The sequence below is a fragment of the Drosophila simulans genome, chromosome 3R (assembly GCF_016746395.2).
Source record: "Drosophila simulans strain w501 chromosome 3R, Prin_Dsim_3.1, whole genome shotgun sequence".
In the NCBI taxonomy this organism is placed as follows: domain Eukaryota; kingdom Metazoa; phylum Arthropoda; class Insecta; order Diptera; family Drosophilidae; genus Drosophila; species Drosophila simulans.
Window position 1 is genome coordinate 24275429 of NC_052523.2, and position 110981 is coordinate 24386409.

General features: G+C 43.6%; 1 protein-coding gene across 5 annotated transcripts; it reads left to right on the forward strand.

Annotated features, from left to right (window-relative positions):
* Positions 1 to 9302: 9302 nt before the first annotated feature.
* LOC6729914 (nucleolysin TIA-1) lies at positions 9303 to 93355 on the forward strand. 5 transcript variants are annotated; one of them, XM_016177695.3, is made up of 9 exons: positions 9303 to 9842; positions 10362 to 11112; positions 57640 to 57727; positions 82335 to 82410; positions 90578 to 90680; positions 90764 to 90956; positions 92477 to 92821; positions 92953 to 93121; positions 93179 to 93355. In XM_016177695.3, exons 2-9 carry the CDS (start codon positions 10830 to 10832, stop codon positions 93218 to 93220), a joined length of 1299 nt encoding a protein of 432 aa, XP_016036675.2. In that variant the 5' UTR covers positions 9303 to 9842; positions 10362 to 10829; the 3' UTR covers positions 93221 to 93355. The 5 variants fall into 5 exon arrangements, with proteins under 5 accessions (XP_016036675.2, XP_039150592.1, XP_039150593.1 ...); XM_039294658.2 differs by having other exon boundaries at positions 10537 to 11112; XM_039294659.2 differs by having other exon boundaries at positions 9303 to 9815.
* Positions 93356 to 110981: the final 17626 nt, after the last annotated feature.

The following is a 110981-nucleotide window of genomic DNA, read 5'->3' on the forward strand; positions in this document are numbered from 1 at the left end:
TATTTCCTTCGCCTTTCTCCTTTCGCCTTTCGCCATCCGCCTTTCTCCTTCGTGCAACGGCGAATGCACAAGTCGATTTTGTCTCATTGAAGGTTGTTTTCAGTCGCTGTGTGAGTTTTCCGTTCCGTTCCGCACATTTTCCCCCAGCTCGGACTGCTCAGTTTCGCAACCCCACAGCCAGTAGCCCACATTTTCCGAGGCGAAGCTGACTGGCATCACTTACCTCTCGGAAATGGGATCATCAGCCTGCCATTTCCTCGGTGCTCTGCTCCACTAGACAACGGCCCCAGACATTTGGGGCCAAATGATTGTTTATGTGTACACGGTACACTTCAGCAAAATTGTCATTTGAAACGTACTTTTGAGCACTTATGAGATTCATTTTGTTTTAAATGAATTTTGTTTGTGAAAAAAGGAAAACTCGGGCTCTCATTATTATATTTTAACAATTTGTGTGTAATATTACATCATATGTTTTTTTTAATCATCTAAATTTTTGCAACAATATTTTAAACTATTTATTATACACCATTTTTTAAGTGCACACCATACTTTCTGCATGTTTATGTGTGAGCTTGCGGTCATACATATTTAATATTTCATATGTCTGCAATGATTTCTACGCCTTTCCAGCTCCGCAGTCCACAGAGTGAGCCACATCCATCCACATCCTCATCTTCAGTCCCTTGACGCGTCGCTGCGTATTATATTAAGTCCAAAATGAGGCTCCTGATGACGACGAATTGTCCTCGTCTGCCGCCGCTTCATCTTGCTCCTCGTCCCGATCCCATGTCGATTGTTCGTCTGTTTGTTTGCCTCCTGTCACTGTTTATTTGTCACTGCCTGGCCTAATGCCTCCACGACCCCACACCATACCCCATCTGATGCCATACAGCTCAGCCAGCTTGCCAGCTCGCCAGCTCATGAGAATTTCGAAGCGGCCCATGTGTATTTCATTGCTGGCGTTTGCCAGTTCCGGTTGACTTACGCGCCATGTTGACTGCAATTTGTATGGAGCACGGGCCGCGTTTCGCTTGGTTAGATGGCTCTCGAACATTCAGGAGCAGATCACATGGGCGAAGGCCACTCGCGCGTCCCCTTTAAAGGACACATGGCCGGGCTTTAATGCAATTTTAATTAGGCCAAGACCCGGGGCAGCACAAATTCTCAAATCTCAAACAAATTGACCATTGACTCTGCCCATAAACTCTGCAAGTCGCAAAACTTTGGTCCCTCCTTTTCCAGGGCGTTTAGTTACCAGCACTTGTGCAAACACGCCGCTTCTGAAGCTTAACGCTTCTAATGTATGCGCATACACGAGGATTTCGTGCCGCCACCCACTCACCTGATCCACTTACACCACCCTGCACCACCCGCACCACCTGCACCGCACGCCCACGCCAAATCATAAGAACGGGCCGAGTGGCTAAGAAAAATATGCTGCCTGACTGCTCGCCACTTTCCAGGCAGCTGGCTAAAATCACCGGCAAGGTAAAAGCCAACTAAGTAAAGTCAAAGTGTATAACCTGGCCACGCCCAACGCCCACTGGCAGTGCATACACGGAGAGAATGGCTTACAGTCGATAATCAATCAAAATACAGACTTAGGTATTTTATTACTATAAACAAATTATCAAGAGGAAATATATACAAAACGATATACCATATATGAAACATCAGAGAACAAAACCATCTTTTCTCTCCGTGTATAGGCTGCACTTTGCGCGTTGTCCCAAGTATTTCCAGGAAATTTCATTGGTTTCGGCTCTACGCTTTGCAGTTCTAACATAAATAGTTGAGCACTCTGACTCGGACTCGAAGCCAAGTGAATGAGGGGGCGTGGCAATGGGGGGCGTTGCTGAAGGGGTGGCAAACATAAAGTTTTCACTGCATAAATAGTTGTCGAAAAATTGCGCATAAGTAGGCGACGATGCTTGGCATGCAAGTGTAAAAGATTCGGACCGAAACTTTTCCACCCAAATGTGGCTAATGAAAAGTTTACCCAGCGGACCAGTCAAGTCCAGAAGTGCAGATTGCCATCCACTTTAGAAATGCATAAAGGACCAAAATCCTGAAGGTTTTTAATTAGTTTTCCGCCTTGGCGACTTGACACATACACGACTTTATGAGCTGCAAAGATTTCCGGCAACGATTTCATCAATCGATAGCTATAAAAACAAGCTGTTAAAAGTTCTTAAAAACAATGAAAGTTCTCAAACGGTTTGCAATTTTTAGGATGTTGTTTTATTGTGATTTGTAACTCACATATTCCACTTCTGTTTTTCTCTATGGAGACGATATCTTCATTTCTGGAAACGTAGCCGAAAAATGTACCTGCCAGCTAAAGCGTAAGCTCCCCTTTCTGGCAGCTCATTAATGCACAGATTTTTGATTTTCAGTTTTCATTTTAGATCGATTTTCAGTCATTTGCATTGCTGATAAGTAGACCGGAGCCCAGCAAATAACTTAGATCCAAATAAAAGCAGGAGATATTAAGCCCTCGGGTGGAAACCCCTCAAACACACACACTCACAATTATAAGCAGCTTTATCAACTGCAATAGCACTTGTTCTTGCCAGGCAAATAAAATGATTCGGAGATTCATTCGTTTTGATGGAGATGGATTAAATGCTCGCCCAAATGCGCATGGAAAAATGACCGGGCAGTATTAGGGGCGAATTTCCATGTTCCCTCTCGTTTTCCACACCACTCTATGCAATTGCAGCTGCACCTTGACCGATGGCAGACCGGCAGATGGAATAATCTAAAAGTAAGTATGCCAAGTCTGGGCGCCTTTCTGTTTGCTGATAATGACGATGCCGTTGTTGATGACCGACTGAATTTTCATTGGCCCTCAGCATTAAATTTCCAGAAATGCACAAATTCAGTGCTCACGCACTCCCGCAAAAGTGACTTCCGTTGCCAAATCCTGCATCCTTCAGTCAGCTGCCACTACTCCGCCTGCACATCCTTCCCGCCCGGCGTTTTGACTACTCCTTGTCGACTGCCAGGCTGTTGGGCCACTAAAAAATTCCATTTGTAAACGGCAACCGCATTAAACCAAACTCATCTCCGGTTGTTAATGACTGCTGCCTGCCACTGGAAGACAAGCAACGTAATATGCTCAAGCATCCAAGGCGGCACAAAGATGTTCAGAGGCCAGCACGGCGAGAAAATTATATAAGATATGTGTTATATATATAAATCGATAAATAAAAGGAGGGTCAACTATTTATAGGGAATAAATCTATAAAATTAAATGTTTACAATTGGATTACAAAAGGAACATTGCATACTTCGGAACATATATTGTTCCCTCTGCAAGACGGCGCGCATCCCGATTTCTCACCAGCTGACATCCTGAATCCTTAACCAGTTGCAAACAATTGACGCAAATGAAAACTGACGCCCACTAACTGCAACTCTGCAGCTGCCATTGAGTGATGGGCCAGCCAGCACGCATACGCCGTGTGAGCCGCGACTCGATGCACGGCGCGTAAATGATACAAACAAGCCGTGCAGGTGGGTGGGCCAATGGGTGGCTTATCTGGTGGTTGGGTGGTGCGAGGAGTGAAAAGCCTGCTGCCGAGTGGACAGCTTGTCGCTGCTTGTTGCGACTGTCGGGAGATGCGGCCGCAAATTAGTGCAAAGTGCCACCCGGGTTGCGAGGATACGGCGAGGATTTCGCCCAGAACGCCAGCCTTTCGTTTGTTGTGGAAAGATTTGAAAGTTGATTAATGAATACAAAATGCGGAAATACGGAGACGGGAATCCAGAGTCCTGAGTCCAGAGAATCAAGAGTGGAAAGAGATCGTTGGCCTCGGCAGATGGAAAGCATTTGATGTCGGACGGAAATGAATAAAGTGCGAATTTTTGTGTTCTTCCCCGCCATTCCTCCATTCTCTCTGTTTGAAGAATGCAATTTTGTGATGAAGAAAAATTGATTGTCGTCGTCCTTTGGACCTCACCAAACGAAAAGCGAGCAAGGACCAGCGGGAAAACTCTGCCGCCACAGTCACAGACGGAGTTTCGAAGAAGAAGAAAATTCCCAGACTTGGCGGACAGGTTCATGAATAAGAGCGGGCAAAAATTAATATTTGCTCAAATTGCGGCGAAGAAAAATGGTTTGTTCCCAGGCTCAATAGTGCGTGAAATGAATTGTTTCCGGTTTTAATTCGCCAGCTCAGGCATTCGGAATCCTATATAGAAATTATATCTTTAAGGTCGCGATTATCTGCACTTTAAATTCATCAGCCTACTCATTCATACTTACAATATATTTATTTGTATACCCAAAGCCCTCTATCCGTGTCCATAAAACATGCGAATTGATAATCAATTTGTCACTTTGGCCCAGTGTTTTGCATACCAAAACTCAATTAAAACGCACACGCATAGATACAGATATAATTAAAGTTTGTAGCTGCAGCTGCGACTGCGAAATGCTGAAATCGCCCGACGATCCATATATTGTATGAGCAGTATTTGCGCATGAATTATGAATTGTGTAAATTGTGGACACTGTGTGTGCTCGCATCGGGCCAAAAAACTTGTCGCCAGTGCTGCCAAGTGCCAGTGTCCCGACCGAAAGGACGAAAGGCCTTACCAGCTGGGTCCTGGAGCTGCAGGACGAAAGGATGCAGGGGAAAGGGGAAATTGGGGAAGGGAGGATGTGCTTTTCGGGGTACAACGCCGCAGATACACATAACTTTACAGCCGGAGCCTACAGACGACAAAATTTAAATCACTGCGTGGCCTCGAGTGCTTTTTGTTACAATTTACGCTTTATGGGTGACATTTTACAATTTACTTTGTCGCAGAAGCACTTTGCGACCGTGAGTGTGTGCGACTCAAAGCGAAATGGCCAATATAAATTACCCAGTTATGTGCAGCCAGCCAGTGTAACTCTCTCCTGCATCGCGCCGAAGTAACAAAATATTACTTAAACACTAAATTGTGCCAGCTCAGAACGGAACAGGACAGGACCCAGTGAAGGACAGCGACAGAGACAAATCGATGGGACGCGCTTCCGGTTGGAAATGCCATCGGATGGCCCGGGGTGGCGGTAATAGTCCGGTGACAATTACTGCGAAAGCCGTTGAGACCGAAAATTGCCACAAGAAGCTGCATTTGAAGCTGCCACAAAAAATATCGGCGAACGAACAGAAAAAACCACTTCATATACTTACCTAATGGTGTTGAAAAGTATTATTCTGCAGGAAGAAAGGTAATTCAAATAATTCTTTAAATACTATATTGAATGAGTAAAGTGTCAAGGCAAGATGTCAATTATATACGTTAAATTCTGGTTAAAATTCATTATACATGCTTACGACACTTTGACAGTTTAGCAGTGGTCATATTTATTTCTGGGAAATTTCTTGTAATTTTTGTTTTCCTAAATCTCATTGTGGTTTTAATGTGGATGAAAGGCACTTTTATTTGTCAAGCACTTTGGACAGCTCAATACCCATTATATACATTCCCACAGAGCGTATTCAAATCAGTTCCCAGAACGTGACTTATAGATACCATTTCACACTAATGGCCCCACTAACTCAGCTCAAAAATATATATAATCGAGCGAAGGGTGCGTAACTCTTTCGGCGGCAGAACCGACTGTAAATGTTCGCGCCTTCGCTCTTGATTATTGGCAGTCATAATTTGGTCATGCATAATGGGACAGGCTGGATATATGAACACCACGATTTGCTACAGTTTCACATTTGAATTATTCCAGTTATTTCGCGCTACATTAAGTCGGCCGCACTCGCACAAGCCGGAGAATACGGCTCGTTCTTGGCCAAGGGACCTTATATTTGAATGCGATAATTCATGCGGGCATTTTCCTGAAGCGATTCAGATTCAGATTCAGACCCAGACCCACTGGAGATTTATCTGGCAGACCGCAGACTGACGAGCTGGCACTCGCTCCATTTTAAATTCCAAATTTTTTGCCTCACCAAAAGTTGTGTGTTGATTTAGTGCGCTTGCTTATTCTTTATTTCTCTTTATGGCAGTGTGTGGGATTTTATTTGTGTTTGACTTGCTTTCTGTGAACACTTTAGCACCCGTTCGTGTTTGCCTAACAGGCGTGTTTGTGTTTTCGTGGCTAGTGCACATTTTAATTAAAAAATATTAATAATTAACATGGCAGGCGGTCGCCCGTCCGACTGGAGGGCTCAACTGAAGGGCGGTTCGAGCTCTGGATTCACTTGCGTTGGTCACATAATTTCATATCTGCGTAAAGTACATTAAAGGGGCATAAAAATTCATTACGCAGCGCCAGCGCCGCCAGTTGCCAAACAAATTATCGTTAGCCAAGTTAAGAGGCAAACGGCGATGGCCTTCAAGCCGTGTCCACATCAGTCGTCCGGGAAAAGTGGAGCCAGAAAGCGGGGGAATTGCTAAACTGTGACACACGGCAGCGCCCAAAAAACGCTAGTACTTTCCTGGGCTTGAAATCCCCCGTCGGGTACTTATTTTCATTATCTGACACACCTATTTAAAAATTTAAATCTCCAAGTGTGACCCCCATTAGGTGGCACCTAAGACCGGAATAGGGCCCGCATAAATAATTCACTTATTTTGGGTTCATAGTCTTCTTGAGCATGCGAACGTGTATTTATTTAGTGGCAGTTTAAGGGTGCCGGCACCCCAAATTGCAAATTCCTTGCTGAGCCATCAGTGTGGCAAGTCTTTCAGAAAAGGTGCTTAGTTGTTTTGGCCCAAAAGCATCACCAGCGAATTCAACCTTGACCCCTCTCCACAGTTTTCTAGCTTGGGTTGGCCGTGCCTTTCCCTTTTGTCTATCCCATTGTCCTTCAAGGGATCTATTGGCTCCAGCCCAGGCAATTGGTTGTGTCAAGAAGTAGCATGTTTGTTGTGGCTTAGTTTGATTTGGCTCGAACCCTATTAATTTGCACTTAAAACTTTGGTTTTAAAAACTTAAGAGCTTTTGTCCGTGAATGAAAATCCTCTTAAAAACTATATTTTGAACAAGGCCTAATTGCTTAATGGACGTTACATAATTTTACTCAACTTGCACTTTCAGGCGCAAAGTGAAACCAATTTTGTAATAAGTATTTTATTTATAATAGCTTAATTTGATGAAAAGATATTTGCCTCAATTTAGTACACTTCAAGAGTTGATTACCAAAAAGGAAATATGAATCCAGTTTTCTCTGTGCATTTAAGTTGTAGTTATTCGTTTGAATATGTTCCTACATGCATGCCCGAAATGCATCTGCCCTTTTCATAATTGTCAAGAAAATCCCTGTGAAGTTTTCCCCTTCAGTTTCGCGCCATTATCCTTGGCAGCTGTCATCCGCCATGAAATATCACGCATACGCCGTGTTGTGTCCACACTGCCTTCGCGCCGGGACTCTCGACTAAATACCCTAATTGGCTTTAACAATGCCTTAATTTTGTGCTTATAAGAGGGGTGCAGAGGCCCCTCCTCGAGTGAAACAACAACAATAGTACCCGATGCGCTATTGTTATGTCGCCACACACACAATGACAAACAAGCAAACATATAATTGTATGGGTGTACTTGTGCATGGTCACAGGTCACATTTACACTCACACAGCCGTGCACTTCATTATAAGCAAATATTTTTAGCCTCATTTCAGCTAAAGACGCTTAAGCACGTTATAACTTTCCGCACGATGATATTGTTGTTGTTTTCTCGTTGTTTTTGCTGCAAAGGCTCGCTCATTCACACAATCGCACACTCACACACTCGCTCAGCAACACACTCATGCAAACTGGCGCTGATTTACCTAACAAGCGCAACTCGAAGAACAAAAGGCCAAAAGGCAGGGGGATCCCAGTTGTTGTTTTCATTTAAAGGGATTTAAAAATTCAAAGGGCAATTGTCACACACACAAGTGCATAGAATCGGTGAGAGCGGCAGAAGGACATGCAGAAAGAGTGGGCCAAATAAGAAAGAAACTCGTCTTTTGCATCGCTCTAACGGCCTCTTCTTATTGTTTACTTCACTTTTGTTATTACGTGAAGTTGCTGCTGTTTTTGTTGCATTTAAGCACATGCAATATACACTAAAAGAAATTCAGGATGTTCTTCAAAAACATATAACTATAAACATACATTTACAATTGAATCGAAATGTTTTGTAGAAGTAATGTTAAGCTGAAGCTGAAGAAATAAGCTGAATCCTTATGAACTTATTTATTTTTCCGCTGGAATATTAAAAGATATACAAAGTGGAATCATTTTTTTTAGTTCATATGTGAGTTGGGGAGCAGGGACAGTGCATTCAGGACCCGTTGTCCGCCACATGAGCTATTCCATGGACACTCGACGTCTGTGCCGTGCGACGTTGATTCTATGCTAAATACGAGCAGAACAATGATAATGTCGCATGGTAAATTACATGTAATTATGTATTTTCCCAACATTTCCCCATTTCACTGGCTACTCCTCCCCAGTCCAGACACTTTTTCGAGCACTGCTCTTTGCAACATTACCTCAGAACACCGTCGTCCTTTCGGTCGCTGTCCCTGTCACCGCTGTCGACACGAGAAAGTATGTTAATAACGAAAAAAGAGGAGTAATAACGAGGAGGAAAGAGTGCAATAATAGGGAGATGCACCTTAAATTGCATCCTTTTTGTTGTCCTGTTTGGATTTCGTTCCAGGGCTACAATTAACGCAAGGCAATTGGCAGCAGGAGAAGCAAAGCTTATCATGCGATTAAAGGTATGTAGCTTATACAATATAACATTTAATTTTAGTGATACTAAGTAAAGAATTCCGGTTTTTAAATGTAGTTGCTTTTATCTGACCCTTTTCAAAATTCTTGGCATATCGTTCAAAAGCTGTATCTGTTTTATCCTTGTTAGATATTATCTGTTTATATTAGTTGTATAAGTTAATATGTTATAACCACTTGGACGCAAGGATGGATTCAGATCAATGAAGAATAGAAAATATTAACATCAGCTCGATGTTATTAACATTTGCCTTGTCCAGCAACGTATAACAGTTTTCAGGGAATGCCATAAAAATACTGGTATTTTCGATTGACGAGCCGCAAAAGGACATTTCTGGAGATGCTCTTAAAAGCAATAAGTGATAGTACGGAAAATCATTATAAATACTCTGACTAAATTGGAAACTACATTATTAAATGTAAATATTAAGATTTTTGTTTAGATATAAAACAGTTTTAGTTTTATATTATCATTTAAATTATAAATCAGAAAACAAGCATTCGCAGTCAATTTCAAATGTGGCTGGCGCTTTCGAAAAGCCTGTGCTCTCGGCCGCTCGGATTCTGCGCTCTGTGGCGACGGGAGCCGAAAGGACCTGAAAGGACGAGGCTTGCGACTTGTGAATGGCGCCCGGAGCGAGGAAACGAGCTAGTTGGGATGGCGAGAGGGACGGAGAGAGGGCCGGAGAGCAAGGATTCAGCAAGGAGCAGGCGGCGCGAGTGAGAGCGAGCCATTCGTGAATATTTCATGAACGATGGCAGCGATGGCAGCCAGCCTCGTGCCGCCGTTAACCGAGCTCCTCGCCGCCGAAGAGAAATGTAGGGAAACGCATCCCGTCGTCGTCATCGGCGGCAGAGGCAGCAGCAGCAGCGGCGACAGCGATTTTCACAGCAGCAGCGACAGCGGGAAAATCGGCAGCAGGAAAATCGGCAGCCTTTCTGCCGTCGTTGCAGTGGCAGCAGCGCCTCCGAATTTTGGCCAATGCGTGTGCTCCTGGCGTTCAGTAAGAAAAGCGTCGCCCAGCGGTCTAGTACGAACGTATACCGAACGCTTTGTATATCCTGTAAATTATATCCTGTGTGTGCGATTGATCACGTCTGCCTGGTTCGTGCGTAGTTCGAAACATAGACTTCACAGCTTGCCTTGCCGTAGTGGCAAATTATTCTGGGCTTTGGGCTTGAACCTTATATTTTTTTAAAGATCACCTCAACCCATACACGACATTTATCAAGCTGGTCTTATCGCGCACTTGGAGTCTCTGACTTCTAAAGTTGCCAGCAAATTCGCGCGCGACAAAAACTCAGAGGCTGCCGGCGAAATAATAATTGCCATTGCAGCCAGCTGCTTGAAACTTTCCCAGCGACTTTGAGCCGGCTGAGCAGGGCTTCATTTTTTTGTTTGGCATTTTACCCTGTTATATTCTCACACATTTTCATTATTTTTTCATATTTTCGTTTTTTTTTTGTCCTGACATTTTACATACCAGACATTGATATTAAAACAGAAGACGTCTGGCAGGCAGAAAACTGAACTCGTAGTACTACTCGCATGACAGGAATATTTATAATTTCCGCTGCCAGCAGACACAACAGAAAAGAAAGAATAATTTGCGATTACTGGCAGGCAGAAGGCGAAGGAAATCCCTGAAACGATATTACAAGCCAAGTGCGCTTGAGTTCGTGTATTTCCGGTTGAACAAACACATAAGCGAAACATAAAAGAAAGGCGAAAAAAATATACTTACATATTTTCCTCATGCCCCATACTTACGTCGATATATATATACACATATATGTAGTACATAAATAGAGTAACCAGCCAGCACGAAAAGTGAAAATACATAGAGGCGAGCGAGGCGAGAGCATATTTCATAAGTTTGCACTCCGCACACATAGAAAGTAGAAAGCAGCGGCGAGAGCCAGAGAAAGCTGGCGACAAAGGCTAACGCACGACCTTTGGCACCGAGTTCAGATCCTGCGGAGGGGTCAGCAGCAAATCAATAAAGACAAAGACTCACAGCCAGAGCAACTGCATCACCAGCCAATCCAGCTTCGCGTCCCGAGTCCAGCGACCAAAATTCACTCGCAAATTATGCTGACCATGTCGACCCTGATGATGCCAGCACCGACCATAGCCATGGGTGCCCCGCAGATCACAATGGGTCCGCACAAGCCGCCGGAAACGAAGCTGCTGGCCATCCATCCCGCTGCAGCGGCCGCAGCAGCCGCCCAGCAGCAACAGCAGCAGCAGTCGGTGACAGCTGCTCATTTGCAGCACAATGGCCAGCAGCAGCACTCGCAGCAGCAACAGCAACAGCAAATGTCGCAACAGCAACAGCAGCAGCAGCAGCTCGTGGGCAACAACTCCAAGCCAGGTGAGTGGAAAAGCGAGTTTCCCGGGGTGAATGTCCTTTTCGTCCCGTTTCGGTTTCGGTCTTGGTCTCGGTTTCGATTTCGATTTCGGTTTCGGCGCAATTTCCACCGGCAAAAGGTGTTGCATAAATTGAGAAATGTCGCTGCCACTTTGCCCCTGAGACGTGTTTCGAATGCGGCAGACAACGAGCTCCGTTTTGTTCTAGGGGGTACTATTCGCATCAACAACTGGAATAAATTTTCAATAGACAACGATTTCATTCAGCGAATAAACTTCTGTATATTTGCAATATCAAAACTTAATTGAATGCATCATAACGGACTTGGCTGAAACCAAATAACCCGACTAAGGTAGAATTTTCTTTCTGATATTAACAATATTTGGGGCAAATTTAATGAAAATATGAAAACTCTGGGAAATGCAAACCGTTTAATATCATGTAAAGACCAATAAATCAAGTATTATTTTTAGGAAAAAAAAAACGCCAGCATAGTCATTTGCAATTCTAAACGTATTCAGATTGGCTTTCAGTTAGGATTTAATTGAATGAATTTTATTTTGCGATATAATTGCATTTCATATTCAGCCAAGGATTTGTGCAGGCTTAAAAAGTTAGCAAATCATTCAAACACGGCCATGGCAAAAAATAATTTATCCTATTAGTTGTATCCTAATGAAATGCTGTTTGTGCTAAAATGTGTTCTATTTGTCAAATTTGTGCATTTATCTTAAAGCGCAATAAATTAGAGTACGCAAAAAACACATTATTCTACATATTATATATAATAATAAAATGCGAAACTTTAAAATAAACAAGAGTTCAAGTGCAGCAAAAACCAAAAGCAAAAGCTCAGTTAACAAGAAGCTCTTGAGAAATAACAACAGCTTACGTATTCACAGCAATGTCTGAACAATTACAATTCAAACCAAAAAACACCCTAGGCGATCGATATCAGGGCACGATAACGTATTTCATATTTATAGAAATTTCGTATGCGTCAGATGGCCAAAATCATTCTGGCAACACATTCAATTAAACGTGGCCCAGACAGTCGGAAGTCAAGGAGGTAGATTTCAAAAATACCAATAGAGCACACGTATCACTTTCGGGCAGTTTTAAATGAGTAAAATTCCAAGGGCCAAATTCGCACACGTAATCCGAAAAATAACAAACTCGAACACGCATTTCAGAGATGAATTATTGTGGACACCACCCCTCTGGGCTGAAAATGTCAAGCGTAGGCATTACAAGCATAAATATCAGTTACAATTTTCATATTTTTAACCACAAATGAAAAATTTGATACAGCTTGGGCAGGCAGGGGAAATTGCATGCCCGTAGAGATTTACAACTTAAAAACAACTTAAGCCGAAACTTGGAAACAAAGGCAGCAGCAGCGATAGAGACAGAAACTGGGACTATTCTCCAATTTGTTGGCTCTACCATCCCCGGCCCCACAACACCCCTAAGTCCCTCAAACCGACAACGGTTGCTAATGGCAAAAACTATACACAAATAGACACTGGCAGGCATAAAACCGGAAACAACGGCACAGGAAGCTGCATGAAAATGAAACGAGGAAAAGCGGCCAGGCGACCAGGCGGCCTGACTTTGGGCTGTAATGAAAAATGGAAAATGTCTACTACTGCGACTGGGACGACTAAAAATAGTGAAAAGTTGAGTGTGCGTCGGTGTGGCATCTCGTTGAGTCGAAAGCCGGCAGAAAGGCAGCAAGAGCAACTTGAAAATGAATTTAATTATGGCAAAAAAGTGAAAATTTCCACACTTGAGTCTGCGAAGTTTGCCTTTCCCTTTGGCCGCCGGAGCGTTGATGAGCGGCTGAAAAGTGTGAGAAAATTACTAGACAAGACAACACCAACTGGCGGGCATGGCACATAAATAGGAGCCGGGGCGAAAGTGAAGAGGCCGCCGGTTCCGGGCATTGTGTAAGTTGGCTTAATGCGGCCCGGCTTACTAGAAGTCCGGGAAATAGAGGGAGTAACACCCCGGGAAACGAGTGCGAAAGTGGAGCAAATTCGATAGTTGTTAACCGGCACAAAAAATATAGATGGAGAGTCATTTCCAGGACAATTGACTTTGCGATGATCCGCACTCATCCACTAATTAGCGGGGAAATAGAAAATGTCGATGGCAGCACAGCACTAAAGCCAAGTGGTCACTAATTGAAATCTAGATAAATTTTACTTTCGAATAGATCATTTTCTATATAACGTTAGTACAGAAACAGTAACTATTATAAAAACTGATATATCTTTATATTCTTCAGAGATCTTACGTATTCTAAGTATTAGTCTAGTTCAACCAGTACAACCTTAATTTTTGAATCATATTTAAGTTCCATGCAGCTATAGTTAGTTGTGTAGAAATCGGAAATGTTATATGGGTTCTTGCATAGCTCTTGAATGAAAAGAATCCGATTGGGAAAAGGCAAGAGGGACAATTGACTTTGTGATGAGCCACACTTAGTTACTAATTAGCAGAGGACTAGAAAAAGTCGACAACCGCAACCGACAAAGCAAACATTGATTACCAGGCCAAATGATTGCAAATTGAAAATTAAGCACGCCGCTGAATTTCCAATTCAAATGCGAGAGAGTCGGCCAAACTGCCGGCAAACCGAAAGGAGCAGAGCGTAACAGGCACATGCATATAAATTTATATATGCACTAAGGACACACAGTGCACACCCACACAGCTGCACTGGCACACGGTGCATGAACTTTCGAGCAGCACTTACACACACACACACACACTGTGAAAGGAAGGTGGTTGGGGCGGTGGCGGGTTACACCTACATGCCGCTGTTGCAAAAACAAACAGCGACTGCGAGTTTCTCAAGTGTCGCAACTGCAACAGCAGCAGCCAAGCCAACAAGTGCCACAGTAGTTGGCTGTGGGAGGACCCCCGTCCGCAGCATCACAACAGCATCCACCTCCTAATGGAGGTTCAACTACAGTGGCAGCTACCCGTACGAGATGCTCCATATGCTGAACAACTCACCTTAAATTTAGCTTGAATTCAGAACATTGAGGATTCTGGTGTTTGTTTTTTATTTCAATTTAATGAGAAAAGAATGGAATGGGTAGCTTATGCAATAAGTTATATAGGATACTTGCAACTGCTTAGTCTCAGGACTCTTAAATGATATCCTTGGCCATATTTAATTGGTGATGCGATTCTGCCAACCTAATTTCCACTGTATTTCGGTGTATTATCTCCATCTGGCTGTGATCCGCCTGCACTTGGCTGTTTTTCCGTGCCCCCAAATGATGCAACAACAACGGCGAGCGCGCTTTACTTTCGCTCAGGCAACGGCGACAGCAAAACTTTTAAATTGGTTGGCAACACTTGCAGCCAACATATACACACACCCTCATACGGACAAACACACATACTAAATGTTTGTTTTGGAAATGAATTTGGCAATTTTTGTACAGCAGCAAGGCTGGCGAGGAGCGGGCAAAAGTGGCAAAGTGAGGTGAGAGACAGCAGGCAACACCTCAAAGTAATTTGCCAGCAAATCATTGGAAGGAGTCAGTTGCGAAGGCGGAATAACCGAACAGGATAGCAGCAGCCGAAAAGTATGCAACGCCAAATGAAACACACACAGAAACGTTAAGGATAACCATGTAATGTGAGTGTGTGCGGCAGTGAGCTTGTGTGGGTAAAAAACCACCAAAGTGAAATGCATTTATCGACCGCAAAGCGTTCGAAATGAAATCTGTTTAAAGGATTTTAATACCCCAGCAGAAACGTGGAGTCTGCATCAGAATCTTTGACTGCGATTGCGAATGTGTATGTGTGTGAGTGTGTGCAAGGATATGGTTGTGCGGGTGTGTAGGTGCATGGGTGGCGAACACAAAAAGTCAATGAATTCGTTTGGCGAATTGAAAAATTAATTCAGTTGCCGTCGCTGGCATTGATAAGGAAAAGTACAGGGAACTGGAAAAACTTTTACACGCCGCTTTTCTTTTATGTGTGTCTTTATCTTCGCTTCGTCTGTGTGTGTGTACTTACACACACACTGACAAGCTTTTTACTTACTAATGATTTCTCATTTCGCTTACGGTATTTCTCTCTTACTCGTGCTTTTTGTCTTACTTTGCGTTTTACAGCACACCCCTACACCCATTCACCCACACACCCATACACATTGAAACCGAATTACTCACTGACGTTGTTGTGGATTTTCCCTCCCAGTTTTCCCATCTCGAAAAGCGAAGGAAATTAAGCAAAAAGCGCAAAGATTTATTTCGCTTTGATCAAAATTAAATGAATTGATTTTAATACGCCCCGTGGGCAAGATATTTCCTACGCTTTCGCAAATGAAAACGCATAAAAAAGGTGTTGGTTGGCCTTGTGGGCGTGGCCGTTTCTGGGCGCTGCTCGTTGTGAGCTTTATTTTATGCCAGCGGCCATTACAATTGAGTAGCTTTGGCCATAGCTATGTGCCCGTGTCTGTGTGAGCCATTTGAATTCCCATCCGCACTGGTGTTGGTGTGGAGTGCCCGTGCTTAAAGACTCTCAATAAATTCTACTTGAATTGGGTACAAAGTGGAGGATGCGATAAAATGTTTAAGAAAAGCGTGTCGGAAAATTAAGGTTGTTGTTGTTGTCTGCTTAGGTTTTGTATCTTATAAATCGAATCTTCATTGGCATTTTCAATGAGTACGTACAAAATGCGAAACCGAATTGTTTTATTTAGCATCTATTTGGTAAAATTAGTGGAATATTCAAATGTCTGTACGTGAAATCATTAATGTGTATCTTTGTCCTAAAAATAGCACACTTGTCATGGAGTGAAACATAAAAATCGTTGCTTGATTTGATGTCTCCCCGCTGTCCTGTTCATTCCGTTTGATTACATTTCATTTGATTGGTAACATTTTTGACTGTCCATTTTTTACACTGCAATTTCTTTTGTGCTCCGTTTTGTTTCCTGTTGGTGGCGGCAAATGAAAAGTTCACATTTCATTGCTCAATTCGACATTTGACATTTGGCAGCGGCAGTGGCATAGAAAATGAGGTTCAGTTTTTCCACAGTCTCTGATTCTCAGTGTTTTCGTTTCGTTCGCTTTATTTTCTTGCTTTCGGTTTTCAAAATTCAGACAATTGACAGCGGCGTCATTGTTGTTGTTCGTATTGTTTGTCATCGCATTTGTCGCTTTTTGTCTGTCGATTTTGCCACCTTCCTCCAGCCGCTTGTTTTGTTGGCGCCGCGTAATAAAAGTGTCTGCGGACCATTCGCTTGTTGCACGGTGTAACAAATTGCTCATGCCCACATCGCATCCGAGCAAAGCGGATTTCAGTGGAGGCAAAGGTGTGGGTCCAGCCACTGGTCAACACTTTGGCGCAATTTAAATTTCATGCATTTTTCATTAACGCCAAAAAGGAGGCGACCACTCGACTGAGCTCCTCCATTACCCGGCGCCAAGGACGTGAACCGTTTCAGCAACGAGTGGCACAGCACCGGAAAAAGAAGTAACAACTTACTTCAAAGATATTTTAACAAATTTAAAAAATATTTAAAGTTAAATTTGGCATAAACTTTACAACGGAAGTACAAAACGTTCTAGTCTCCCATCTGCTAAGATGGCAAGATGGCATTTCAAACTCGAGAACATTTTTAAAGACCTCTAAGCTCGTAACTAAACAAAACGTACAGCCCAAGGGAAATAAAAGGAAAACGTTTTTCAAATGACTTTGCAATGAATTGGCCAACTGATCTGATGACCGCAAGTGTGGATTAAGAGACTGAGAATCGGAGGGCCGAACGGGAAGTTGGCTCATCTTAAATGCCCATCTATTTTACTGCTGCAGCCCCATATACCATATAAACACACAGAAGCACTTGGGCTCCAGAACCAAGGCCCATTTACATTTTCGTACTTTTGCAATGCCCAGCGTCCAAAGGCTCCCATCCACATATATCCTTCGAAGTCAGGACCATCCTGTCGTTCGGTTCGTATCGATTTTGAGTGTCGCCTGCCATTCAAATGGTTTTTATTTCGCATTTATGTGCCCGGCCCAGACTTTGTCCTCACACTTTTCAGTTGCTCTGAGTTTGGCACGATTTAATGCATTGGCCACAGTTCCTCCTTCAGTCGGCCAAGTGGATCCCAGCATACACAGAACATAAATGTACAGTACACAGTTAATTTGCATTCATGAAACATACAAAGTAAGCCATCGGTTCCTAAAGTAACAACTTTACTGTCAACTTCAATAGAAATTAAATAATTATTTTGTAATTTTCATTTTCTTACTGTGTACCGCAAACGTGTGAGTCCTTTTCCTTAACCCTTTACCGTCATGTCCGCATTGTTTTGCTCGTTTGGCATTCCAGTTCCTCGGCTTTCGGTGCCTTTGTTTTTTATGCCCGGGCCAAACTTTTGCATAAAGTCATTTGGGGCGTTGATGGAATTTTTGAACGGACCTCCCATCGCCGATCGGCGGGCAAAAGCGTTTAGTCTTGAGCTAAGTTTTATGAGCTGTGCGTGCGAACTTCTGTGTGACTCTGGTCTCATTTGCGCTGGCAAATACGGCAATTTATGCAAATAATAATTTATAAAATTTCGCATAGTTTTCCCGGGGCCAAAGAGAGCTTAGCCGAAAATAAAAACAGTTCGGGCTAAATAAAACAAACTGTAGGTAAATAAAACATGGACTGCGGGCTGGCCAGGGTTTCCGGCTTGGCCAGGCCATAAAAAGTGCTAAGTAAACACATGTGCCCGGCATCCCCGCTCTTTGCACATCCGCACCCGCAAAGCAAATGCCTGCACATAGTGTAAACACATAAATTTATGCATTTTCAATGGAGAGCTGTTAGCATAAATTTTCGGCCCAAAAAAAAGACGACAAAAAATGGGGAAAATCAACGACTGTTGGGCGGATGGGCGGGGCAACTGGTGTTGGAGGGTCAGCCAGCAACAACACACTGTACAAAAGTGCTCAACAAAACCAAACAAAACAAAACTGAGCGAAAATAGCGTTAAAGCAACGCAAAGCAAACAGTCGACAGTTGAGTTGCTGCAGAGCTCGAAACAAACAAAAAAATGCAAACAGAAAACAAACACAGCAAAAAGGCAACTCGCCGGAAAGCGGAAAAGGGCGGCGAGGGTCCAATGGGCAGTGGGTGGTCGGTTAAGGGTTAAGGCGGGGGCTGGGTGGTTAAGGGTGTGGTGGTGGTGCGGGTGGGGGTGCCCAGCTGGGGTGTCCTGCAAAAAACTTGAAGCAAATAGAGAGACTGCTTTAAAAACCTTAACACATTTCCAATGATTGAATCAATAAACGGCGACAAGTGCGTTTGTATTGCTCGCTGTGATTTTGCGTGTGTGTGTGCTCGCACTGAGAGAAAAAGTGGTTGGATTAAGGGGATTTAGAAAACAAATGTACATTTTGAAGGATATGCATAGCTTAATAGTCTTTGTTAGTACTTAGAGATAGAGAGTTTGATTCAAACGTTGTTATGTTGGTACCCTTTTGTTGCCCAAGTTAACCTAAGTGTACTCCCGAAGTGCATTTGTCTGACTGCCGTTAACTACTGCCAATTGGCGATAGGGAAAAGAGCAACTGCTGCTCTTTTTCGGCAGGATGCGTGTCCCGCTGCCATTTTTGCATACTTGCGTTTGTTGCCAGCTGACACTGGTCGGTACCAGGACCTTTTTTCTTGGCCAAACGGAGTGATTTTGGCCTGCACCTCTTTTTTGTGTGCTCACCTTTTGGGCCGAGGGCTGTGGCCAGCTGCGCTCCGAATTGCATATGGCAAATATTAAAAGGTTTGCCTTCTGGCCACTGTTAAAATGGGATTACTGAGTCGATTCGAAGTTGAAGCCTCAAAGCAACTAATCCGGAACATTCCCTATTATTCAGATATGATGCCGGCATAAACCACGCCAGGAGCACGCTTTGTGCTAGCTGCAAAAACTTTCTCTAATTATAAATATCTGTTGCCATGACCGTTTCACATTCGTTGCTTGGCCAAGAGTTGAATGGAAGCCGCAGAAAACAATTTGCAAACTTTGCAGGATCTGCGGTGGCCTTTTCTCATGTCTCCAGCTTCCGCAAGAGGCAAACTTTAAACATTTTCATCGCACTTTTCAACGCAGAAGTCATGGCGCACTGGAGTTAGATATGTCAATAAGCACGCACACCGTACAGCCCCGGCAACTTATCAATTTTTCCATGCTCAAACCCACTTAAAGGAGATTCCCAGTGGGAGGCGGACTGCAGACTGTACAAACATTTGACTCCGCCGGAGAGGCAATGGCAAAGTCAAAACGAAGCGGAGATGCAGTCGGAAATGCCATTGAAAATAGTTTAAAGTTGCACCAAAAAGGATATTGAGCTAAGCCAGTTGCAGCTTACAAGGCGGAGAGTGTGTGAGGGTTCTTACACTGGAAACATTTTTGACCGCAAAGTAAATAGAGTAAAGACCATCTCAAGAAGAGCTTTATTTAATATTGCACATTGGAAGGACTTCATGTAAGTGCCCCCGATTTTTTTCAAGTGCACAGTGTGTGTTTGCTCATGAGCTCTGTTGGTTTTCTATTTGCCTTCGACTCGCTGCTCGCTGGCTGCTTATGGAAATCCGCATGATGATTGCATATCCTTCGCCAGAGACGCTGCCATATCCCTAATGCCGCCGAAAGTTTGCGTTCATTTGGCTGCTGCATGCCAGCCGGAGTCCCGCCGGTCGCCTCCTTCTTCCTGTCATGTATTTTTTGCTATCCTTTTTTCCTGTGATGCTTTCAGCTGAGAAAACTTTTACTTGGGTTTTTCCTATTTTCCTTGTCGGCTGCGGTGGCGGTGGCCAAAGTGTTTCTCTTGCATTTGAAGAGCTTTTTCTTAATGTCACTTATGCATAAGTTCCTATGAGTTTGGCCACACACAAACACACACACTGGCACACATAAGGAAGTATATATACGTATATGCATATCCATGGCCGGGGTGGAAGCTCACTCATGTTTGCATGTGGATAAAAGTGCAGCGGGTGTGCGTGTGTGTTTGTGTTTGAGACTAACTTGATGGCACATCCTCCATGGGGATTTACAAGTGCTTAGTTCTATGTCGCAAAAAAACGCTTTAATATTATTATACTTTCTTCTATGTGCTCTGGCAATTTTTGCTATTTTTTCATTTGCTTTTAAATTAAATGAAATGGATGGGAAAAGAGGAACGAGACGCGAGCGTGCAAATTGAAAGCCCAGATTCTTAAAGCTCCTCGCCACAGCCAGCCGCAAAACATCATAAATAAACACCGACGCACACATGGGCGCCTTGATGTATTACATGTGTTGGCATTATTTACTTAACTCGGCTCTGCTCTATTTTAGCCGCTCCAAAAAGTCAAGTCTACTTTTGTGGGCGCAGCTATTAGTGCAGCAGCGACATCAACGGAGGCAAAGGCAAAGGCAGAGGCAGCGCTGAAATGGCAACAACAATGCCATATAGCCAGGCTATAAGGATGAAGACATTAGGGCCCAGCATGCGTTACCAACGCACCCATACACAGACACAGATTGCCAGACATGGGCGTAAAGAGAAAGAAATATAATGCCAACATAACATTTAATCCAAGGAATTCCATATCGCAGCCAGTGGGAAAGCCAGGCGAAGGCAAACATTTGCCACCGTGAAGCAAACTTGCTTGTTGTCCGCTTTCGACAGTAGGATGGCAAATGTGGCGAACAAACATCGGTGTAACCCTAGAAGGACCATGTGAATTATCAGTTCAATTTCATTAGCCCAACTTGCTTAACGTGGCCAAAAACTATAGTCAAGAAAACGAAACTTCTGAAACTAGCTTAGTCAAGCTAGAATTCGTTAATTTTTCTTTGGCAGGCAAATACAAATTAATACAAATTTCTTTAGCAATGTTTTATAACTGTAATTTAGTAGCAAGCTATCCTGAAACACCTGAGCTTTCCTATTACAAGATTGCTGCCACTATCTGCCTGATGGCTAATGCCTGGACGATCATTGCGTAATCTGAGCAGTAAGTAAATGCTTCCACTAAACTCGGACCCCGTGGCAACTTGTAATGTTTATTTCCACTGTGCTTATCTGGGCAGAGTCAGAGTCCTGGCTTTGGCGCACTTAAATGGCGCACGAGGAAATAGAGGAGCGCAGCAGATATACTTTTAGCAGTTCAACTGAGCTGAGCTTCTGGTCTGGTCTGGGTTTTGGTCTGGGTTTCTGGCTGGGCTGTGCATGAGCCAGCAACGGAAGGAAGAAATAATCATAAAAATTATTTCAGCACACACACACTACACACGTAATGCACATGTGTGCGAGTGGTGATCATAATGTTGCAGGGTGGCGCTAGGGGAATCTCTTCATTTTCGATGCCTCGGAAGGATTTACACTTTAATGGCTGAGGCAAGGAAAAAAGAAGGAAGACGAAGTCGAAGGCGTGGCTGCCTTTTTTAATTTTCGTTCTTCATATTTTCTATTTAGCAAGAGATCTTTGCTTATGTGTGTGTTGGTGTTAATGGGTCTCGTGTCTGGCCAAATTGATATCCCGCCGTCGTTTTTAATGCCTTATGAATGCGGCTAATGAAAGTGTGCGTGCCGGCAGCCAAAGCGCACTTTTTATTATTATTTTCTAAGCCGCACTTAATGCTCATCGCACTCCCCCGTTATTCTCGTTACAGGTAAGCCAAAAAAAAAACCGTCTCGACCGAGAGTTCATTTGCCAAAAAGGGAGCCAGGGAGAAAACATGATTGGAAGTCGGTAATTTTGAAGGTCGCTACGGTGAGTTGCAAAAGCCGCATACCGACTGGTAAATTTGATTTATTCGGGCACGTGGATGCACCCGGGGGCGCCAAGAAACTGAAATGAAAGAAAAAAAGGGCAACGCGGGACAACCACCGACAGCATCGTTAACATTTAATTATGCCATTTTCATTTCCGTAATGAAATGAACTTGTTAGGGCCGTCTTTGTTCTCTTATTCATTGCCCTGGCAAATTATCATTGATTTTGTTGCTTAATCCGCCTGACCGTCGCACTAAGGTGAGCATTAAATCGAATTAATTTCGGGTGCTCGGTGGTGGCGGTGGGCCACCACCCCATTTGTCGGTTTCAAGTTGTCCTGGAGAGTGGCCATTTGACATTTGTCGACAAAACGTTTACATTAAATGTCCTGTGCCGTGTGACCATTGGTCGTTTCGCCTTCTTCGTTTTTCTTTCGCCCCTCTTCACAGCTCCTTCTCCCTGTTTGTGTTATACCAAATGTCTTGGTCCTGTCTACGGGTCGACATTCCTGAAATTTTGCGCATTGTCCGGACGGAGCGAAAGTGACACGGATGGCAGGGAACACAGACCAGGGGGCAGGGAACAGGGAGCTGGACGCTTAGCGCCCAAGTTGAGACATTTGCGTTGACAATTGCTCGGAATTGGAAATAAGATATTTGCGACTCTGGACTCTTATGTGGGGCAGGAATTCGGATTTTTAGATTCGAATTATATTTATTGCCAGTTCGGGGAATGTCATGACCATACATTTGTCAGGACCAACGGCAAATGCAATTAAGCACGTCTTCCCCTCAAAAATCACTCAATTTGAAATTTACGTTTTCGGGTTTTTCGGGCCTCGCACACGCTCCATTAAACGGCAAACAAAGGCCGAAAAGCCGGAGTGGAATAAGCCGCCCGAGGTTTTGTACGCAAATTTTTTAATTTATTGCATAAAATGTTGTCGGGGTTTTCCCATGTTGGCAAGCCACAAAAGCCAAAGAAATTGTTTCAATTTGTCATGACAATTTCTTTGAAATGCCGCTGCTAAAAAATGTCCGCCCCCGCAAAACGTCGTCTGCCATCAAAGCACTGAATTCAATTTGGTTTAGAGGGAAGCCGGGCCGGGCTCATTCCTCTGGTAATTTCCCAAAGTTCCTCCTAGGTCTATGTCGCAAAGCTTTATTTGCTCGGCTGTAATTTGCAATTTTCACCTTGCCCCGTCGCCGAGGGAGTGGCAAAATCGCGGGAAGGAAATCGTTGAGGACTAGACCATTATCAGAATTGCGAGTGGGCCATGGGCCGTGGGTCGGCTGGGTTGACAAATCAGCGGCGCCCTCCCAATGACATTAAAGGCAGCTCAGTTGAGCTGAGACGAGGCCGTAATGCTTGGCTGCCGCTGATGATAATGGATGCTGTTTTTGGCTCTGCCATTTGGCAAGCGGCTGCAGTAAATCTGATACATCCCCTTGGCATAAATAAATAGGCACATGGGAGCTGCCAGGGGTGGGGCGGCCCAAAAACGATCGCAATCTGAAATTGCATCTTGCCAAATCGAATGAAGCCAACTGAGGAGTCGGATGACCCAAATTAATGTTGCAAATTGGAACAACCTTGTTATTAAGCAGAGCCAAGTCATTAACTACTCACAAGGTGTTAAATGACCTTAAATAACAACATTGAAGAACATTTTATTAAGTCAAAAGAGATATTTAAAGTTATTGAATTTAACCATTTTCATGAATTTAAAACAAATCGTTAAGTGCACCTAATCTGAATACGTGGAATGGGGAAAACAATTTGGCTAATAGATGCATTCCAGCATTTGCTATCCATTCGCCTGCATCTTGTGGCTGCCACTCAAATGAAAAGCAACGTGTCCCTGGGCAACGGGTCCCCAGAATCCCGGACCAAACACATCTCACGTGGCAAAACCCAAACTGAACCCGAACAGGACGATAAATCTTCAGCTGGAAGCGTTGGCATCGATGATGCGCCTTTAAGCTGCTTAGTCTCTGTCCGCATCCTGATGCCCCACGCCTTTCGCCCCGCAGCCCCACAGCCCCGCAGCCCCCGGCTTGGCTTGCAATTTCCGCTGCGCCGGCGGGACGCATATTAGCTGGCTGCCAGTGGATTCAGCACTGAGGACTCAGGATTCCGGGTGGACAGGCGACGGAAGCGTCACGGCGGAAGCGCAAGAACAAAGTAGCCAGATCCGGACAGCTCTGAGCAGCCAGTGCAGCTGGAATTTCTCCGGCTTCTGCTGGATCCTGATGACTGGCAGTCGCGGATGTAACAATATGATTGGATTATTATTATATTATTTATTGAAAGGGTCCGGCTCAAGTGTTGGCTGCTGCTCCAGAGATTGGGGCGCCAGATAATGAATGGTGGCATCGACATCGGCATCTTTTCCGCTCTTTTTTTCCTTGCTCCACTCTAGTTTTCCTCCGCCGGACTCTTTTTTCTTCCTTTTGGCCTCAAATGGCAAGCAGACATGCAATCAGCCCGGGATCTCTGCCGTACGGGCGTTTGTAATTGGGCCCTTTTATCTCGTCCACCGTTCGGGCCAATTAAAGTTAGTTTGCAAAGTAATTAAGACGATTATGTGGCGCTCAAGTATCAATAAGCGCCAATTATCCAAGTATTTCGCATCGATTGTTACTCGTTGCGGCGCTCTTTTCGGTTTTCGCTTGAAATAATTTGGTTAGATAATTTTTTAGCGCCACTTAAGTGATTGCCTTCGGTGGCCGCGGCAAAAGGTTATGTAAATGGAAAATGGAAAACGTAATTACGAACACGAAAAATAATTATGACAAGAGGGTCGAAGGAGGAGAAAGAGTTGGCTGACAAGGATTTAATTGGCTGTACGGCGTGGAGGGAATGAGAACTTAGATTTTTATAAAATGAAGAATAGAGAGAAAAATTGTGGCTGGAAATACTATTGTAGTACTTACAGTTAGCTGTAGAGTATTTTTTAAGCAGCAAGTTACTAAAGATTTTCCTCTGTGTGGTGAAAATGTTTTCCCAGCCAAAAGTAACTGTCAAGAGCCCGAGCAGAAATCATGCAACTTCAGCAAGCTAAACTGCAGTCAATGCCGGGCGTCAATCAAGCAACTTTTGGCTTTTGCTAATGAACTTCTGGGCGCATCCACTCATTTGAAAGTCACTCAGCTTAATTCACAACACTGCCACTGCCAGTGCCACTGCCACTGCAACGGCCACGCCCATCGTCCTTCGTCCGCCCCCTCACGAAGCAGAACTAATTCCAGAGTCTGTCGCTTCGGCAGAGTCAGAAAGCCAAATTTTAATCTGTGATGTTGCCAAAACTTGATAAAGAAAGTTCAGTCTTGTATGCCACATGCTTAGATGGATGCCACGCCACACCCAGTGGATCATTGGGTGCCGGGCCTTGCAGGGGCTCTTCTGGCGGGGATTGCAGTGGGATTGCTGCACTTTGCAGGCCATACTTCACTCTGACATCGCAATCCCCCATCTATGGCGATTCATACATCTGCTCTCCGCTCTGGCTGAAAATTCCTTTGCGTCATTGGCAAAAGTTACGCGCATTTCAGACCCCCCCGAAACCCCTTGGCGAAAAAATAAATCTTCGACTTTAGTGTGTTTGTACTGCAATGGGGCAAGGATGAAGGGGTCAAACGTGTCCAGAAGGGGGGTGCTAAAAAGCATTTGTTATCGCCGCAGCAACATAAATTCACTTTTGTAATTATTTCTGGTATTAGTAGCTGAGGTAACAAGCGGAGAAAAGTCAGCCAACGACTGCTGGCTCTGACCGAACTCCATCATGGCAGCAGCTCCTCACGCTCCACCCTTAACCCACCCGATCCTGGGCACCCACTCATGTCCTTACACTGAAACGCAATAAATTTAAAATCAAAGCGGAGTGGCTGAAACCACAAATCTAAGGATTAGGAATATGTAATTTCTATAAATATTTCCTAATAGAAATAACTAACGATTTTCAAGGGTTGATACCATGAGTTGAGAATGTAAACCTTAATAGGGAGTTTCAGTTATTTAACGTCCCTATATTTTCCTAGGTGCATCGAAAGCAGCAAGGACTCAAAACGAATGGACGCCAGCGAGATTATTTGTTAAAGCTGGCAACTGAGCAGCAGACTGTGCTTAAAACACACACACACACGCACAACCGAAAACACACCACCCACCAACACACACGGACGCAGGAGCTTAACCCACCAATACACACATAGCAACAACTTTAAAATTGAATCAATCATTCTCACTTTGATGCACATCAGCAACAGAAGCTGCCGTCGTTGCCTCGACTGCAGTTTTAGCCAAAGAAAATGGTTCATAGGCGAAATGGCTTGGTCACTGGAAAAGCGGGAAAGCGGAAGAGCGGGAAAGTCGGGGAAAGGCGGTGAACAGCGGGAAAGGCCAAGGGGGTGGGGGTTAGGTGGCAGCATAAGCTGTAACTATAAACAAGCAGCTTATGTGTGTTTCAGTCGTTCGTTTTCTGCTTTTTGCACTGGGTGTTAATTTTTGTTGGTTCATGAAGTCGTCTTCTCCAGCTAGAGCTTTCTAGCTGCTCGAGCTCCTTTTCCCCAGTGCTACAGGCAGAGAAAAACCCAAGTAAAAGTATCCGAAGCTCACTCACTTTTAGAACTTGTCATTAGGCTTTTACAATTACCATAAAGCTAAGTATACACGTCTGCTTTTGAATGTTCGCACTGAGTCGAAAGACATCTCAGTACTATTTTCTCGCTGTGCAGCCCTGCTTAAACACTTCTCAACATGGCCCGGCAGCTGTGCGCAGTTCTAACGAGCAAAAACTAATAAATCCCCACGAAAATGGCTGCGGAAACGGAAGCCGTGTGTTGTGTTGTGTTCAGCTCCCTGTTCACAACCCAATCCGAGTCCCAAAAAAGCAGCGGAGAGTCGAATGCGAATCCGAATCCAAATCGGAATCCCTGGCCAAAGCTATGGCTATGGCTCGGATGTCTGTCTGATGTGTTTTCTTGCTTAATTCTTATTATTATCCCAGCCATTATTATGGCCGTTGTTGCTGCTGTTGCCGCTTTCACCCGGCGTCTTTCACAGATTTCCTTGGGCCAGGCTTCTTTTATTCATTCATTCTTTAGCACTTGCGAGCCAAGTTGCTTCGCCCTGCTGCTTCGTGTTGCTTATCGTTTGCTTGTATTATTATTGCCACTGCCATTGTTGTGGTGTTGTTGTCATGCAATAGTTCATTTTAATCTAGCGGCAGGATAATGCAAGAAGGATTCCGTAATTTAGCCTCAGTGTTTCAGCTCCTTGGGCCGCCTTTCTTTGTCTTCCATTATCGCGGCGCTATATCTGGCCATTCCGTTGATTGTGCAAACTTTGCAGTGGCCAACTCGAGTTATAATAAATTTCATCACATTTCTACGACTGACCCTAAATAAAATAAAATACGCTCGAAGCCATAACATGATTATTTCATCGCCGTCTCTGCACTCAACTTGCCACCACAGCATCCCCATTGCAGTCAAGTGGTCGCTGTAGCTCTCCAGTTGGAATCAGATGCAGCAGATTTAGTTGAATCTATTTCCGGCTGCTTGGGCGGCGGCTTTAACTTTTTAAACAGTTTGTCACATAAATTAATTGCCGGCAGTGCAAACTATTGCGAGCAAAAATGATAGCAGCAACTTTTCAGTCACGTCTGGCACATGGAACATGGAACATGGCAGCTGCATTTTAGCCCCACCCAGCCAGTTGGCCTGTCCTGGTTGTCGCTTGAGTGTAGGAGTGCTTAAAGAGTTCAGTTTATGTTTAACCATCTAGAAAAAGTGGCGTTTCATCTTTGTTTATATACCTAAGCACTTGGAATAATTATTTAAACTGTATGTTATAGAAAATTTGTTTCTTTTCCAATCTATTTTTGAGGTTCCTTCGGATTAGGTGATACTTTCATACTGAAGCTTTCTTGGGAAATGGTAATGGGTTTTGATCTCTCACAAATCTAACGTTGAATTCCTGGCCCTCAATTACACATCAACGCGCTTGGCCAATGACCAGCCCCCAGCTACCATAAATCCCCATCGCACTGACTCCATTCTGACCCCTTTTGCAATCCATTCCCGACAAACTGCAAGACAAACTTTACAACTGCCCCAATGGATCCAGCAGCTGAAATATATTGCCGGCAATGGGGTGAATAGATGCTGGGGGAAAGTTCCAGGGAAATAGGGAAAAACAAAGGTCCTGGGCGGGAGGGACAGCAAACCACAAACTTTCGTTGTGCAGCCCAACTAATGAAACATCAGAGTGCACACAGTAAATGCGCAATGCAAATGCCAAAATAACAACAAAATGTGAAATAAATGAAAAAGCCTTTACAGAAACTGGTTTCGATTACTAATCGCTCTGTAATTACAGCGCTTATAAAATGGAAGAATGTTTTTAATTCAGAGATTAAATTAATAAAATTCTGCGTTGAACAAGTTGTGTGATGGAATAGCTACGCATTATATATAAAACCGGTAATAACTGCTAAGTATTTTGTATTTGCTTTACGAACAGAGTCACCCTATGGGAAAGTTAAACTAATTAGAATTTCCGCTTTTGTTTCTCCACTTCCGGGGACTTCTCTTTTTTTCCCATTGGCCATTCAAATTTTTTAGTTGCTGCCGCTTTGATTTGTCCATCCATCCATCTTGCTATCTCTTGTGCATGAATTTGAAAAGTTTCGAGTGCGAAATACATTCAAAACCATTCGGGGCCCAGTCAATCGTTGCCATGGCCAGTGGCAAAGTGTTCGCTGAATGGCCAAAAGTTGGACGGCGCTGCAAAAGGACATAAAAATAAAATACAACAAATACATCGGATCGGATCATATTGGAAAGTTTAGTCTCGCGTGTGTGTGCGCCGCGACAACAACAATCTAATTGCGCACAAAATGAATTGATGTCGGTTGCCAAGCGCAAATGAAATGGATGTGACATCAGGGCGGGATTTGGGGGATCTGGAAGGGTCTGGAGCGGTCAGACGACGCCGCTCAGCCTCTCGAGTGCTTTATTAAGCGCTTGTATCCAATTTCGCAGCGGGACTCAAGTGGCCGAGAAGAAGGACAGCGCCACTAATTTATGGCGTTCCATTAAAACTTGAGTTCAATTGCCAAAAATTTCATAAAAATTTTATTTAAAAACCAGAGACTACAAGAACAACACCACAGGACCAAGGGGGGTAGAAGGAAGTACAGCATAGGGATGCGCAATCAAGTTTATTACAGCAAACAGAGGGGCCAGTGACTGGATTTAGGAAAGACACAGTTCTGTATAGGAATACTTATTATTAGATACTGGGATATAGGATCATAATTCATTTATATTCCCACTATTATCATATTAAGTGATAAATGCCAGCTGGATCTTACCTGATACATGGAATCTAGACTATTTGACAAGCCTGCTTATATATAATTACTGCGCTGTTCTTTTTTCTCTGTGTAGCCCCCCAGCTGGTAGGGAGGGGGTCGCGGAGTAATCGTCCTTGTCGCCTGGCTGGCGTCATGGCAGCTCCACGTCCGACGACGAGGACCCCCTACCATTTACATTTACCAACCAAAAACGACAAGGCTGCACTTTGGCCATGTCCTGCGCAGTTCATTTGGGGAAAATGAAATAAATTTAAATATATTTTTAGTGCATTTCGCATAAAACAAAAAGATGCCTTGCTGTGCTGGGGTGCTGGGTGCGGGGTCCCCCATCCCCATCCCTTTGCTCCTCCGCAAGGAGGAGCAGGAGGTCCTTTGGCGCGGCTTTGGTCGTCCGCTTTTATTTTCCGGCCGTTTGCCGTCTCAGCTTTTTGCGCCTGCCGCCTTTTATTGTTGTAGTTTTGCGTCTCCGCTCTGTTTACTTATTTACTTTTGCGCTTTATTATTCTCCATTAACTTGACAAAATGAAGAAGCTCCAAGGCGTGTCCTTCAGCATGAAATTAAAAAACACAGACCGGGGCTAAGAGAAGCAAAAAAAAAAGTAAATAAAATAAGGGACGGCAATGTTTCATTTAATGCGGCGGCAACTCAAAGATTTTCTCAGCCAGAAAAGGATTTCTGGGCTGGGTGTCTCGTAAAAAGCGGCAGGCTTTTCCAGCTGGAATAAATTTTCATATTTTGATAGCAATCTAAGCTAATCCTTTCATTAGAGGCGTTCCAGCAATTTCTATTCCCTCTTCACTCTTTTTTCGGTTATCCTCCGGCCCTCGAGTAAAGTGTAATTTATGTTGTTGGCGAAATTGTTGCGAATGCTTAGCGCCTTAAATGAGTTTCTGCTCTGATTGTGTTTAATTTTGACGCTCTTGTGGTTGCTGTTGCCGTTTCTGGTTTTATTGACAACATGTGTACAAAGACAAACACACAAAATGCTTATGCAAATAGAGCTCTCCGTGTCAGTGTGTGTGTGTGTGTTTTGTGTGTGTCTTTGCGGAAAATGAGAGCACAAGCGACATTCCCATTTCCATTGAGCAGCTGTTAATGCGAGCAGAGAAGCAGGGCAAGGAAAACTGTGCAAGTCTCTGAGCCAATTCGACTTTAGGAACTTTCACAAAAGCCGGCTCTTGTCTTAGTCCAATTCCCAATGCAAATTCCATTCAAACTCACACACACACAAACACACACGCTCTGAGCTGCAGAAGTACGCCCAAGTTGGATATTCAAGTGTGGCGAACATTTCAGGTTTTAATTAGCCGGCGGCTAGTTAACTTAGCCTCCACTTTAATTCAACCCCGAACAATTTGCGCACGCCTCGCATGTTATTTTGCCTGCATGCATCCAATTAAGAGGTTCGTCTCCACGCCCCTTTTCCGACCCTCGCCGCCTCTTTTTTTCCGGCCGGACCAGAGGGTCTCTGGCCCCTTTGCTTTTTGCCTTGCTGCATTTTAAGTGAAAAATACTCAGCGCTATTTTACTTATTTAGTACGTAACTACAATTTACGCCATGCATCTGCATATAAAATGCATTTTTTTGCAGCATTTCTTTTTCACTTTTTTGGTTGGTTTTGTTTCGACGGGGGCGGCACGCCCATTTTTTGAACACACACACACACACACTCGCCCACGGACTTATTATTTATATCTATCTCTCTTTCGCCCCTCCATAAATGGGTGTGTGATGGTGTGTGTTGGCCCTCTCAACTTGTTTTTTATGTACTCGCTGCTATTTGCCTTGCCAAAAAAAAGAAAAATAGGGGGAAAAGCGGAGAGAAAATGCAAATAGCATGGAACACAATGCCGAGGCGCCTCCTCAAGCTCTTAGCTCTATCTCCCTCGCTCCGCTCGGTTTTTCACTTAGCTTCTCGTTGCGGATTTTTGTGTATTTTAAATGCATTTTCAGCTTGCACAAACACTGGCAGCTTCACCCTCTCCAAATCCTGCGAGGTGGAAAAAATCTTGCCAAAGTCGTCCCTCTTCCCCATTCTTTTTATTTCGTGGGGCTGCAGGCGGAAGACCTCTCTTCCTTAACATTTGATTAATGAGTGCAACTCGAACTGGCAGTTCATTTTTGGCGGCTTCAGGCAGTTGCCCCGAATATTGCGCATACGCAGCATTGGCCGCCATCCATTCAAGTCGACTGGCAGTACGAGCATTATGCCAGCATCGATTGGCTTTAAGTAAGCCAAAAAGGGGGAATGGTCTTTTGAGAGGTCATTTTTCTATCACTGATTGGGATTTAAATTTCTTACAAAACAGCACGCTGAACAAGATCTAAAGTAAAGGTGACCACCTTTACTTTCCGTAACATATATTAAAACTTTAAGCTAACTTGTACATGATATATTGCAAACCCCTTAAAGCGGCCTCAGGAAATATTAAGTTCACGCACCACTGAAGGCTCAATCAGGAAAACCGCAAGAGCTCAATGCATCTGTCATAATATGGCGGCTTTAAGACCGGTCAAAGTGCTTCCATTGCACCGCAGCCGGCACAAAAGGCAGCCAACGATGTGGCCTCAGTCAAAGTCGGTTCAGAAATTGAATTGTAAGTAAGGACAGCCGGCAAAAAGAAATGCCTTCGCATAAATACGAGACGAAAGTAGGGGACTCCAGGATTCAGGGGGCAGAGCGAAGGATCCGAGGAGTCTGCGTCTGTGTCGCAATCGAGGAAGCCCCACATCAATTCAGGGATTAAGGACACTGATTTGATTTACTTTTTATTACCATTAAGCGTAAGTTGGCGAGTGGAACTGCGAATGCGGCAATTTAATATCCAGCCCAGTATTGGGTATTGGAATTTAAAGCTCTCCGGAGCGCTCGGTACTCGGTCTTTGCTACTATATCATCGTTCGGGGCAACGGCCATTCCATCCAGGACGCCAAGGCACGAGGACACCCCTCACCCAGTCATTAGCTGCGCACCATTAGCGCTGGCGACACCCCCGCAGCACCGAAAATTCTGTTCGCCATGCCATCCTGAGTCTCCCCCCCCAAAAATCGTGGCTCGTTATTATGGCTGATAACATTTTTACGATGCCGACAATGACATGACATGATTTTTTGTGCCCATGCCCGTGCTCTGCCCCTTCAAACTGATGCCGCACTGTCAGGACACACAAAAACGATTTTTTATGCCGCCCAAAATGACGCAGTTTTATTGCGCTACGGCCGATGGAGCCGGACCCGAACCCGGACCGGGATTTCTTTCCATCTTTCCATCCCAATGCCGTCCAATTCATTGCCGCTTTTCTTTCGCCCCACCCATTTGGTTTCGCTCGCCCGCCGAGATTTTCATTCTCATTTTTAAAGCATTTAAAATCGCTCATAAATTTATGGTTAAAGTAGCTGAGGACGCCAGAAATATGCTGTCATGGTAATGACGGCTTTAGTTCTGCAAACGGAAAAGCATATTTTTCGCCATGTTGATTTTTTGTGTAATTTTCCACGCTTCAGGCTTTTAATTTCCCAGATTGCTTCCGTTCGAACACAATGGAGATGTTGCTTCTCGCCTCCATAGGAATCCTCCTAACTAATAAACATCTCATGCATAAATTAACTACAAATTGTTGCAAAACCAACTTTGGCTAGACAATGCCAAGTGGAACATGTGTATTAAATATTATGTAATTAATCGGCATTAAAAGCCAAGCACCACGGTGGCTGGGAGCAAGCAAACGAAAAAGAAAATAGTCCTGGCCAACTTCCATATTGAATACGCCACAGCGCCGCGGTTGCCCCACCTCTCCACGCCATCACCATCATGAACGCCCATGTTTTATTAATGAAGGGGCGTGACGCGCTCTGTGTGTTTGTGTGTTCTTGCATAATTAATAATAAAACTAGGCTTTGCTGCTATTATTTTAATTATACACACGTGAGGTGAGTGGCAGGGGCAGCCACTCAGCCACTTACACGGAATCGAATGAAAATAAACCCATGTTGCAGCATCTTTATCTTGCTAAGGAGGTTGTGTTAAGCGGTTGTAATACACAACTAAACATGGTGTAAGTGTATAAAAGACTCAGTTGTATTGAAATACAATACAAGAGGCTTCTACTCTGAATGCTATAGAAAATTCTAGATAAAATGGAATTGCTGGTTATATTATTGGTTCGATATTTCAAGCTGAAAGTGCCTGCAACAAAAATGCTACACCCATTTCCTAAATACAATTGTGTCCATTTAATCTCGAACCCCATTTGTCTGCGCACACACTAATACGTTAATGAAATTTCAATTCAATATTGCGGTTGTGCCCTGCTAATGCTCGAACACCCCTTTCAGTTCTGTTCGAAATCCGAGGCCCCCCAGTTGCCCCATTTCGACCAGCTGCACATTCAGCAATTAGTGCATCGAACACAATTCTCGGCCTGTGCACTCGGACCACCTAGCAATAATTCGAAATTACCCAAATGATTATTTAATATAAGCTGGCAACATTATCGGGCAATAAGTGAAATTTGTTTTGGTCCAAATGTCACGTACCCATCGACACTGTCATCCGTACGATTGCGTAGAATCGTTCAGGAATCGGTTCGGATCTCGACATGGTAATTGCCCATGTGAACCGCAAAAACTGGGTCCCTGGGATCGATGTGCCTGACTTTCGGCCACTTAATGCCGCTCCGGTCACAGGACACTGCACAAGTCGGCCAAGACGGGCCAAGAAGGACCTCCATTCGAGTCGAGTCCTGCCTGCAGTCTGTCATTATTATAATTTCTGTATTTGCACAAATGTCGCCCGGACGTCGCCAGACCGCAAATTGCAATTGCCAATGATTATTGAATTAAGTTAAACAGCGTTTGTCGTGGTCGGTCATCCTGTTCTCATACTGCCCACTCCACCCACTCCACTCCGCCAGCTGCTTCCTTCGTCTAATCGCCAGCTGTTGTTGGCCTGTCGCCAGGACATTGCCACCTCCTCGCCCTCGTCCTTCGTCCTTGGTCCTCGGTCGCCGGCTCACTGCAATTGAACTTCCGCTGCGCTTGCGTATCAAAGTCCGTCGTCTCCGTCTGATTGACTTCCGTTGTCCACGTTTGTCAGTTTGGCCATTTCGGTTTCGGCCCTCCTCCCACTGATATTTATACACTGGCATATATAAAGGATATGGGCAGAGTGGTTTCTCTCCTCACTTATTTGCACTTTAAGTGAATTGTTTGCTTGCGTTTTAACGCAAATGCAATTATGCTCTGGCCGGATTCGTCGACGTCTCTGTTGTGGCTAAATGCCGAGTGGAAAATGGAAAATGCAAAATGCAGAGCGTGTTCCTGCTAATGTTTGACCATTACTTTTTGTTGTAATCGTTTCTCGGGTCATTTCTCAATTGCTCAACTGCGAGCAGGAGTTTTCGCCGCTGCCCTTGCTTTGTGGCAATTCAAGTCGGCTTGTTGAGTGCGTTTGTTTCACCTCCAAATTGACTTAGCAACACATTAAAATTAGATGAGTGAGCAATTGTGTCTAAATCCAAATTACCAACACTTCAACATTGAATATTCAACTGCTCTTTAAAGTACCAGGGTTTCCTTAATCGTTAAGTATCACAATATTTGTAACTTTTTACTGACATTACTGTCATGCGTTGTGTTCAACTTCATTGTCATGTTGATAATCATATTGCTATTTAAAATTTCGCTTGGCGACGCCGAATGGATTTATTTTAATATCATCCAAATGTCCAAATGATTGTAAAATGTAAATAATAATTTTCCGTGGTGTGGAAAATTACAAACTTTTTTTGTTGTACTCCACATGTCATTTCTTAATAGGGGCGGGTATGCGTCTGGTAATTAAAGGGGGCGTGGTTCGCGCAGGTGGCAAAAACGAAGCCAACAATTAAACAACAACATTGTTGTCTGGTCTACCAATCTCTCTGAAAGTTTCTTTCCCCCACACACACACACACAAAAGCACATGGTACTCTCACTGTAATAATGCCGAGCAGACGTATGAATTGTAAATTTAATTTAATCAGACATGAGTGCAACGGCAGCAGCGGCATATTTGTGTGTATGTAAGCATAACGAATACGCCACGTTGCCCTGGCAAATATTGAAATTGTATTAGGCAGACAGTGCAGTGGGGAAATGGGAAATGGGAAAAGGGAAAACTGAGCGAAGAGGATGAGTCTCGGGCTGGCTAGACACAGGCGGACTTTCGCTTTGTTGGCGCACGGCAATAATTGTTAACAATTTATGAAAATGTCTATTGGCACTGCTCCTTGCCATGTGTGTGGGTGGATAATTGTTGTTCCAGCCACGCACAAATACAAATATATAAATATATGTGTATATGTCGATGTAGATGTACGGCAGCTCTAATTATATAGAGCCACTGGAGCACAACAAGAAGGCAGCCTCGCCGGGAAAACAAAGGGAATGAGCGTCCGACGAGGCGTGTAAATTGAAGTTGTCGTTGCAACAATGCCAATGAACGCCACAAGGTGCAGGGCCAGATCAGACACATATATAAATATATATATGCACAGGCTATATAAATACATATATGCGAGTACACACAATTAACACCGATTAAGATGGGGGCCAGTGCGATGCGATTATACATGCACACAACGGCGAACCTCCAAAGGCTTAAATTACAAAATCAGCTCCCTTTGTCTTAAATTATTAGGAGTAGAATGCGGCAAAGTTTTTGAGTACAAATAAGCTTGTAGTACTCATTAAATTAGCAAAATTCAGGAACTCCAGAACGAATATATAACAGAAGTGTGTCCCATTTGGGGTATCTGCACTTTCGGCCGCACTTCAAAGCTTCCGCTTATTGCTTATCAATCAACACAAATTGTGGATATGAAATCAGCAAAATTGGAATAGAAAAAAAGGCAAAGATACTGACAGGACAAAGGCAAAGGGAAGCAGCTGCTGCTGCATGAATGGGAAAATATGAATGTTTATGAATAAAAAATGAGGACCCTTTCACTCCCTTCAAGGATCTTTGCCTCCCTTTGCCAATTTGAGCTAATGCCCGAAAGTTGAGCCCGCCAGACGTTGGCTTTGTTAAGCAATCGCATCGATGACCCCAAGGTTGACTTCTTTGCATCAATTTTGTGAGTGTGCTAGTATGGGTTTGACCTTTTTTTACTGCTGCTCGGAGGGGCTATGTGTTATAAATGTGTTTGCATTGCGTTAAGTTGTGTTCCTAGCCCGTAATTACGTATTTAGCCGAGAAGCCATTGTTGTTCAGTCTGAAAGGGAAATGACCATTCAATTAGGTTATTTTTGTGTCAACACTAGTTTGATTTGAGTTCTATATATATGATTCAATGAGGTAATAGATGACTAAACGCATTTGTTCCTCGGAACCTAAGAAAACTAATTTTCAAACATCCATATACCAAAAAGGTGCTGATTACAACCCTTTCTCAATAGATTTTGAAATGTATTTTCAGCGCCTTTGTGCACATGAAAAATTTATCCCGAGTTTTCCGCCCGCATCTTTTCATCGGCACGTGTCAAAGTCCTTGCCGACCGCTTATGAAATTTTTATTGTGCCCGCTTCTCGTCCTTTAATATGCAAATCGAAAAGTTTTGCAATAAAATTACATTAAAGTACAATTTGTCTAAGCGCCAGTCGACGGATGTGGACTTGTGAGCAGGCAGGCAGGCAGCTTAAGTGCTCCAGCCGGATGGATGCCCGCCCGTATCCTGCGTAGTCCTTGCCCCGTAGTCCTGCGTCCTGCCGATCCGAGTGAATCAATCAACTGCGGAAATTATGTTAACAGCGGAAAAAGTTTCTTTCGAAAAGAATAAGACAAGTGTGCGGCAGTCGAGGGGACTTCAATTGTAATCGGGCCTCGAGTGTGGGTATCTCAGTGTGTAATATATCATCGACTGACCGCAAATGGGACTCGGATGGATACGGGTGGTGGCTGAAAAAGTGTCAGAGCAGTATCAGCAAGTGTGGAGGACCTCAAGTATTCATCACTGTCAGCCAAGGACTCTGAATGCTCTGAATGTTCCGAGCGCTCCGGCTCATGCTAATTATTTTACATTAAATTAAATAATGATTCACTTGCCAGCGACGCAGTGGCAATGGGAGCGACACGAAAGGAGTGCCGAAAGGTAGCTCAGATCCTGGAACTGCGACCTCCGCAACCACCTCCTTTGCCTCGAAAGAAATCATCGGGGCACGTGACGCAATTTGCATAAATTTTTCAAGCGGCCTTCGTCGTCACGGAAGCAAGCGCGTAATTTCAATTGCGGTTAAACAGCAGCCAAGTAGAAAAGTGGCAAAATGGCTGCGGGACAGGAGCAATCAGGCGGTGAACCCGGCTAGTTAGGGTTGCCAAAACGTAATGCCGACTTTATTGAAAACGAAGCCCTCACTTAGATCGATATAATGGTCTTCGAATTTATTGAAAAATTATGAAAGCCATTGGCCAGGTGGCTTTTTAGGGTTCGCTTTTCTCGGCCAAAGTCGAAAAGTTATTTCGGTCGGTCGTCAGGTCCTAAACAAACATTTGACCCGCCCGAAACATATCTATATTTTTTTTTTGGCCATTTTCGTTCCTATTTGCTGTGGGATTTCTAATGAATTTGGCTCTGCCTCAACTGTTGGCCAAAGATAACGAAAAGCGCTTGAAGTGTTTACTTGCGACAAATTGATGTGTTTGCATAAGCACGAAATAATAAATTAAGTTTTCGTAAAAGTCTTTCCGTTGTGTGTGATAAGTTGGCTCACAAATAATAAGCGGGCAAATACAAAATACTAACACAACATACACAACGTCGACTTGCACTCTAATTAATATCCATTTCTCTTGTTTTCTCCATTTCAGGTAAGCAAGCAGAGCCACTTTCCCGCCATGCATAAGCAAACGTTTCCACTTTGGCCCCATTTGGCCCGGAGAACAAAGCCCGGGGAGCGAATCCTCCAACTCGAGTGGCGTACGGGGTAAATGTGAACTGAATCTGCCGACTGGGAGTGGGGTAAATAGTGCCAATATTTTCTAAAAATAAAAGCAGACGCTTTTCGGCCACCGGAGCCCGGCAATATGCGGCGGCTAAACGTTTCCGTGCACGCGAAGACTCCGGCTTAACCCCGCGTCTAACCCACTCTGGGCCACCCTAAAAAGGACTCGGGGCCACCCCGATTCTGCATTCACGACAGGCCAGGCCATTTCTTTACACTTTTCGTGTGCATTCATATTTTTTCTTCTTTTCTAACATTAATGTGGCCACAAATTGAAAAAGAAGCAAAGAGGCGAAATCAAAAGTTGCCCTAAAGTATGCCGGCAGAATAGTACACTGTAAAAAGTGATTAATATAGTCGTCTTAGGCAGTAAAAACTTAAAATCAACTTCATTAAGGAATAATTCTAAAGAGAAACTCACTTCATTGATGTGTGTATGAGTTAGTAATTGAATCATTTAATTTTTTTAACGGAATTGCGATTTTATAATCGTTCAATCATGTGAATTATTTCCGATTTTAATCGTATAGTATTCTTCCGATGTAGAATGCAGACTTGGCCACCAACAGAGCCAAATGGAGTGGGAAAGGCACAGCGCACCTGAACTCAATAAAAGCTTCATTTTAGTTTGCTCAAGGAGCAGAAAAGTAGCAGGACTGAAGGAGGAAAACAAAAACCAAAAATAAATTATTTAAGAAAAATATGTTTTACATAAAAATGGAGCTACCGAGCGAAACAAAAGCAAAAAGCCCGGCTAAATAAACAGAGCTGAGTTGGAGGAAAACGGGGAGCGAAAGCTGAAATAAATGGCATGCAGTTGGAGCGTTGAAAATTGCAAAAGTAAACAACCCAAGTGGGTGGATGAGCGGTGATGTTGTGGGTGGATCTGGGATGGTTGTCGGGTGGTTTTTTGGGCAACCGCAAAAAATAAAGCACGAAAGCCGCGTGAAGGCAGCCCGGCAGCGAAACAATTGCATAAAGTTGTAAAAGTATTATGAAATTTCAAATAATAACTACATCTGCATGGCCAGAGAGTTCGGGGAAGTGAATAAGTTGCAAATAAAGTGGCACGTTAGGTTCCCAACTTGCTGGTTGTTTTCCCGTTCAGCTGGTAATGCACAAAAAATGCATAAAACGCTATGGCCACCATAGCATAAAAATATGGCGGCATCAGCAACAGCAAATATCCATAAGGTATGAGTCAATTGCAACAGTGTATCAAAAAGGATCACTCTTCAAGACTGCTCCCTAATAAGTTGATCGAATGAAGCACTTTGGCATACAAATTGCCGTAAAGAGTGGCGAAATTGCAATCCATTTATGCGTGCGGTCTCCGTAGGGGTTGGTTGAGGGGCGGGGGGCGTGCCACACCCATGGGTATCAGCAGAGGGCCATAAATGTTGCAAATGTCAGAAATGTCAAGCCACCAACGGCAGCGGTTGGCTTCGCTTTTGGGCCTGGTCGGAACAATGGCGCCGGGAACTGGAAACTGAACTGACCCATTGTCAGTGGCCAGCAGCATGCAAAAATAAATGTCACACATGCAAAGTATATATAGAATATAACTGAAATGGGGCACACAGGAAGGAACAGAGGTCTGAGTCCTGCGGGCGGCTCGGGAGTGGGGATTCCCAAAGGACACCAACCAAGTGGTCGCCTACAGGACGAATCGAATGCATCCAGCTTCGGGTTGTTCTTTAAACAGCCGCAACCATATACTTTTCATTTCAAAGCTAGATATAAATTCTATGTAAATAACAAAATCATAAAGTTTAAATACACATTCCTCTGGCATACTCTAACCAAATCTCCACAATTTTTAAGCTGCGAAACTGAAATGGGTACCGAACTGGGAACACACCAAATAATGGCTGACACTCGGAGCTCATTGCCTTTGTGCGAAATCCCGCCCACAATTCCATATTCTTGGCGTTCATCTGGGCTCATTTTGTTTCTGCCGCTGCATAAATTGAATATTTTGACATATGTAAGCGAGGCGGGAAAGGCGGCGGTCTGTACCCAGTTCGCCGGCAAAAATGAGCACAAATAAATTTACATGCATGCAGTTTTGGTTAAACTGTCAGACCACAAATCAGAAATACACTAACACCACGACTGAGTCAGTGAGTCAGTGCCATTGTGGCCCCACTGTACCCACTGTACTCACTGTGTATTTATATGAATAACTACTGACAAAAGTGGTGGCATGGCCATGAGCACGATGAGTACGATGAGGCTGGTAGAGATTTATGGATGCGAGGCGGTTTTAGTTGACGCTCCCTATCTGCGGGTGGATGCATGGATGGTATGGTTGCATGGATGCTGGGGTATGGATGTCGTGCACTCTATATTTAATGAATGCCATAATGACTGCAGTGCAACGCATGAAATATTTATAGATGCGCCTGTGCATCCGTATCCCTGCATCCCGGCATCCCGGCATCACGACATCCATCCACTCGAGGCTTTAAGTGTTTGCTCGAAATGGCTTTAAGCTCGCTGGCAAACAGCTGGCGGGAATCCGGAATTTACATTATCCCACAGCCATTCAGCATCCTTTGATCGGGGCTTTCGGGCATCCTGTCGTTGTTATTGCGAGTGGTGGTTCTGCGGTGGTTGCCGCATTAAAATACGTAATTTCCTTTAATAAAGCCGCACAAATTTAATTAACCAGCATGCAAATGCATTTACACCTTAATTATTAATTGAATTTAAATACATAAATACGCATCCAGCCACATGCCCTTATGCGTGCTTGTGTGCACCATCCCAGCCATATACAAACAATAATTCCATCTTTTTCATCGCGGGCGAAAATATGGTAAATAGTTGCTGGTGTTATTGTCTTTGCTTTTGTTTGCGCGCTTTTGTAATTTAATATTTTTTCCGCCAACATTACAAGATAAAACGAATACAATTGACCAACACAAAGTTTTGTTAGCTGCTGGCGTAATTTTCTACCCATCTTTTTTCCATCGATTCCCTGGTGCATTTAATTTGTATTTAAGTTGAATTTTTGTTAGTTTTATGGTTTCTGCGGTTATGTTCGCTTAACAATGGCTATCGAATGTTCATCGAAGGGAGTCGGACTTTTTTTATGTTGTACAGCAAACCGACATGTATGTAATTGTAATTTAAAAACTTTACAAAATATAATTCGATTACAAGCTAGCAAGGAAACTCTAAACCCACATGAACTATAGAATTCCATTGAAAACATGTGTGCATAACAACGAAACTTATGCAATAAGTAACATGGATTTTAAAACTTTACGTCTCATACGGTAACATCTGAAAACTAAGTTTAATTTGAGTTTCTTTGTCACAATTTACATGGCAACATGATATTAATTGAATAACTTCAAATTATTCATCTACTTCCCATTTATTTCGGCCTCATATGGTGCGTCGTGTTATGAATATCTGTTCAAAATTGCTTCTGTGTGAGGAATGTGTAACTGAGAAACTTTGAATTACAAAGTTGGATTCGTTAAACAAGAAATATGATCGGAAGCGAAATCCGCACATAGTTTGCAATTCCACCGCATTAAAGCACTGCCAGCCACTCTTTTCTGGTATGTTCTGCAATCTGACACATGCATTTCATCTGCAGCGATTGTCTTTTGAGGCTTTGGCTCCACTGCAGTCGCACCGATGAGGAGAAGGACACGCTGCTATTTATGAACTGGCAGTGCGAGTGGGCGGATGTGGGTGGGTGATGGGGCACTCGGGTGGCTCACTGGGTGGTGGCTAACTGTCAACGGCAACAGTGGCTGGGTAATGAAACCGCGAGGAATGCAAACCAGGGCCTGAACAAACAGCACAAGACACTCGAAATGAAATGGAAGCCGGTCGGTTGGCCGTCAGGAAGCTCGGTTAACAGCCCAATGGCAAGTGGGCGCTCGCTGGGGGCGTGGCTTTGCGCAAATGTCATTATGTAACGGCGTATAATTAACCGAAAATCGTTTAAATGCGCGCGCAATCCGCCCCGCCGACCGCAATGTGCAAATTAAAAACGCAGCAGCGGCTGTTCGGGAAATGGGGCTGGGGAAAATGGGGAAAATGAAGCGGAATTTCCAGGTGACAGAGTGGGACAAGCGGTACACTAGAGAAATTAGTTTGATCGAAATAAAAAAATTATATAAAATCTTTTCATAGAAATTATTATAATTGCAAGATCTTATTGGAATTATATCATTACTGATAGTACTGAGCTTTTACCTTTTCGTTGGTAAAAAAAGTATTCAAATTTGAAGGATTTTAAAATATTTTTTTGAGTGCACCGTCTACAGAGTGGAGAGGCTGTGACGGCGTGTTTACTTTGACATTAAATAAAGTTGTTTGACTGGACTGATTGTGCCGTCGAAGGAAGGAGCCATCACTTGTCCAACATGGCACGCATAAATAACAAATAAATCATTTATGGTCAGGGCAAAAACATTTATTGAGGCTCTGCCGGGCAAACAGACAACGTCAGCGAGACAAAGCGAGTGCTGGGCAAAATAAATTAATTAAAAGTTTCAGTTGCGTACGAAGGAGGATGTGAAACTTTGCCGTGGCTTCTGGCCGATATATACTGGCTAACACATACACGAGCTCATCCACGTAGGCGTTCATATACAATTGCCAAGAAAGGAATCGCAGTTGCTTCGATTAAGAATCGCTTGCCTGCGCTCGCATAAATGTCAAATTGAGGACACGAGTTGGGAACTGCAATCAGCAGCCAAGTGCAAATCTTTTCACTCCCACCGCTTCTTGGCTTATTTCTGCAGAATTTGCAAGTGTTACGTGTGGGCACTGCAATAAAAATGAGCAAGACAATCTGCAAATTAAGAAAAAAAAGTGTCAAAAAGATGCAGATGCTCGAAGATTTAACAACCGCTGTGGTGAAATCCTTCGCACAGATCTTACTTACTTATGTTTGATCGGTTGTCACACTGTTCTACACAAGTTTTTCTCAGTGTACTCCGGTTTTTAATTTGTCTTACAATTTTAATTGCAACGCCGTCGATGTTCAGGAGGCTGGCAGGCAAGCGGGCAGCTCGCACACGTCTTCATATTCATTTTCATTTCTTATTGACATGTCAATGCACCACACACATATGCATACACATAGCCATGCACACAAGCACAGTGTGAGCCGTTTAAATATGGCTAAAAGCCGGCGCGAAAAAATTCTATAGCATGCCTTTGGGCGCAGCGAGGAAGGCAAGAAAATTAATTAAAAATGCGCAACAAACTTGCTAAAAGTTTGCCCTCGTTTCGCCTTGTTTCTCAGCAATGGCGACGGTGTGCAATTTAAATTTTCATCCTACTTAGTCTAGATTTTCCCGCAGTAATTTCAATGCATTTAAAAATTCAAAAGCCAGCACAACAAGTTTGCCACGTCACTGCTCCCGTTCCCTGCTTATTTAAGCATACAACTTTTGACGTTTCCTCTATGCCAGATGCTTATCAATAATTTATTTATAAGCTTCACCTCAGAACACATGTTGTCAGTATGCCATGTTGGCCTCAACAGGCTCCGTGTCTTGCCGTCGCTTTCCGTTTCGTATTTTGTGTTTTATGGCCAGCCGAGTTTCAGCTCAGTCTCCTAGTTGGCTAACAAGTTGCTGCCAACTACCAACTGGCAACTGGCACACACATGTGTTTGTGGGCGAAATGCTAGCTGGTGGTTGCTTCGTTCTATTGCATAATTTATGACTGCGAAATGTGTTCATTTAGTTTTGCAAATTGTTGACATGAACAATCATTAGAGCGTCGCACAGATTTCAGCATCATTTCATCCACTGTGTGTTGCTTAGCGAAAATTCCTTGGCCATGGCATTTCTGCTATTAGACGGGCTAATTTCTGCTGCGAAATGCGTCTGTCAGTCGAGTTCGCAAGCCCCCTCGACAGTCAAGCTAAATTCGTTGTATTTGGTTGCTAAACAACTTAAGAAGTTGACACTTGCCAGGCAAAATATTTTCATCAACAACTCAGCAAAAATTAGCAAGTGTCAAAGATAAATAAAAGACGGCAACACCCCGCTACCCCATGTTTATTTGCCTGTTGAAATAGTGTCAAAGCGAGTGGACTCTTCACATGCGGGAAGCAGTTGCCACTGTCTTGGCCCAGACGCCCGACCCCGTTCTTGGCCATCCCCAATGGGGCAAAGAAAACTTGACTAACTATGCAAATAAGAGTGCCATGTGTGTCTGTGTTTGTGCGTGCACCTCCAGAAGTACAGGTGCACTGACCAAAATATATGTATATATTTATTGGAAAACTATAAACTTTGTTTTCAAAAACACCACTTTATTTAGTATGGTTATAAAGCGCAACTTGGTTTAATTAAGTCGCAGAGCCAAAAAAGAGATTGTTTTGTGGTGCTTACAAGCTAGGCTACCGACTCTGATCCTTTTTTAAATTAAAAAGAAAAAATTTTTTTTTGAAAATTTTGAATTTTTTGTAAGGGGTCATCATCAAATTCTGCAAAAATGGTAAAAAATTAAATTTTTCTGAATTCAATGGCGGTGATGCCATTTGATTGGAAATTAAACTACGAGATCAGCAAGGTATAACTTTCCACGTTTTGACAATTTTGTCGATCGGTATGACCAAAATAGTGATTTTTTTTATCTAGGAAACAGATGTTTCTCTCTGTGTAGTTGGCGAAAAGGAAGTAGCATAACCACCCCTACGGCGACAGTTGGTGCAGAGTAAGTGCAGTTGGTAGAAATTAAGTAAGTTTTTAGCTGCAATTTTTGCCGAAACTATGTCAAGTTTGGGTTTAGTTGCCAGCAAAGTTTTTGCTTAAGAAAATGCCAAGTATAAGTATATCAAAGGAAGCTGGAAAAGCGCGACTCTCGAGTAAGACACTAAGCAGACGTCGGCAGAACCTAATGAATTTCATGCATGACATGCAACTCACGAGTCGGAGTTGCAGTCGCTTAATTAAAACCATTAGGCGTGAGTCAAACTTGCCAGGGGAATAAAATTTGATGGCATCGGGTTAGGGCAGCAGAGTGGGTGCTGGGCGATGGGGAAACCAGCCCCTTCAGAGGCCACGCCCCCGGCAAAGCAGCAGCAGAAGGAGCAGCCAATTTACATAGTTTCTTTAATGTTTGCTGCATAATTTTCACATTTTTCAGTGTCAAGCCATGGCTGCATTGTCTCTGCTTCTTTCGCACCCAGCCCTTTGGCAAACTGCTAGCGAGAAATCTTTTGCATGTTTCGGTCATATTCTAAAAGTAATAGCATGCCACCGCTCTGGGAATCCCCTGAACCCCGGTCAAGTGTCCCACTTAGCCTGACCCTTCATGAGATTTTTATGACTCGCCCAGCCAGCGACAGATGCAGCATGTGGATATGGCTGAGGTTGAGGATGCAGTTCCGGATGAGGTCCAGAAAAATCGGGGGCGGTGCAAAATTATAATATTCGCCTGCAACTGAAAGCGAAAGCTTAACAAATTTTAGACCACCTATTAAACACGACTATGGAGCCCGTGGAAGACAATTTAGGTAGCGGTGATCTTATATTAGACTAAGGGGAACACAATTATTTAAAGTAAGAATGTTTAATATCTTTCATTTCGATCACATTTTCCTTTAATCCAACCCACAATTCGGTACATGCTACTTTTTCTGTAGTTACTCGAAACGTATCTGCTGCACTTGGCAAAATAATGAGAGCCGCGGAAATGAACTTGTTTCAGTTCGGTGCAAACTTTTCGCCCGAGCTGTTGGCCAAGATGGCCAGGCGATGGCGCAGCGGGCTAAAAGCCCGACAGTCGCTTTTACAGCCAACCAGCTCAGCTGAGCTGAGCTATGGCCAAGGCGAAAAAAGTTTAATTCAAAAACTTGTACAAAAATGCACATTTAATGGAAATTTACAACCTGGAGTCGCGTCAGCGACAGCAACAGGAGTTTTCCCAGCCCGGAAACCCCGAAACAAGGGCCACAAAGTTGCAAAAGGCGGTTGATGGCGGAAGGGGGCAGGGTATAAAGAGAAAAGAGCAGCGCAGAAAAGTGTTAACGGATTGTTTGTGCGCCAAATGGCTGCCAAGGATGAGGCCGGGATGTTGTCCTGCAGTTGTCTGCCTTTGGCCCTGGTTCTGCGCAACCGGAAACGGAAATTGCGTAGCGGAGCCAAGTGCGTTGCTGTGGTGCAAAAACGGCAGCGAGCCAAAACGTGGACGCCATCACTCTACACCCACTCTACACCTCCTCGTGCACCCAACAACCCAAAGTAGCACAGGTGCTGCCCAGGCTGCCATTAACGCGTTTTGCATTTTTTAAGTGCTGCGGGGTGGGAAAATGTCAAGGCTGCGGTTGCCGGGAAATGGAGAGGAAATAATACCTGCGGATGAAATGGATCAGACAGTGCAGCTTAGAAGGTGAAAAGACTATGATTTGATCATTCGGAGCTGCTTAAATTTACAAGGAAGGAAAACTACAATTTTAAGAATCACTGTAGTTAAAAGCAGCTGTATGCACCCAAATTCGCATAATTAGGCAAAAACTTAAATTGAACTCGGTGCGCAGCTGCCTTCATTAGCATTATTCCCCATTACGACTCCACGGCCATCGAAAGATCATCCAATCAGCTCTTAACTCTCGACTCCTCAACAATGCTAAGCCATTTGCAAAACCGAATCAAAGCCAATGAAAATACGAAAAGTTTTTCATGTGCAATATCCCGCTGGCCGGCAAAAGTGAGAGGGCGAGCAAATGAAAATGGAGCACTCCATTTGCCGGCCAGTCGCTGCCACATGGCAATCCCAGTTTTCCCCGCAGTTTTCCTCGCTGCACCGCAAGAGCCAAACAAATAAGAAATTAGTTCGAGCGAAAGTTGTTGCAGCTGCAACCGAATGAGAGAAAAATCGCAAACAGCGCTGGAAAGGGCAGAAAAAGGAACGGAAAAAAGTTTTTCGCTAATGTCTTAATGTAAAAGTTTGTTAGCTGTAAGTGGTGGGAGTGGGCGATGGGGCTGCTTGGCGAATGGGGCGTGGCACCGCCACCTGAGTGGGTGGTGCAACTTATGGCAACTTTTTAGCGAGCACGTTTGATTGAAATTTGTGGCAAATTGCTTCAAGCAGCAGCGAGCTGTAATGGAATGATCAAACTGCTATCAGTAAGCGGGGTCTTTCCAACTATTGGAAATGAGGCATAAAAGGCACCACTCTTATCAATTTCACCTCAAATGAGTGTAGCTTCAACCACCACACCACCCACACCGCCCATACCGCTCACTCCACCCACACGTATCTGCAGTTTGTGCAATGGCCAAAATGGCAACGGCAAGAGCCAAACAAATTGCCAACCATTACCAGCCAGAAGGGTAATTTTTACATTTCCAGCTTTTCCAGGCGCTTTATTTGCCAGCCAAATTTGTACGAATTGCTGCAGCACCACCAATACTACCATCACGACCAGTTGTAAGAACCAACAAAGCTGGCTGTCGATTTGTAATAGGTGATTTGGCGAAGGAAATTGAGACATCAATAAATGTGGCTTGCCTTGGGTCGCTTTAACTTGGCTGTAAGGGGTGGGCCGACGTGAATTGAGCCATATGCAGAAAAATTGTTGCAGTTGCATGCGTATTCGTTGCGCATACGACACGTTGCCTGCAGTGATGAGAAGCCTCATAGATTGTTCTGTGTCCACATATTTGTCATTATTATTTTTCTATTTTAATTGAACTTGTTAGTTTGGGAGTAAACGAAGTGGCTTTATTCGATATTTATTTTTAGTTTAAACACAGACTATCACTCTTTATGAATAACTCCTAGCCAGAATAGTCCTTTCCCATCACTGCTTTTCTGCAGGTATAGAATCAAATTGGGGTTGTCTTTGTTTTCGTTCTAATTGCCCGAATTGAACTGCATTTGTGGTGTACCCCGCCGTGCCGTTTGACTCTATTTCTTTTGAACTTGCTGGATCTTGGGCAAATTGGACGTTATTGCCTGGATTGCACAATAAACGTGACCAGGACATTGCTCGGACGGCCAAAATCAATGCAGTTTGTTGACCAGCTAAATTCGATATGACAATTTGACGAAGCAAACGCTGGAAATGTGAGTCCCTTAGCAAAATAATCCGTGGGCGAGGAAAATCGAACGACACGTTTAAAGTGAAAATAGATAAAAACATGTAAGCCAAGTAAAAAGGATATTTTTTGCTTTGAAAATCAATCTCACAACTGCTGGCCATGCACAGATGATTGGGTTACATAACGCTTCAAGGGATTTCCATGACATGTGGCACAGGTGCTAAAAGAATTGGTCACACAAACACAAAATGGGGAAGGTGGATACTAAGCGATCTTTTAAAGTAGAGGATGTGCGTTTAAGATCTTAATTTTAAATTAAAATGAGTAATAAGCTCTTACCCACAGATAAAATTCGTGTTGCACAAAAACAAACGAATATAATAAATAATAACGAAACAAAAGCAGCTAACGAACAACATCACGAAATGCAGACGAATGTGACAGCAGATACAGATGTGTCGCAGGAGTGGGATGAGCTAAATGTTTGTGCAAAACATTAAAATAATAATCAAAACAATGATAATTGAAAGCACACAGAGCGAAAAGAAATGCGTGGAAAAATTAAAAACAAATATCAGAAACTGCAATGGAAAATCGTCTGGCATGTGGATAATTTCCAGCAGACTTGTCGCTGCATTAGTGCACAGACACAGACACATATACTCGTATAGACAATCACACATATCCTGACAGGCAGGACAATATAATCTGCCGACAATTTGCGCCTAAAAGTTGGCTGCATTTTGTTGAAATGCAAACATGGCTGGTTATTCCGCTAGAGCGCCGACACATTGGCAAATCCAAATATTGTTGCAGCCGCCTCACCCGGAACCCAAAACTCTCACATATCATTTAAAATGCATAAATTCAGCCGCCTGCCGGGCATTACACACATTTTCCGTTAACAGTTTTCGTTGCCAAAGTGTCGAGTGTTTGAGTTTGAGCCGAGTTTTCCCACCAGCCAGGCAAATACCCGCCTTGTTCATATATTATTTGCAGTCAAATTAAATCTAACAGCTGTGAGCTTTACATGTGTGCGGACTACGAACACATTTCGAGGCAAATATGAATTTTTAATACAATTTTCGGCAAACTTTTGTGCAACGTTTCTGCTTAATTAAGTATGCTGCAAAAGTGGGGCGTATGCAGTAAGTCGTCAAACGGTTGAAATAATCAAATAAATTCTTATAACGTCATATTAATTTGGAGGAAAGTTTGTCGAGGAAAAAGTTGAGGCAATAATTTACACAAATTGCCAATTCTGCTGGCCGAATAATGTCAGTCAAGTCAAGCCGGGCAAAAGTCAGAATTCGGTCAAAACTTTCTCCAGCTGCCCGACAACTTGTTCTCACTTTATCGCATCTTTATCGGCTCCAGCTCGACAAACACGTCGCCGGAAAATTCAAATGATAAGGCTGTGGCGCACCGAGCTCAATCTGTGGGCGGTTGGGTGGTGCGGGCCCTCAAAAGTGGGCGGTGGTGCTAGTGGTGGTAGTGTTGGCTGCAGGGCATTGCGCGTTATGACAACATAAACGATATTTACTTTTTGTGCCTGGCTATTGCCATTTCGCCTGCCATTTCTTTATTTCTCTCGATGCCTTTTATGCCGAGCTTTGCTTTCCCTGGTTTTCCCATTTTCCTCCACCACCAGCACCGGTCCTCTCTCTCACTGCGATTCTATATCCCTTTTCCTATGAAAAGTTTTTGACTGTTTCTGTGTGGCGTATTCTTTTTGTTCGTTTCGTTTGGGTTCTTTTTCTACTTTTTCCTATTTGAAGTACTTCAAAGATTTTAGCATATTTTATTTGAATACTTTATTTCGTGAAATGCGTTTGTGTGTGTAAGTGAATGAGTGGGCGGTTGGGTGAGGGGGAATGAAACGACATGACTTTTTCAGCTTTGTTGGCCCCACTTTCCACTAAACCCCCCTCTTGTATCCGCACTCCTAACTAGTTTCTATGTCTTTGGTGCAAAGTTTTCCTTCAGTCGTTGGGAAATGAAATTTTTTTGAAAATTTTTCCGCGGGGAAATGAAAAAGTTTGTCCTGGTGGACACAATGCGGCTGCCCTCGATCTTTTCACCCCACTATACACACTCGCCCTCACACACACACCCTACCACTTGTCCTGCAAGTTCTAGTTAATATTACGCATACGCCGCGTATGCCCTTTTGACTTTTCGCCCCCTAAACCCGAGGAGACTTTCTTCGTCCATTTTGCGTGGCAGCTGCTAACGCGGGCCACAGGACTCGGAACAAGGCGTGGGATAAGCAATAAAGGATAATGTCATTCAATGTTTTGTGTGTCCCGCGCACAGCAACCAGGACAACAAAAACAACAACTGAGGCAGCGACAACGGTGACAACAACAAAAGCGGAAACGCTTGCCATCATCAGCGTCGTGCCGTCGTGCTCATCGTCTTCGTTGTCGCTCTCGTTGTCATTGGCAATAGTTGTGTACACTGTTCAAAAATCTGTTCAGTACTATTTAAACAAATTTAAAACCTAAATTGGTTGAAAACATTTTAATAACCTTGGAAACAAGTCAAATTATGTTTACAAATTAAGATACATAGTTTTATTAATAGTGAACTTTTTTTTTCGAGTGTACCGACTTTGTTGCTGTTTTCAGCTGCCTCAGATTCTACTTTCAGCTCGCTGCTCCGCCAGACAATAGTCAAAAATGTCTTCATGTCGAAACGAGGAGCATAACGGAAATTCGCATTTGAAAAATACTTTCTTCATTTAACAACAATGTCGGGCGACGACAAGGACGATGGGAAGGTGGTAGCGACAAGACAGTGGCAGGGCGGCAAAGTGTTGGCATTACTGTAAATCGTTTTCGTTTTACGTTTCATAATGACAAAGACAGTGGGAGCGGATTCCAGGCAAGACGATCCGAGCCGATTGACAGACAATGGGCGGAAATGAAAGGAGCTGTTGCCAAAAAATAGAACAATGAAACAAAGAAATCCGACCAAGTGTTTTTTAATGAGCGCTAAGCCCTAGGGTCAGATCAATATTTCATAATAGCTTACACAGCTTTTATAGTAATTATCAAACGCAAATAATCATATTGAAAATATTTAATCCTCCTGTGGCTTACAGCCATTGTTCCATCGTGCGGGGGGGTAAAACGACTCAAGTTTCATGGGAAAACTTTTCGCATAAGCGTGTGTACGGATAGGGAATTGATTTTTCTATAAGCCCAAGTGAAAACTTTCGGCCGCTTTCGCTGTATAAAATAAAAATAAAAAACAATCAGCAAAATGCTGGCGTCCCATATGCGCGACAAAAACACTTCACTCCGCCGACAGCTCATTTTCATCGGGATGAGAGTTGCCAGGAGCAGGAGCGAAAGCAGGACATGCGGTGACATTTCGCCAAGAGGCGTTTGCGGGCGGGCATATTTAAATCTAATTTTGTCACTCAACAAACAGCGACACGCTCACATATTCTGCATGCAACTGATGCTGCTTATGCAGAGCGAAAAAAAAATAGTTTCATTAAGTGCTTTCAAATCAATGATAAAGATGATTTCTTAAAGGTGCATACTACCAAACTCAAGCTCATACTGGAATGTCATAGAATCGCTCAAGCATTTAATTTAACTTGAAGTACAATTACAACTGTTTCCCTACGTTTTAACCAATTAAGTGGGTTTTTTCCCAGTGTAGTGCTGCTTTTGACTCACTGTAATCGTGATTTCCTGTGCAACAGACGGCGAAGCGAAGGCGACAGGGTGAGCGAAAGGAGCGGAGATAGAAGCATTGTTGTCGCCCTGCTGCTGTCTTTGTGGGACGCGTTAAAAATGTCACAGCGCATTGCATACTTATTGGCGCATGTGTTAATGCACCACCACAGGCATCGCCCCACCGAACCGCCAAACCACCGCTGCAGCGCGCTGGCAGGCTAAATGTTACGCGCTGCATGCATTTGTGGCTGGCAAAATCCTTTCGCTTTTTTCCCTTTTTTCCATTCGACGTTTGCATATTCTCAGCTCACACACACACATACACACTCGGCTTTTCCTACCTTTTGTGGCAGGTGTTTGAATTAGCTTTCTGTTGGTTGGCCGGGCTTTAGCTGCAGCACAATGGCTTGCAATTGCACAAAAGCTTATTAGGTTTTCCCTGCCGTTCGTTTCACTCGTTTTCCCGCTATTTGTGTGTGTGTGTGACTGCCATTTCGTTTCAGCCGTATTCGTGTGTCTGTGTGTGAGTGTGTAATACTTTTTTTTACAACAAATAATGCGCTTTGAGGTCGCGTGCTTCACGTGTTTTAATCCATTCGCTTTTAGCCCCCTCCCCCGTTCGCAACTTTTGTGGCACTTTTACGCTTCGCTTTTAACGGCGGCGGTGCAAACGGCGGCTCCAAATCCATTTGACAATGTAAACAACAAAGGGAAACTCGGTTCCCAAAATGCATAGTTCACTTCGATAAACAGAAGTAGAGGTTCCGCCGGAAAACTATCGGGAGTTGCAAGCATTTAAAGCGCTTTAATATCTCGCATGCGCTATTCGAAAGTATCTTCGAAACTATCTGTGAAGAGCTTAACTTAAATTATAGATTGAAGCAAACGAAAGTCAGCTTATGGAAGAACTTGACTAAAAGTACCATTGAAATGCGACGAACAAACCAAATTGAAAGTGTCCTTCTGTTGCTAGTTAAATATTTCTGCAAAATTTCACTTCTATTCATTAAATTTAAACTTTAGCCTGGAGCTTCACCTTTATGTGCCTTTTCCCTTACTTATCTGCTATCCCGCATGTATTATAGCCGAAAAGCTTGACGATGCGAGTTGTCTGGCTGAGCCATGAATTATATTCGGACAACAATGGACGGCAAGGACTCTCCAGCAGATGCGTTGCCCATGGCTATAATATGGCCCGGGGCACTCGAAAGTGGATCGGGGATAGCCGGGATGTACTACCATTTCGTTTACACGGCAATTTCAGCTTGAGCTGCTGTTGATTTAATTCAAGAGGCCATGCATTTGCAATGTCGAGGGTTCGCATGAAAAATGTACGGCGCTTCGCCGGAGTGTTATCCTTCTTTTTTCGATATAATTGCTCGGCTATTCGGGCGATGCAAATACAAGTGGCATTGTAACATAATTTTCGAGCAAAATACATCAACGTGGACCATCGTGAAAATCTCCATTTTCATATGTTTGCACAGCAGTCTAAACTTCACACAGGCAGATATGTTGATGTGGTTAGTTAGCATCTGTGTTTATATTTGTGTTTGCATTTTGCATTTTCTGCCGTCGAATGGTGGAAGTGGTGGTGGAGGTGTGTGGGGGCATACACATGTCCATGTCCGTCACATTTGTCGGTGAACATGTAGCAGTGTTTACCTCCGTTCCACAACCCATTTTATCGCTTTTTTCTCTGTCGATTTGGCCTGGCACATTTGTGTTTGTTCAGCTACTTTTGCGGTTTGCCGCTTTTCGCGCACATTTCAACCACATTTGTAGTCACTCCGGTTTGGACAACCGCCAGAAAAAGAGCCGAGGAAAAACCGCTCAAGAGCGCGAACTAAGAAAAGCCAACAAAAAATTGACTACAGCTTATGCAACACATTGCAATACTATGATCGTACAACTCGGATACATCTGTTCGTGTACATTCTTCTTGTATTGTAAAATGGTTATATAAATTCAAAGTAAGGGGATGCCCAAGCAGTCAGTACCACTACAAGTTCATACAGTACCGTGGTACTGCATTGATTGTCCATTGATCTACCGCGAATCGCCAATTTACCGCCCAAAATGAGGACAACGCAGTTTAGATAGCCACTTCTCATTTAATGGCTCATCATTTGAATTTGGTTCGATAATCGGGAGAGCGCAGGAAATGAATTAGAAATGCCGGCAAATTGAAACGCATTACCATACAAATCTATAATTTCAACGAAATTAGTGTACATTTTTATCGCAAAGCAATGTTTTTCAACTTTTCCACCAGCTCGTCTGTGTGTGTGTGCATTTGTGTTTGCGTACCACGGGGCGTATGCGCACTTTGATGTGCTCGCAATTCAATTAAATTCGGCAAATTAAAGCGAACTGGTATAGCTGAAGTGAAATTTAATTGCATGGGGGAACAATTCCCCTCTTGTTCTCTGGCTTTTTCTCTTGAGAGGTCAGGGCAAAATGCAGCACGTATTTATTAGCTGACGTGCATTGATGAAGGTCGAACTAGCGTCGAATGCGTGATCAACTGAAACAGGGAATGGATATCGGAGGTGGAAGATGGAAGAGGGGTGGCACAGGATAAAGAGGAGCTGGAGTAACCGGCAAGGAATCCCTCTGGCCGCTGATTGACTCACGATTATGCAATAAAACAGCAGACGACATGCAGGACAACACTCAAATCCCCGCAGAGACAATGGTCCGCAGACCAGGCCTCTGTTCATCAGCGTCCTTTTCCTCATTTTCCCTCGAGCTTGGGGTGTTTGTGAGGGATTCATTGGCTTCATTTCAACAGCAGCTTTTCAAAAGCTAAAACTTTTTTATGTCCAACTCATTAAAAATGTGCGCCAATGGGCATTATGCAGGCCAGTCCGGGGATCCTTGATTCCTCGCCGAATTTGGCTCAAGCTTCGTTTGGTTGCCACACATACACATAGGAATACAAACAGAATCGGGCCGAAATACTTGTACACTTGAAATAATTGGCTGCTGGTTCAAACAAAAACAACAAATGGTTTATATGTTACACGTTAGCTATTTTCTGATAGGAAATTTTGTATCCTGCACTTTTTACTTACTTATTTTTTATCTTTATTTATGGCAACCGTTTAATTTTTTCGCGTGTAGACTTTAGGATGTTTTTCGCTTGAATTTCTCGCCTTTTGCCTGAATGCGAGCTTACGACCAAGTTGAAGCCAGAAAGCCAAATGCAATTTCCAAGTTTTTAATGTGCGAAATTTCTAATTTAAGATTTACGATATTTTTATGTCGAATTACGTACCACCCGGCATTTCCCTCCCAAGCCCCCTGTCGTTGATGTTCGCTCATTTTCGTGCTCTGGTGTTTGGCTGTGAATTCTTTTGGCCAGCTGCTTTATGCCCGCTCGCTGGGAAGTTGGCCCGGCTTTTAATGGAGACGCGGACTCTTTAATTGTGAAACTGGACTGTGCGTATTGCAGGCCGCACCGGATGGGTATATTTTTGGACTCTTAATTATGGACACGCCCAAAGGTCAATGGTCGCCTTTTGATGCAAATTTTATGGACTGGAACTTAATTGGCCCCGGACCCGTTGAATGGCCCACACAGAGCGCGGAAAAACGCTCTGCCGCTGGCAAATAAAATGGCCTGTCCAAATTGTTTTGCGACTGACCAGTTGACTAAAACCAACAAGAATTTGTAACTGGTGCAGATTTAATGTGCATTTGTTTTCGGCGCGGTTTGTTTTTGTTCCGGGCGGGGAAAGGATGAAAGGGTGAAAGGTCAGGGGAAGGTTTGTAAACGCAGCGATTGCAGCTGCAGTTTTGTTAGTTAGGGCAATAAATTGTTGGCTTCATTCGTTGGCCGGGGATCGAGGGGTTGGGGTTGTGTCAGATGCAGAGATTGCATAAAATAAATTGGTCAGCGATTGATTTGGGGGATTTGCCGAACAATTTATTACCACCGAGATAAAGGCATTTGAGTGTCAACATCAAAATGGCAACATTCCATTCCAGTCGAATGCCCGACCCAGTCAAATATTTTCCCTTTAATCCTTTTTGCGTGACCTACACGGAAACCAATGTTGTTTGTGACTGATGGGCTTTTGGGGTTGCACTTTATCAGACTTTTAGTATGTAAGTAACTGATTCAAGATAATATTTAATATTTATAAAAGAAAACTATTACTCTGTTGATTAGTACAAAAGAAAATGAAACTGCTGGTTAATAAGTCACTGTTTAAAGATGTTATAAACCAAGCTACATGTTAATTATTTTTACTTTAAAGTAAACTTTCCTGGCCCTCGATTTTTTGCTGAGTGAATCTTTAAGGTCACATTTTACAGCACATTAGGCAGACATCCGATTCGAGTGGAATTTAAACCGCTTAAGTGAAAAGAGAAGCGTCAACACGTGCTCCATTGCCCAGACGGGGAGACAGCGATTCCCAGCGGTGCTCGAAAAAAGAAACCGCAAAAACCGTATCTCAATTGCAATCACTCAAAACAACGGAAATGACGCTTAGCACAACTTCCTGCCGCTCCGGCGGACAAACGGACGGACAAATGAAAGTACCCCAGCTACGGGACGACGCGCAGCACCACCGCCCAGCCACCTACTACTACTACAGCTACTAGCCACCACCCACCCGAATTGTAATTCATGTCGCTGGGGGAGTTTTCTTTTTTGGCATATTTGTCAACTCTGTTTCCACTGCACACATGATGAGGTGGGGCGTGGGGTGTTGGTTTGGGTGTGGGAGTTTAGGGCCCGCCACGCCCACCAGTCGTACTCCACTGACGGGCACATTCAAGTGCAATTTCCTTGTAATGCGAAACTATGTCATTTTGGCACGGACGCGAGCCGAAAAGCAGTTTCAGGATCCCGGATGGTCTCTCCTGGTCTGTGGGTACAGGCAAGCCTCAGAAAATCAACAAAACTGGTCAATTAAACAATAAAGCTAAATATTTAAAATAAATCACTTCATATATTGTCAGAATTATTATATTTCTGTACTTAAATGCTTGAACATAGTTTTAGTTGAAAGATTACTAAAGTAAATGTACAATGTACATATATCACTTCCGAGCAAACCTATTTATAGATGTTGGCCCGTGTTTGTTGGCAGCGCGTGCATGCAAACATGACACGTTGGCGCACTTGTGATGGCACTCGTGTCCACCTGGCAGCCGGCTCCTGGCAGTTTTCACCCGGCGATTGCAGCTGCAACCGGATGCGGAACCAGATACTGTGCATCTGGCTCTGAGCTAGAGCCGGAGTGCCGAAAATAGCCGGCAACAACCGGCAAGCAAAGTGGCAACTGGAGTGACGGGCTCTGGGTCTCAGGGAAACGATTCCGGGATTCGGGGGCGAGATCCCAGGCAGCCCGGCTGACAGTCGGCATTTGATAATGTCAAGCCCCAAATCAGCAACAGACACCGCCCAACTGGGGGACTCGGAGCTCGAAACTCGGGGGTGGACAATTGCACGTTGCGATTTCAGCCAGTTGCCACTTGGTCGGGCACACATGGCCATCTTGGCCATCTCAAGTGTCTGTCTGGGCCATCGTCGAGTGCGGTTTGTCGTCTGGTCGCCCGATGGCGAGACTAAGCAACTATAGTTTAACTCTTGCCCAGACCGTAATTGCCGCTGAATTTGTCTCCCTTTTTGTCTTTACAGAACAGTTTCACATTTTTGTGGGCGATCTGAGTGCCGAAATCGAAACGCAACAGCTGAAAGATGCATTCACCCCATTCGGAGAAATATCGTAAGTACCCGCATACGAATTTTTAATAAACTATATTGAGTTAATATCATATGTATCAGATCTCACAGTTTGGTAATCGCCTGGGTTACTACTTTTTAATTACTAGAACATTACCCACTCCAAAACCTTTTCTAGCATCGATTCCTTCTTCTGCCAGCACATTAACTCCAATCAAAGAACATTTTGCCGCACTTGTGCCGGCCGAGCAAATTGTTAAATAAACAAACAAGCGGCAAATGAAGTCCCCCGTCTTTCTGCGCCTAATTTATGAATAATTAGCGAGCCGAGGGTGCATGTCGAAGGAAACCGCGAAATGTTGTGCCACAGCAATGTGAATTTCTCTTATTTCTGGCTCTGCTCTGCTTTGCTTTTGTTTTTTTCCGGCTGGTTTTCTGGAAATCACGAGTGAATGGTCCATAGAAACTGCGGCTGTGGCTGGGGCGCCCAAGCAACGGGCAATAAATTAATAATTTAATTTTCGACGTTTTTGTTTGAGCAGCTAAAAAGGGGGAAAAACAAACTGCATCGGGGACCGGGACCAGTTGAAAGCCACAAGCCGCTGTCGACGCCGAGGCAAACAAATGATGCCGGGCGAGTGGCCCAAAAAAATATTAGAGCAGAACAAGTGAAAGCAAATAAAACTGATTTATATACATACACCCCTGATTCAAGTGGGGGGCTACCCCATCTTACCTTGCTTCACCTTATATATTTATATATATATACTTGTGCGCGGCTCAGAAATGTTGCGTCTGCTCATCAGGTCACTAACCAAAAAAAGACGTCCTGGGAGCGTTTTTCGCAGGCTTTTCATTTGCCACTTCCTTAATTAATGAGCATCAGGCTTCGTCTCCGTCTTCCATTCGCCCCTCGCTATTTGCTCGCAGTTCTTTTGAGAAACGTTGAACTCATTTTGCCAGAAACTATTTATTCGAGTGAACACTCGAAAAAAAAAACATTGAGAAGGCTCTAGTATAAATTTCTCAGCTTAATTTTATCTAATATTATACGTGTAAAACTTACCTTAAGAATTCAAAGATAATCATTATATTCGCTTTCTTTAAACAATCTTCCTGTTCCAATAAGTACAAAATAATTTTCATTGTGCAACGCCAAACATTCGTTTAATATTTTTGGGGGCTTGGCCTTTTGAAGTGCTGGTCGGATTTTTGGTAGCTTTTTATCCCGGGGCTCCGGATCTGCAAAAACCGTTCTTCCGCGTGTTTATTTTATGGCGGGAGCAAATCTACGAAATAATTACATTTTCCATCTACACCTGAAGTGGTTTTCCGCTGCCTTCGGGGTCCAAGGATTCAAGGATCCAGGCAGCCGGCTTCAAAGACATCCTCATGCCAGGACATCCTTCGCCTTCGCAGCTGCCTTCGTCTCTTAATTTATTGCTCTTTATGCCTTAAGTGCCCGCGTGGGAAATAATCGCAAATATGTTGTCGTCTCCGGCTTTACCTACTTTTCATCATCAGGTTAACAGCACTCATGGGTGGATTTTTCATTTAGGACGCTAAATTTATACAACAAATTCGCCCCCAGACTTGAGCTCGTTTTTAATTAACTGGCCTAACTTTTCAGCTGCGGTGAACAGTGGAAACTTTACAGAGTAATATGTGTGGAAAATTCGACATAACTGAAAGTTTTTGTGGTTTTAGTTTCGGAGACGGGCCACCAGACAGAACTCATTATGGAAGTCGGTGAGAAATTATTGAAAAGCAAAGGCTGCGGAAACAAAAGGAACTTAATCCCTCAATTAATTGCTTCCCTTTGGCAATACAATCGCAATCGGCAACCGTAATCGCACTGATAATCCCTTCAAAATAATTAAGTCTCTTTGAGTTTCCAAATCAATCAACACCTTGCTCTTAATCAAAACCACCGAGCTCCCAGCACCCAGCACCGTCACTTGTCCACTTTCCCAGCACACAATTTGCCTCTGGGGCACCACTAATAAATAGTTTCCCTATCGCAGATGCTTAATGGACTGGCACCCACCAAAAATCTGATTAGACAATATAATGCGAGGCCCCTCATTCTTATGGGGCTGGCCCATAAAACACAACGCCCCGAGTGTGTTTGCTTTAATGCAGCTAATTAATTATTCGACTGGTCGAAAGGATCAACATAAAACCCATGACCACTTCAAGTTGGCCAATTAGGGAGATTCGCAGAAACCAATCGACTGCAGCAGCAGTAGCAGAGTAGCATTAGCAGCTAAGACGATGACGGGCAGTTCAAGGGACTCGAGATATATATAGTTAGTATATGGTTATAATACTATTCGTGACCGGGCACAAAACTGAAATTCAATTATCCGCCTGCGGTGGGCGGCACAAATTGCGTCTGCTTGTCGCTGCAGTCGCCGCAGCCCAAAACCATAACCAGATAGCCAGTGCTCCTGATTAATCACATGCAATATGTTCTGGCCTCGATTTCGAACTCGTTTCACGAGGCGCATTCATAAATAAAACCAGAATCAGATTCAGAATCGGAATGGGGATCGGAATCAGAAGCAGTACCAGCAACGTAGAGACAGAGAAATAGAGAAACAAAGGAGTTCGGCACAATGGGCAAATTGATTAGCGAGCGGGACATGGACACGTTCTGGCCATTTGGCAGGACTACTGTGGGTCCTTGGCTGATTAGTTTCCTCGATATTGTTGCCGCCTCTCATAATTCAATTACATTTTTGTGCTGCATGGCTAACGAGGCCTTCTCGGCCTGTAATTGGCAGCCCTTCTTGCTTGTTGCTGTTTGCCGCCATTCATTGTCGGCCACAAAGGGCTTAACTTGGCCTTTGTGCGCAAGCTTGGTTCGCACGAATTTCCAAATTTCCACGAAAAAGGTTCATAGAGCAATTAATCTTTCAACAAATTTCAATGGGTTCCAATTAAAGCTTTAAATTAAAAAGCAATATAACATAAGCAATACAAAAGTTTGGATATTGAGGACCGGAAAGCCGAATTTATTCCTATAATCCTACTTTCCAGCTTTGACCAAACTTTTTTTTCCCGTGTACCCACACAAAACTTATGCTGAACTTACGTGTAAAAGTCCCAAAGAGGTTTCCCGAAAAAAGCAAAGAAATCAACAAGATAATAGTTGATAGTTGCGACTGGGAATGCGAAGGGAAATAAACTCACTCGCTATCTCGTTTGCTTTTTTCGGTTACTTTTAATGACACTTGGAAAAGTTTTGATTTTGGTTTGCTGTCTACCATCGCCAGACTGCAGACTCCTTTGCCACCTGGCCACGACGTCATTACGCTGATGCTCCTTCTCTCCATTTCAATTTTTTTCAGAGGGGCATATAATTTTGTCGCCCCGTTTCAGCGACAGCTCTCGATTGGGACTATGCTGAAAATGAGCAAAACTTTCAACTTAATCTATTCAGAAAGTTGGCCAGCTTCAGCGATGGATTCAGCCTCAGCTTCGGCCTCAGCCCTTTTCATAAACTTCAAAATGCGCTTGTGCACGTCGTCAAGTTAACTTGGCTCCTTTCTGCACTTCTGCAGTTGTACAGTTCTACAGTTCGACTTTCAGTCGCAGCAAGGGGAAACGGAAACCAATGATCGGCGACAAGTGGGCGGCGGAAATGGCGCAAAAAGTTGAGCGGCCCGCGCCATCTAACTCTGCTGTTAAGTAGGCGGCGGCTTTTGTTGCGAGGCGGCGAGTGACAAATCAAAATCGCATTCAAATGCGACGCGGCGTGCAGCGGAAGTTAATGCGAAAAACTTTTGCCCCAAAACGCGCACAATCAGTCAAGCATCATCTCCTTGGCACTCTTAGCGATTTTCCCTGCACTTGGAAATAAACTTAACCCTTTAATTTACAAGTAAATATTTATGGTCTAGAAACTAACTTCGAGAAATACCTTTTACTTAGCATTATATATGATATAATGAGACTATAAAAATGTTTTTTTTCTTTCATTCCTATTTTTGTTCAAAATCTCTTTAAAAAGTATAAGAAAATGCAAATGCAACATTTGGCTGACTTTAGAGTTCATTTTTTCTCTATGTGATCTTCCCGGATTTTCTCGCAATCCTTCGCTCTGTTTGTGCGTAGTGTGAAAAATGAGTCTTGGCAGTTTGTGTTGCAGCCGCAAAAGCCTGACACTTTTTCATGCCGCCTGCGACGATTTATATTTGTGGCAAGTGTCAAAAGTTGGACCAAGTTCTGCGACTTTAAAGCGCCACTCAATGCAAATTAAAGCAAATTGAAACCGGGCCGAGTACATTCAGCTGTGTAAACTTTTTAATATAATTTTAATGGCCAGCAAAGTTTGCACAATCATTAAATGGCAAACAAATTTCGTTTTCAATTTGTACAGATTGTGTATCAATACACACAGGTTTAATGCTTAGATAATAGACTGAGAGCCAGGCTGTGGCGGCAGCAGCATCGTCCTTGGATCCTGGGGCATAAATTTATTTAATTTACTTTCATGCCGCGGCCAGGCAACTTTTCCCAAAAAATACGCATTAATTCATTAAAATTGACAAAGGCGAAACACGAGTGCCAAGCACGGTTGGCTGCCTTTTGGACAGTGTCTGTTGCCAAATGCTCGGCGACTGAGTGAATGAATGACTGAGTGACTGACTGGCTGGCTAGCTGGCTGACTGGCTGACAATGTCCTGCGTTTTTGGGGCCAACTAAACGGAGCCAAAACAGTTTGCAAAACGGCGCCCCACAGCGGCTAAATGTATATAAATAAAAGTGCTTCAGAGCGGCGGCGCCTTTTAAAATTAAATCAACGGAAATAAAAGGGACAACAAGGGATGTAAGGGCAGCAGCCCAAACTTTTTTATCGCGCCAACAAAGCCGCGCCAGAAATTATGCTGCAATGAAGACGACAACGAGTGTAGTCCTTTTCGTCCTTGGACGAGGGGCGACAATTTTTGGCTGCCGCTTAAAATGGCACTTTGGCTGCCTGTCATTTGCAGGCAGCGCGGCACAAATTGAATTTAACTGCAGTTTCTGGGCCTCTGGTTCTTTGGTCCTCCGCTTCTCGGCTCTGCCCGGAATTGAGCCGCTGCCAAAAAAAAACAAGTAAACGGCAACGACGGCGACGGCGGCGATGGCGGCGGCTGAGGAGTCGACCCTCCGGGGCCCGCACATATGTTGAAAGTTTATCACTTGGCCAAATAAAAATTTGCTACTCGGGCCGAGCTTGCCACTCCACGGCCTTGCTCTAAACTTTTGGCTACAAATTTATTGGCAATAAATTGACTGCCATTAAAGTAAGCGAATAAAAAATGGCTGCCAACGCATAAATCCCCCAAATAATTTGACAAAATGAGTCACACAGATTGAGTGGCCCATTTTATGTGCCTCCGGCTCTGTGCCGAAGTCACAGGTGCAATTTCGACACGGAAATGTAATTTTAAAACACTCAACGACCTCTCGGCCAGCCTCCTGAAGTTTGAGTTGGGAAAAAATTAGCGGAGGGGCACAAAATAATATAATCATGGACCAATAAAGTCGGTCTATACACTAAGGAATAAAATGCGTATCAAAACTGGGAATACATTACTAATTACATTATTGTTGCACTAAGACTATACTTTGCATTGCTTCCATTATGACATCATTCTATGAAATCAATTAGTCCCTCATTAGATGGGTAGTGGTTTTTCGCTTAGTGTGCCGCCTGTACAGGTGCCCCTACCACTTGAGTGACACTCTGCGGCAGGATGGCGAAGAAGGAGCTGCAAACAAGAGAAATCTAATCAAAGCTAATCCAACAAAAGCGAATGCCGGGGCAATGTCAAGCGCCTTTTGTTTGCCCCAAGTGGCGTAAGCGCGGAAATTTGCTTGGCCAGACTCAAGGGCCCCGGCGATGGTAGACATTTATTTAAAATACAAGCTATAAAATGAGCTGCCGGATGCGGATGTGGCGGATGCGGATGGCGAATGGCGGATGCTGGACGGCCATGCAGATCTGCCACAGAGCCATCCAAGTGTCGAGTGCCCTGTAATTGCCGGACAGAGGTAAACGCCCGAAGGGGCGGTCCCAAAGTAGAAAAGATAAGGGCAAAGAAGATCGCGGGCTGGGGGTGAATTAAATGAATTTGATTTACGTTTTTAAAGCCAAATAAACGCCTTTCAATTAAGTCGAAAGCCGGAGCAGCAGCTGCCCGTCCGTTGCCTCTTATTGACTTTGGCAGTGGCTGTGCCGCTGACAGCGTTCGTTGGCATTGGTCTCTGGCAAAATACTCGAAAAACCACCGCAAACACCTGACGAGTATTCATTCGATGCCACCTGCCCCGAGCTGGGGCCATCTCTTTCCCGCACCTTGTCTTGCGCCTAGCTCCCTCTCCCTTTCGTCCATCCACAACCGCCGTTTGCACAGACGGCTCATACGCCCTGTTGCCTCGATTCGCTTTTGTCGTTACATTTTGGACCTGTCGTTTTGCACTTGGATAAATTTGGCCATGTCGCACGGATCTATTATGGGTTTTTAATTATTGAAAGAAAGCATTTTTATGTGACATACTTGTAAAATGTTATGGTAATGCTTAAAAAAGACATACCAGCCTAACGAAAGCTAAATCCTTTCCAATTTCAGTGGTTTTTTTAACATATTAGGTGGCTTTTTGCTCAGTGCACGCTCTCCGCTTGTTGTCATTTCGGTAGTGCCGCACCGTGTTCACTGATTTCGCTTGCAAATTAATGAGAAATTAGAGACAATGCCGGAGTCGGAGCCACAGTGGCGCAGATAGGAGCCGGAACCGATGGCAGGACCATTGCCACTTCCAGGTCCTCTTTCGCCGTCGTAAAAAGAACATTTGTGCTAATTTAGAAAAAGGCAAATTTGGACAGGACTTCATTACGGGCACCTAACGGCATTGGCATTGCCTTTGCTTTTGGCCTGTTCCTTGTTTGATTGATTGAATTTGTCTGGGATTGCTCATTGGAGGTCTGGGCGGTGCGGAGGTCGTCGGTACGGGAGTTCAGGGGTCCTGGGATTCGTCATCCGGAATAATGGGCAAAGTGAAACGCTCCGGGTCCAGAAGCCATACATATTTAATATTTAGATTATTTCCTTGTAGATTGATATCAATTTAATGTGTTTTTTGGGGCAGCAACAATTTGCATAATGTCTTTTTGATTTCCATTTAGTTTCGAGGGTCTATCAATTTGTATAAAAACCAGCAGCACAATGGAGAATTGAATGCATTCCAAATTAATCTTTTCCAATCGAAAGCCGCAAAGCCCCGTCCCAGAACCACTCCAGCGTTAGTCTGCAATTAAATTTAATTAAAACACGTGAATAGCGGACACTGCCACGCCCCCAAAGAATAGGTAGGGCCTTCTCTGAAAAGTCTACGCCCCTTCTATTCGCAATGCGCTGTAATTTCAGATTAATTTGCATATTAGACCGCTGACATTTCCAGCAACAGCGAAAGGACTGTGACATGTGTGTGCGTAGTGACGAGTCGATTAATTGCGTTAGATTATCCGCTCCGCACGCACACACACACACACACATGCATTGCATATGTGGGGTTGCTTAATTTGTGCCTTGAGGTAATTTCATTTCTTTGTTGTTATTGCAAAACGCACGAAGGACATAACGATTCTGGGCGACCATCAAACAAAATTATAATTGAGACCCGGCCGCACTGAAATCCTAGAGCGCACGCGCTCTTATAAAATCAACAGCTACAGAGAGAGAAATGTTACTTAATTGCTAATTGGATAAGGTCCCCAGTTAGATCCATCTATTATAGTTCAGAAAAATGACTAAATTAGTGCTTAAGCTTAAGTAGTTCCGCGGATATAGGTGGTTCGATTGAAGACACGTTCTTGATTTCTACACAACATCAATCAATCCGCCGAATACATTATTATTATAATGATATATTTCTTCGCCGTGTACTTGGAAAGGGGGAGTGAGATGTGTTTGTATAGCTAAATAGCTATGCATGCCTAATGTCTGTATTTAACTGGGCATGAACCGTGGGCAAAGTCTGGTTCTGGGCACGCTCGTAATTATCGAAGCAACATACCCAGCCAGGACCTTCCATTTCCCCTTTCCATCAGCTACTTCGTCACCCACTCACGCCACTTAATAATCAACTTACGCATCTGCAGCGAAGCACACACACACACGGACATGGAAGGATAATGCGTGCGTGGCTGGGTGGTTGCCACCCCCACTCCTGGCCATGATAATGTCAATTTGTCTGTGCCACATGGCCACGCGCTTTTTATGATTAAAATAGGTAATAAAATTGTGCATGTGTGGGCCTCTCGACACTGTCATCGTGCGATGAGACAGTTTGTTTGGTGGGGGGAGGCGCTTAAATTAATTAAACCAAATAGAAAAACTGAAGCGCAAAGCCACAACAAATTAAATAAAAACGTTGACAATTCATATGAAGCACCCAGCGACAATTCCCGAAATGGTCGCAATGACGCAAAGGTGGCGAAGCAGGTTAAATTAAAAATGTTAATTTGATTTTCATTTAAACGGCTTCCACCATTTCCCTATGTTCCCAGAAAATTGTATTCATTAAGGGGCTTAAATGAGTAACTTATTCAGCAGAAGAAGCTCTTTCGTATTAGGTAATTATGTTTCGAACATCTTTAATAGCTTTAAAAGCTTTCATTTGGTAACATTACTTTCAAATCGAATATTCCTTCGGAATGCAGAACTTTTTGTCCATCTTACATCTATGTAAAACTATCTCTAAATAATAACAAAATCTGAAAAAGTCTCGGCCAGATTTAAATGTCTTTCTTCACTACCAAAGTGTCGCCATCTGCTGCCAGTCTCGGCCTGATGAATTTGTTGATTTATCACAGTCATCTCAACCCACACCTACGCACCCCAAGGAATCCCAGACACGGCATATGAATATATCCTTTATATGTTTGTCTGAAGTATATAGTACATATACACATACCTACTATGTCCACAAAGAGCTGGCTGTGCACGTTGCGAGGATTTTGCCAAATGGCGTGAATTTATTTTCCAGATGTAAGCAGATGTGAAGTGCGGAGTTCATTGGCATCGTGTAACAGCTGCTGCAGTCTAAAGTCCTCGGACTTTGGCCAAAAGCGGATGAGCCGGCCAAGATGCTAAGCTTTCAGACCGACTGATTGCTTGCTCCTTTGAGAAGGCAGACGGGAAGAAGATGAAGTCATCAGATTAGTTAGTTTCAGCTTTCCCCCAGCTGAAAGGCTCCTTCTAAATCAAGTCGGAGATATTAATGCGCCAACACACCTCAACTGAACTGCTGGCTGAGTAATTATGTGCGCCAATGCTCGTGCTCAGGTGGAAATCATGTTGTGTATTTCCGTTGCAATTGCGAAATTTTAAACTTGTTAACAGCAAATTGAAGCCATTTCCTGTTGCAACAACAATATGTTGCGGCATAGTGCAGCACAAAATAAATGAGAAAACCACAATGCAACAGCAACCGACAAAACACAAAAATATCTACAAAACATACAAAAAAAAGAAAGAAAGCCAAGGCACAAGGACTCAGGACCGAAGAAAACAAAAATGCCAAAAAGGTACAAAAGCGGAAATAAACGTTGCAGGCAGGCAGCCAAGAACCAGGGACCACGGTGCAAGGGCCAAGGACCAAGGACCCGTTCCCCGGACAGGATAACCTGTTGACCACGTGCATACTGCAATTCAAACAACCCAGCTCAAGTTTTGCCGAAAATGCCAAGAAAATTGCATTTCGCTGGAGCAGGAGAAACATGAAAAAGGTAGCAACCTCGACTGGCGACAGTGCAAAATAAGTAAAAGGCAGCTGGGAAATAAACTCCGGCGTTTTGTGTTTGTCGGGAATAGGCATTGGGAAAGGAACACTCAACAATAATGCACTGCTATTTTTATTTACGTGAAAATAATTAGCTTCGAAAGTTTAATACCCACTTACAAAAAGCACAGACTAATATTATAAAATATTGATATGTTCATACTCACAAAATAGCTGTCAAAATAAAAACAGCTATAATGGTTTAAAACTGCAAAATAACTTACAAATTTTTTCGGTGTGCACTTCCAAGAGGTGGGAGTAAAAAGGGATTCATTGAAGGGGATGGCCGAGTGAAATGCGCGCATCGCGTGCTGCGAATGCAATTTCGGAGCTGCTGCACGACCACGCCCCTTTCCACCAAACTGCGTTAACAATTTCCAGTGAGGGCGTAGAGGAAGGCAGAGGCGGGCTGGGGCGACAAATGCAATCTACAAACAATGAAATGAATTGTCAAGTGCAAACATGCCACTGACGTGCAATTGCAACGCATATATGCAACAAGCCTCCATTGGCTGCAATTGCCGCACCACGCCACCCACCATCCACCCACCACCCACACATCAGCAGCTCGCGTTGCGAATTTATTTTGCATGCGGCTGGCAGTTAAAAAACACGCCAGAAATGCGAGCTGCTTAGGCGCTTCCGCCGGTCGACTTAACAAGAGCCCATCAGCCGTCAAAGCGAGCGATAAAATGCTTTTGGCCAGAAAAGGAAGGCGGGAAAACGGCCAAAAACGAGTGGCGAGTGGATGGAAAGCGCTGCCACTTTTATGACACTGCAATTCGGCGAAAGCTGTTTAGTGTGTTGTCCTGTGCTGTGTTGTTGTGACACGATTAAAGGACTCGGCGACTGGCCGACTCAAGGACGCTGTTCTTTTGCCGCTCGCCCGCTGGCTCCTTGAAGATTTATGGTCCGCGCCGTGCACTTGCAACTCCGCCGGATATCCGGAATGACACGACAAGCAGCCGAAATGCATTGGCCGTAAACGGATACTTGGCAGCGAACGATTACTTCGGCCCACAGTAGAGGCTTTATGTCCACTTCGAGGACATCTTACTGGGCCCTGTGACCATAATTGTACACTGAGAAAAGGGATGTCAATCCATACTTCATATTTTGGACGGAGCATGGTTGAGTGTGATTGAAATCAACCAAAACCTTTAAGGTTAAAGCTCTGCAGACATTATTTGCAATATTTGCAGAATTCTTCTATGGATGCTGCTTATTTTCGCTATGCACTCGTATTCCTCGCTGCAGCCAACTATCCCGCTGGCTGCTTAATCTTGGCCTCATTCAGGTCACCCACTCAGGATGTTTTCAGCAGCCTTTCGGCTGACTTTGAGTTGGATTTTCGGTAAGCAATACAAGAGCAGAGATGCCATAAAAAAGGAATGGAAACTGAAAGCTGAATGCTGCCTCTGCCCACAATTGTTGCTCCGAGTTGAGGCTTGGCTTTTGTTGATTTGAACTTTTGTTCATCTTTTTTTCCTTTTTCTTTGACAAGGGGCAGCCGATGTGGGCATGGTCATGTTATCTTGTTGACATGCCGGACGTTGACATATCCATTTTTTACAAGCCTAGACAAGCCCAGTGGCCCCTCTGGCAGCCTGGTCATTCTTTTTCTATTTGCCAGCACAGGACTTATGCTGGTCCCTGCGTTTCTGTGAGCTTGTGTATTTGTGTGTATTATAGGAATAACAATGCCATTGGCCGAAGGCAACGCAAATAACAACAACGACAATCGGGCTTCCATGAAGGTAATTTATTATTTTTTTGTGACTTGATTTTTCTGTTCTGTGGGTCAATTCCTGTCTTTCACCTCGCCGAATAGAAATAAATCAATTTTAAATCACGTCATTATTAAATGGCTATAAATGGGCCAATGCTTTGTTTTGTGGCTGAATGCCGGCCGAGTGGGTTTAGATGTGTGTGCTGCACTCACACAACAATTAACACTTGGCCATTACTTCCATTTGCGGCATGTTAATTTGTTGCCACATCAATTGCTGTTGCCAATATGCGAGGCGCATGCACAAACATACGGCGCGCTCGCAATCAAAGGCGCACCCATGCACTGAGAGGAATTGAAGAGAAGCTAGGGTCATCCAAAAAAATTTCTCTCTTTGATATATATCATTGTTTGGGATACACAATATTCAAAAAATATTCAGTCGGCATCTCTCTGATATTCCTAAATTGATTCAATGACTATATTGAGTAATTTTCCCCCGTGTACATACACATAGACACCCTTCAGGACTCTGGACTCAGGATGCTTGTGCAACAATCTCACCGACAGCTGGCGCTGTTGCGGTTTGCAGCTACAACTATTACAACGGCAAGGACAGCAACAATAAGCAACGAGGGGGCTGCAAGGCAACTGGGTGGGTGGCTATTGGCGAGGGTGGTGGGTGGTTTCATAGGGCACCGGCGGCTTGCTGACAATTGCCTGACACTGGGCAGCTGCTTTATTTGCGCCGCACACGTGGGCAAACTCAAACCCCCGGTGGCGCATTGATTTGGCCTGGCCAAGTCAGACAAACAGAAGTCAGGAGATGGTCGTGGGTAGGGTGGTGACGGAGGGCGGTGGCGGCGGAAAAGTGGGCGTGGCAGGGAAACCAACCAAAACTGAAAGCGAGCGAAAGGCTGGCTACAACCCAGCGGTCGAACAATAACGCTTGAGTGATTATGCAATTGACAGCTAAATCAATCAATGATGTCAACTACATGCCGGCAACACACACATCTACACCCACTGGCATACACAGACGCGCATATATCCTGCTTGTGTGGTAGCAAACTGGCAAAACGTCCACGTTGTTTTTGACATTTTCAATTTTTTATGACAAAACTCCAAATTGGTACAAGTTGTTTTTTCAGCCTTTTTTTCTGGCTGCCTCTTCGTATTGATTGCCGTAAAAAAGTTGATGCCATTTCAACAAATTTTCTGGTTGTGCATTAAACTTTTAAACTCTTCAAATATGTTTTTTGCCGTTTTGATGCCAGCTTATTGTTTTCTTCACTGGGGAATTGAGCAGTTCATAATTATACGAGGTTTTTTATAACATTCGGATAAAAATTATTTTCATTTTCGCTTTAAAAACCAAAGAGTTTTTTAAAATAAATGTAAGTTATGATTAAACTGGGATGTTATAAAAACACTTCAGCCATAACGTGTTCTCTTTATGGCTAAATAGTAAAACCACTCTCTTAACTTTCGAGAATAAATTTCTCATTTAATTCACTTTTTTGGCTGTACAGAGAATTGAAATTGAATTGAAATGACCATCGTTGGCTGCCTATTTAATGGCCTCAACTTTTTCCCAATCACAGCCACTCGAAAGGAAATTAAGCAGACCCCTTGCCGATAAACCAATGACAAAATGATGACAAATTTGAAAGGAAGCACGAGCGGTGGTATCTGCAACTCCCAGTCAGCCACACACTCGTATTTGTCAGGACTCGTCCTTTTTGGCGCTGATTGCCGGCAATCGGCAGATGCCAACGCACGTTCGCAATCGAGAATTGTTATTGGGACGTCGAGTGATACCGCCTCGGATGATAAATATTTCATTTTTATGTTTCGGTCTGGCAGGCTCTCCATATACCATACATACAAACACGCATGCCACCTCCCCCGACCGCAATCGATGTATCGTATCGATGACGTTTAATTTATAAATATGATGAAGCTGATGTTTGTCTAGCTAACACCAGCAGCACGTTTGGTAAAAAAATAAGAACAGAATATATATATTTTCTATGGCACACACACAAAATCGGTCTTCAATCAGCTGGGAAATCGGGGGAAAAGTTTACCCTCAAGTTTACATCTCGTAAGCGGAAGTGTACGCTTTTGTGTGCGTTATTAGCTGAGGAATATTTATGTCTATGATGTGGCTGCTTCCTGTTTGTTGCCGAAACAGTGGGGTCAATATTAAATTTCCCCCCTGGAATCCACTGCCTTGGCTCGCCATCTGGCCCACTGTATTTATCTGTGGCAGCACATCATCAATTATGGCCACCGGAAGTAACATTTTTGTCTGCGTCGTATCTTTATTTTGTTGCGAGATGAGAGCAGCATGCGAGAGCCCACCTCATGATTTGGTAAGCCCTCGCCTCAAATCCCTCCTACTCCTACCAGTGAATAATTAATGACAAGGACAATGGCAACATCCGCTGCGACGGGATATGCAAAACACTCTCGGGGGAGAAACTCATAAACATGGCTCTTGAAAACGGCAAGGACTTGAATCGATTCTGTTCTCAATAACGCGTGAAAAGCTCTTCTTTCACCACGAGTATTATGCAAATCACGGCCCGAGACGATTTCTAAAAATCTGTTTACGAATGAGAACATCTGTTGGGTATCTAAAATATTTCCCAACAAAGGCAAAGGCTTACTCCTTTGCCATGGAATTTGATTTCACGTTTTGTTTTCTTTGCCCATTGGTGTTTGTGCAGCACAGTCTGCGTCTGCGATTCATATATCGTGCTTCAATAAAAAAATTTTCAATATTTCTAACTTAAACACCCACACAGGCGAACGCACTAAGCCTGGCCAGGAGCAAGCTCTCAAATCGGCGGAAAAGTGGGAATGTGGAGCTCCATCGCCATCATCGTGGGCATTGCCATTGCTACTGGCTGGATTAACCCGGCTCTTTTGCTCTTTGTTGTGTTGTACTCGCATTTCAGGACGATGGGAATGCCAGCCAGGATGCGTGTATTTCACAGCACATGTTGCTGAGTGCACTGAAATTCCTTTCAATACCGAAAATACCGAAAATTGATGCACGGCCAGTGCTCTCACGAAATAAATATTTGGCCAATGCAGTAATGTTTGCAATAACATTATGGCCCTCATTGTTCTGAAATTCCAGGTTGAGTTCACGTTAGGAATCTTCGCCGCAGTGGAATGTTCTTCAGACTGCCATCAACTTAATGTTCGATATAAGCCGAAAGCATGCGAAAGGATTGTCAAAGGCAATAGCAACGCATGTGGAAATAATGACTATATATTAATTAATCGTCCACAAGACCGAACTATTTATTTTACCAGCAGAGAGCACAATCTGTTTTATAATCATTAGAATTGTTACACATATATATTTGACTTGTTTTCTCAATGTGTAGGAAGAGAAAACCAAACATTAGCCACGTACAGATAATCAGCACCCAAAGGTGCACTCGCCACCAAACCCATAAAACGAAACGAAAAACAAAGAGCCACAAAAACCAACAAGCGGCAAGAAAAAGCTGCTGCAAGGCACACAGCTTAAGCGGCGATGGACTGGCCAAGACAGACAGGAAAAGCGGGGTCGGAAAAGCGGCCGGGGGAGCGAGTGGGAATGGGGGAAATGCAACTCCCAGGTCAGCTGAGAGGGCCAAGACCGCCGCTGCACTCGTTGCAAAAGTCAAAAGCATAAAATCCGATAGCTTCCGCTAAGCTGGCTTATTCAAGCGTACGTAGGGCTAATAAAACATTTCCAAGGATTTCGCTAGGATTTCACGGCCCAGGTCAGCTTGGAGATCTCGAGTTTTATTTACGGACTTTTGGCCGTCCACATGGCCAGCAAAAGGTGGCCATCGAGTGGCAGGTGGCACTGAAAGGCCACACTTGTTAACTTGTTGGCGCCCTAAATTATTTCTTAATTGGCTTGGCTTGGCCCAGCATAAGGAGTATGCCAATTGAACACCCACGGCGAATGGTGTTGAATTCAAAATTAAAGCTGACTTTATCTACGAAGATAGAGAACAGCTATCTCAAGGAAGTGAATAGCACAATGTGCAGAATGGCAACAAACAAATTCCAGAGACAGCCAGCGATGCTTATCCTTAATGATGCTGTAAAAGGTCCTTCTCGTACCATGTACTTTTACCCAGAAAGAGTTTATGGTATTCTTGGGAATTCGAAGAACTTGAAGCATTACCTTTTGCTTTACGTTTTACAGATTAAAATCAATCAGCATTTGCCGTTCATAAAGTAAATACTTGATAAACTACTCACTTAAAATGAAAATAGTTGAATACGGGGTATCTGCTAGTCTCATACCGTTCATAGCCCCAGCTGTAGCTTTATCTCAGTCACCGGGGTCACAGTTTTACCAAGAAAACTTTCTTGAATCCCCCGCTATCCGCTTTTTAGCCTTTTCAGGCCCGAAGCAATCAAAGTTTCGCAGCTCAAGAAAATGGCTGGGGCATTTGTCTTGGCTTCTTCGAACTGGCACTTAATTGCCGCCAGTGCTCGGCTATCAATAAAACTATGGCCGGCGATGTGACATGCAAACGAATGCCGGATGAAATTATGCTTACCAAAAAAAAAATGGATAACGAGCCAAGTTGCTACAAGTTTTTAATAGAGCGAAACAAAGGAGCTGCATTCCAGACATCCGAACTCCGAAAGTAGGCAGCAAACTGGCACATAAACTGCTGAAAAGATGATGAATTTACAAACGACTCCATAAAGTTGGCCGCAGTGAAAGCCACTCGAGTTTTTGTGTGCCGCTGCTGCCCGTTGTCGGTGTAATAAACAAACTTTTGAGCAAACTTTAGTTCACTACTTTCGCATCCCACTTTTTTTTGTGGATCCACTCGGCCGGGATGCTGAGTGGTGCATGTACGACAAGTTTAACACCAAGGGAGCAGCCGAACAGGCCACGCTTAGTTAGCCATGTAGATGTAGATGATGTAGATGATGCAGCCGATGTCCGGGGGTCGCTGGTCCTGGTCGCCGGTCTCTGGTCGCATCCAGTCCATTGACACGCCGGGGTCGCTCATCTTTGGCATCATTAAGCGCCGTTTTGCGGACGCCAGTTGGCCAGTTGGGGCTGCAGGTGGAGTTAGCCAAGTGCAGTCGGGCAGAAAGTGAGTCTCAACTTGCTGGAAGGGGAACGCAAAGATACAAAGGCGAATATTTCAGCTTTTATGACTTCCAGACGTCCTTTCTGACGAAGGAATAATAAAAGAGCTTACTACTTTCTAGGAAGCTCACACCTTTAAACTGAAGTATTTATGTTGTAAAATCTTTAGTTCAAGAAATAAATATGGCAATGATAATGTTAAGCATAGTTTGTTGCCATTAAATGGAAGCCAAACAAGATTATTCTACTTACTGGTGAAAGTCTTAAAAGTGCCCTAATGATTTATTGATTACTTCGCATTGAAATGAATTGTAGACATACATATGCTTTTGGTAATCAAAGGGAATCTTTACCACGTTCCTGGTAAAATTTAAGCTTTGCCGCAGGAACTCCGAGTCGCCTTGGTTCGCTTGAAAACTAATTAATCTAAATGGATTTTTGTTGTTGCATTTTGCACTCGTGCATATAAAACAAACACATGCACATACTTACTTTCACACACATACACACGGGATAAAGTCGAGTTAACTGTAAGCGGAGCACTCAATGAAAGCGAAAAATGCCGAGGGGGCGAAAGGGTGTGAGCGGGGGAAAAGCGATGGCGGGGAAAACCGAAGCGAACCGCAAGCAATTTGCATGTTTGAAACCGCCATTCCATTCACCATCGCACCACCCGGCCATTGCACCATCCAGCGACCAGCGCACCACCCAACCGCCCCACTCACTGGCCATCAACCACTATTGGGGGCAAACACGAAAGGGGCCGACCGTGTGTGGCATCATGCAGAAATCGGGGACAGCGTTAAAGTAGCCTTATCGCCCCGGCATCAGCTTCAGTTGCAGCGGCCAACAACTTCAATGTGGACAGTTTGAAGCAGTTTTATTGACGTGTGTCCGGGCGTGGCCACAATAGGGGCTGGATCCATGCATCCATGGATCCGTGGAGCCATGGATTCAAGGAGATACATAAAGGGGGCGTCGGGAGGTGCACTATTGCGTTATAAATAACGCCCTATTCATTCAGTCGGTCGGTTGGTGGGTAAATGCACTTCAGCGTTTAGCCTGCGGCTGGCATCGGTTAATGGAATTTATCCATTCTCACGGAAGCCTTAAAGTTTACGAGCAAGATTTTCAGGAATGGCTACTAGTAGTGGTACTGCTACTGGCACTCATGTCCCGAAGGACGAAGGACCCGCAATAATTCATGTCAAATCAATGCCGAAAGGATGAGCGCGGCTAAAAGCTATATCTTATATAATTTATTGAACACACATACACGGAAGGAAAGTTGCTGGATTTGCGTGTGTGTGTGGGACAACGGCGCCATTTTAATTTGATTTTACCAGTTTTTTTTCCTGCTCAGCCCGTTTTGTCTGCCGCTGGCGTCGTTTTGGCCATATGTGACAGGACTGACCATTTAAGGATTTTAGCTGATGAGAATTCAACTAAGCGGACGCAAATTGAATAAAAAGAATGGCCAAATGTCCGGCAAAAGGAGCTGGCGCCCGAAAGTAGGCAACGGAAATTTTGCAAATGGGATATCAATTTCCAATTTGGGGGTAATACACAGCAGATCAAGGCTGAACATAACTGTAGCAGTTGCATGTTAAATTTTTAATGATCAACTTGTTTAAGCAATTATTTCTCTGTTGATTTCCATATATTTCTCAGAAAAATAGATTTCATCGTTTTCATAAAGCGGTTTTTCCTCTTATTTTTTCGGCTGACCGTCGAACCATATTGTTTACCCTTCGTCCTTTACAAAGATCCTGCCATTGTCCGTTGTGTACATGTGGTGTTCTTTGTGCGGTGCAGCTGTTGGTATTTCTGCGTGGTTTTTGGCGGTACTCTTTCGGTTTCTGTGTTTTTTATGCTTTTCGTTTTTTGCCGGCACATCGTTTATTATGCCAAGCGAGAAATGCAATATTTTCTCCTGCGCCGCTACGTGGCCGACAAAAATATTTACAATTTGGCAGCGGCAGTGTCCCTTCAGCGCGCCACAGTGGAACCCCCACCACCATCACCACAGTGAAGCCACCATAACCATGCAGCGGCAGCTGCTATAGAAACGGAAGCCATAAAAGGAAGCGCACTCCATAAAAAAGGAGGCCACACACCATTCGGCTAAGCTCAAAAGCGGCAACTTCAATCTTTGAATGTTTTATTTACTGCAAAATCGATATGGCTTTTGGCTCCACCCCACCCCACACACCCATCCCCCTGCCCCACACTTTGCGCTACGTGCTCGGGAAAAGGGTTGGGGTTGCCAGGGGTTAAGGGGCGAGCGGGCTTAACACACAAGTGCCAAGCGTAACGAGTTGCATGCAAATTTCTCCTTTTTGTTTCTCGTTTTGTGCTCTGAAATATCAGCTCCGCCTCTTGCTCGCTCTCTCTCAAAGGGAAATTTCAATAGCAAAGCGTGGAAAACCTCGGGAAAAGCGATTGCAGGGGGAAAGCAGGGGCAAACGGGAAACGTTCAGTGTCCATGGCAAATCACACACCACATAATTTTCCCGCTGCACTGGAGACACACTCACTCACTCTCACTCACTCGCACTCACACACGCGCGTAATGGCTGGCCTGGAATTAGTGAGACAGTCGCTGCTGCCAGGATCCCCAGGCGCATTACGTATGCATGACGTTGGCAGGACGAAAAGGACGAGGAGCCCACCAAAGCAGCCGCGTCGCATCGTGAATGGCGTAAATGCCTGGACAGGAGCGGCAAGAGCCTGCCTCCTCCCAAAAATAAGAGGAAAACTAGCAACACAAGTCAAGCAGTCGCATCCGCACCATTCAAGCGATAGATGGCCTTCTATACACTGAGACAAATATGGCTAAAATGGATTATGGAGCACAAAAATAGAAGCATGCCAAAGGCACTTATGTTTTTTTCCTCTAAATTAAAACTTGTGCTCCATGGGTTTCTTTGTTATACGTATGCCGGTTTTCTGCTCATCCCCTTCCGAACTATTTTTTCCAGTGTTGGATTGAAAAGAAATTGGGAATGGATGAAGTTGGGGGTCAGGTCTCAATGCTGATTGCGATCGCTGCCGGTTTGGCCATTTTGGCCACGACTCCCCGACGTCGGGTCCCATGTTGATAATTCGAAATTTGTATTCCAATCTTCAAATTGTCTCCAAAATGGAATTGATTTTATGCAGATGAGCATGAAATTGTCTCAATGCGAGTTTTGCATGCTGGTGTAAATAAATGTAAAGAGGTCCTGGCCGAGGGAACAAGGACAAGGACGTGATGAGCTCGACTTTTCTCCGGTTTTTCGATTTTTTTCGATTGCGCTTGCTTTATTTTTTCATCGGTTTGGCTCTGCCACTTTTGGCCATTTCGCAGAGTGCATGCCGCATCAAAGATGCGACGTTTACGGATTTGTAATTCACAGCAATTCAGCACGGTCTGCCATTTGGATTCGGTAACCGGGTGCCTCGAACCCAAATTTATTACTTAATTCTCTGGGACGGCAGATGCCACTGGCCGGAAAATCAAATCAAATAAAAGAAGGCAGCCGCAATGGAAAGCTCATAAAATGCTCCAAGAAATCCACTTTAAATATTTGGCTAACCAAAAAGCCAGAATTGGAGCTCCGCCCCCACCCGATTTTTACCCATTTCAGAGCTCAAACAATGCGCTCGCTTGCATTTCATTTGAATTTACAACTGTATTCGGTATTTGAACGGGCGCTGAAGTAACTCTGCCACGCCCCCCGTTCCACACCGCCCCCGATCTGCAATCGAACAAGGAAATGGAAATCATCATCATCAGCCATCAGGGTTATCGGCGCAGAGGAAGCCAATAAAATGCAAGCACGAGACAAACACAAATCGAATAAAAATGCTTGGCGAAAAAATCGAAAAATTCGCTATGGAAATTCAAAACTGGGAGGCGAAAAAAACGAAATGCGGAATAACTGTGCGCAGTCAATAGCCCGATGTGTAAACATGGCCAACAAAAATATTTCAATATTTCAAACACGCAACTCAATGTCGATGATGATGCCAATGTTGGATGCTGGATGAGATGCTATTCCTATGCGATGCGATGAGCTCCCCATTCCCGTTGCACCAACGTGGCCAAAAAGGAAATTGAAGGACAACCGCCATTCATTGATTTAGTGCCAGGGATTTTGACTTGGCTTCAGCTAATCCTGTAGATATATATGTACATTCTCCATTCTCCATTCTATATTCTTCCTTGTGCTGTACGCGATATTATCGCTTTTCATTTGTTTGCACTGCTGAGTAATTTGTGTTTGCCATCGCTGTTGATGTGTTCAGCATGTCCTGCCAGCCCGATTCCTAGCCCCTTTCCTTTCCGATCGTCCGATTTGTAAATTATATGTCTGCCAAGTGTGCCGATGGGGTGCAGATAATGCTCTTAAAGTGGCCCGGAAATTGCAAATTGCTGGTTAAGTTGCGTAGGCAAGTTACGCCCTAATAAATATGTTACTAGTCGATTTCTTGGCCGTTGTGGCCTTTCTTATGTCTATATTTGAATGGCTGATAAGGAAAAGCCAATGTCTGGCTACATGCGGAAGAATTATGGACGCAAACATTCAACTGTTTCCGTGCTTATTTGTTGTCTGGCTAGAAATGTTAGGTTTTCGAAATCGAACTCATATTTTGTGCTTGCCACCGGGAAAAGCCCACTCAAACTCAAGAGCCATATCTCATGCAGTTATCAATGGGCTTGCCTTACACTTCCCACTTCAACCATTTCACCCATTTCACCATCGTGGTGCACAAAAATCCCATGCATAAGTTTATTTCGCCCGGCCAACTTGGAAGCGTCTATAAATCATCTATGCAATTTTAATTCAAATACAAAAGAATTTCCAACACATGGCAAAGGGGCCGGAATGGGAGCTGCATTGTTGGCATAAACCAATTGCAAAGGCCAAAATAGCGAGGACTCCACAACTAATGCGCTCAGCGCGCACCGCAAACATTCCTTCGTCCTTTCGGCGCACAAATCCCCCAAAAATAGATCGGGCCAAAAGCTACTCGAGTCCCGGGCCAAAGGCTTTGGGAATAAAGCCAAAAAAATATATGCAGTATAAATAACCGCATTTGTATGAGTGCGTGCGTGTATGCGAAATATTTTGTTTAACGATTATAGTTTTATGCACTTAAGATAGCAAAATATTTTCCTTCTCCTCTGGTTAAATTTATTTTCGAGTATCAGGCACAGAGCTTAAGCCATAAGCAAAACTTTTACCAATATTTGTAAAAAATATATTGATTGGCCCGAGTCGAGAGTAAAAGAGGGGAAAACAAAAAGACGGAAAGGCTTATGGATGTACATGTGCATACAGATCTTACTTATGCACATGCATTTATCCCCTTTCCCTAAGTGTTCTTGAACTTTTACCCTTTGACTTTCGAATTCAAATTGTTCTTCATTGTTGAGTGATACAACTCGAAAAGGTCATTAAACTAACAATCATTAGCTTGTAGAGCTCGTCTGTCTGTAGGCTTAATGTTTAAATTTGTTTTAATACCTTAAAGTGCGTGACTCTTCAAAACAACAAATAAATGGTTGGGTTCCCTTCAATATGAAATATATTTATATACCACTTTGCAAAAAAATATATGACGTGATAATTGTCAGTATTCAAGCTCAGTAGATAACTATTTTTGAAAAAACTAGTAAGTTAAGGGTATATTAAAATCACTTTGAAATCAAACTTTCGTGGCTGTGTTTTGCATCTCCCGTCTCACACTTTCCCCTCCAACGACTTCGTCGCTCAATTCTTTGGACAAACATTGGGCACAGCTGGTGCCACGCCCCCAAAGGCCGATGTGCCGCCCCCATTGCCTGCAGCCGTTGCCTGCAAATTTTGCAAGCATTTCGTGCATGATAACAAACTGTGTGGCAAACGCAGTTCGAGGGCCATCGATGCTCCTCCACGAAAATCTCTTGGTCTGGGGCACAAAGGTTGTGTTTGTTTTCTGTTAAATGTTCAAATATATTATTGCAGCCCCTGAGATACTGGAGTCTACTATATGTGTGTGTGTGTATGTATCTACATGTGTGCGGAGCGAAGAGCACTTGCAGACATTTTCGAAGTTGTATTTACATGCAAGCAGGAAATTGTACACCTCCCCCACGCCACTGATGTTGTGTCTGCATGTTAAAATATTCAAACAAAAACGTTATGAAAATATGAACTGTGATGTTTATCGATTGTGAAATATGATATACTCCGGGGAGATGGCGGTGGATGGTGGGTTAGACGGGTAGGCGGTCTCCAAGGGAGTGCACATACTGTCCTGGCCTTTAATTTGTTAGCACAATCCTTCCCAATGGCAGTCAGCACCGCTGACAGGCAGCCAGGAAGTGTGTGTTCTGTGCACTGGGAAAAACTTTGATTGTAGTCTCAACATGAAGAAAACCTACCAGTGCTTAGTCAGGGTGTATTTAATTGTCGATGTATTGTTCTTAAAAAGAAAACAAAATTCTTTCAATTCAATTTAGGTCTTTTACTTACATTCATTGGTTAAGTGTATTTATATACGTTCACTGAGAGTGTTTGCCCTCCTGTTTGTATTGGTGTTGGCCAGCATGCCGTGTTTGTGTGTTTGCTTGCGTGCCGGTCAGAAAACCTTTCGCCTGACCAAACCAGACAAACCTCGGCCCCGAGCAATTGCAGCCGAATTCCTCTGGAAGCTAATAAATATTAAACTTTAATTAAATATGTTTTTTGTTCGATATTTATGTGTGCATCGACTGAATTGCGTTGGCAATCGCATTGCAATTTCGCTTCTGGCCAGCCCACCCATAAATTTACAGCCTTGAAGCGCCCCACCAAAGCCAAAGCGCCAAAGGCCATTAAAATACGTTTCCTTCTTTTTTTCGCCAGCCACTTAACATGGTGGTTGGGAAAACGGGGGGCAACACGGACTAAACTAAAACTCATATTAAAAATTGACTTTTATCGTGATTTACAATCAAGTTGGCCTTTTTTAAATGCCGTGGTCGACATGCGGGTTTTGCCTTGCTGGCCCCCAGTGCACTTCGAAAAAAAGATACTATGTAGAATCTTTGGAAAGTAGTTTTATTACTTGCTGCAAAGGAAGCAAACAACTATCAGTTTCGCTTGGATTCTAAAAGTAAAAACGCTGTGTTTCGTAATAGATTTCTACATTAAAGGCTAGCTAATACAATATGGGCTTGTTAGTAGGCTTTTCATTCTTTAAAAAATGTATTTAAAATGTACTCCTCTGCCTTTTTTGAGTTTTTAAAGAACGCAAACTTTTTCGGAGTGGCCTAAACTGGTTGCCTAGTAGCTTCGCCAGCTTGTTGTTGCTGTTGCGGTTGCCCCACACACTCGCACACACACATGGGTGTCGAACCGAAAAGGGGGGCTAAATATTTCTTCGTGGCTTAGGTTGGACGGGCCAACATATTTAAGCCGAATGCTGACGCCCGATTCTCGAGCAGCGTCCACGACATGGCACGACACGTGGTTTGGTGGTTTGGCGGGGTTACGGCTTTTCGGAATGGGATTGGTATTGAGAACCAGGATGGGGGATGGGGAATGGCGAATGGAGGCCGTGGCAAATCCCCTTGGCCACGCCCTCTGATACACCCTCGAAGGCGGTGGGCTGCACTCTATATCTCTGCACTTCCATTACGAAATCCCCTTTTCTCCGCCCAAAGCTTCATATTTCCTCACACGTAATTCCATTGGATTTCCAATGTCGACATCGACTTTTGCTTCTTGACTTCAACTGGGCCAAGCGTTTGCCTTTTAATTCGCTCAAGGGGTCCTGACATCTTAACAGGACCTTTGTGCTGGGTCTGAAGTGTATAAGCATTAAGCTGATAACTCTAAATTACCCAAATAAATAACATAAAGCTACATTTTAATTGTTTCCCACTCTCGTTTGGAAAAGTTTTACTCGAGATTAACCATTTTTACTTTCTCCATCTTTTTGCAGAGACTGCAGAGTTGTGCGCGATCCGCAGACGTTGAAATCAAAGGGCTATGGCTTTGTCAGCTTTGTCAAGAAATCGGTAAGCTATCCCAGCAGATTTGCAACATCAAAGGCTTCCTTCGCCGGCAATTAGAAATGTTTCAATCAAACTCGCATTAGTCGCTACACAAGTTTAATTCTCTATGTAAGCACACACACAAAAGCACACAAAGGGAGAAGTTGGCAAATGAAATCTTAATTAAAACAAGTGAAAACTTTAGCTGGCATCCCATTTGACGTTCCAGCAGCAACTTAACATATCAAAAGACACCTGTGGCTCCACCTTCCTTTCCCAAACCCACACTTTCCCCACGTTTGCTCAAGATATACATAAGCCAAAGAAAAGCCAAACGAAGCGCACACATTTTTAAGATTTAATGCATTCTGCTTTTCCTTTTCTCGGTTAACTGCCATGGGGCGAGTATTTGATTTTATTCTCTTCCTTATGGACACACTCGTATATCAAAAGCGTGCGGCTCACGAATCTGTAATGTTTTTTTATGGCCACAGATGCAGCGAATCTCACGGGCTCCCGAGGCTGGAAAGAATAACCCGAAAAGAAACCACCCTTGGGGCACTGTAAACATTTACACATCATATTCAATATGTTTAAACCGCAGCTGATAAGGGTCCAAGTAACTGCTGGCAGGACTCCATATCCCTGTGTGTGTGTTGTGATTGAATTTCATGTGCCTAATAGGTAGAAAATTCGACAAAGAGGCAGCGAAATCGGGAGAATGGGGGGTTTTTCCAAGTTTATGGAAGGTCCTTGTGGTTAAATCATGTCAAGAAACTTATTCGGCTTGCGAAATTCAAGATGATTTTTAAAGAAGTGTTCTTCGAAAGCAATTTTATATGACTATTTCATAGACTAGTTTTATAAAAGATGGGGCTTTAATTTTTTACTTACATTTTCTCTACATCGACTTAGAAATTTCCGAAATTCATAGATCTCAAGGCATAAACATGGTTTAAATCATCAAAGGCTGCCGAGTAAAGCCAAGTGAATTGCGTGTCAGCCAGTGGAGCAGAAAAAATTCGAAAGCTTAAGGCTTAGAATCTGAAACCAACCAACCACACACGGAGATTTATGCTCTCATGTACTTTTGGGAAAAGCCAAATCAGTTGCCGGAGAAGGCGTAAAAGCCAAAGGTGCCGCTAGTCAATTAGGCGGCAAAATGTTCCAAATTATTAATTAAATTTTAATGCTAATGCCATGAAGTGTGCAGCCGACATGGCCCAATGATTTGGCAGCCAAGCCAATGATTTGTTTGACATCGAAGAGATGAGCGCGGATTTGCGTTGGAATGTGTCGTGTGCAAATACAACACAATCTCTGACACTTGGCTGCTGCCACGCCCCCTTCGGCCCAGCTGTCATTCGGCGATATATGTGCGCAGATATATGTATAGATATAGATTTAAGCCAAAAACGAACTTTCCGTTCGTAGCCTTTTGGCAACTGGCTTGTTTTAGTTGGAATTATGGCCAATGCGGCGTATACTTAATGCTTTTCCCCAGCTAACTAGTTAACTTTTTGTGCTGCAAGTGGGGAATGGGATGCCAATTTTCGAACTTTCTCGATTAGTTTCGATGCAAACGAAAAGAGGAAGAAGTGCAAACACACAAATGCACACACACACTCACAGACCAAATAGCAAACTCAAATATTTCAAATTAAGTTTCTCGACATGCGTTTTGTACACAGTCGCTACGCCCTAAGCCGCCACGCCCCCTTGTCCCTGAGTCCCGGCGTCGCTTGCAGCTGATTTAATGCAAATTTTATTTATGCGAAAAGTTTTATTAAATTTTTGTGCAAAGTTGATATTTTCTGTGGTTTTGCGGAAATTGAAAAGTTATTTTTCGAATGGCTTACTGCACACACACACACGCACATACTCGCATGTGTGCGCACTGCAATGGCAACTGCAAGCGGAAAAGGAAGAAACAGTTTTCTTTCATTCAGCACTTCCGTTCGCCGGCGCATGAAATTTTGCCAATCGCCATGGCTTTGCATAAGCCCAATGCCAAAATGCCAGATCTGCTCAAGCATCTCGAGAAATATTTAACGTAAATTGTTTGGCAACATGTTTTAAATAAACACCAGAGCATTACCTCTCCTCCCCACTGGCTCCTTTGGCCACTCCTCCTCCTCCTCCTGGGCGACGCATACAAATTGCCATAATTTAATAACCATCAAGGCAAGCTGAGCATTTGCATGGGGAGCTCTTCTCGGGAAGACGATGCCTGTCTGCGTGTCATTAGCATCATAAATCACAACAACAACGCCAGCGAGTTCGAAAAAATTTACGCTGGCATTAAACGCAATAAACATGTCGATGCCAGGAGAAGAGTACACATAGAGAAACTGGCAATTAATCAGGTGGAATCTTAGAGAATACGATATCATTTCATACTCTTAGGTCTTCATTTACGATTTATATAACCAACTGATAGAAGAAATAAAGCATGATTTTTTTGTGAACAAGTCCCTTTTTGTTACCGTGCAGTACTTCCTGCTCCACCGGAAATGCTAATGCCTTTCGCCATTGCCGACGGCTTCTGTTATTGTCACACAGCCGAGGCATATTAACATATTATTGCATACTCACATGGCAAAAATAAAAAGCGATCAGCACATTCAGGAAGCGGAAATCACCGCCTGCTGCATCTTGAGTGGCTTTTCTTTTTGACACAAAACTTATTTGCCAGCGTTATGGAGACAAAGGCAGGCTCAGGGCCCGAGATGCATTTAATCGCATTACGCCCACCGCCTTCGCCTCGTTTTGCTTTCCACGACAGATTTTTCGTTGTATAATGCACTTAAATTTATTTAAAAGTTGCCACAACAGAAGATGGCAGCAGGGCCACAAAAATACAAATAATAAAAAAAATGCAGGAGCAGACGGAGGCAAGCGAATTGACAATGTGTGCAGCGAACAAGATATAATGTCGACTTCCCGGCCACGCCCCCCATTCTTTTCATCATCTTCTTGTGCAGTTCATTGTTGCATTATTATCATTTGTTCTTATTGTTGTCGCTGCTGCCGTTGTCGCGGCGCACAGAATGCCTGTGGTTAACCTCGCACCACCCAACCACCCACTCCAATGGCAGTGGTGATGTTTCTTTTATGATTCCGTTGCGTGTTGCTCCTGCTGCCTGCCTTGTCATGTGCATGTGCACTTAAATTAAAAAGCATTCCGCATACATTGGCCTTAATTTGCGCTACGTGCCGTCTTGCCAGAGCCAAAATTATGAGAAAAATCAGCAACCACCATGAGATTGATTACCCACCTCTTCGATGCCAACTAATTTTTTGGGTAATTATTCAGGTGTCCTCTAAATAAAAAGTGAAAGCCCGTCAGCAAGAACCAATCTCCAAACAAGAGTAAATCAATTATATTCCCTACAGCAGGACATATGCAGAAATCACAGCTAATTTATCAAATCCCCAAAACTCTTCCAATATTTGTTCCTGCCTTTAAAGTTTTTCCCCCGCCCTAGTGCTTTTCAATTTATTTAATTTCAAGCCAGGCAATAAATTTGCTGAAGCGTACAAAACTCGGTTATAAATATAAATGGCCTGGACATTCATTTTATGCTTTCCATAATAATTCAGGAACTAGTGATTTGAGGGCGATGTAGGGACACCACGGCTTACAAACTGCCTACACACGCATAAGCTCAAGCCTCCGGGGCAGTAACTATAAAAAAATGGTAGAACAGAATGGGAATGGGAAACAACGGCCAGAGCTGACATACATAAATAAATCCCATGGAATTATGCCTTGACAAAAATGCGTTCTAGCGTGAAATACTGATTTTTTGGTCAACAACTCCCACAACCCAACCCACCCAACATGGTCGATGTGTGTGTGTGTGGTGGTCAAAAATCGAAAAGCGTTTTGGGCCTAAGCGGAATGAAAACAGTTTTTACCGTTGACTGGGCCAGACAGATTCAAAGATGACTGGGCCTTATCTGCGCTCTTCGATGGCCAGAACATCATAATGCTGGATACCGACCATCATTATCGTTCGAGAAGTCCGCAAATGGAAGGGCATTTTCACTGAGCAAACGATTTGCCACTTGAGTTATTTTATAAATATCAAAAAATCATCATCGGAACTGCGAGTTGTGAACTGAGATGCTGGTTTTTTTTTTTATCTGGACAGCTTTAATATTCAACTTGGGATTGGGACTCGGATTGGGATTGGTTGGTTGGTTGGTTACATTCACGCTTATCTAAATAGCCACGTTAATGAATCTGACCGAAGAACAAAGCTAAACCAGCTTAGGAGCTGGGAAGGCAAGAAAACCTTTTAGCCGATGAAAAAAAAAAATAAGTAGGTAGGGGCTTGGCCAACACTAAATACTGGGCGTCTGCTACCTTTTTAAGACAAAACGGTCGCCGTTAGAAAAGCCAGAACCTTCTTATTTTCCCTGAATGTGTCCATGTGCCAAGGGTGTCGTCTATATGTGCGGGTGGGGATTATCCCCTTTTTGTGTGCCGAGCTGCCCTTTTTTCACCTTCTTTCGCTACAGTTTTTCCATTTCCGCCTGGCCCTTTTCCGTTTTCGGCACAAACCATTTCCTTATTGTTTTAATAAACATTTAAAATGTCTTGCTTTCGGCTTACCGTGTTTTGTATACACACGAAACGTCAGCCGCAACCAGCGGCATCCCCCATTTTGTGGCGTAAGATAAAGGGTTCCTGATCCCGTCGAGATCCACATGAAAAGTATGACAAAACCCTTTTAAACCACTTAAAAATTCTTCAACTTACTTTTGCTTTTCTTCATTCGCTTAATGAAGGTATTTCGCCTTTTTGGTCTTGTTTCCACCACACCGCCCCCCCTGGAAACTTTGGTCCATCCCAGCTCGTTTCCGTTGTTAGCCATGGTCCGTCCACGGTACGCAGCATTAAAGGATTCTGCGCCTTATCAAGTAATCAATATTTACAAAAGACCCGGGTCTCACTCTCGGTCCGAGTTGACTTTACACAAGTTTCGCTGAAAATTCAATCTGTACGCAGCGAAAAATGTTCTTAAATTTGAGTGTCGCGGAGGGGGAAAAGTTTTCAGCCAGCCATGTCCATGAAAATTAATTAACTTATCTCGAAGGCGGAAGTTGTCATTTAGGAAATTTTCCAGCGACAAGGAAAAACTTCGAAGCAGGCCTGAAGTTTTAATCAAAGGCGAGATAAAACTCGAATCGGTATAGAAACTATATATTATGACATGTGCGCGTATGAGCTCCAATTCCGATTAACTATAGCGCCTCAGTTAAGCTCATTTTTGTTCAGTGCACGCCAAGTTGGTTGTCACAACGACAGACCAGAAAACGATTCAAGTTTTCCTCCTATTAGCTGCAAATTTGCCATTCACCATTAATTAATTTCGCCCAGTCAACAAACAACAGGCAAAACCGCACACAAAGAAAATGTGTCGCTCCAACTGCCAATGATGCGAAATGGGCTAAAACCCGGGCCAATTCCCATTGTCGTCTGTCTGCAGACTTGATCCAATGCCGTAGATTTGCAATTAGCCTAGGCATTCTTGCCAACAACAGTTTTGGTTTGGATTCGGTATTTGGGTCGGACTTTCATAAATAGTTCGACAAGTCGTAGTGGGTGCCATATTGCGGTCGTGGGGCTCCCATTTTGAGCAAGATGAATTGGCAAATTACTGGAGAGGCTCTTGAGGCACGAAATTGTGTTATAATCAACTCATTAAGGGTGCTTGAAGATTTCTGTGTCGAGGTGGATTAACTATGAGAATGAAATTGTTGGTCCTAATAGAATTATTTTCTTCGAATCGAGCTTTAAGCAATGCAAAATTGTCCTCCTCTCAAGTACTATTATTTTAGTTATTTTTTCAGCCATTATTCTGTTAACTTGCTTTCTTCTTTCACCAGCATACACTTCCTGTTTTCTAAGCAATTTGCCACCAAAATGATTGATAAAGTTTCCTGGCTTCAAAGACTTGTCAAAGCTGGGGAAACTGGAAAAACTGGAAAACTCGACCGAAAATGTCCGTTGCAGTTAGGACAAGTTTTTGTGTGTGTGTGTTGGTGCTCTTGGCCATTGCATTAGCCAGGACCAAAGTTGTTCTAACAAACTCCCCGACTCATTCCTCTAATCCACACACAATCATGGCAAGACAATTTTCATTGACACATGCGATTGCAATTGGAATTGGCAAAGAAGAAAGCGGCACAACTGCACTTGTAACTGCACTTGAAGTGTCTGTCCTTTGATAAATCCTGAATGATGTTTCCCGCTGCGAAAGGACGAACAATCGGGCGAAAAGGCTAGGCTTTAAGCTGCCGTAAAGTCATTGGTGAAATATTTAAATAACATTTCATGCCCGGGAGAAAATCGCAGGACGAGGGATGGGCATTGTGGTATTGTTTGCAGGACTTGTTCTTGTTGTGGTTGCCATTGCTGTCGTTGTTGTTGTTGCTGTTTGTGCTGTGAGGGAACGTGAGTGTATATGTAATCAACGATGCGTATCGCTTAAAAAATGTAAAATTTATAGTTTATGCAAATATGAAAAATGCAACTGGCAATGCATAAAAATGCGCACGCACGCAAACTGAGCGACGTTGCCCGGGAACAAACGCACACTGGCAAACATAGGAGTCCACACACACACACACATGCTGGCACTCACACATGCAGACATTAAATTACGGACAAAGTTGGGCGACAGTTGCGTGGTTTATCGCTGACGGGGCAAGCACTCAATTGTTGACTCTTACTCAAGTGGTTAAATTACAGGGCCAAGAAAACCAATACACAGCAATTTACGCTGTGGGATTTTAAGTACCACGTAAAAGCTATTTAAGAAACGACTTTAATGCGCAATTTTTATATATTTACCCCAGGAGCTCTGTGAAAATTAATGAATTTGTACAAGAACCTGTTCTGTTCAGTTCAATTGATCTAGTTCTGAATAAGATTTTCAGAAATGAAGGATTACATATATTTAAATATGGATACGGTCTATAAACGCTTAGCAATTACAGGCCCCCTCGAATGAGATCTGCTCTTGAAAACCCTCGAAAGTTTTCCCCTCTCAAAGTTCGAGTCTACTTTCGGTTGGAAAACGTCGTTTTTCAGCCGGTGCACGTCAACGCTGATTTCGAGCGCTGCACGTAGCCGCCACAAAGAGTAGGAAAATTAATGGAAAAAAGAAAGGAAAAAGGATGGAAGGTGGGCCGGTGGGCTGCTGGCTGGCACGCTGGTGGGCGGGCTGTTGTAGGTGCCTAGTTACAGTTGCTGCCAGCCGCAGTCGTATCCGGATGCGGATTCGACTTTGCCGCCATTTAAGGGACGTGCAATGAGCAGCTGCAGCGTCTGCAGCGCCGCAAATGCCATTATTGCATTGCATTGCTTTAGCCGGCTCTGTTCGGTTTCGGTCTTCGGTCTTTTGGTGTGCCGCAAGTAAATTGCTATGAAACGCCCACCACACATACACGGAAACACTCTCAAGCGCACACACACATACATATACACACGGGGAAAGCAGACTGCATGCAAGACCTCCTGGCAGTTGCAATCATTTCGGCATGAATCACGTTTGATACGCACGAATTACCTTTTATGCGAAATTGAAATTATAATTTGTGCACGGCCTTGTAAATGCTACGTATAGAGTCAGCCCCTTGCCTCCTCCTCCTACCACCCACTTTGCCCCTCCTTTACTTTACTTTACTTTACACAAACGCAGCCAAGGAAAATCAAAGAGCAGCAGCAACAATGTCGACTGCTAACCACAAGGAGCAACTTTCCAACGCGATTGTTTTCCACGTTCTTTTTCATTTTTTCGTCTCTGCTTAAGCACTCAAAAAAATTATTATTGCACTAACATTTCCATAGTATAAATAATGAAAAAACAGTTTAATCATTTAATAGAGATAACTTCTCATTAAATTGTTAAGAATTTAATCTCGTTCGATAGGATTGCGAGTAGTTAAGGGATAATTATATTTTTTCAAGTGCTTGCTACTTTTGTTGCTTCTGCCTTAACACTTTCTGAGCTGTTTGTTTATAAATTTTGGGCTGGGATCTCTACTTAAAAACCAAGAGCAGTCTTTCAAGGCGACTTAGCAGCCGCCGTAAGCGGCTTAAGCGGCTAGACAAGCCCGCGTAAATGGAATGGGCTCTTAGCTAATTGCGCTCTCCATTTAATTTGGCTCGTTGCAGGAGGCGGAAACCGCCATCACTGCAATGAATGGCCAATGGCTGGGCTCGCGCTCGATACGCACAAATTGGGCCACACGAAAGCCGCCGGCAACCAAGGCAGACAGTGAGTATCCCATTCCATCAGAGCAACCTATCCGAACCACCAAGCCATCCCGCGTCTCAATGTCACATCTCGCTCTTTCACAGTGAACGCCAAGCCGCTGACCTTTGACGAGGTCTACAACCAGAGCAGCCCCACCAATTGCACTGTCTACTGTGGCGGCATCAACGGAGCCCTCTCCGGCTTCCTCAACGAGGAGATTCTGCAGAAGACCTTCTCGCCGTATGGCACAATACAGGAGATACGGGTCTTCAAGGACAAAGGATACGCATTCGTGCGGTAAGTTGACAGGAAACGATATTTAATCTACTAATATCTACTGTATACCATAAGTACTTAACATACAAGATACAAGATACTTTATTTTCTAATTTATAACATTTTCATTTGCTTCTTAAACATATGTGTTATTCTTATTGGAATACCCCACCGTAGAATAAGCGATCAGGCAATCGATCAAATAATGGAGCAATCTTCCCCCATTTTCTGTGCCCCTATAAGTGTGCTGCACATTAACCCTTTGTGGCCCGCCATTTTGATTTGCCGCCTGCATGGGTGTGCGTGTGCTGCGGTCTGCGGTGTCATCGGTGTGTTTCCATTGTCATCGTCGCCGATGCACACACACCACGCCATATAAATGTGTGCGTGGCCCCCATCCAAACCGCTCGCCGTTAATAAATCAACAACACTTTTACACTCGACAACAATAACAAGGAATGCAACAACAGCAACATCGAGAGGCAAATTTGAAGTTACAAACAGAACAATGAACCGCAATAACAGCGACGACAACGATGGCACGGCAAAGAGTAAAAACCAAAACCAAAAAAAAAGTGGGAATAAACCCCCAGCCAAGGAGTCGGTGGTGCAGGAGGTGCAGAGGTGGCTGGGTACCGGTGGTGCTGGTGGTGTTGGCGGTGGAGATCGCAGCTGCCGTCACGAATGCTGATAGGGTTTTAATGGCAGCCGTTGGCCCACGACGGACTGAGTTCACCCCACCGCAACCAAAAGGGCAGATACGGATAGGATTCGCTCACTGAGCAAAAATATGAGTGAAAATATAAATACAAATATATTACTTTTACAAAACTACCGCTCTTCAATAACAATGTTATATTTAAAATAGTTCAGACGAGAAAAATGAAATGTTTTCATTCATGAAAACTCTTTACTTTTGTATATTAGTAGCCTTTTTTGCCAAGTGTATCTGTGAAGTGTGATGAGTGCGGAGGGGTGGGCAACAAACGCATTGCAGTTACTGGCCATGTCCATGGGCGCCTTTTGTGCACTGCTCCAAAACTCATTTGTGTGTTGCAAACGTGATGCAAAAAAAAGCGGCGAAGGGGAAAAGAAAGTCGAGGAGAAAGTGAGAGAACGGGTGGTGGCAGGAGGCAGGAGGCGGTGCGCAGCGGAGGCATTGTTTGGCATTTTGTAACATAATGAGCTCGGGGACTACAAGTGCAGCAGCAGCTGTGGCAGAGTTGCTGCATCATTATAACCAATCCAGCAACAACGGAATAATTCCACAGACGCTTGTACCACTTTTGCGCTTTGTTGCCGCAGCGGGTTAAGCGGAAATTAAACCAGGCCAATCTGCTGCCTGCTTTTAAAAAGCAAAAATCCAGTAATGAATATGCTAAAGATATGTCTGATAGCTAGTTATAAATTAAATATTTTAAATGCTTATTTTCAAATTGAATTTTATATTTTTATTCAGTTTTTTTCCATTATTAAACGACATTAATTATACGAATTTAAGCCTTATATATTAAGCATAAATTTGTTCTCTCACCTCTCAGTTTCTCCACCAAGGAGGCGGCCACCCACGCCATCGTGGCCGTTAACAACACGGAGATCAACCAGCAGCCGGTGAAGTGCGCGTGGGGCAAGGAGAGTGGTGACCCCAACCACATGTCGGCCATTGCCGGTGGGGCCTTGGCCCAGGGATTCCCCTTCGGCTCGGCGGCAGCGGCGGCCGCAGCGGCTGCCTACGGACAGCAGGTGGCCGGATACTGGTACCCGCCGGCACCCACATATCCGGCGGCAGCCCCCGCCAGTGCCCTTCAGCCCGGACAGTTCCTGCAGGGCATGCAGGGATTCACCTACGGTCAATTCGCCGGCTACCAGCAGGCGGGATACATGGGGTGAGTTTGAGATCCAGATCGGGACAGCAAAGTCGGGATTAAGCTGTAGCAAAGAAATACATGAATACATTTTAATAATTTGTGTTAGTTATACGCTTTATTTATGCCCTCTCTATTCTTTATCGCTTCAGAATGGGCGTCCAGCTGCCCGGCACCTGGCAGAGTGTGCCGCCCCAGCCCCAGCTGGCCAGTGCAGCGGCAGCCACTGCGCCGCAGATCACACAGAGCGTGGGCAGCGCATTGCCGCAGGCGGCCGGAGTGGTCGCCTATCCGATGCAGCAGTTCCAGGTTAGTCCACAGGTGAGTGCTCAAGGAATTCGATGATGAGGCGGTGCCTAACGATTGTACATCGTTTAGCTGGCGGAGGACGAGTGGCTGGCGCCCAGTCTGCTCGTGTAGCTGCCATGAGGGATGGCCATGTATCCCACACAGCAGCACCAGCAGCAGCAACAACAGCAGCAGCAGCAGCAGATGCTGCAGCAGCAACATGAGCAGCAGACGTCCGGCGAATATGTGAAGGAGCCGCCCTACCAATCGCAGCAGCTGCAGCACCACCAACTGCAGCAGCAGCAGCACACACACAACCAGCATCAGCAGCAGCAGCACTATATCCACCAACTGTACTATCCATCGCACTGGGTGCAGCAGCAACAGCAGCAGCAGCAGGTCGCAAACAACGAGCAGCAGCCGCAGCAACAGCAGCAACAACCACCAGTGGCTCAGGTTTATGGCATGTCCGAAGTGTAGAAGGGTGCAGCATACACGTAAACGAAATCTTACCCTAGATTAAGTATACGCCATGGCGACAGCAGCAACCACACAGGCCAGAAAGTGCAATAGTCGAATCCAAAGTTGATCTAATCAATCGATAAACCAAGACGGTTACCCGAAAACCAAAGTTTAAATGTGTGTTATTTGTGTCTATTTTTGAGGGACTTTCCTGTGGTTCGAGGAAATCGCCTCAGTCAAAAAGAAAAATATTAATAATGATAACACGAGAAGCTCTAAATGTATTTTAGTAGGTATAAACATATAGGCGAGTATGTAGGTATGTATATACCAGAGTAAGAATAGAGGGGGTGCTACGAAGAAAGTGGTTTTGATTTACCAGGGCTTACGTTTCAGATAGCAAAAGAAAGTATAACAAACCGAAAACTAATATTTAAGCGTAGACTAAACAAACAAACAAAAGGTTTAGAGAAATATGTTTTGTTGACTGAGAACTCATTTGGGAAAATTTGCCCCATCTTCTATGAAATTCACAGAACCGATAATTTTCCACTAGATTCCATTCCGATGATCATTTCACCGATATATCGATGTGCATAGGCCTAAGAATTAGCAAGTAGTCAAGGGCCATTCGACTGGCCCACCATTAGCATCGATCAGTTGAGTCACGACTATGAGTGTTATCCAGCATTATCTAGAGAAATATCAAAGTAAATGTACTAACTGAGTTAAGCACCGACAACTAAACCGAACCCGAAAATGAGAAACACACCAGAAATCGAGTAGATAATTGCACTGATAACAGAACGGATCGATTGAGCCAGAGAATATATATATATATGTAGATGGACCCATGACTAGATCAAACTATATATCCTAAACGATACCCATAGAAGAGGCTACTACACATACACACAAACAAGCACACGCATACGCAAGCACGCACACTCACACGTAAGGATCCTTATTCATGTATCTGTGTTTGTGTAACGTGTAAATGTATTAAGGTAACCTATAAGAAACTAAGGAAATAGCGAAATATTTAGAAAAGGATATGAAAGAAAAACGTGTAGCAAAAGCAAAATACAAAATGTAGTCAATGTGTAGCTAAGAATCGTAAGAGTAACTGTAACACTATACACTAAAATGTAAACCTAAACACAATTATTTATGGTATTTACAAAGGCAAAACGGCTAAGAAACGGAAAACGAACGCGAATACAAATTGTAAACTATTTTTTACATACCAAAGAAAACAAAAATTGAGAAAAACTAATTCATAATGCTAAAACGGAGAAATCTAAATTAGAAATCTTTCAATTGGATAATTGGAGTGGAGCCAAAAGAAGCGAGTCTAATTTCTATAAGTTGTGATGAGAGCAAATCGATGTTACGGACAAAGGAAACTGATTTATTTTTTCAACTTGGCATAACATGTTTTTGAAAGCCAACGACAAACTGTGCATCGACGGATGCATCACTTTACATATATACAAATCTATATATATACACCTATATATATACATACATATATATATATATACATATATATATATACTAAATGTTATTTGAGCAGACAAGAAAACTGTGTGTCAGAGCAAGCTATGCGTAAATATAAATATATAAATAATGAAAATATATGGAAAACCAATGAAAATTAAATAAAATTGTAGCTGAACGTATGTTGGAAATGTTGGAAAATTATGGTAAAATTACGAAATAAATTTAATGAAACGGATGAAAAAATCAGAAATACTCTACGACATATACATAATAGCATAATTATATTTAATTATATAAACATAGTTATGGTGTAAGCAAAAGAAATATAAATAAATGATTCAATGTTGTGTATGTACATATAAAAATATGAAAAGGTATATCTAAAAAACATATAATTAAAAACAAGATATATGTGCGCATAACAAAGGCAAACTAACTAAAAGGAAATTGTATTAATATTTGCATATACATGTAAAAACCAACAAAAAAAAAACAAAGCCGAGTGCAAACAACGCTGCAGGAGAGCATCTGTTTTTGCAAAGGCCCAGCGCAGACATATGATAGATCATTAAATAGCGCCCATCAGATCCAAACAACCAACCCAGCCACTCGCCTATGTAATTGCATTTGTGACAGCAGCAGGAAAATCGGAGAGCGAAAAATAAACAAACAAACAAACAGTATGAAAAAGAGAATTATGAAAAGTGTGCAAGCAAAATGCCATAATTATGTTAAGCGCCTATCAAAAGCCTATCCAATTCAATCAAACCGAACGAAGCCCCCGGAACAAACTCACAAATACACATTAATGCCCACACCAACACCCACGCATTCACACACACAAACACACACACACTTACGCACACTTGAGTGTGTGGCTGCAAACACGTTAATATATGCATAGAAAAAGGCGCTGCCAGCGATTGCAGCCGAGCAAGAGAGAAATAATCAAATAAAACGGAAAAATGTTAATCAAAAAACAGAAAAACAAAATTAAAAACAAATGCCTTGACGTCTTCTCATTTTCTTGGGGATCCTGGAAAGGGGTTTTGAATCGAATTACCAGAAAGGAGATTTGATTAAACAATTGTGGTCCATACTTATCGATTAATAACATTTCTATGACTTATGGCCTATAAATGACACCAATAATGAATTTGAGACATCTCGAAACCTTCATAAAGGGTAATGGCTTATGGAACAATGCATTTATTGGCCGTAATCACACATCAATGCCTGAATGGATGCATTAGCAGAACTTCAAATTATTGGTGATTCCACCCAGGGTTCTATGGAATTATTTCAGCCCGATAAACTGCAAATGAATTTGCAATGCTAATTGGAAATAAGAGAAAAGCTGCTCCAAAGTCACCCACCCACCCAGAATCGAGCGCCGAATGTTTCGATTCAAACCATTTTATTTTTCAGTATGGAAGTGGCCCACACCCCTCCCTCCCACAGCAATCGTCGCATGCCAGTCACGTAAAATCAAAATTCTTCCCCACATGTGAGTGCACAGAAAAAAAAAAAATATAAAAATAGTGCAGAGAGAACACTGAAACGTCGCTGGCATTGCGGCTCATTGCACAACGGGAACTGTACAATTTCAATATTTTACTGCATTTTGCACTTTGGCCGTGTCTCTTCTGGGCCTCCGTGTTATCCTGCCCGCTGGCCTGCCAGTCGTGATGCCATGGCCACACAAACAGCCATGTCCTGTTTAATATGCGCGCTCAAAATGGCACAGCGCGGTGAAATATAAATAAAACAAATAGGCCCCTACCCTCCATAAAGTGCACATGTTACTCATACGCCCCGTTGGCCGCACAAACGCAAACGCATCGAGCTCGAAATTGGGTGCACCGTAAAAGGGTCGGGGCCAAAGTTTCGGTCGGCTCTCGAGTTAGGGAGAGCTGTAAGCTGTACTTCTTAACAAACACTTGACTCGCTTTACAACAGTTTTAGTGGATAATTCTTTATACTGCCCTGCCATGCAAAATATTCCGCAATAAAAACTAAGCGCATAAAATTTCACTGCATCATGTAGTGGCTCCGCTCCGGCTTTTGTTTTCCCATTTTTATACTTTTTTTTCGCCGTGCAGTGCATTAAGAACGCCAAAAGGACAACTGCAGAAGTGCACCTAAGCTGCCAAATATAAAAACTCTGAGTTTGCATGAAGATTTGCCGGGGCTTATTACGGCACAGGGAGCGGCACATCCTGCTACCAGCCAGCCAGGACCTTAACGATGCCTGAAGGCTGGGTGGGTTTCCTTTGTCTTTGGCCCCATCCCCCATTCCCCATTCCCCGCTCCCCAAATCGCAATTCACCTTCCACCTTTTTATGCTCTTTTAATAGCACTTGTTTAGCAAGCAAACAACGCTGGCAACTTAAAAAACTCGCTCACACACACTAGCTGGAAATTTTTATAGCAAAAGTTTGAGTGTTTGTCTGTTTTATTAACCGTGCCTGGCTGCCTGACTCGGCTCCATGGCGCTGCCAAAGTCAAAAGCCCAAGTTTTCGTCCTGTCTTATTCATAGCACACACACACACATAGTAACATGTGGAAACTGCACTCGTGCTGCACCTCCACCACCACCACAATCAAAACTCCGGGGAAACATTTTTATGTGTGTGAGCCATCTTCGGCGTCGGCTGCTGCATTAATTGATTGCACTCCGTTTCCCTCGGGTTGTGGTAAATAAGAACAGGAAGAACGTATAAACCCACAGAATGCGATTGAGGGTACTACTTAATATCAGATTAGGTACAATTAATATGAAATGCAAGTAGTAGTATCATATATAATTGAATATACTTTGAGTTTGATCTGAATCTAACACAGCTGCTTTTCCAGTGTAGAGTTCACCCGCCATTAAGCTGCGAAATCGCACCACCAACATTGCACCACCGCCGCAACGACAAACAACAATCTCGTTTTCCGAAAGCAAACGCTAATGACAAAATGCTAAAATTTACCGGAGGGCGGAGGAGCGCCAAGGGGGCGTGTCTGGAAGCGCGGCCAAAAACCGCACAAGAGCGAGGCATCCATTAATTTTCGCACAACCGCAAAATTCAAAATTGTTTATAAAGCTACGCAGGATGCGGCCACGGCGGCGGCATCGGTGACACGTGCGGAGATAGAGACAAAGTCCTGCCATTCCCACTATCTTAACCCATTGGTGGCCGCGGACCGAAGGCGTTGTGGAGCAGGGCCAAATTGAAATGAATTTTAACGAGTCGCAGCGAAAAGTGTCGGCAAGCAAAGGACGACACCGCTTGGTTTATCTGTAGACATGAATGCTGTAAGGAATTTAAGATTAGAGAGCATCAAATAAAATAAATTTGGTAGGACTTTACTTCAAAAGTAAGAAGGTCCTGCTTCATAACTTTTGGTGTGTAAGTGTTTATTATTTCGCGTTTTTTTATTTTTAATTTAATTTTAAAGAATATACTGTTTTCTCTTTTGGTTACCTTTCTCAGTGCACTCTCTATTTATCTGCGCAATATCCCACCCAGTGGGCCCTCCGCTGGGCTACTAAATTATACGCAACGTCGGGAAACTCCCACTCCAACTGCAACCGCCTGCCCAAAAAGCCGGGCTCGGATCCGATGCGTGGCCTAAGTTTTTAGCGCGATATCCGACGGAGCTTCCTCTAAAATTGCGAACAAATTACGCAGAAAACTATTATCGTTAGGAGCATATGTGACGCTGTTGGATAGAAAGCCAAAGGGCCGATCCGTAGCCCGGCTAACACACCTAAAACCATCGCTACCAACCCAGACCCGTTCGCATGGCAAATGACTATGACAACGGCGCTTGAGTACCTAAATGCAGCTCCAACTCCAGGATGCCGGCGGCAACTATGCCCATCTTTTTTGGCACACTCTCTGCAGGCAGGACTCTCGCCTGTTTAACCCATGTCGCCCTGCGAGAGGCGAAGGTGTGGTGCGCGGTATATGGTGTGTGCATATGCAATAACCACCAGCACCACCGCGGGCTCATCCACCGTTGCAGTCATCACGAATGGCAGAGAGCTCGCTTATTGTCTGCTTTTGTTTGTGGCCCAAAAACCAGATCCAGGTCCAGGTCCAGGTCCGGGTCCTCCTCCTTTTGCTCCACATCCTCGCTGGATGCGTGGAAATTGCTTTGCCATGTTAATGTTGTTAGTTGATTTCAGTTTTGGCTTTCAAAGCCGCCGTTGAACCGGCGAGTGGACAATAGGGTCACGGGTATGCGAGTGCGGGGCTTGAGGACACTGGGCCGAGGGCTGGATTTCAGGTGATGCCAGCAAAGAGCATTGCCAAAATTGTTAAATACATGATGCCCCGAAAGACTCAGTTGGGGGCCCATAGCGCTACACTGGAAAACTGATTCGTATATAAACGTAAACGCAGAAATAATTGGGAGCGGCTTGAAAGAGGCAGAAACTCATACGGTTTGGTACAAGCTATTAGTTAGAAACTTCGGGGAAATATAAAAAAGTTATTCTCTTTTCAGGTTCCTATAATTTAATTTAATAAGTTTAATTTTTGCCAAGTGCACTCATACCCCCACATGTGCCGTTTCTGTGTGTTTATGCCTTTGAGTTATGAGCGACATTCTGTTTTTTGGGGGCAGCAGCGGGAAGTGGGAGGCACCGCCCACTTTTAATGGTAATAAAAACTAAAGCTGCTTTTGAGCGGTCATGAATTCGCCGGCGTTGCCGCTGCAGCTGCTGGCGAATGGCTGATGTCCATCCGGCGGTGCGACAAAATGGCCGCTGTGCGCAACGGAAGTGCACTAAACTAAACTAAGCCAAATTAATTGCCAGCTGTGGTTTAATGTGCCAAACAAAACTTTGATTGTGCCCCCAGATACGGGCCATCCGAGCCGGATCATTTGCATATTGAACGCACTCCTGCGGGGACGAGAGATGGCCAGTCCCCAACCCACCATCACATAGCCAGCCATCTCCTTTCGCCATAAAAACATGAAGGATTCGACACGAAAAGCTATTAATTCCTATCCAGAGACTTTATTAAAGAACAAGCGCACAGCCTGCTCACAAGCTGCAATAAAAGCGACCAAAACTTAACCCAACAACCGGCAAAACATCTAAAACCGAAAAAAGAACAAAACCAGTCGTTGCATAAAAACCAGGACGAGGCGAATGGAGCGAGTGCACAGTGCGGGAAAATTAATGGTTCTGACATGGAATTTTAATAAAAATGCTTGCGTCCGGATAGCGAGAGGTGAAAAACTGGCCAGATGCAGGCTGCTAATGCTCCGGCCACCGAGAAGAAGAGAATTCAACTCAACTGCATTGCACTGCCACGGAAGCTGCTTCTGCTCCAGCTTTTGCTTCTGCTTCTGCTGGCGCTGTCATAATGCTGCAATTGTTCATTATCCACTAATGAACAAAAAGTGTGTGAAAATCGCACAGACAAAAACCTAAATGAAGAAAATGCCGCACAGCACTCGCTGAGCGATGAAAAAGGAGCAGCGGACGGATGACACACGGGCGGCGGACTGGAGTGAAGTAGAGTGGAGTTGAGTAGAGTCAACTAGAGGCAAAGGAAACGGCAAGGGAAGACCTGGAACACGTTGCTCTGTCAGCAGGTAAGAAATCACTTCACAGCGAGAAATTGAGCTTCTAATTCGCTGGGACTCAATAAGAATTTAATGTAATTAGGCAAGAGTTATAGTTCGAAGGAGACCATTTTAAAAAGTATTAGAAACTTATGATAGCGTGAGGATAACACAAATAGTTTGATATATGCATACGATTAGATTTTCAATGAATAAATTAACAATATATTGCCAAGACACTCTACTGATTAGAATCCATATATTATTCCCAGCTAATTAAATGGTTTCCAGCGCACATCCCAAAGTATCTGAAACTTTAGTTCAGTGCAGGCGGAATCCAACCGGCAATGGCTTTAATTTGCGCTGCTCCTCGCACGTTTTCTTATTTGCCATCTGTAGTATTGGGGCCAGGACGCGAGGGACTCGGAATGGGGACAGATCTGGGGGCTGGTTCTCTCTGAGGGTCGGCAGACGTTGCTTTGAGTGCATTACGTGGAATTTTTGAAGCACTTAAGCTGCGCCATAAAATGCTGCTGCCGTTTGCTTTGCAGCACAGCCCGCTTTCACATGTGACAGTTGCAGTTGCTACCTCGACGAGTCCATGCCTTTGGTCCTTGGATCCTGCTCACTGCTCTGTGCTCAGTGCTCGGAGCTGAGAGCTCTGTGCTTGGTCCTTGGTGGGTCGACCGACGACCGTCGACGGCGCTTTTGTCTGCGGCGTTTTTGTTCGTGCGGCATTTTCTAATGACAATTGTTTTGCAATATAAATTGCACAAGTGCGCAATATTTGCCTTTGTTTATGCGAAAACTTCAGCATTGCCTAGACTCATGCGCCTGACACCTGCCACCTGCCCACCGAAACAAAAAAGGACCAAAGAGGACGACTGCGACTGCAAGGCACCCGGAGATCTAGGCGAAATCCAGCCATTTGTCTCGCTTTGCACGTCGCTCGTCGCCCGTCCTCCTTTTTGCCTTTATCTCGGCCAGTTTCTTGCTGCTTCTTGTTTCATTACGCCGACTCTGGGATTCCCGAAAGCCAAAAGCAGCAGCAGCAGCAGCAGCAGTTGCATTCAATGGCTTTTGTTGGGGTCGTGATATTTGCTAAATTAAATGACGTGAGTTATGAGATACGATTTCCTGACCGGGTTCTCAGTCCCACTGCGCAGACATGTTGCAGGCAGTACAAAGCATATATGAGCTGAATTTAATTTGCTAAATGTTTTCACCAGTAAATTAAGATGAAACCTTTTGGATATATGTGTAAAGATAAACTTAAAATTGGGAAATATAAAACGACTACAAAGCATATATGAAATTTAATTTGCTTGATGCTTTCAGTAGAAATTTAATTCTTTTGAAATATTACTATTAAGTTCGAACAAATATATGATATAGGTCAAGTAGTGAAACATGATAGCTGCTTCCATTCTAAGTTTGCAAGTTTAATGTAACGCTTATCGAACTCAATAAAAGGTGCCAAAATTGACTGACGATTGAACTCCAGTTTATAGCTTACGAGAATTGCAAGAATGCACAAACTTGCATGCCAGAAATATTTTCCTACTTAGAGTGGCAATAAACTAAAATTGCAGTCCACTGACATTAAGCTTAGTTGATTTGTTGGCAGGCGGGGCGAAGCGAAGCGAAGGACGTACAATGGGTGACGAATTTATCCCTATTTGCATATCATTTCGCAAGTTAACGGTGAGTGCACTCACCACAAACACACATGCACGCACACACACATATGAATGGCGAAAGGACACGGCTCAGTTAGTGGTACGTGCATGTTTCTGCGGTGTTGGCAGTTGGATGTTGGCAGGCTGTCCGAGGCGGCTTTTAAAATGCGCTCCAAGCACTGCAAATATGTAACATTCTGCTAATGTAAATTTATTGTTAAGCAAAAAGTGGGCGGCGAAAGGGGCTGGCCGCGGACCACGTTCGCTGGGCAGGTCAACGCGGTAACCGCAGCGGCACCGCGGCATTGGACCTCAGAATACCACCAACCGAACCACCCACAGTTACACTTGAATTGTTTAACAACCATAATTATTTATAGCTTAGCAAAATGATAACAAATAAATGCAAGAGCTGGTCAATAGCTCATGTTAAATCTCAGCTAAAGATCTCCGAAATGTTAAAAATATTTAAAAAAATATTTGAAATCAAGAAGTTTATTTTTGCAAATCATCAATATCATCATGAATTAATGCACTTTATATGATTGCTAATTTGTCTCCCCAGTTTCTCTAGGTGTAGCTCGGCAGTCACCTGGCAAGTGCAGTGGCGTACAATAAATCTAATTTGCGTCGCATTTAATGACTTTGTCCAGGCCCCGGCTTCAGCTTTGGCCACGGCCTCAGTTGCCAACATCAGCGTGAAAATAGTGGGCGCCTCGAATGCTGGCCCCTAACGAGGCACTCGGCGGATGCCTGGCCATTTGGCCAGGTGGGCAGGAGATGGAGCTGTAGGGGAAGGTGGAGCAGCGATGACATTTAAGCCGTTGTTGCCCGGGCAATTTGAGCCAGCCATATTTTTTAGGGTGCGGCGCAAAGTGCCTCATAAAGTAATTAAAAGCGTTAATTAGAATTATGTGACAAAGTTAATGCGCAAATTGTAAATTAAACAATGCGCGAAAAAGTTGTTGGCTTTGGGGGTTGTCCTTTTCGACCATTAAGCCATCTAACTACAATTATGATGGGAGATCTGCTCTACTAACAACCCTATCTGCGTCAATTTCAACGGATTTCGGATATCAAAGGAAATTCCGCTGACTAAGCGAAAAAATATATATTTTCAATAAATGGTAGCTCATCTGACAAATTAATACTAAAGTCGAGAGCCCGACAAGAGTGTCCCCAATGCAGGCCCTTAAAAAAACACACACACATGACGAGCAACATTTACACATATCAACATTTACATTCGGAAAAAAGTACCTAAAGTGGGAAGCGTTTTTTTTTTTTAGACTCCATGAGTCTGTGAAACATTTGTTGCATCGTGATTTGGCTGATTTAAACTCTTTGATAGTCTAGAGAAAAGCGGCTTCATTGGCCCAATAAAATGCATGAAACGGCTTCCCAGTACTCCAAATTAATGTATGGCAACACGGTTATGCCTAAATATGTACATTGAATTATAAAGAATTTCAAAAAATAAATATTTTATTTCGTGTTCTCAAAAAAGGCTTCGCATAAACGCCGTACAGAAAAGCAAGGCAGTCCAAGAGCAATTTACATATTTGATGCCTTCCTCCTCGCTGTACTTTAATATTTTGCCAATGCCCTGGCATTTTGATTTACAACGCAGCAAGCGAATACCCCCGGACATTTTTAAATATTTCCACTGAAATAAATCCCCTCCTTGGTGGGCCCAGCTAAGCGATCCTAATTTGCTTTGTATTCCGGACTGGAGGCCTTCCCCCAACCTCTGGCCAGACATTCCCACTGTGGAAGGCATTCATTCATTCGTTTCATTTGATTTCGTTCCGTTTCATTTTGGATACGCATTTCACGAGAAATGATTTATTAAAATTCCACAACGCAGCAGTTGAGAGATGAGTTCCTTTCGCAGAGCCTCAATGACATTAATAATGGAAATGCCTTTCAGCCGTCTCTGTCCGTCGGCCGGCGACTCCCATAAGTATGCAACAGTTTGGCATCTGGCTTTAAAATATTTACGGTCTCTTCGGCATGCATGCTAAACTTTGCCAGCAATTGACCTCGGTCAACCATAAACAAAAAGAGGCATGCCAAAAAACCAGAAAGGAAAATTCATTCGCTTTGCCAAATTATTCAAGTCAAACAAGACCGACAACTCACCGGTTGAGTTGCATAAAATATGCAACAGCCTTTGCGAAAGCGGCTTCAAAAGCCGAGAAATTTCTTCAGTTCGATTCTTAAGTTAGTCGCCACTCGAGCTAAGAGCATTTAAGTTCACATAAAATTATGTTGTTTCGGTTTGGTGAAGGGTGAAGGGTGTTCCGTCTTGATTTACGCCTCCCCAGAAACCAGACTGAATCTTTAATGAGAAGCCAACTAAACTGGTCAATGCTCAGTGCTCACCATGCACACGGGGAAAAATCTATGTATATATATTTATATATCAGCACTGAACATCATGATGCTTGGACACAATCGAATAGTAACAGGTTGTTGAAAGAAAACTCCTTATTTTTCCGCAGTGTACTCTGTTGTCACTGTTGTGGCTGTAGCCTTGTTGTTTTCCATTTAGTAACTGCCACACGAACCCAAAAAGTACTCAGACAGGTGGGAATGGGATATTACTGCGAAGGACTTTATTTGGTTTTGCGGCACTTGCCTTTAATTTCTTTGGGAAAGTTTGTTTGATTGTATTAATTGTTTTGTTATTCTTGGCAGCCAGTTAACCGAAAATTGTAAATTAATTGCTCGGAAACCGAAGCCGCACGCACACACAGAAGAGACAAAAGTGTCGTGTGGGATGTAATTATTATCTTTCCATTTGCATAAAACTGATTACGAGTTGGCCCGGCTTAAAAGTTTTTGCATAGCCTTTGTCGACCCAACTAACTGCCAGATGGATAATTGCCATTATCTGATTTCGCTTTATGGGCCAGCTATCGAACGAATGAAATTTATTGCTGTAATTTACATAGTTTTTATTTAATTTTCAATTTTATTTAAACCAATTGCAAAGTACGATAACGAACAGTCGATTAAAGGAGAGTTTTTGCTTCGAACAACAAGAAAATAATGCTATTTACCTATGGGACATCAGAAATTCAGGCCACAAATTGCTCGGATAATTATATCAATAAATTTTATCAAATATAATGCAAGCCAAGGCATCCCGGCTTTGTTCGCTTTCAATTTTCAATTTTCATTTTGCAATTTTCATTTGGCATTTACAAATTTTTCATTTGCATAAACTAAATGCGCCTAAAATAAACTTCATTTAATTTGAATTATTTCCAAATTGCAAAATAGACCGTTAAACGTACGAGAAAGTGGGTAATTGAACACAATGATGATCACTTATGTGTATTTAAACAGTTTTCTTATTGTCTGCTATTAGTGACCTTAAAGTTGTGGAAACTCACTTAAGCCTTGCGAAGCACTATCCAAAATAAACCTATAGATGAAAAAAAAACGTATAATTCCAATCAAAAATTGAATCGCATTTTTGGCTTACCAGCGCAGCTCGCACTCGTAAAATATAGAAATATAATGCCGAATGATGCCAGCTGACGCTACAGTTTTGGTATTTCGTGTGTGGCGCTTGTACTTTATTACACTATGTAGCAGGAAAGCGCCACTAATAACACCAATGCAGCAGCACAGACAAAAACAATAAATAAATAAAAAGATGGCATGGCTTTGTCATTGCCGTTGCCACAGTTTCAGTTTCGGCTTTTTCTCCTCCTATTTCTGATGCTGATGCTTGCAAAACCGCAATGGTCCCTCTCAAAACACCAACACACTCGCACACACTTACAGACACACACACACATGGCACACGTTGAAGTTATAAAACACACAGATACACCAGAGAAGGGGGTACGTTTTCCGCCTTTATTTGTTTTCACAACATTTGTACACACGTGTGCCAGAGTGAGAGAACGAGTGTTATATTTTCATTTTTCGTTGCTTTGAATTCGTCGCCCCAGCGAAAATTCCCAGAAATTTGTCTTCACACGCCTGTCAAACCGTTGCACCGCTGTCATCCATTCGCTAGGCTTAGCCTGCTGCAAAACTCACACTGAGAAAAACTGTGTTATTCAATAAATATGAGCCAAGCACTCGCAGGAACATATATATTAATTTCACAAAAAAAGAAGAGCAATGATACCTTGCCTTTTGTTAGTAGAGAATAAGTGTTATAGATTACCTCAAATGGCATAAATCATGTCATAACCATGGTATTCATATATTGAAATGCCGCTGTTTTATGTGCCATCTAAGTCTAAGCATCCTTTTGTATTCTTTTTTTTTCAGTGCAGCGATCTGAAGTCCACTTAGTTGGCATGCGCGACCACAGACCGAAAAGCTCGTGTACGTGGACACAACAAATTTCTGGTTCTGAATTTTTACAAAGTTTGCACTTTTTTGTTGGGGTGCAGAAAGGGTTAAGGGTGCTTAAGTGGTGGGTGGGGGAGATGGGGGATGGGCTGTGTAGACCGAGGGCCATGTTTGTTGTGCCCGCTGGACATTTGGGCTGGCGTCCAGTGGAGCCTTTGTTTGCCGCTACTGCTGCACGATTAAAATGTGCTCGACAAAGGAATTATTTAATACACGTTTCACCTTTTTGCCCAAGATTTTTATTTGCACTGTGTCGCATCTGGGATCCGCATATAGCTACGTACAAGCATTGTACATATGTACGTACGTATGAACGTTTGTATCTGTGAGTTTGCCTCAAGCAAATAGCGTGTTGGTTACACATTTGTGTGCCCGTTTTTGGCTCTGCACAAATATTTGAGGGAGCAGCGAGTCGCGTTTTGCAGCAGCTGAAAATATAACGTATACGCAACATTAGCATGCATACCTGTCCTGCGTCCTGTGCCCTGCGTCCTTCGTCCTGCATTCTATTTGTTGTAGGTGTGTGAAACGCTTAATGCTTGACAGCGTGCATGACTTTGAAATAGACAAACTTTTGGGCCATTACAATAAATGCAAATGCTGAGCAAACAGGCAACACTTACTGCAAGAGTTCGCCCCAACCGACTGGCAGGCCATAAAAATACACACAGCCGCAGACATAAAATTTATTTATTCAGCTTGCCAAAAATCCCTCAGATAATAATTTCATTTGCGCATTCCCACGAACCCGAACCCGAAGCCCAAACCAAAACCAAGATGCCATAAAAATCAACAGAGTTGGCAAGAGCGATAAGTCTGCCATTATTCCATTGCCAGGTGAACAGGCTTCCAAATCTCGGATAGCAGGCTGAGAGGAGGTGGCCATTAAATTAGGCACACCAAGTAGAAACAAAATCACAACAGCCACACACTCACATCAATTTAGCTTTAACTACATAAAAAGTAATGTCATTGCAATGGCTGTGATTCCACGAAAAGAAATCAACTGAAGAAGCATAGAAAAATATGGATTATCTCAACCTAATAGAAACTAAAGATGACAAAGTATGTTTTTACATCCTAAAAAGTCCTAATAATTGTTCATAAATATTTCTTGTTTTGTTCGGCTAACAGCTAATTAAGTTCTTGCTTTTTTAAATAATTTTTTCTCAGTGTCCGTACACTCTTAACTTTATTTACTTCATATCATTGCTGCTCCAGCCATTTTCAGATTTTCCACTCACAATTATGCATAATACCGCGTTATCGCCCAGCCAATTGCCCGTGGAAGATGCCAGTTTGGAGTGGGCTCTGTTTGTATGTTCTATACAGGGTCCATATACGGTATCATAATCATCTATTAGCAAGGCAAATCAGTGGATGGCCAACTCGATTCGCTCCACTCTGCTCCGTGTGGCAGGACATAAGTGCAGCATCATTTCCGTTACATATAAATACACTTTTCTGGTTCAATTGCGGCTGTTGGCCATGACTTGGCCGGCAGCGGCGTCGGAATCGAAATCAGAATCAGGAATCGGCTGTGGATATGACCATGGGGCTATGGGGATACGGGGCATCGATATCGGCATCTTCCGCACGGCAGTCAACAGTCAACGAGCGCAATTTAAACTTGTTACGTGCTTCCAGCATCGTCATGTTCGGCGTAATGAAATGTGGAACACAGATAGACACACTGACTACCCCATTCCGACCTAACCCATGCCCCCCATCGCATCATCTCCCGTCGGATCCTATCCAGTATCAGCAGCTAGTCAGACACGGCAGCATTTTTCTGCCTGATTTGAGGATGCCGTCGTCTCTGGCCATCCAGGCGTGCCCTTTTATTACTATCCCATATCTGAGGATACAGCCGAGTCATGTCCCTTCTCCAAGTATCCCCATGTGCTTATCTCAAGCTGGAAATTATGATTCTCCCTTTCTTCAGACAACTTATTGCCAAGAAATTGGTTGGTCTTTCACCGTCATCGGGGATTATTAGCATTGTTTTAGTCACAACTCGTTTCTGATTCTTAAATGACTTTTGAGTTTAAACAAAAACGATTTCATATTTCCGAAGAGTACTTACCCCCAACAAAATATTGAGTACAAATCATCTTTAAGCCCCCATTCGCTGCTCCACCCATTGTTTAAACATTCCAATATGAATGCCAATAAATAACCAATTGAAGGCAAATAGTGCTGCAAAAACAGCAAACCATATAATGGAATTTTTAAACTGGATTGCGGGCACAATGGAGTGGCGCAGACCGCTTCTTATGAGCATTCATTCATCAGTCCAATCAATCTGCTGGCGGATCGCTGGCAGAAGCAACCAATTTGAAATAAACTATGCACAGACACCTTGGAAGCCACGAAGCCATCAACTCGGCATTGGTTTGCCTGGTTGGCCTGGTTTGTCCGTAAGTTAGTCCAATAAATTCCATTCGCCAGTTGCCTTTCGCTAGGCCCTGATTGCCAGTCAGCCGTTCGCAGCCTTTGATGATAAATTAAACCGTGTGTCTACCGCTCGAATTTATTATGCGCCAAAACGCCAAATGGCTGTCAGGAATCTCTCTCTCTATCCCTCTGGCCCGGCCGCGAAACCTTTTAAACTTTAAATCCGCATCAATGCATCATCGGTGAAAGCCGTGCCAAAGTAACAAACTTTGCTTTTCCCTGCTCTGCCGCGCTTTTGCTCGCGATTTTTTCGCCTTTTCCCCCGCTGCCATAAATTGCAAAAGTGGCTTTGCCTCGCCCAGGGAAAACTGCTAGGATCTGGCCTTTCTTCGCTGCAATCCTGTGCGGCTTGTTTATGCGCTTCACACGCCTGTCTTTACCTGGTCCTCCGAGTCCTGCGAGTCCTCCTGCGAGTCCTGCCTTCTGCCTGCTGGCATATTGGTTATTAATGTTTATGGCCGCACGCTGTCGTCGTTTGATCTGTGCCAGTTTCTTGGCCAATGAAATTTATAATTTCATTTGGCGGCCATTACAATAATTCATAAAGCCAGACAAGCAGGCCGTGAGTGCACTACAAAAAGGGGTTAAGTTCTATACTAGTACTTTCTTCTTAAAGATACTAATCCTTATTAAAAAGAAAGGTTAAGTATATGGCACATCTAATGTAAACATGCATCTTCTTAATTACTTAAGAATGTTCTAGCTTAGGATTTTTTTAAAATATTTGTTTCTGTGTAGTTGTTTCCCTGCTATTTGGATTCCAAGGGCTTACTCTCGATTTAGGCAGATTTCATATTGCTCTATTTGCATGTCGTGCTTTATTGCTTTTATATTGGCTCATATTTCGTGTTTTGTGGAACGGGTGGAGCTTGGCATTGGACTGGTCCACCGGAGAAGGGATGACTGAGTCGATTCGGGAAGGACACGGGTTGTAAATTGCGACAGGTTGCCAGCGGGGCTTTAAATTTCAATATGGGCTCTATGTCATCGAATGACCGACACGACCACGCCCTCTCCCTCCGAACGCCCCCAAGTGCGGGTGTGTAGAGCCGAAAATTTATGGCGTAATTGAAACCGGAAACTGCAACGTTTTGTGGTGAATTTTAATAAAGTTGCGCCTTTGTCCGTAGTTATTTATTGACAAATAGCAGATAATTTGATTTTGTGCCAATATTTAAAAAACAATGTGACACATAGGAGGGCGCAAAGGTCCCCAAATGGGGGATGTAGATTTAGGACCTCCAGGCAATTTATGTGACTCATGTTCAGCTTATTTGCCCCAATTCCATAACGATATTTTTTATTTTAAAGTCAAAGGGCTATTTGTAATTGGATAAAATGTCGATGGCCGTGTATTGAGCAACGATTTTTGGATTTGGAAAAAGACTATAGTATGTGGGGTTGTGTGACAAAATAAATTGAGTTTTCAGCGGTAACATTTTAACACTTTTAGAATCATCTGCGGTCAACGATAAAGTGGAAATTTAATAAACGTTGATTAAAATCTATCGATTTGCAATCAAATGTCTTAATAGTTTGCGTTTATAGCGGTTTTCAGGTAAATAGCTTTCGGCATATTAAATAAATAAATAAATCAAAATTCAAACAACTAATCAGTCGTTCTTTTTTATATTCACTACTAATCTTACTTAAAGTTGGACCTACTTAACTATCCGTGGTTAACCATATAAATGAATGGCAAGTAAAGCTTAAGGAAACACATATGATTAGGGGATGGACTAATAACTCATAAGCTTTAGTAACATCCGAAATCCAAGCAACCATTCCCAGAGGAATCCAAAAACTGTCAGCATTCAGAGATGAGTATGATGGTGATTTT

What these genes read in the sequence shown, in the direction of transcription:
- LOC6729914 (XM_016177695.3), top strand. Translation starts at nt 10,830, where the DNA reads ATGCTGACCATGTCGACCCTGATGATGCCAGCACCGACCATAGCCATG. An exon ending in ACCCCATTCGGAGAAATATC is followed by an intron (nt 57,728 to 82,334) that starts GTAAGTACCCGC and finishes ATCTTTTTGCAG; the next exon opens with AGACTGCAGAGTTGTGCGCG. An exon ending in TCAGCTTTGTCAAGAAATCG is followed by an intron (nt 82,411 to 90,577) that starts GTAAGCTATCCC and finishes GGCTCGTTGCAG; the next exon opens with GAGGCGGAAACCGCCATCAC.